The sequence below is a fragment of the Marmota monax genome, unplaced genomic scaffold (assembly GCF_021218885.2).
Source record: "Marmota monax isolate L192 unplaced genomic scaffold, Marmota_monax_Labrador192_F-V1.1 WCK01_AAM20220418_F8-fsc00057, whole genome shotgun sequence".
Classification (NCBI taxonomy): Eukaryota; Metazoa; Chordata; class Mammalia; order Rodentia; family Sciuridae; genus Marmota; species Marmota monax.
In genome coordinates, this window is record NW_026693933.1 from 9,435,961 (window position 1) to 9,580,139 (window position 144,179).

The 144,179-nt window shown below is 35.6% G+C and overlaps 2 protein-coding genes and 1 pseudogene across 2 annotated transcripts; 1 reads left to right on the forward strand and 2 right to left on the reverse strand.

The window, feature by feature from the left end:
- The first annotated feature begins 16,443 nt into the window (after positions 1–16,443).
- Positions 16,444–91,849, forward strand: Stk31 (serine/threonine kinase 31). Its single transcript, XM_046463567.1, has 24 exons — positions 16,444–16,493; positions 19,079–19,125; positions 19,216–19,268; positions 21,740–21,838; positions 25,743–25,817; positions 27,356–27,514; positions 36,636–36,994; positions 38,192–38,366; positions 40,300–40,415; positions 43,028–43,187; positions 48,236–48,358; positions 56,265–56,444; positions 56,968–57,084; positions 58,592–58,711; positions 60,081–60,212; positions 62,770–62,871; positions 64,233–64,313; positions 66,180–66,305; positions 66,905–67,030; positions 67,212–67,298; positions 68,478–68,627; positions 71,458–71,580; positions 87,192–87,260; positions 91,619–91,849. The coding sequence occupies exons 1-24, from the start codon at positions 16,444–16,446 to the stop codon at positions 91,847–91,849; spliced, it is 3,060 nt and encodes a 1,019-aa protein (XP_046319523.1).
- LOC124106064 (mitochondrial import inner membrane translocase subunit Tim9-like) lies at positions 52,040–52,341 on the reverse strand. Its single transcript, XM_046463619.2, has 2 exons — positions 52,238–52,341; positions 52,040–52,155 (listed from the first exon to the last, which is right to left on the reverse strand). Exons 1-2 carry the CDS (start codon positions 52,339–52,341, stop codon positions 52,110–52,112), a joined length of 150 nt encoding a protein of 49 aa, XP_046319575.1. The 3' UTR covers positions 52,040–52,109.
- Positions 77,184–77,674, reverse strand: LOC124106062 (translationally-controlled tumor protein-like; annotated as a pseudogene).
- Positions 91,850–144,179: the final 52,330 nt, after the last annotated feature.

Genomic DNA, 144,179 nt, shown 5'->3' on the forward strand with positions numbered 1-144,179 from the left:
TAAAGATATTCTGTCCATCTACAACTTTAAAAAAAAAAAAGAAATGAAAAGAAAAAGAACCTCAGAACTGACAAGCAGCAGGCTGATATCAATCATGGGAATGAAAAATCACTCTTCCTCAGCTAGTTTCCAGATCTAAGGTGGTTCAAGTCAAAAGCACAGAATGGAAGGGAGGGGCCCCTGATCCTTCCTCACAGGGGGAGTCTTTACTATCCCTTAATGGTAACTACAGAGCGAATAAAGAGGAATGCTCAGAATTTCTAACCAAGATACAGGATCTGCACTGAAATGGATTCCAAAGGACACAAATCACCATTGTGGCCCATTGATTAAAGTTAGAGTCTTTGTTTTTCCCTTTTTGAAAGTTGGCATCTCTCTATGTTGCCCAGGCTGGACTTGAACTCCTGGGCTCTAGTGATCCTCCAGCTCAGCCTCCCCTGGAGCTGTCACTACAGGCACCACCATCATGCACAGCTTAGAGAAAGGTTTTATGAAAACCGCGTGATAAATGGAGACCTGGCCAAAGTCTATCTCGCAGGGGGTAAAGTGGGTCTGGTCTCACTCTTTATTTCTACAGTCACTGCTTCATCTCCTTGCACTCCTTGGACTGAGACATCTGAAAAACCATGAATCCAAAATATATTTTTCCTACTCTAAGTTGTTCTTGTCTGACTTTTTGGTCCCATGGCAAAAAGCTGACTAACACTCATGGTGAGGATGGATGTTATCAATGGAAAATGCATTTTTGAGAAACACTAAGACCAATGCTCCATTATAATCAGAAAATATGATCATGTTAATGGAATATGAACATGAATGACTCCAGTAAAACCAATCTCACCGACAATTGATGCATTTCCCCTGCAGAGATAACCAGGCATAACTGATGGAAAGCCATCAGTGCCACCTCAGCTTTGAGGGCACTCAGATGCATCATTGGTGGATGCACAAATTGGCGGAAGCTGGCCTTGACATTATGCCTGCTTTGTTTTTGTAACTGAGGTGAAATTCACATAACATAAAATTAACCATTTCAAACAATTGAAACATTTCAGTGACATTTGGTGCACCCATGTTATTGTAATCTTTACCTCTATCTAATTCCACAGCATTTCATCATGCTAAAAGGAAACCCCGTCCGTTGAGCAGTCATTCCCTATTACTCTCTCCCCAGCCCCAGGCAACTGGGAATTTACCTTCGGTCTTTATAGATCTACCTAGTCTGAACATTTTCCTATAAGTGGATCATGTGATCTTTTCAGTAGATCCTGTGATCTTTCAAGTCTAGATTCTTTTGCTTACCATATCATTTTCTGGGCTCCTCCATATTGTAATATGTACTTGTTCTTTTTTTTTTTATAGCTGAATACTATTTTACTGTGTGAACCTGCTTTTTTTTTGGAGGGGGGGTATCCAGTATAGAAGTGAGGGGCACTTGGCCACTGAGCCACATCCCAGCCATATTTTTTGTTTTATTTAGAGATAGGGTCTCACTGAGTTGCTTAGCACTTTGCTGTTGCTGTGGCTGGCTTTGAACTTGCAATCCCCCTGCCTCAGACTCTTGAGTCGTGTACCATCACCCCTGGCTTGCACCTGTTTTTTGATCCACTGATTTCTCTTCCAGACATTTATTCCAAGAAAATGATCATGTATTTCTGTATAGAATAGCTATTCGTATTTTTCTGAGATTTGTAGATGGCCACAAGATGAGACTGGAAAAAGTTACAATTCTTATATGTGATGTGGTACTATGAAGGTGTCACCAGTTATGTCACAGGGGATTATTTTGTAGTAGAAAATCAGTAGATCACAAGTTGAAAACTCTTTAAAAAAAGATTATACATTTTTGAGTTCTATATAATTCCATTTTCACTTATTCTTTTTTCCTTTTTAAAAAATTTGTTCTTTTTAATTATACATGACAGTAGAGTGTATTTTGACATGTTTTTACAAAGATGGAGTACATCTTATTCTAATTAGGATCCAGTCTTGTATTTCTACATGATGTGTAGATTCACTATGGTGCATTTATATATGTACATAGGAAAATTCTGCCAGATTCATTCCACTGTCTCTCCTATTCCTATTCCTCTCCCTTCCCTTCATTCCCCTTCATCTAATCTATGGAATTTCTATCCCCTCTCTTATTGAGGGATAGCTTCCTCATATCAGAGAAAACATTTGACCTTTGTTTTTTTTTGGGGGGGGATTGATTTATTTTGCTTAGCATATAGTCTCCAGATCTACCTTTTAGCAGCAAATGTCGTAAAGTCATTCTTTTTTTTTTTTAATGGCTGAGTAGTATTCTGTTGACTCTTTCCATTATATTCTGTTGACTCTTTCCATAACACACATTAGAGTGTGTGTTACTTAGGGAGCATCTATTGCCACAGTGTACCACATACTTTTCTGAATATAAGTGACTAGACCAGACAAAAATTACTGACTCCAGGTAGCTTGCTATCCTCTGGTGTGTTTCAGTTTAGTGGGGGACAATAACCAGGGTTGGATTTTTCTGAGCCCTCTGCTAACATTGTGTTTTTCAGGATGTGCTTTAAATTGCTGATGGCCTTTGTTTTTTAAGCCCTGTGGTCCCCCTGGCCCTAAGTCAGATCAACCTCTCTCCCCAAATGGGCACTGTGAGCATCCAATGGTGCAGAGGGGAAATGAGGCTCAGGGAGATGAGGATGTTCAAAGTCCCAGCATGGGTGAAGCTGAGAGTGGGTCCAGGTGCACCATCTTGTCCACAAATCTAGGCTGCCTTCCCCTTGACCTTGTGAGAATCCCTGTCTGCCCCATGCACCTGACAGGGAGGCCCAAGAAAGTAGTGGCCAACACATCTCCCCCTCCCACCACCTCTGCCTCCTCACAGCTCCTGAGTCATGTATAAAACATTCCCTGAAACCACTTATTCCTCATGCATTTTCCATGAGGCTGGATCCATGTTTAAACATACAAACATAAAAATATCAAGAATCACTTTTTTTTAAAGGCCATGTTTTATATAATACTAGGAGACCCATTTCTATGTGTGGCCTTCTCCAGAGCCTGCCTCCCAAGGTCATTTGTCCCTTCTGTCCCTCTCCCCTCCTCTGCTACTGGCTCCTCAGTCAACATTGTCCCTACCCCTTCCTCAGCTTCTGCCCATTGCCAAGTTTATTTCCATCTTCCTTTTCTTTCTCCTTTCTTTCTGAATGTGTTTTCCTTTACCCATTGACCTTGCTCTCAAAGTTCCTCTCTGTCTGGGTTTCTACCTTTACTTTTCTGGTTCTTCCTGACTGTGTTTCTCTCTTTCTCTCTCTCTGACTCTTTCTGTTTCTTGCTCTGAGTGAATGTCCCCACTTGGTCTCTGTCAGGGTTTCTCTTGCTACTTCCTGGTGACCCAAAGACTTGAAAGTAATAGATATGACAGCAACACCAAGGATTGGTGACAGTGAGGGGGTAACCCTAGACACTGTTGGCGGGCGTGTTAATTGGGGCAACCATTCTGAAGACCATTTATCAGTTCCTGCTAAAGCTGAATGGTAATTTGCCCTATGACCAGATATTCTATCCCTTGGTATCTTTTGAGGAACAATGAGGGTGAATAACTCCTGAAAAGTAGGGAAAGGAATGTTCATGCCAGCTTGATTCATAAGAGCCAGGAAAACAGTCCCTAGGGCCATCATAGGAGAGTATAATTGAATTCTAGTCTATTTATACATTGGATACTGCACAGTAATAAGAATAATGAGCTACAACTATACACAAAGATGTAGCTAAAACTCCAAAACTTAATATTTGGAAAAAATTGAATATATACTGCATGATTCTGTTGACATAAATTACAAGGGTACACCAATGGTACAGAATAGAAGACAGAGAGACAAACCCACATAAATACTGTTATGTCAATCTAGACAAAGGCATCAAAAACATTCATCGGAGAAAAGATAGCCTATTCCATAAGTGGTGCTGGGAAAACTGGAAATCCACGTGTAACAAAATGAAGTTAAACCCCTATCTCTCACTCTGCATGAAACTCAAAATGGATCAAAGATTTAGATACTAGGACAGAGACCCTGTGCCTAATATAAGAAAAAGTAGGCCCAAATCTTCACCATGTCGCCCTAGGACCTGACTTATTTAACCAGACTCCTAAAGCACAAAAAGCAAAATCAAGAACCAATAAATGGGATGGATTCAAACTAAAAAGTTTCTTCTCAGCAAAGGAAACAATCAGTAATGTGAAGAGAGAGCCTATAGAATGGGAGAAAATCTTTACCACATGCACCTCAGGTAGAGCAATAATCTCCAGGACATATAAAGAACTCAAAAAACTTAACACCAAAAAAAAAAAAAACAAAAAAAAAAAAACAAAAAAAACCCCAAAAAACCAAATAACCCAATGGCTAAGGAACTGAACAGACACTTTACAGAAGAAGAAATACAATCAATCAACAAATGTATGAACAAATGTTTAACCACTCTAGTAATTAGAGAAACGCAAATAAAAACTAAAATTTCATCTCACTCCAGTCAGAATGGCAATTATCAAGAATATAAGCAACAATAAATGTTGGTGAGGATGTGGCAAAAAATGTATACCCATACATTGGGACTGCAAATTGATGGAACCATTATGGAAAGTGGTATGGAGATTCCTCACAACATTTGAAATGGAACAACTTGGAATTTACCCAGCTATCCCACTCCTAGGTTTATACCTAAAGGACTTAAAATCAGCATACTACAGTAATGCAGCCACATCGCTATTTATAGCAGCTCAACTCACAATAGCCAACCTAGGGAACTAACCTAGGTGACCTTCAACCGATGAATGGATAAAGAAAATGTGATCTATATACACAATGGAATATTACTCAGCATTAAAAGAGAACCAAATTATGGTATTTGCTGGTAAATGGATGATGCTGGAGAATATCATGTTAAGTGGGAAAAGCTAATCCCCCCTAAACCAAAGGCTAAATGTTTTCTCTGATATGAGGATGCTAATTCAAACTAAGGTAGAGGGAGCTAGGGAAGAATAAAGATACTTTGGATTAGATAGAGGGGAGTAAAGGGAGAGGGAGAGGTATGGGATTAGGAAGGACAGTAGAATGAATCGAAAATTATTACCCCATATGCATACATGATTGTAGACCGTTGTGATTCTATATCATGTACAAGAATGAGAAGTTATATTACATTTATGTATGATGAGTCAGAGTGCATTCTACTGTCATGTATAACTAATTAGAACAAATTAAAAAAGAAACAAAAAATTGTTTAAGGGTAAGCAAAATTCTTTCATGGTGCAGGAAGGCAGAAGGTGGCTGTCTTTGGGGAGGGTTTTGCATTGGCTTGGTGGGGAGGAACCAGAGTTCCTTCTCAGATGGTAAAATTCTCTCTTTTGATTCAGGTAGAGTACGAACAGAGGTGAAATAGCCAACATGCTGCACCCTGAAACCACATTGATGTATTTTATTTTATGGGAGTTAGAGCTCAACAAGAAAATATAAAGAAAACCAGGTGAGGTGATGCACACCTGTAATCCCAGTAGCTTGGATGTCTGAGGCAGGAGGATCTCTAGTTAGAGGACAGCCTCAGCAACTTAGCAAGGTCCTAAGCAACTTATTTAGACCCTGTCTGTAAATAAAAAATGAAAAGGGCTGGGGATGTGGCTCAGTGGTAAAGTGCCCAATATAAGAAAAAAAGAATAAAAATATAAAGAAAAAAATTGTAATACATGGTATTGCTCATAAGTTATTGGTATTAGCTGTAGTACCACAATTGGCAAATGATTCAGACCCACAAGTTCAGGTGTGTTTCTGACCCTTTGGTCATGACAGAGCTGGGCATCTGTGTCCCTCAAGCCTAAAGGACCACCTTCCTACTGACCCTAATGGGACCCCACAAACATCATGGTCACCTGGAGAATCTACCACTCAGGGTCTTTGGACGGAGTGTCTGCCGGCCCCTGCTGCCGTCCGGCTGCCCTATGCTAGGTGCTCTGAGGCTTGGCTGTTTTGTCTCTGCTCCTCCCTGACTCTTGTGACTAGGGCTTAACACAACATGGCTGTGATCAGCCAGCAGTTCACCAAGGGGACAAAACCGGAATCCAAGTGAACAGCAAGAGGGTGGCCCAGCAGGAATCCTCAGGGAACCATTCCACCCACAGAGCCAGCCCTCAGAACACTGTCCTACCAATGAAGGACCACAGGAGAGGGCAGGAGAGGGACCACAACTCCAGCCTGGGGATACTGTAAAGGATTTTATTGATGTTTTTCTTCTTTATCTGCATTCTCCCAGGAGGGGAGGAAACACAGAGGCCAATTTTCCAGTTTCAACAGCATAGAACCCTTGAAGGCAAACAAAAACTCTACTTACATTTATTGATGGGGAGGAACTGGGATTTGGAGGACTCCAGCACTATTAGTTAAATAATAGTGCTTAAAAATTCATTGAATTTGGCCATTCCCCCATAAGTAATTTGGAATTTTCCTGTTGAGTATACTCTTTTCCTTTGTCTATGAATATTAATGCTCCTCTCAGAGAGATCTACTTGAAAAAAAAAGGGATACATTAAATATCTACAGATTTTTCTAATTCCTCTTTGGTGACGTGCTGTCATTATATCAAATTACTGAGATGGGCTCTGCTCTCTCTCTCACTACCTCTCTCTTTATTTTGGGGTGAAAATTATGGGATATAAAGTATATATAAATGGAGCAAAGGAGAAAAAAACTGTTGAGAGCCACAGCCCAAGGGGCCCCAGCAAATTTCCAGCTGCCAGCAAACTTCCAGCTGCCAGCTGATGATTGGCTCACAGCGGCCCCAGCAACTTCTAGCTGCCAACTGATTGGCTCCTCTGCGGTGATGCTCACTGGGCTGTTTCCCTGCCCTTTCAGACCACGGAGCTGCTCATTGGGGGACTCTTTTGGCTCCGCCCACGCGACCCAGCCAATAGGCCTCAAGAGTAGGAGGAGTGGGGGAGGTTGAGAGGCTTGTGGGAAGCCGGTGGTGGCAGTTGGGCTCTGAAGGTTTTCCTGAGGAGCTGTTTTATTTGGGGTGTGTGGTTCTAAAAATAAAGTTCGTTTCTTTTGACAAGTGGGTCCTGAATTGTGCCCAGCCAGACTGCAGCAAAAAACTGTAAAGGAAGAATAGAGGAAGAGGAGGTGTTAGGTATTCTGCTGGTATAGTAGCCAGTTAATTAATCAGCAGTGGTGAGGAAAACATTGCAGAAGGGATGAGATTGCCCTTCATGTTGCTGGGGCTGGCACTGGACAAATGCTATGGAATGTGAACACGCGGTTAGGCATGCAGAACAGGATTATGGGAATATCTTCCCATCTTTGTGTTTCTCGTGGAAGGATGAAAAATGTCATGCTGTTGTTTGGCTGAACTGAGGGGGCAGGGTCAGGGAGATTAGTGGAGCATGCACAGTCTGTCAAGGCAATTTTTTTCATTTATTTATTTATTTTTGCATTACAATTCTTAATACACCATTATACCATAATTTATCATATCTCTGATTATATATAAGGTATGTTGACACCAAATTCACATATTCATACATGTATAATGATGAGGGTCTCCTTTCACCATCTATGCTATTCCCCTTCTCCCTCCCTTTCCCTCCCACCCCTATTCCCTATCTAGAGGTAATCTTCCTCCCTTGCTCTCCCTCCCAATCCCATTTTGAGTCACACCCCCCCCCCCATCAGAGAAGACATTCAGCATTTGTTTTTTTGGGATTGGCTAACTTCACTTAGCATAATCTGCTCTAATGCCATCCATTTCCCTGCAAATGCCATGATCTTATTCTTTTTTATTGCCCAGTAATATTCCATTGTGTATAAATGACACGTTTTTTTAATCCATTCATCCACTGAAGGATATCTAGGTTGGCTCCACAGTTTAGCTATTGTGAATTGTGCTGCTATAAACATTGATGTGGCTGTGTCCCTGTAATAAGCTGTTTTTAGGTCCTTTGGATATAGTCCTAGAAGAGGAATGGCTGGGTCAAATGGTGGTTCCATTCCCAGTTTTCCAAGGAATCTCCATACTGCTTTCCAAATTGGCTGCACCAATTTGCAGTCCCACCAGCAGTGTATGAGTGTACCTTTTTCTACCGCATCCTCACCAGCACTTGTTGTTGTTTGTCTTCATAATGGCTGCCACTCTTATTGGAGTGAGGTGGTATCTTAGAGTAGTTTTAATTTGCATTTCTCTGATTGCTAGAGATGATGAGCATTTTTTTCGTATGTTTGTTGATTGTTTATATATCCTCTTCTGAGAAGTGTCTGTTCAGGTCCTTGGCCCATTTGTTGATTGGGTTATTTGGTTTTTTTTGTTGTTGTTGTTTAACTTTTTGAGTTCTTTGTATATCCTAGAGATTAGAGCTCTATCTGATGTGTGAGGGGTAAAAATTTGTTCCCAGGATGTAGGCTCCCTATTCACCTCACATACTATTTCTTTTGCTGAGAAAAAACTTTTTAGTTTGAATCCATCCCATTTGTTGATTCTTGGTTTTAATTCTTGTGCTATAGGCGTCTTATTAAGGAAGTTGGAGCCTGGGCCCCACATGATGGAAATTAGGGCCTACTTTTTCTTCTATTAGATGCAGAGTCTCTGGTTTAATCCCTAGATCCTTGATCCATTTTGAGTTAACTTTTATGCATGGTGAGAGATAGGGGTTTAATTTCATTTTGTTGCATATGGATTTCCAGTTCTCCCAGCACCATTTGTTGAAGATGCTATCCTTTCTCCAGTGCACGATTTTGGCACCTTTGTCTAATATAAGGTAGTTGTAATTTTGTGGGTTAGTCTCTGTGTCCTCTATTCTGTACCATTGGTCTTATAGCCTGTTTTGGTGCCAGTACCATGCTGTTTTTGTTACTATTGCTCTGTAGTATAGTTTAAGGTCTGGTATAGCGATACCACCTGTTTCATTCTCCCTGCTTAGAATTGCTTTAGCTATTCTGGGTCTCTTATTTTTCCAGATGAATTTCATGACTGCTTTTTCTATTTCTATGAGGAATGTCGAGGCAAGGTTTTAACTCTTTGAGGACACCTTTGCCTACCCTCCCTCCCCCAGCTCCAGCTTCTCCTTCTCCCAGCCCAGGAGCACATCTGTAGGGAACTCTGGCTGCAAATAGCAAGCATGAAGGGGCTGATTGATAGTGACATGCAGGATGTGTGCATATGTGTGTGGTGCATGTGCGTGTGCATGCTCCTATGTGTGTGTGTTGGTGCCTATGTATGATTGGAAGGGTGACATTGTGATAGTAGGAGCAAATGTGACTCCATTTTGTTTTATGACTTCATCCTGTAAAACAACCATGCCAAGTAGAAGAGTCATAACTGGGGCAAAATGTTCTTTTCCTTTTGCTATAGAAACCTTTAAGAACACGGAACTACCTAAAGGGGCATTGTTTCTGTAACTAGGGTAACGGGGCTCTGTTTCTGTAACTGGGGTGACTGGGCTAACTGTGATTGGTTAGGCTTCCCTCCGCTTGACTGCACTGTCCCGCTTCTGTAACCTGGCTTGCTTGCATTGGCTAGACCCTCTGAACATCCCTTTTGTGGTTTTCAGGCTTATAAGAAGTGCCCTTGTAATTGTTTGGGGCTGATCAGGGGAACAGCTTTATGTTCTGGTCAGCTGCCACAGGTGTGTTTCAATAAAGGCTTGATTCGATTATACGTGAGTGGTCTGGAAGTCAGTTTATGAAACCCTGGGACAAAGCTTTAACTATAACAACATATTTCCTCTCCCTCAAAAGCATTTTTTGTTCACTCTGGAAATGGGTGTTTCTGACCCCATCTCCCCCTGTCCCAGCACATTCCTTTGAAAATGAACAGTGTCTTGAATTCTGAGATGGCTGCAAAGCAGACAGTGTTGGAAAGGAGGCTTTGGGGTTGACACTGGGGCTTCCTCTGCATGGCCTTTAGTTTGCAGAGCCCACCCAGCAGGGTGGACCAACTGGAGAGGAAATATGCATCCCCTGGAGCCATCTGAATTCCAGTGCAACTGCAGAAGTGACCATCCCCGGGGCTGAAGCAGGAGGAAGAGCCTCCAGCTGGTATTCAGTGCTCACTCCAAAGCAATGACTTGCCAACTTCATCAGCAAAACCTTGTCTTAATTCCTGTAACTTCCCATGGCATTTACCATCTTTAAACACTGGCAAATCCCTGGTCCTGAGGAAGGATCCATTCATTCATTGGGAAAATGAAGAGTGATTGTCCCTACCTGTCCTGGGAATGGGCTCTGAGGGGTCTGTGTGGCAGATGAGGATGCTGAGGGTGGAGAGGGAAGGACTCAGTCTAGGCTAGAAAGTACACACAGGAGGATCTCAAGCCATGTCTCCAGGATTCACTCCAAGGCTCACGGTTCTTTGTCCTGAGATAGATGGCATGGATGCCCTGCAGTGCTCTACCACCTTCTCCAGGCCCAGCCTGTGACTATTCGCTCATCATGTGAGCCTAGTGGAAGCCTAGTGGGACTGGAATCCAAGTCCATGAATCAGCAGCATCTCCCACCTGAGAGCTTCTGTAAGTTGCTCAGCCCAATGCCTGGCCCAGGAAAGGCATTGAGGATACCAACTTCTCTCCAGAGACTGGGTGAGAAGGGCAGGCATACAGAAAGTGGAAGTGCACTTGTTAAATAGTTTTCTTTTTTTTTAATGCCAGATTATTGCAGAGTTAGTAGATTAAAACAATACACACTGATTGTTTCAGGTTCCTTAAGTCAGAAGGGTGAAGGATATTCCTGGTTTTCAGGGCTGTGTTTACTGCTGAAAGCTCTGGTGTTGTTGGCAGAATTCAGCTGTCTATGGTGGAAAGACTGAGGCCCTGATGTTGGCAGGAGATCTGGACATGAGGGCATGGACATCTCAGGGGGTTATTAACCTGCCCACCAGTGTCCACACCAGCCTGGTATCTGGTATTCCAAGCTTTTCTATCCAGAAGGACCTGTATAAGAGGTAATGATCTGTTTGTCACCAGAGGGATTCAACCAGCATGCCACCAATTCTTGGGCAAGGATTCCTGTTCAGGTTGAAGGCTGTACTAAATTGCCCAATATTCCTCTCTCCCAAGGTAAGAGAGTAAAGAAAACAGAGAAGGCAGAACTCTGCCATGCACTCACTGTCATTGTGTGCCAGGCCTGCAAAGAGTCTGCCGATGAGTTAACAGATCATAGCATCTTTCAGGCCACCTGAGCATCCCTGTTTTACAGAGGACAAAACCAAGGGCTGGCAGGAGGAGGGGTTTACGTAAGACCACCAAAGAAGTACCGGCTGAGTGAGATTTGAAATCTGTCCTACTCTTCTCTGCTTCAAAGGGCAAGATGCCTCAGCCTTTCACCCATGGGTCCATAAGGCAAGAAGCATGGCCCAACTCTCCCCAAGCTGACTGCTAGCAGTGGCCAGGAGGGTAGGTCATAAGGCCAAGGCCATTGGCCAACTCTCTGAGGGCTCCTTCCTCTGTGCCAAAATATCCAAGGCAAGTCTCAGTAGCTCCTGGGTATCTAGAAAAATGGCACAAAACAATCCCAGGCTGATCTTTATAGGGGAAGCCACAGTGGTCCCCAAGTGTAATGAGTGCCAAAGTTGGCCTCCAGTCAACTGCAGTGCCAGGCCTTAGAGTGTGTGAGAGGAGGTGCTGATGACATGTGCAGAACTTTCCAGACTGAGATTTTGTTCCTGTCATGGCACTGTTCCCTTTCATCCTCACAGTCACCATGTGGCTTTCAGTCCTTGGCTGTTGGAGAAATCTCAGGGCTGGGAGGTTATATTGCTGTTAGGCACAGTTTTCCTGAATGTGTTTGGTTTGATTGTTGTTGTTGTTGTTATTATTATTATTTTTGGTACCAGGGATGCTCAACCACTGAGGCACATCCCAGCCCTTTTATTTTTTATTTTGAGACAGGATCTCATTAAGTTGGTTAGGGCTTCAGTAAGTGGCTAGGGCTGGCCTTAAACTTGCAATACTCTTTTCTCATACACACTCACATACACCCATACACATGCACACAAGCACACACGCACACACACATATGTATGCATATGCTTACATACTAAAACACTCACATAAACTCACACACACATACTCTCCTGTGCACACACTCACATGCACACACACCCTTATATACATACACTCACACACATACATACACAACAACACTCACTTGCACACTCACACTAACACACATTCACATGCTCACTCACACCAACACACATACGTGCACCCACCCACAGGCACAAACATGCACTCACACACAGTCACACACATGCATATACACACATATCCTTATATACATACACTCATACATGCTCACACACATATACAACACTCACACTCATATACTTGCACTCAACACTCACATACTCATACACTTACACCCTCACACTTGCACATACTCACAGGCACTAACATGCATGCACACATACACACACTCACACACTTAAGGTGCTCACACATATGCCCCACCCACATAAATATGTACCCCACAAATATGTATGATTATTATATGTTAATCAAAAAGAAAAAAATCTAGGGCTCAGGATTGATAGAGCTAAGTGGTAGAGCACTTGCCTAGCATGTGGAAGCCCCGGGTTTGATCTCCAGCACTGGAAAGAAAGAAAGCAAGGAAGGGAGGGAAGAAGAAAGAGAGTTGTAGAAATATATAATATATACTAAGTATATACAATTGGGATAGATATACAGAAGTTTGAAGCTAATAGAATCCTTGGGCCTATCGGAGTAGGTTCAGTCAAAGAGGTGGTTGCTGAGAGAGAGTGAGGATCCATGTGCTTATTAGGGGTCAGAGCAGAGTACACAAGCAAAATTTAGGGAATTTCAATGGTGCTGACAATTGACATTAGATCACAGAAGAGGGAAAGATGGGATATCCCTACCCCGAGTTTGTGCAAATATATTGTATACCTGCTTGCTTGGGCAGGGTACCCACAGCCTGTTTGTGGGAATATTGAGGCACCAGGAAAATAAGAAGTTAAAAACGTTTTAATACAGACACAAAGCTCACTATCAAGCTCACTCAATGATAAATAAGTTGATTAGCCTTATATCATTAAATAAATTGAATTGGTAGTTAATATTTCCACAAAGAAAAGTCTAGGCCCAGGTAGCTGTACTGTACATTTTATCAAATATTTAAAAAAACAAATGATATCAGTTCTATACAAACTTTTCTGAAAAATTTAAGTTGGGAGTTCTTTACATCTTATACTGTAATTGGTATTATTCTTATAACCAATGATATTACAAAGAAAAGAAAATTTCAGTTTAATACCTTTCTTGATCATCTATGCAAAAATTCTGAATTATTTTATCAGATCTAATACAAGCATATATAAAAAGGATAATACATCATGATCACATTGGTTTTATCCTCAGAATGCAAGGTTGGTTTAACATTTGAAAATGACTCTGTAATTTTCCATATTAACTAAAAAAGAACTACAAAATTATCTCGATGGATATAAAAGATATATTTGAAAGATTCAATGCATACCCATGATAAAAACTCTCAGCAAACTAAGAATAGAGGGTAAGTTTTTTAATATGCTAAAGGATATCTACTAAAATCCCATAGCTCACATCATATTTGATGGTGAAAGGAAACATAGCAAGAATGTCTATTCTCAGCACTTCTATTTAACATCATAATAGAGGTTCTAGCTGTTGTATTAAGGCAAGATAAAAAGACATAAAAGACATTCAAATTGGGAAGAATAAAATAAAACAGTCATTATATGCATTCAATATGAGCATTTATGTAGATAATTATGTTAAATATACAAAAACTATCACTAGAAATAAGTGAGTTTGTAAGGATGCAAATATGATCATTGTACAAAATTATATTTCTACATACTAGCAACAAAAATTCAGAAATTGAAATGAAGTAGAAAAATACCATTTCTAGTAGCATGAAAAAATAAAAATCCTTAGGGAGAAACCAGATAAAATTTGTATAATATTTTTATATTGAAAAGTACAAAATAATGCTCAAAAAAATAAAATAATAACTAAATGGAGATATTACAATTGTGTTCATGGATTAGAAGACTTAATATAGTTAAGGTGTAAATTCTCAAATTAGTGTATAAATTCAGTGTAATCCCAATCAAAATCTCAGCAAGATTTGTATATGTGGATATGTCTGTGTGTATGTGTGTACACACTGACAAGTCAACTATAATTTGCATGAAACTACAAAGCTAAAACACTTTTGAAAAAGAATAATGTTGGAATGTGGCTTACAGTCTAAAGAAGGCAAAGAGACGAATGTGAAAAAATAGAATCCAGAAATAGACTTTCATGCATATGTTCAAATGACCTTTGATAATGGTGCAAAGACAATGTAGTAGAGAAATAAGAATGGCTTTAATAAAATGGTGCTGGGAAAACTGTATATTCATATGCAAAAAAGAACTTTAATTCATTTCACATCTTATATAAAATGCCTAAAAGAGTATCCAGATCTAAAAGTAAAGCTTAAACATAGAAATCTGAAGAAAGTAGTGGTTAGCCAGAGGCTTCTTGGACACAACACAAAAGTATGATCTTTAAGACAAACCTGATAAATTGGAGTTTATCAAAATTAACAATCTTTGCTCCTGTTTTTTTGGGTGCTGGGAATTGAACCTAGGGCATGACTTAATGCTGAGCTACCCCTCCAGTCCCTGAACCTTTAAAAATACTCTTGTTAGAGAATGAAAAGACAGCTGTATTTGCAAATCTGAAGTTGTATTCATAATACATAAGGAATTATTAAAAGTAATAAAACAACTCTATTAAAAATGAAAAGAAACCATTTGAACAGATACTTTATCAAAGAAGATATATGGATGGAAAAAATACAAAAAATAGCTCATCATTTTTAGTTAATAGACAAATAAAAAAAATAAACACAAGGAGATCCCACTCTAAATATTTAAGCTTAAAAACATCAATTATCCTCGTCAAGGCAGGATAGGCCTATAATCCCAGCTACTAGGAACAAAGAGGCAGGAGGATTGAAAGTTCAAGGCTTGTTTGGGCCACTTAGAAAGACCCTGTCTAAAAATAAAAAAAGGTTTGCCAGTGCAGTTCAGAAGTAGGGTGCAAGGCCCTTGACTTGATCCTCAGTACCACAAAAGCAACATCAACAACAAAATTCACTGGTCATATCAAGTGATGATGAGGATATGGAGCAACCAGAACTCTTTTTCTTTCTTTCTTTTTCTTTTTGATATTGAGGGTTGAATCTGGGGGCTCTTAACCTCTGAGCCACATCTTCAGCCCAAACCAGAACTCTTAACCCTGTTGGTGGTAATATAAATCAATACCACTACTTTGTAAAACAGACTGGCAGTTTCTTAACATAACTAACCATATGTCCACACGAAGACTTGCACAATATCAGCTTTATTTGAAACAATCCTAAAGTGGAAACAATCCAAAAGTCTATCACAATGTAAACAAATTGGGTTTGTATTCATATTCAATGAACTAATACTCACCAATAAAAAACAAAACAAAACAAAAAGTATTGCTATATAGGACAAAATATGATGCTTGAAAGAAACCATATAAAATGAACATGCTGTATGATTCTATTAATATTAATTCTAGAAATGCAAACTAACGAATGGAGAGAGAAAGCCGAAAGGTAAATGAGGGGAGCCAGGCGTTGTAAATGGGCGAGAGGAACTTTTGGGGGTGATGGAACTGTTCATCTTGATTTGTGGGGGTGATTTCAACAGTGTATGTAATTGTTCAGTTAACATAGAGTGTACTTAATACAGTTTTGTTCATAAACTATATCTCAATCAAGCTGTAAAAATTAATTGGTGATCATTTTAAATTGTGCAAGATTTACCACAATGTATAGTAATTACAATTGAAGTACATTTTTTTTCCTCTTTAACTTTGTGGTAAAAAAACCGGCCTTGCTAGAGAAAATGAATGCTAAAGCTGGCTTGAGAAATGTATGTAAATCTATTGATCTGTAAAACACATTTTTCAATTATTAAGGTAATTTTCTCATTTACGTCTTGTACATATGTTAGAAATCTTCCAGTTTGGGAGTTTTGAGATTTAAACCCGTGTCAACAAACTAGGAAGGTCCACACAATCTCATGCATCACGTTGCATCATGGTTCAACGCCTCAAGAAACGAACCCGCCATTGGCCCACAGGTGTGATACAGGACTATAAATGGCCAGCACGCAGCCTCAGTACTACTTTAGGCGTGCACGTGCCTGCCTCGCAGCAGCCTCCGGGGTCTTATGAAGTGGCTGCGGCTCCCGCCAAACCCAGCTGATGGCTCAGCACCGTGTGCGCAAGCGCAGCATGGGTTCTGAGTCGCGGAAGCACGCGCGGTAAGCGTCTGCACGTGCGCGACGGCGGACGAGGGCTTTCTGCTGTGGCGGGCGGCGGGCTGAGGGTCCAACATGTGGGGCCAGGGGCCCTTTTCTAGAGCGTCTGTGACTGAAAGTGTGAGGTCAGTAGTAATCCTTGTGGCAGGTGCGTTGGTGGCCACTTCTGGGACCTTAGTTGTGGGGCTGGTTGCATTTTAGGGCTCAAGTTCGACACGAGGCCTGCTTTCTGGCCTTCCGCGCCCTGGGGCCGCCTGGTGCCGCGAAGGGGCGACGGGCGCCCAAGTTTCTGAATTTGGTGCCAGGGAGCGAACCCGGTTTGCAGATGACAATGTTGGTAAAGCCTGGGGTGGAATTATTTGCTCCCTTTCCCGCAAATCTGCGCCACTTAAATTTTCAAAGTCCTTTCTACAACAAGAGTGAAGCCACCTGTGCCTGCCTTACAAATTCTCATTTTGAAGTGGAGGTTTGGTAATCCATTTAAGCAGAAAGTGGGGACTGTAGCAGTGCTGCATGAACGTGCGGGACAATCATTTTAAAATAAAATTTAAAACTGGTAGAAAATAGGTTTTTCGGGCAAGTGGTAAGTTTTACAAAGTAAACTTTTTTTTTTTTTTTTTTTTAAACTAAATCTCAGACATAATGTCCTCAAAGGAAACGTAATCCCTCTAAACAGATTCCAATTTTGTTTTACAAGTTTTCGGTCAATTTAATTTAAAAATTACTTTTGACCAGTATTGAAGAGCCCTTGGTTTGAAGATGTTTGAAAGGCATTTAGTGTATTTGAAGGAAAAAAAAATTAAAGTTGTAACAAAAATCATAAGAATGAAGTTTTTATAAGGCTTTTTTTCTTCTGTATGAAGAGTTAATAACCTTTTTTTCTTTGTTTAGAGCATTTGAAACTTTGGTATAGTGGTGTTCTTAGATAACTCTTTAAAAAAGTATTTTTTAAAAACATGACAGACTGTAGGATATCTGCTCTTTTCTTTTTTTGGGTGTGGGGGTGTATGGGTATTTAACTTAGGGGGGCATTCTACCACTGAACCACATTCCCAGCCTTGGGATGTCTGCCTTTTTAAGGCAGTTCTGTGAAGAGAACTACTCCCATCCTTTTCAACATATAGCTGCATAGAATATTTGTCTTAAAACTCAAGACCATAAAAATAGTGGTGGTGGTAAGGGGGTGCAGAGAGTGGTGTGAGTCATGCCAGCTAATCATATCAAATTCACCATCAGATTGTTGATATGTACCTTCTGTAAATTACTTTTTTTCTGAGAAGGAAGCAAAATCAGCTTGGACTGAGCAATTAAAACATTTTATTTTTCTTCAGTATCTATGAATGGACAGTGCAGTATTCTAGTGTGTTGAGAATAAAATTATAAAGTAGAAGACATTTCTTTTGAAATACTTTTCAGTTGGGAAAGTATAATATTATGTAATGAAAATGGTTTTTTTGAGTAATGGGCAAAACTTGATTTATTTTACCATCTTTAGTCCCAGGGTATCTTCAAAAACAATAGCCTCTGTGTCTTTAAAAGAAAATTGATTACCAGTATGAAGCATTTGTAGTGTTTCTTTCTTCTTATAGAAGCCTTCTTTTTGTTTGACAAGTCATTAATTTATTATAAAAATAGGCACATTGTTCCAAAGTTTTGATTTATGTAAGTGATCAAAATGCATGACTTATCTTTAGTGTAATTTTTTCCTGTTTTTATTTTTTCCCCTTTTATTTACTGGTGCATTATAGTTGTACATAATGATAGGATCTGTTGTTACATATTCGTAGGTGCACACAATATAGCAACATAATTTGGACAATATCAGTCCTCAGCACTTCCCCTCTCCTTCTGCACCTTCCACCCCTTGGTCCTTTTCCTTTGTTGATCTTTCTTTGATTTTTATGAGACCTCTTGCCCCCATCTTTCTTTTCCTTTTTGCCTCTTTAGCTTCCACATATGAGAGAAAACATATGACCCTTGATCTTCTGAGTTTGGCTTATTTTGCTTAATAATCTTTAGTTCCATCCCTTTTCCTGTAAGTAAACAATTTCATTTTTTTTTCTGTAAGGATGAATAAAACTCCGTTGTGTATGTATAGAACATTTTGTTTATCCATTCATCCATTGATCACCATTTAGGCTGGTTCTGTGGTTTGGCTTATGAACTGGGCAGCTCTAAACATGGGAAAGCATGTAGCACTATAGTATAATGACTTTAATTCTTTTTTAAAAATAATTTATTTTTTAGTTATAGGAGGACACACATCTCCATTTTATTTTTATGTAGTGCTGAGGATCAAACCCAGTGCCTCATCTGTGCTAGGCGAGCACTCTACCTTTGAGCCACAATCCCAGCCCCTGACTTAAATTCTTTAGGGTAAATACTGAGGAGTGCTGGGTCATATGGTGGTTCCATGATTAGTCTTTTGAGGAACCTCCATATCTTTTTCAGTGTAAATTTGTAAAAGTCTTGTTAATGATAATTTTAAGGACAGAGACTATAAATGATGAAATTGTAAACTACAATATTCTCACAAGAATAGAACTATTGAAGAAAATGTGTTTTAGCTCATTTTTAATATGGAGTTTGAATTTTGACAGAATTCATTAGTGCAGAACACACTTGAGAAAGTTTGAGCTTCATGTAGTTTAGTCTTTATTGTTAATGAGTGGATTATTATAACCTAATTCAAAGTATTGAATTGTTTTAGTTTTTCAGGAATTGTCCAAATGGATGAAGATATACATTACAATAAAGGTACTGATGCTAAAAATTATTTTTTTGGGTGTAAGAGCTGGATTATGATGATTAATTTCTAATTTTCTTTACATTGTGATTTGGTTTTAGTTGAAGATGTGGTTGGAAGTCATGTCGAAGATGCAGTAACATTTTGGGCCCAGGTAAATAGCAGTCAGGTTGTTTTCTTCTCTTCCCCTCCCTCCCTCCCTAACCTGTCTTCCCCAACGACAACAAAAAACCTAGGAGTAAGTATGTTTATCATTATCACTGCCTAATTTTTGTTAAATTGTTTAGCCCTAAGCATTATTAAAATGTAACTGGTTATAACCGTAACTATAGTTGAAATATGAGTAGTATATTCATAGTAATGAATAAAAATGTTAAAATCAGCAAGATTGTGACTTCATAATTACAGTGAATGTAATTAATACCAACATCCTAGGCTGCATAAATTTAAGAGGCTAGAGGGTGCTGTATAATTGGGTGAAGTTATAGCTCCATCTAGTGGTCATTTTAAAGATTGTTTCTTGAAAGATAAAAATTTTAAGTGTCATCTTTTAATTAATCAAACAAATTTCATTTATTTAGCTTTCTGACTCTGCTTGTACCTTCAACATGTTAACAATGATTTTATGCTCCTTTATAAGGAAAGAATGCTTGATCCTATCATGGACATATTTAGGACACACAGAACCACCATATAGGCTCAGCTGATGTTTTTCATTTATACAATCACAGAATTTTAAGTATCACAGAACAAACCCTTCAAAATCTGTCTGGGCACACACGACATGAAGACATTTAATGCTTTCTCAACCTTCTTGTTATAAAGGAAAACAATTCTGTTACTAGGGATTTGGGACAGCCTAGTTTAGTTAGAAGCTGTATTGTAGGAAAGCCTGTGGTGGTATGTCAAACATTGGAACATTCTGAATGCTCTTAGGCCAGCCCAAAGAACTTTCATGAAGGCTCCTTTATCTTCAGATGGTGGCTGATTGTAAAGGGAATAAAACCAGTGAGAAGAAAAAGCTACCATATCTCTCAAGACCTTCTCTAGAAGAGAAAGAAAACTAATTTTTTTCTGATTGTTTAAGTTTGAATTTAAGATATGCTAATTTTTCTCATCATAAAATTTGAAGCATTTATGAAACATTTCCAGTTTTCTCTTGGTAGGCTACAAGTCAGATAGTGTATTCAGTTTTGAAAATAAAAAATTAAGGGGCTGGGGTGGTGGCTCAGTGGTAGAGTACTCAACTAGCATGCATGAGGCACTGGGTTCGATCCTTGGCACCATATAAAAACAAACTATTGTATCCAACTAAAACTAAAGATACATACATAAATAAATATTTAAAAAATTAAGCACCAAAGTGCATGTGTTGCAGAATTTAAGAATGTGAAATTCCTCTAATAAACACAATTATCCACTAATGTTTTTTTTTTTGTTGTTGTTGTTGTTTTTTGTTTTTTTGTACCAGAGATTGAACCCAGGGTGCTAACCATTGGGTCACATCCCTAGCTTTTTGTTATGTTTTATTGTGAGACAGGGTCTGGCTAAGTTTGCTGAGGTTGGCTTTCAACTTTCAATCCTCTTACCTCAGCCTCCTGGGTTGCTGGGGTTTACATGCAATGACACTGTGCCCGGCTTACATACTAGTTTTTGATTTTGTGAACTGTATGTACATGGTGTCAGAGGGAAGGGAATTAAATTTCTTTATATTTCCTATAGCATGGGAACTTTTTCATCCACCAATTTTTTTTTTTTTTTTTTTTTTTGCAGGTGGGGATACTAGGGATTGAACTCGGGGCCACTTGACCACTGAACCACATCCCTGGCCCTATTTTGTATTTTGTTTAGAGCCAGTGTCTCACTGAGTTACTTAGCTCTTCCTTTTTGCTGAGGCTGGCTTTGAATTCGTGATCCTCTTGCCTCAGCCTCCCAAGCTTCTGGGATTACAGGCTAACCCACAAATTTTATAATTTTTTACTCTAGTATTTGGCTAATGCTGATTTCTAATCTCCTCATTCCCGGTGCATTTATGAATTGTTCCTCTATAAAGAAGAGCTGTTTTTCTCTATCATTTTTAATTTTTTAAATAATTTATTTAGATTAATATAGATGTATGTATTTATTCCACTATTTATAACTCAATGCTGTCATTATTTATTTTGTTGTTCAGATAATTCTGTTCTGGCCATTAGGACAAGGACAAATGTTGGCCAGAGAACACAGATTGGTTACTTGGCCCTTAAAAATGTCCCATTCTTTTTTTTAGCACTTCTCTCTCTCTCTCTCTCTTTTTGTGGACACCATCAGACACTCTAGGAATATCTTTTATTTCCTAGCTCTGGAATCAACCAGTCTCCAGGGAACCCTCTTTATGTATAACTTAATAACCTTTTATATTTTGTTTGAATTTCAAGTGATTTAAGCCAATTGGAAAGTAAACATTTTTTATAGACTAGTCTTATTTCTTATAATAACTGATTTTGGTTTTGAAAAAATACTGATGTAAGAATACAATCTGATATCTAAGTTTCAAAACCTTTTAAATATGTTTAATAGAATTCTCAGTTTTATAACAGTTAAGTAATATTTTACTGAGTGTCAGACTCTATTCATTCTTCCTAGAATATCAATAGGAATAAAGATATTATGAAGATTGGTTCTTCGCTGTGTGAAGTTTGTCCCCATGCCAATTCAGTTTTTGGAAATCTTGATCCAAAGAAGGTGAGCCATATTCTTGGGTATAGTTATTTCATCCCTCTTGTTAACTTTCTTACATCTTAGATTTTTTATAGTTTTTGGAACTGGAAGTCTATTTGAAAGGATTTTAGAATGTGTAAACAATACTCATAGTAAATATATTCATTCAAAAAATGCTTATGCACTGAATATTATTTGGCCTTAAAATGGAAAGAAATCCTGACATAGCTGCAATATGGATATGTCTTGAGAAGCTTTTACCTTTTTTAAAGGCTACAATTATTTCCAGTAAATTTGTGATTGTGATATAAGGGAGAGGTTGAATTTTTTTCCAAAATGGATATAACAACTTTAACAGCATGATTAATAAAAAAGCCATTGTTTATTTACTGAATTGTATTGGCATCTTTATTTTATATAAGTGACTATAGGGTATTAATCATTTTTTTCGAAATAATAGATGCCCTTGGGTGCATCAATTTCTTTGCCAAGAATTTACCCTTTGAACACTTTTATAAGTGCACCCATATGTTTATACAAAGGTATTTATTTCAGCATTATTTGTAATGAGAAAAACTGAGGGTCAACTAAATATCCTTCAGTATTTTACAATAGCAGTAGTAATAATAATAGTTAACATTTACTTCCTTTTTGGGCAATATTCTAAGCACTTTTTGCTAACTCATTTAATCCTCATAGTGCCCATATAAGGCAGGTGTTGTTATTATTTTTTATTTTTTCCTGAAATTCCTGAAAAAAGCCAGGATAACTTTTTATGAAAGTCACTAGCTAGGTAAGGGCGGATCTACCCATCTCTTTGACTGTTAACTCTATATTGGAAAATTTAATGGACTTTTTGAATACTGTCTGACCATCTTTGGGGGGCTGGTACTAGAATGAGGCAATTATAAAATTTTAAGAGGCACTCATCTTTATATTTTAAGTGCAGAGTTGGCACCTAAGAGTGAGTATCTCCGTAAATTTTGTTGGGTGGGTGCCTAGCTTTAGTTAACTTCCTCGATTTAATTGGTTATTTAAATGAGGGAGATAGCTGTAGTCTAAATGTTTTTTTTTTCCCCCTTGGAATTTATGTGTTGAAGTTCTAACTCCTAAGGTTAAGTACTGAGAGTTGGGATCTTTGAGTGGTGATAATATCATGAATTAGTGCCCTTACAAGAGAAGTTCCAAATAAAAGAGGTATCAGGGTGCTACCATGTGAAGATACATGAAAGTACCAAGAAGGTGTCTTCTCTGAGGAATAGAAACATATTAGGCATTGAGTCTGCTGGCTGTTTGATCTGGGATTTCCCAGCCTCCAGAACTGTGAGAAATTAATGTATTATTTATGAGATACTCAATCTAAGGTATTTTGCTATGGTAGCCCAAAAAGCTTAAGACAGGGTTATATCTCTGTTTTCTAATAAGGAATAAGATATAGAATGGAGTACATAACATAAGCACATATATATAAATAAAATCCAGATGGTAGCACAAATATCCTAGTATATATGTGAAATTAGTGTAAGTGTAAAATTATTTTCTGGAGACACGAGTTGGAGAATGTCTTAGTCTTTTGGTAGTCACTTGTTTGTGTGCTGTGGATTGAACTCAGGGCCTTGCACGTGCTAAGCATACATTCTCCATTCTACCACTGAACTAACTCAGCCCTTTTATGTGCTTTTCTTTTCTTTTTTAATAATACACCTCTTTTAGTTTTGTTTTAAAACAATTAAAATCCCAATAGCATATGTAAAAATATAAAAGAAATTAAGAAGGAAGGAACATAGTTTGAAACTAAGCATTAGATGGATAAGGTAATGCAGTTTGTGAAGTTTCTTTTTAGTGTTCCTGAAGTCTATGACTATATTTAATAGTTTAAATATTGATAGCACCTTTTTATCTGTTGAATACAAAATAAGTCATTTGCATCACCAGAAATTCAAATTAGCTTCAATAATAGGAATCTAATTATAAGTTATTCCTCGCTCATCTCTGATTACACTTTGTAAAATTTTCTTGGTGATCCTAATGGTTTTCTCCTCACCGTGTAGAGAAGGTCAGTTGCTATGGCTAGTTGGGGTTGTGGGAGAAGATTGGGCCCAGGCATAATTGGAATGAATATATAGTTCTGACTGTTTTCTCAATACAAGACTATTTGGGATAGATTTATATGTTATGGTGCCTCTGATTATTTACACTTATAGAGCCAAGAACTTCGGATTCCTCAGCTTGGTTGGATCCCAGTTCTATTCCTGGATATAAGTATCCTCATTCATACATCAACTGCATTGTAATCATATACCATGTCTGTCATGTGCCTTTTACCAAGTGTTAATCATATTGGTATATTGTTTCAAAGCCTAATTAAAGATAATTTGATCTTTTATAGAGTTTGAAATTAGAATAAAACTGTTGATTGTCATCTATTTTTGCTACTAAACTTATTTGCTTACTAAAAATGAAATAAAGTTATCGGGAGAGGGTTCCATGCTATTGGTGCTCTTTCTTGACCTCTAGTTGTTCAGTGTTAGCTGAGGGAACCAGAGTTTGTTACTAATTGAATACATCTATCATTTGTAGCCTTTGATTTGCTAGATGCACGTTTGTGGCTCTGCATAGGTTTGCCCTTTGTCATTTTAGGGAATTGAGGGGTTTTACTATGTATTACTTTTGTTTTAAAATAAATATGTGAATTTGTCCCAGTTCAGTAATGTTTTAACTTAATTTTATACTCTGTCATTGAAAGCCATGGTCTTTAACCTTTTGTTCATGATTCCCTCCTAAGGAGCATTTTAGACTTGTTTTTTCCTGATGGCCTTTCCCCCTAAACATATTTTAATATCACAAATATATTGTATATCTCTGTTGTCATATAGGGATACAAACCATTGTAATAGCTAAGATCCCTTTCCCCCTGTCCACTAAGAGCCACTTTTCATTCCCTTGGGGACAATATTGCTTCAATGTGGTTATCAACCTGAAGTGAATTTTTATCCCCAAACTGCTACTCCCAGGAGACATTTGAAAATGTTTGGAGACTGTTTTTGGTTGTCACAGCTGAAAGTGGTTCTCTGACATCTAGTGGATGAAGGTCAGGGGAAATGCTGGTAAAGATCCTAAAATGCATAGGATAGAGGACAGTCTTCTTCTCACTTTTAAAGAATTATCAGTTCTCAAATGCTAAGGCTGAGCAAATGACTGAAAGTATGCAAATTTTTTTTGTTATGCTCTTTTATTAAACTCAAACACAAATTTATTAAATAAATGAAAATTCATTGTTCAGATTATTGTCCAGTTATCCACTTGATATCACTGATGTCTTATATATAAAATAAAAAGTATAAAAATATTTTTCTTGGTTGATAGGAAATAATGGATCCCACCATGGTTGAGAATTAGACTTATGTAGAGTATTCAGCATATTTAGGACTAAGAATAATTATACCTGTTTATGTCTTCAGACATTAAAATAGTTTTATTTTAAGTCTTTGATACTTGTGCCTTCTTTTTTTTTTTTTTTTTTTTTTTTTGCAGTACTGGGGATTGAACCCAGGGCCTCATGCATGCTAGGCTAGCACTCTACATCCTCAGCTTTCTTTTTATTTTGAGACAGGGTCTCAGTAAGTTGCTCAGCTGGTTTTAAACTTGTGATTGATCTCCCTGCCTCAGCCTCCTGAAACTTTTCTTGTTTGTTTCTTTTGAGGTGCAGAATAGCATAATGGACTTGGAGGGGTTCTGCTCAATACTAACTTATGACATTGGGTACATAGTGGTGAAAACAAAGGATCTGCCTTATGGCGTTCTGGGCATTTAATAAGTTATTGTATGTAAAACGCTATTGACACATAGTAAGCACTTAATAAATGCTAATCTACTTAGTGTGCTTTTCTTCATTAAGATACCAAATAATTTTGCTTTCTGTTTTTAGATTTATGGTGGATTATTTTCCGAAGATAAGTGTTGGTACAGATGCAAAGTACTGAAAATCATCAGTGATGAAAAGGCAAGAAATATGTATTTGATTTTTTGCCCTAAGGAATTCTTAATGTGCTTCCAAAATTTGATGCTTATTTAGCCCATCATTGCATATTCTTGGTAGTAATAAGGTCTGGTTTAGTGAATTTATAAATTGATTAAAACACGTTTTTCTTTTCTAGTGAACACAAGAAGAAATTAGTTACTTGAAAACAGATAAGATTCAGGAATGTTCTTCTGAATTTAAGTTTCTTTTTTATAATTTAGACTGTCAAAGAATAGTTGATACAGCTTGTGGATTATTTTTGGTGACTGGTTGGTCCTTTGCACCTCAGTTTTTAATAATTATGTTTGTTCCTTGTTAATGAATAACATTAAAAGTTCATTTTATTAAGATTGATGAATAGGAAAAGAACATTTGATCCTGAAGTTAGGTGTGTTTTTTACTTAGTTGTGAATATCTTTAATAATGAAGGTTGGTTTGCCATATTCTTATTCCTAGGTTTAATGTGATTAATTTTCTCTCTCTAACCTTGAAAGCTTGTGGAAGATTTTCTTAAAATTTTTTTTGTAGTTGTAGATGGACAGAATGCCTTTATTTACTTTATTTATTTATTTTTTATGTGGTACTGAGGATTAAACCCAGTGCCTCACATGTGCTAGGCAAGTGCTCTGCCAGTGAGCCCCAGCCCCAGCCAGTTGTGGGAATATTTTTAGGAGGGTTTGGGGAGAGGAGATTCTGAATAGTTGTTTAGTGGCAATTGCACATTGTAGGCAGTATAAAAACATTTCACAGGTCTTCCCTTAGTGTTTCTTCCATATTTGCTTTCTGGACTTAAAATATGTTTTATAATATATGTGTTTTATAAATAGTTTTCTTGGTGTAATAAAGTGTTAAGATTAAACAACTTTAAAACTCTGATTATCTTGTTTTTTTTAAAAAACTCATTGTTTATTATTGTCATAGGTAATGGTTTATCTTAGTGAAACTGTCCTTTCTAATAGATATTTTCCGTATCATTTAACACTTGGAATTATATTTTGCTTTTATTTTTGGATTGGCTGCTCTAACTTTTTGAATCAAGGGGCAAGGTGACATTTGACTTTTTTAGATACGGAAGTAAGGGTGAGTTTGATCTGTTTCATGGTCTAGTTGGAGTGAGTATAACTTTATCAAAGGAAGTTTGATAACTTTTTAGATTTGTTTCTAACTTAAGATTGATTGATTGTTGATTGATTTTAACATTAATAAAGAAAATAAGAGAGGGCCATAAGCTTAATAGATTCATGTTTGTGTGACATACCAGTTGTTAATAAAAAAAAGATAAAATGAAAAATGGGACTGTTGGAACTTAACTAGTACCAAATATAGAAACACTTGTGATTTCATTTGATTATATTACTAGAGTTCTGATCCTGAATGCATTTGTTAGGTTGAGGTAAAATTCCATCCTAATATACAGGTAATCAACAGAAAACAGCAAATTATGGTTTCTCTGGAGATATTTATAATTTAGATTGAGTGTTGATATTTGTCCCCCCTCCTTTTTTTTTTTTTTTTTTTAGTGTCTGGTGAGGTATGTTGACTATGGAAACACTGAAATTCTAAACCGATCTGACATAGTAGAAATTCCTTTGGAACTGCAATTTTCCAGTGTTGCCAAAAAGTATAGACTTTGGGGACTACAGATTCCTTCTGGCCAAGAAGTTACCCAGTTTGATCAGGCAAGTTACAGATTTTGAACATTTTTTGTTAGTAAAAACAAAACTGTGTGCTTGAAAAAGATGTTAGTGTAGTTAAGTCTCATTAACTTTGTTCAATATTACAAATCCATATAAATTAGTAGAAAATATGAATTATTAAAACAATTCAGGGTTGGGGATATAGCTTAGTGATAGAGTATTGTCATGCATAGCCATAAAGCTCTGGGTGTTATCACCAGTACTGTATGTGCAAGTGTGTGCTCACTGCATGCACACACACGGGCACATATACACACGAGGCATAAAATAATTCCAAAGCAATTATATAATCATGCTTATGTTTGCTAGGTAGACATTCTTGATGAATAGATAAGTGATGTGTGTGTGTGTGTGTGTATACACACACACATATATAAATAAAACAAATGTGAATAGTTGTCTATGATGTAAAAGTTTAAAAGGATTGTTTTTTTTAACATGCTGAAGAAAATAATGAATGCAATTACTTGATTATCATTTTTGTGAATATATTAAGTAAAAGTGGTCTTTAACCTAGCCTTGACCATAAATATCACAAATTGAAATTAGTGGGTTATACTTAATCAGATTTTATCATTTTGGTAGAGGTTTATACTATGATATAGTCATTGACAGTGATGTTTTTGCTAATCTGGATTCTAGTTTGTATTTCCATCAAGTTGTGGGTTTTGCTAATCTGGATTCTAGTTTGTATTTATTTCCATTGGGTTGTGGGTAAGTTAACTAATTGTGGAAGACATTTGATAATTTCAGGGATAGACTTATAGGAATACCTCCTTTTAAGTCTACTATACAATAATGATTTGTTCTTTTTGTGAGTGGTAGTGCTGGTGAGGGATATTACATTTCAAAGTAATAGGTTTGTAATAGTTTTGTTTAGCATCTCAAGTGGCTTATATGAAAAATGATTTAATCCGCATTATATGGAACAGTACTTACAACTTAGAAACCTTGTATTTGCATCTTTTTCTGTGTTTTGGTAATCTTGCCGGTGTGTTGAATGTTAAATTTGCTGCACTGTGGTTACATATGAGAAACATTTCTGTGTATACAGCTCAGACTTACATAAAATGTAGATATTATTAAATTATACCTCGTATTTTGGGTTTAAAATCTAATTTTTAATTAATTTTTTCTATAATAATAGCTTTGACCAAAGTAAAGGTTTGTTTTGAATTTCCCACATGCCTAGAACCCTATAATATTAAGTCACAGACTTAAAATTGATCTACTGTTATCATATTTCCCAAATAAGGAAATCATGGTCTAGAACAACTTAATAACTTATTCAAAATCATAAAGCTACTTAGTGCAGAGCCATGGTGGCTAGAATTCATCCAAATCCATTGCTATTTTCATGGTAAGATGATACACAGATGTATGTTGATTGAAACAAACAGGAATCAAGAAAGAAAAGGCTTTTTTGGTTTTGTTCTCTTTGTGGTCTGGGACCCAGGATCTTTTGTAGTTTAGGCACTTGCTCAATCACTGAATACACCTCAAGGGCTAGAAGGCATTTTTTAAAAGTTTGGAACTGAAGGAATAAACTTCAGTTGAGACTGTTCTGTATGCTCCATAGATTCTTTTTAGGCAGCTATGTATAAACATTTGTATTTGGATGTTTAGTTCAGTATTAAAAATATTGATTAGAGATAAGCTAATTAGCAGACTGGTATCTGGAAAAAAATAGTTATTCTTGAATGTCTTTGCATAAGAAGTCCACAGTTAGTCGTTAATTCCCAGATCAGGAGTCACATATGTAGATTTTGCTAATGCATACATTTGTTCCCCTACAGCTGTTTTAGTTGTGCAATATGAAAGGCATGTAAAAATGTAATTTTTCTCTCCCACAGGATAGTGAGTTTGGTAGAGATAAGACTGTCTTGGTAGAGACAAATATTATATTTGTCTCTATATTTGACAAATATTTTTTATGCCTAATCTCCCTGCATGTTAGGTGTTAGGCAAGTATTTATTTTATCTAGAATTTAAATAAATGGGTGAATGTAGGGATTCTATAAAAACAAAAACAAGTAAATACTCCCCACACTTGCAGAAAGTATTCCGGGAACTGAAATGCCTTGAGCACAGTTTTAAATCAGCACATTCACATAATGCTATATAGCATGGTTGAAATTGATACTCCGAACAATGCTTACAAATTGCTGAAGATCAACCCAAGACTGAATTTTTTATATATGCCTTGCATACTTTAAAAAGCATATATAGAATCAGAATGAGAGCTAAAGATTGGAAATTGGATTTTAACAGTGTAAAGATTTTAGCCAATTTCTAGTATACATATTCAAGATTAGGTAGAATAAAGTATAAAGCATATGAGCTATCTTGTTTCTGAATAAAACTTACCATTTTGGAAAATGAAATGAAATAATTAAAAAATGACATTAGATATTAATTTTTTTTAGTATTGGGGATTGAACCCAGGCGTGCTTAACAACCAAGCCACATCCCCACCCCTTTTAAAATTTTTTTATAATGAAGGATTTATTCACATTTAGAAACCACACCTTGAAAGATAAATTCAGTAAAGTTATTAGCTCAAGCAATCCTTTTTTTCCCCCTTTGGCTAATTTCTGTGGCAATCAGTATGACTTGATAAATTTTTTTCTTTAATTATTTATTTTAATTAGGTAGGTATGTATAATAGCAGAATGCATTTTGATTCATTGTACTCAATGGCAGCACAATTTCTATGGTTGTACACAATGTAGCATCACACCATATGTGCAGTCATACATGTACCTAGGGTAATTATGTCCATCTCATTCCACCATCTTTCCTGTCCCCATGCACCCTCCCTCCCCTCCCTCCCCTTTGCCCAATCATAGTTCCTCCATTTTCCCCATACTTCCCCCCTCCCCGTTATGGATCACCATGCACTTATCAGAGAGCATTTGGCCTTTGTTTTGGGGGATTGGCTTATCTCGCTTATCATGATATTCTCCAATTCTATCCATTTACTGGCAAGTGCCATAATTTTATTCTCTTTAATGCTGTGTAATATTCCATTGTGTACATATACCAATAACCCTTTTTATTTTTTAATTTTTTTTAGTTGTAGATGGACACAATACATTTATTTTATTTACTTATTTTTATGTGGTGCTGAGGATTGAACCCAGTGCCTCACACATTCTAGGCAAGTGCTCTACCTCTGAGCCACAACCCCAACCCCCTGTTTCATTTTGAGATGGGAGCTTACTAAGTTTCTTAGGGTCTCGCTAACTTGCTGAGGCTGGCTTTGAATTTGGACCTACCTGCCATAGTTTCTCAAGCCATTAGGATTATAGGCATGTACCACTGCACCCAGCACATTAATCCTTTTTTAAATTATTGAAAGTTCTGTGTTCTGAACCAGTAACCAGATTTATTTAAAAGGTAACTTATCTCTTAAATATGTTTTAAAAGTACTTGTGTATATCTCTCTCACAGATTTAATGGAAAATATAATACATTTGTAATGATAAAAATTAAATGTTTTAACATTTACAAAAGAATATTTGGCATATATATTTATGGCAAAGTATGGTAAAAAACACTCATGTTATCATCTACCTTGTCATTCTCATTGCTAGTTAGAACTGATAATTCAATTTTAGGGTTCTTTCTTTGTGGATATAACTATTCAGGGAGAATCTGGTTGAAAACTTGGTACTAATTGTGATGGGTGACCATAACAAAAAAGAATTTGACTTCAGAGAGAAGTCTAAAAATCAGATTTATACATAAAAAGTTCTAAAGGAGTTGTGTACCTTTACAGCATTCAGCTTTAGGTAATTCAAGTTTTTGTAGAAAGTAGATTGTGGGAGACCAACCTTACACGTGACTGGGTCACATTCCCTGGCTGGGTGCTGAGGCGCTCAGTCACAGAAATGTGGCAGAGCTTTCCCCACCCTTCTTGGGTTCGAGGGTCCGTGTCTTGTGCATGGGTGTGTCTTGCTACAGTCCCATGGGTGAAGCTATGCTCACCTGTTCCTTTGTAATATAATTCCTTGTCCTGTTTAGGATAGAGTCTTCCATGGAAGTGCCTTGTGTGTGTCCCCTTATTGTCCCCTTGGGTGTGGCCTATCCAGGTGTCAGTCAACCTGCTGACAGTGGACATCATGAAGATAGACTCATCCCCCTGAAACCTGACCCCTTGCCTCATTTGAATAGCTTCTTCTCAATAAAAGGGGTCAGCGAGTGCTCTCGCTCTCTCTCTCTTCCTGCGGACCCTTAAGGTCAGAGGAGCCATCACAGCGACCCCAAAGAAAAAGGTATTGTGTCTCTTGTGTGGTTATTTCATGCAGCCCAGTTTATCCCAGTTTAACTGGAGTGACCCCTAAGCCTTTTAGTCATGAGAACAGAAACTCGGCAGTAGATTATTTCCATTTGAATTTATATGATGTCCAAAGACAAAGATTCTTTTTTCCCTGTTTTCTCAGATTTTTTAATTGGTGTATTATAATTGTATACAATAGTAGGATTTGTTAAGTATTTAGTCAGTTTTTTCCCCCAGTAACACCCTTTTCCTTTGCCTCCTACCTCTCTTTACTCCCCTTCTTCTATTCTAATGGTCTCCTGTTTTCAAGATTCTCCACACCTTTTTTGTTTTTTTTTTCCTTTTTTCTCTGTAGCTTACACATATAAGAGAAAATATACATTTAACATAAAGCTCTCAAGTTCCATCCATTTTCATGCAAATGTTATAATCTTAATTCTTTTCTATAGCTGAATAAAACTTTTTTGTATATACCAGTTTTCTTTATCCATTCATCCATTGGCAGACACCTAGGTCAGTTCCATGATTTGGCTACTGTGAATTGTGCTGCTATAAACATGGGTATTGCTATAATGTACTCACTTTAATTTGTGTGTATGTGGGTGTGTGTGTGATACTAGGAATTGAACCTAGGGGAGTTCTACCACTGAGCTGCATTTCTGACCCTTTTTATTTTTTTATTTTGAGACAGGGTCTTACTAAGTTGCTGAGGCTGACCTCGAACCCGTGGTCCTCCTGCCTCAACCTCCAGAATAGCTGGAAATACAGGTTTTACCACTATGTCTTGCTGAGTTTAATTCTTCAGGATACATACTAAGGAGTGGTATAGCTGGGTCATATGATGGTTCTATTTCTAGTCTTTTGAGGAACCTCCAAACTGATTTCCTTAGTGGTTGTACTAATTTGCAATCCATCAACAGTGTAACAGTTGTCCTTTTCCCTCAATATCCTCTGCAGCATTTATTATTGTTTGTATTCTTAATGGCTGCAATTCTAACTGGAATGAGATAAGATCTCAGTGTGATTTTTTAAAATATTTTTTTTAGTTGTTGATAGACCTTTATTTTATTTATTTATATATGGTGCTGAGAATTGAACCCAGTGCCTCACATATGTCAGGCAAGTGTACTACTGCTGAGCCATATCTCCAGCCCTCAGTGTAGTTTTGATTTGTATTTCTCTAATTGCTAAAGTTGTTGAACATATTATTTTTGTTTATTTGTTAGCTATATGTATTTCTTCTTTTGAGAAGTATCTGTTTAGTTCATTTGCATATTTATTGATAGGGTTATTGATTTTTGGTGGTTGGTTTTTTGAGTTCTTTATATTCTCTGGATAATTTCTGTCAGCAGAGTAACAAGTGAAGATTTTCTCCCATTCTGTAGGTTATCTCTTCACACTCTTGTTTCCTTTGTTGTGTAGAAACTTTTCAGTTTGATACCATCCTGTTTATGAATTCGTGGTAGTATTTCTTGAGCTGTAGGAGGTCCTGTTGAAGAAGTGGTTGCTTATAACTATATGGTAAACTGCTGCCCTATATTTTCTCTAGCAGTTGGAAAATTTCTAATCTAATTCTTATATCTTTGATCAATTTTGAATAACTTTTATGTAGGGTGAGAGATTGGGATCTAGTTTCATTCATCCACATAGGGATGGATATCAGTTTTCCTAGCATCAGTTTGCAGAGTTGCTGGGGTTACAGTCATTAGTCATATTGCCCCACTCCACTTTATATTCTTGAATGTGTGCTGAAATGGATTCAGAAGTCTCAGTTTATATATGGCCAATTCTGCTGCTCTGGATCTGAAGAGAGGAAGAATATCATAGTGGAAGAGTGTGGTATACAGGAAGCATCTCAGAACATGGAACCAGGAAGCAGAGAACCCCCCAAATTCTTGATAGATTAGGAATTCTATGTATTCTAGCCATAATTTTCAAACACTTCCTAGGGGTAGAAATTTTATTTGAATATTATTTTGTTACTGGGAATTGAACTTAGGGGCACTTTCCACTGAGTTATATCCCTAACCCTTTTTATTTATATATGGTGAGACAGGTTCTTCTTGCTAAGTTGCTTAGGGCCTTGCTAAATTCTGAGATTGGTCTCATACTTGGAATCCTCCTGCCTCAGCCTTCTGAGTTGCTAGGATTATAGGCATGCCCCACCCTGACTGGCATATACTTGAATTTTAGATAAGCTTTTGGCAATAATGGTTGGAAAACAAAGGTTTTTGTAGGTAAGATGTTAATACAAAACTATCCAATTGATCAAAATCTTAAGATGATGTATTTTAGTGAATTACATTTTGAGTTGTCTTTGCTTGCTTCATCTCATTTGATTGGCAATGCTTTCTGAACCATATTTGCTATTTACAGTGGTATTCTTGGTGAATTCAGGCCTCTTGATATAATTTGTATATTTCTAAGTTTCATGCTTTGAGACATTTATAACCATGATTTTGTTAACCTAAATACTTTTTCATTTTGGCTTGTGGGCTAAAACTTTTTTTTATAATGATGGTTGGTGATCCTTAAATACAAAAACAGTTTGAATATCCTCTCTTCCCTCATAGAAATTCTTCTAGGCCCAGGGTTTTTTTTTTTTTTTTTAACATGGTGTTAAATTGTATCTCAGTGAAATATTTTTATTTGTGTTGCTACATATTTCATGCATTTACAAACATTATTCTGATAAAGGAGTCCAAAAGATTTTAGTAGACTGATAAAAGAGCCCATGGCACAAGAAGTTGGTCTCACTTTTATAGGTCTCACTTTCTACCCTCTATATTGCTGTTTAGTTAAAATAAGTAGAAAATATTTAATCCTTACCAGTGTTACTAAGTTTTTTGGATTTTGAAGTTTTTCTTTTTAAAATCTGGCTAGTTTAGTTTCAGTTTTTTAGTTTGATCTCTGCATTCTTATTTTTCTGAGTATTATTGATATGATTTCTTATTTAGTTCTATTTCCATAAATTATATTGTTTTTGATATTTATCTAGTGGGAATATAGCTAAAAATAAAGCTCTTTCTTGTAAGATATGGACCATCAGTTTTAATTATATCCCTAAGGAACCAGTAACCTTACGCAGTACCCACTAATTCTGTTGGTTGTTAAATTTGTTTTACAGATTCTGAAAAAAATTGTTCATTGAATTTATAGTGTAGGGTAAAAATTAGGAAAGGAGCTTAGAGAAATTTTAGAAATTAAAAGTAATTAGATCATATCAAAGTAATTTTTTAAAAAATTACAATTTTCTTGAAGAGTAGGAAAATTCTTATTTAGGTTGTTTCCATCTTTCATTCTCAAATATGTTTTAGATATATTTGTAGTGGAGTAATAGTTAATAATTAAGAGTTAGCAAGTACCTCACTTTTTTTTAAAACAATTTTTTATTATAGTTGTAGGTGGACACCTTTATTTTTTTTGTGGTGCTGAGGTTGGAACTCATTGCCTCATATATGCTACACAAGTGTTCTCCCACCAAACCACAACCCCAGCCCCAGCACCTCACTTTTCATGTAGCTTCTTGTACTGCTGTGGCCTCCTTAAAATTTTTTTTAAGAAAGTATGAGTATAGAAATTTCTAGCATTGCATATTCCATAATTTTACTTTGTAGATTTTTAAAAGAATTTGCTGATATTTTTGTGCTTTGAGTTTCTGGTTTTTTAACTCCTGTTACTTTAAAACCACAGTACCTGACTCTGCCTTTAAAACTGTTTTGTTGAAATACCTGACTCCTCCTTTAAAACTGTTAAGTTTTGTTGAAATTGAATATCTTTTTTAAATACCAGAAATTCATTTTAGGACACCATTATTATTTATTTATTAGAGCTTTATAGTTATACATAGTAGTTGGGTTCATCCTGACAAACTCATACATGTATGGAATTTGATTGTAATTTATGCTCCTTCCCTTTCCTTCTCTTTTGTCCTTCCTGTCTTCCCTCCCTTTGCCCATTCTCCATTCTCTATGCTACTAGATTTCCTTTTGTTAATTTATATTTAATTGGTTCTTTCTACCTATGCATAAAGGTGAAGTTCCCTGTTGTATAGTTATATGTGCACATAATTTGATTTTTAAAGAATTCATTTTACATTGTCTTCCCTTACCCATTCTTCCACTCTGCCTTTTGAGCTCCTTCTTTTACATTACTTATCTTCCCTTTATCATTATGTTATCCTATCCTTTTCTCCTCTTTTATTTTACTCTAGCTTCTGCCTATGAGAGAAAGCACTCATTTAGTTTCTGAGTTTGACTTATTTCACTTAGTGTGATGTTCTCCATTTCCATACATTTGCCATAATTTCATTAATTTTTGTGGCTGAGTAGAACTCCATTAATGTGTGTGTGTCACCATTTCTTAATTCATCTGTTGACAGGTATTTGGGTTGATTCCATAATTTAGCTCTTGTAAATCATGCTGCTGTAAACATCAACGTGGTTGTATCACTGTAGTATGCAGATTTTAGATCTTCTGGGAAGATATAAGGATACCATTATATTTATATGGGGCCAGAGTTGTTAATACATTCTGTTGGGTTCAAAAATTATTCTACATATTTAATTAGTATACATTTCAAAATTTATAAACATGGCTACTTATACAGGTATTAGCTTTATTTATGGGTTTTTAGCAACTATGTTACTGGAATACATTCATACACATGCGGAAATATATTTGCATGTAGCCAACAACAAGATAAGATACTTTACATAGAGATTCTAGAATGAAGAAACATACCTAAAAAAAATGGGTAGAAAGAAAAGTGAAGAGAAATGTGATATAGCTGGTTTATGTCTTCTTTCTTGTCTTTCTTAGGGCAGAACCTTTTTGGGGAGCTTGATTTTTGAAAAGGAAATAAAAATGAGAATTAAAGCAACCTATCAAGATGGAACAGTTATTGCTCAGGCTGAGTATGGCAGTGTTGATATAGGGGAAGAGGTGGCTAAGAAAGGATTTGCAGAAAAATGCAAACTCTCTTCCAGCCCTAATGCCTGTGAGGAAAATAAATCGGATCCTAGTCAACTTGCTCTGAGGAATCTCAAGAACCCCATTCCCTTGTGGGGGCACAGATCAAACCAGTCAACCTTCAGTAGGCCAAAGGGACGTTTAAATGGAAGGCTGACTCTTGATCTGAAGAATGAAAATGATTCGGGAAATCCTGTGACATTTCCAAAGTAAGAGTGTGGTGGGGTTTTTAGTTTTAACTAAGTTTAAATTTATGGTAGTGGCCCTTGTAGAAGTTAATGCTCATGCTTTTGGAATCCTTCACTATGTCAGTGATTTTTGAGGAGCAGTTTTGGTAATTTATATTTTTCTCAAAAAGCTGCTCTCTTCTTTAACAGAATGTTTCCATTCAGAGGGATTTGAAAGAAAAATAATTCCTGGATTTTTGAAAATTCACATACCAACTTTCATGCCAACTCTTTTGAATGCTTTTATCAAAAATAAAAATCTACCCCTAAGTGGGAATTATTGATGCAAAGCCAAGTTTCAAATAATATTTGAAGTTGTGTCTAGGGGTATAGCTCTACTGTAGTAGAGCCTGAACTAGGACTGCACGAGGCCCTGGGCTCATTCTCCAGTGTGTATGTTGTGGGAGAAGAGTGGGGCTGGGATGGTGGGTGGTGGGGGAAGAAAGAAGAGAAAGAAAAGATTTGGTGTTTTTTCCTATAGCTATAATAATATTTGAATGAGTTTCTTTGTTCTTTCTATGAAAACTTATTATGATGGAATTTGATTATTCCAAAAGGAATTCAATTTTTAAAAAGTATTTAAAATTAACACAGTAATTGTACATATTTATGGGGTTCATTGTGATATTTCATTATATCACAATGCACAATATTAATAAGGAGATCAGGGGAATTGGCATATATCTGCCAACTTAAACATATATTTAAGATTTCCTTTTTCAGGTAATTTTGAATCATCAACTTGAAGCAAAAAACTAAGATTTGATATTTATGTATAGCAAATATCTGCATTGTGAGCCAAACCTTAATGGCAGGTTTTGGGTGACATAGCTATTTGATGGGATCTTACAAGTGTTTTAGGAACTGAATTATCAAATAGGGCGGGGACACAATTGTGAGAAAGATTTGTGAGAAATGCCATTTACTTTGTTTTTTTCAGTTGATTATACTAATAAGGAATCTGGAATATAGGATAGTTGGAGGTACTGTTTTTGAATCATGACTCAGTTGTAAAATCTAATTTGCATTAAATTAAAAATTTTAAATGTTGAATGAGATAAAGATTTTAGTTTCCAAAGCTAACTCTACAATTATAAAAATCCAAGGTAATTTTGATTTGTGAACATTGTCAGCCTTATACGGTATATCTTTAAAAATGAGTGTATTTGTTTTTAATAGGGAAAGTTTGGCTGTTGGTGACTTTAATTTAGGGTCTAATGTCAGCCTGGCAAAAATTAAGCAGGACCAAAAACTGATTGAAGAGAATGAAAAACTAAAGACAGAGAAGGAGGCTCTTGTGGAAAGTTATAAGGCATTAGAATTGAAAGTAGAACAGATTTCCCAGGAGCTGCAGGTATGTTTAATAGCTTAAGTTGTAAAGAATGTTCAACCAAGAAATGTGTACATTGATTTGCTCTTACAGAAGGGGAACTCTTCTTTCCACTCCCCAATTTATTTTCTCCTTTCCTTATATCTGTTTATAGATGAAAAATTTTTCTTACATTTTAAATTAATAATGTGTGGGTTTCATTGGATGTTTGAAATTGAATTTCTCATTTATATTTTATGTTATTTTTTTGGGGGGGTACCAGGGATTGATCTCAGGGGCACTTAACTGTTGAGCTGCATCCCCAGACCTTTTTATTTTTATTTTTTAAAACATTTTCAGTTGTACGTGGACACAATACACTTATAAATTTTTTTATGTGGTACTGAGGATTGAACCCAGTGCCTCACACGTGGTAGGCAAGTGCTTTACCATTGTGCTACAATTTCAGCCCCCTAGCCCTTTTTTTAAAAAAAAAAATTATTTTGAGATGAAATCTCACTCATTTTTCTAGGGTCTAGCTAAGTTGTTGAGGCTGCATTTGAGCTTGCAATCCTCCTGCTTCAGCCTCCTCAGTTGTTGGAATTATAGGTGTGTGCCACCACACCCAGTTCCTTTTATGTTCTTTAAAGAACTTTTAGCTAGCTGGGAGCATACCTGTAATCCCAGCGTCTCAGGAGGCTGTGGCAGGAGGATCACCAGTTGAAAGCCAGCCTCAGCAAAAGCAAGGTGCTAAGGAACTCAGTGAGAGTCCTTAAATAAAATGCAAAATAGGGCTTGGGATGTGGCTCAGTGGGTGAGTGTCCCCGAGTTCAATTCGGGGTAACCCCCCTAAAACAAAAAAACATTTAGCTATGGAAAATTTAAACATTCCAGAAGGAGAAAGATTAAATAATTAATCCTCATGTACTCAATATCAGTTTTTATGATCATGGGTAGTCTAGTCTTAGTTAAATCTGTCCTTTGTGTATTATTTTAAAACAAATCTCATTTGTAGAATTTCATATTGTTTAGTATGCATACAGTGCTAATAGGAAAGGACTTCAAAAGGAATGGGTGGGGCAGGGCTTGTGGCTTAGCAGTAGAGTGCCTTCCTAGCCTGTGTGGGGCGCTGGGTTCCATACTCAGCATCACATAAAAATAAATTAAGATAAAGGTCCATCAACATCTAGTGTCCAACTACAACTAAAAATAATAATAATAATAAGAAAAGGACTTGGTGCTGGTGTAGCTCATTGAGTGCATGCTTAGAAGTGCAAAGCTCTGGGTTTAACTTCCAGACCCAAACAAAACCCCCCAAACAAAAAACAACCAGATCATATCATAATACTATTCATACTGAAACTAAGTAGTACTTGCTTAATATAATTTAAAATTTAGACAATGTTCTGATTTTTTTATCTTGCTCCATGAAAGTCCTTTTACAGATTGATTTCTTCCAGTCTGAATTCCCTCTAGTTAGGCCTATATATTGCATTTTGGTTGGTGTATCTCTTGAATTACTTAATCTGCACTTCTGATTTCTTTATATATTTCCTTTTTATGGTAGTTAGGCTTCAAGTTAGGCTCAGTTTCAGGTTCATTCTCCCTCGCAATCTCCCAAGAATAGCTGTGTGAGACTGGGATTGTGGCTCAGTAGCAGAGCGCTTGCCTCACAGTATGAGGCACTGGGTTCAATCCTGAGCACCACATAAAAATAAATAAAATAAAGGTATTGTGTCCCTCTATACTAAAAAAGAAATATTAAAAAAAAGAGTAACTGTGGTTTTCAAATGTTAAAGTGTTGTTCCAGGATCAATGGTCCAATTCTCTGACACCAGCTGGGTGCTCAACAATTCAACTCATTTTGACACAAACATTATTTAACTTTAAATTACACCTGAAAAAAATCATTTAAATAATGGCAGAAATACAGTTTCCTATTTGAGTTTCACTAGCATGTGTGTGTTCTTTGTTTCAGCAAGAGAAAGCAGCTACCCTGGATTTGACTAAACATTTAGAAAGTACTCTAAAGACTCGTGTAGGTACCAGAATGAAAAATCTGGCGGCTAAGGTGGAAAAATTGAAAGAAATTAGGTATGTAAAAGCATATTTTTGAGAAGGAAGGATAATTTAAAATAATTACCAATTAATTTTGAGTGCTATTTAAAATGGGATTTTAAGAATGCCTACTATTTTGGTTTGAAATTTAATGTTTGTATTTTTATGACTTTAAAGAGAAACTAAAAATAGTTATTCCTGAGAGTAATTTTTATAGTCTTTGTTCTTAGTTTTCTATTGTCACTACTTGAAACTTTAGTGTCCTAAGGCCATCTCTTAGAGTCAAATTAAAAAAACAAAAGACAGGTGTCACAAACCTATAATCCCAGTAGTTTGGGAGGCTGAGGCAGGAGAATTGTAAATTCAAAGCCAGCCTTAGCAAGACCCTGTCTCAAAAAGTAAGAAAAAAGGGCTGGGGATGTGGCTCAGTCGTTAAGCACCCTTGGTTCAATTCCCAGCATTAAAAAGAAGACAAAAAACCAACCAACCCAGCAAAACCTCCAAACACAACTTCTAAGAGGTAGTTTGATGGAAAACGACCATGTCATTGTTTTGCTTGGGGTTATTATTTTTTTTTTGGGGAATACTGAAACTAGAGGCTTCAGGAATCTAAATTACTTCACTGTGCTCTGTATAAATAAAAAATATATTATTTACAAAGTGATCTTCATAGAGTTGGAAGAAATGAGTTCACAAATCTTATGTTGAGTTTATTCAGTATTTCTTAAAAGTCTGCATTAAAATTATGTAGGTTTTTGGCACTGCTTCATGATGCCAGCAATTGGCGGCATCCTAGAGTGTCTCCTTTAGATTTCTTTTTATGTTCCAGGTATAGTTTTTATGGTTTGTTAAACCCCATTGCCTCCTTTCTGCCACAAAAGCAGTGTTTTAATAGTTTTTTTGGTTCATTTGATTCGTGGCTTTTTTTCCTTAAGTAGAAACAAGTTGTTATTTTTTAATTAGTATTCTGGGAGGAAATAAAATGTATAAGCTTAATAAAAATAGATTTATGGAGGCTTACTTAGCATATTCAAGGCCCTGGGTTCCATCTTTAATACCACATAAAAATAAATAAAACAAAGTTACTGTGTCTAACTACAACTAAAAAGTAAATATTAAAAAAAAAATAGAATTACGTGTTTTAGTCAGCTTTTTTTGCTGATGTGACAAAAAGCCCTGACAAAAACAGTTTTAGAGAAGGAAAAGTTTATTTGGGGCTCATGAATTCAGAGGTCTCAGTTCACAGATGGCTTTGTTCCCCTTGTCCTGAGGTTAGGCAGAAGTTCATGGTGGAAAAGTGAGGTGGAGGAAAGCAACTGGGAGCATGGTACCAGGAAGCAGAGAGAGCAAGCTCCACTCTCCAATGATGAAATCTGTACCCCCAAAGACACCCCTGACTCCATGACCCATCTCCTCTAGCCACACCCTACTTGCCTGTAATTATCATCCAGTTAATCCCTATTATGGGGGATTAATACACTCATTAGGTTAAGTGAAAGTTCATTTCACTCTAAACTTTCATGCATTGTCTCACACATGAGCTTTTGGGGGACTCCCTCATGGCTAAACCATAACAGGTATTTTATCTTAACAGAGGGTTGCATTATTGTTCGTTAAGGTTGTTAAATTGTCAGTTTGAATAAAATAGTTCTTGACACAGTCTCTTTTCATCCTGTACACTGTACTTAAAACCAGTAATTCACTTTCTCCTGCACTTTGATACCCTGAGACGTTTCCCTGAATAAATATTTTGTTAGTTTTCTCCCCCTCAATGGAATTTTTTTTTTCAGTATAAATCTATCAGTTGGCATGTGGTGTGTCTTTTAAAAGTTTGAGCAACTTGGTCCCTTTAGAGCCTAATGAACTTTTGATACACTACCAAAAAACCAAGTGGCCATTCTGACAAAGCTTAAGACAAGATTTTGGGCCAAAATGACAATATGCTTTAATCTATGTTTGAGGGAACAATGTCCTATTAGAATGGTGGCAGTCTGCTTGGAAGCTGGGGGGAAAAAAGTGAATGGATCTTGTTAGTTTTTCTAATTAGCCTGCCTCTCTTTTCTTTTTTTGGAGATTTTTTTTTTGAGGTTGTATTTTTTAACTCTTCAAATGCTAGTCTGTTTGTTAGGTTACCAGGACTATCCTAGTTTTGCTAAACAAGATTGGCTGTGTCTAAAATTTTCAGAGAAGTTCTTACAAATGTGATTATAGATCAGAAATTCAAAGTTCATTTGACATTTGTGAATACACCACCAGTGAAACTTCACATCATGTACAGCCACACGAATGGATCCTAACTAGAATCAGTTATACTCTGTGTATGTGTAATATATCAAAATACCTTCTACTGTCATGTATATCTAAAAATAACAAATAAAAAAATTTTAAAAAAGACATTTGATATTGTTTAAATCTTCAGATGTTTGAAGGTATCTTTTTATATCATGTTTTTAAAAAATTTATTTTCCCCCAATTTTAAAAATTAAGTTTTTATTAAAGTTATATGTGATTTTATATAATGTTTTAAAATGTATCTCTTCATAGCCAGTAATGGTAATAGTAATTTTTAGACCAGTAATATGTAAGTTTTTCTTATGCTAACTTTCTGACTTCTTGATCTTATTTTTTTTGCTGTTTTAAAAAAATAGGCGTGTCAACATCAGTGTTCGTTTTGGAAATGACCTTTCAGATGCTATACAAGTGTTGGATGAAGGGTGCATTACTACTCTAGCCTCTTTGAATGAATTGGAGAAAATTTGGGCAGAATACAGTCTGGCTCAGGAGAAGATCCAAAGTTGTTATAATGTGGTGGGTTGAGAATTTTTCTCTTTTATATTTTTTAATCAGTTGAACATGAAGGCATACTATCTTTTGAGAAAGCAGAGATGGACTGTGGCTATTACAATGATATTTGCATAAACTAAATGCTTTATTCACATTTTAAATACATACTTTATTTGTATAATCAAATGGTTAATGTGAAAATGCTACAAAAGTATTGCTTTATAAGAAAGATAATTGGTTATTGTAGATAAATGGTTAACAGAACCTTTTCCCTTTCGCATGATCTTTCATTAACTCTTCTCTGTTCTCTTGGAAATCTGATAAAATAGTTCACCTGTATTACTGGACAAAATTATCTATAGTAACTGTAAGTCCTGATTGTATCTGGACTAGGAACGATTATCAACTACAAATTCTTTTTGTTTTTTATCCTTTGATACTGGAGATTGGACTCAGGAATGCTTTACTACTGAGCTACATCGCCAGTCCTTAAATTTTTATTTTGAGAAACAGTCTTGCTAAATTGTTTTCTTCTTATTACATATATACAGCACAGTTTTTCATATCTCTGGTTGTATATAAAGTATGTTGACACCAATTCGTGTCTTCATACATGTACTTTGGGTGGTGATATCCATCACATTCCACCATCCTTGCTAACCCCCTGCCCCCTCCCTTTCCCTCCTACCCTTCCGCCCTATCTAGAGTTGGTCTATACTTCCCATGCTCCCCCTCCCTACCCCACTGTGAGTCAGCCTCCTAATATCAGAGAAAACATTTGGCATTTGTTTTTTTGGGATTGGCTAACTTCACTTAGCATTATCTTCTTCAATGCCATAGTTTCCTTAAATTGTTTAGGATTTCACTAAGTTGCTGAGTTTGGCCTTGAACTTGTGATCCTCCTGCCTCAGCTTCCTCTGAGGCTGGGATTATAGGAGTATGCCAGCAGCCAGCCTCAACTACAGATTCTTGATGGGGATTATTGCATTTGGGTATGTCTTTCAAGGGACTCTGGGAAGCTCAACTTGTGGAGTTATTATAATAATTATGAACTTTTGAGGGATTCATAGGAGCCTTGTGAACTATGATAACTTTCATACATGCTCATGTGGATCTTGTCTTCTAGTATAAGTAGTGTTTTAGATTCTTCCATGTTATTAAATACTATCTAAGCCATCTAGTGTTGAGAGGTAGTTTGTGAGTGGGGAAGGTATGAAGAAATACTTCATGTAAATTAAATTTTTTTTTTGTAGTTGTAGATGGGCAGAATGCCTTTGTTTATTTTTATGTGGTGCTGAGGATTTAACTCACTGCCTCACACATGCTAGGCAAACACTCCACCACTGAGCTACAGCCCCAGCCCTCATGTGCATTTTTTTATTAGCTTAAGTACAAGTCTGTTTATTTCCTATTTCAGTTTTCTTTAGTTTATTGTATTGAATGAAAATGAACACCTTTTTTTCTTGTAAAGATATTTCCCACAACCATTAAAGCTGTCTGTAACACCTATGAGCTTTTTATTGTCATTGGACTTGTTCCATCTTAAGTATTGGTTGTTTCTGCCTCTGGTTATACTCTGAACATCTTACTCATTATTTATACCTAGGTTGACCAATTGGCAACCCAGTTGGCTCTAAATAAAAAGTGTGAACAGGATAACTAGGCCTTTGGAAATGCCAGGAATGTTTAGTTTGGAGAAAGGATTGGATTTGGGTAATGGGTCATTTATTACTATGGAAATAAAAATATCAAAATCAGTAATTTTTGAATCTCTATAAAATATAGGCAATGTTGTAGGTATTTTATAAACCTCCATACCTTAATTTTTAAATATATTGTATTCATGCATCATAAATTATATATAATGATGGGATTTGTTGTTACATATTTGTACATGCATACAATACAACAATATAATTTGGCCAGCATTATTCCCCAGTATTTTCCCTTTCACACTAATTTTTCTTTTTTTAAATATTTATTTTTTAGTTGTAGGTGGCCACAATATCTTTATTTTATTTTTATGTGGTGCTGAGGATTGAACCGTGCCTCACGCATGCTAGATGAGCACCTCATATTGATTTTTAAAATGGTCATTTTTGTTACTATTACATAAATGAGGAAACAGTTTCACCAGAGTTAAGGAAATTGGTCAAGATTGTGTAGTTCTAAATGTTGATATGGAATTTTGAACCCAGGCTTGTGTGACTGAAAAGTTATTCTCTTTCCATTTAAACCACAAGGTCAGTTTTTAAATACATCTTTTTTTTTTCCCCAGGTTCTCTGGCACAGATTCTTTTCTTTTTTTAATTTTTTATTGTTGGTTGTTCAAAACATTACATAGTTCTTGATATATCATATTTCACACTTTGATTCAAGTGGGTTATGAGCTCCCATTTTTACCCCATATACAGATTGCAGAATCACATCAGTTACACATCCATTGATTTACATATTGCCATACTAGTGTCTGTTGTGTTCTGCTGCCTTTCCTATCCTCTACTATCCCCCCTCCCCTCCCCTCCCCTCCCCTCTTCTCTCTCTGCCCCCTCTACTGACATTCATTTGTCCCCCTTGTATTATTTTTCCCTTTCCCCTCACTTCCTCTTGTATGTACTTTTGTATAACTCTGAGGGTCTCCTTCTATTTCCATGCAATTTCCCTTCTCTCTCCCTTTCCCTCCCACCTCTCATCCCTGTTTAATGTTAATCTTCTTCTCATGCTCTTCGACCCTACTCTGTTCTTAGTTACTCTCCTTATATCAAAGAAGACATTTGGCATTTGTTTTTTAGGGATTGGCTAGCTTCACTTAGCATAATCTGCTCTAGCGCCATCCATTTCCCTGCAAATTCCATGATTTTGTCATTTTTTAGTGCTGCATAATACTCCATGGTGCATAAATGCCACATTTTTTTTAATCCATTCATCTATTGAAGAGAATCTGGGTTGGTTCCATAGTCTAGCTATTGTGAATTGTGCTGCTATGAACATCGATGTGGCAGTATCCCTGTAGTACGCTCTTTTAAGGTCTCAGGGAATAGTCCGAGAAGGGCAATAGCTGGGTCAAATGGTGGTTCCATTCCCAGCTTTCCAAGAAATCTCCATAGTGCTTTCCAAATTGGCCGCACCAATTTGCAGTCCCACCAGCAATGTACAAGAGTACCCTTTTCCCCACATCCTCGCCAGCACTTGTTGTTTGACTTCAGAATGGCTGCTAATCTTACTGGAGTGAGATGGTATCTTAGGGTGGTTTTGATTTGCATTTCTCTGACTGCTAGAGATGGTGAGCATTTTTTCATGTACTTGTTGATTGATTGTATTTCCTCCTCTGAGAAGTGTCTGTTCAGGTCCTTGGCCCATTTGTTGATTGGGTTATTTGTTATCTTATTGTCTAATATTTTGAGTTCTTTGTATACTCTGGATATTAGGGCTCTATCTGAAATGTAAGGAGTAAAAATTTGTTCCCATGATGTAGGCTCCTTATTTACCTCTCTTATTGTTTCTCTTGCTGAGAAAAAACTTTTCAGTTTAAGTAAGTCCCATTTGTTGATTCTAGTTATTAACTCTTGTGCTATGGGTGTCCTATTGAGGAATTTGGAGCCCGACCCCACAGTATGTAGATCGTAGCCAACTTTTTCTTCTATCAGATGGCGTGTCTCTGATTTGATATCAAGCTCCTTGATCCATTTTGAATTAACTTTTGTGCATGGCGAGAGAAAGGGATTCAGTTTCATTTTGTTGCATATGGATTTCCAGTTTTCCCAGCACCATTTAAATACATCTTAATGAATTTCATATAGTAAGATGAAAAAGACCTGCTTTTATGGTCTTATTTTGTTTTTGTGGTTTGGGCATGGGAAAATAATTCAGGACAGAGAGGAAAGAAGATTAATTTGACTTTCAGACATAATGTTCTAGTAGTGCAAATGTGACTTTTTTTTAAAGCAATTAATTATTCCTACTACTCTTGATGTTTCAGGACTTAAGGTTCATTTTGTAAACTGAAGAGTAGATTACTGAATAAATATGTAATAAAAATTGCACTCAAAGTTAACCGTCTTGTATTTAATTTGGTCTTAGAACTGTTACTTTTATTTATGTATGTACTGCCTAATTCCTTGTTTGCTAATTTATTTTTTGATGAAGTTTTACTTGAAGTTGTTTTCTTTTTGTTTATAGTATAAAATAGTCTGAGCTTATGTAAGAAAAAATATTCAGAAATTCAAGCATTTAAGTATATGTTCCAGATATGATTATAGATAATGGCTATATATAGCCATTATCTGTAATTTGGAGATATATATATATATATATATATATATATACACACACACACACACACACATATACATATATATATGTATATATATATATATGTATGTATATTTATATTTAGGACATAATTTTTCTCTTTCTTTTTTGGTATTAGATGGATGTACTAATAGTTTCAATATAAAATGGTAAGTACTACAGTAGAGATAATGCATAGGGTTCTTGGTTATCTTTTTTAAATTTTTTTTTAGTTGTAGTTGGACACAATGCCTTTATTTTTATTTGTTTTTATTTTTATGTGGTGCTGAGGATCTCGAACCCAGAGTCTCACACTTGCTAGGTGAGCGCTCTACTGCTGAGCCACAACCTCAGGCCCCTCTTGGTTATCTTTTACATACATAATTTACAAAGGACCTCTTGGGCAAATTGGAGGCTTTGTTCCAGTGAAGTTTAACTAAATCTTGAAAGATGAGTAGATGAAAGAATTGAGGATGGGATGGGAGTAAAAGAAAGGTAGTGTGTAATTAATAGGAATTTGTATAATTTTATTAACAACTTTCATTGCAGACATAATAAAAAATAAAGATTCTCAGGGCAAGATTGTTGAATTTAAATGTTTTTATTAAGGGAAGAGATGTTCTTTGTCTCTTTGGTGATAAGGAGAAAAGTATTTGTCTTAAATGCTACTATGCTTGGTGAAAGTAATGTTAAATTTTAGAAATCACTTTTTTTTTTCATGTAGGTAAATGCGTGAAAAACACCCGATATATTAATGGTGGTTTTTCTTTTCCTTCCTCCAGAATGAAGGGAATGTTTTGATTGCCAAAAGAAATGAAGTACAACAGAAGCTATATATGGCAGTAGAAGTTTTTATTCTGGAAGTGGATGAATTACCGCTTAATAAACGCTTAAAAACATTGAAGGTTGGAATTAAAAATATATTAAATATATATTAAATTATAAATTTACTCAGTGAGAGAGGTGAAATTAGTATTTACCTTGAGATTTTAGAAAGTACTGACAGCTGCACAGCTTTTTTTTTTTTTTTTTGCTGAATTCCAGTTTAAGTCGTTGTGTGTACACCCCACACCCTCCTCCTGCCTCCCGGTACTAGGGACTGAACCCAGGCCTGCTTACAGCTGATGAGACGGCCCTTACAGGAATGAAAAATGCCAACAGAATGAAAATATTGTTGCTAGGATGTGCTTGATGATTGCCATTCTAACTGTGGTGAGATGAAATCTCAGCACAGTTTTGATTTGCATTTCCTTAATTAAAAAAAAAGTTTTTTTAGTTGTTGAGGACCTTAATTTTTATTTATTTAAAATAAAAATCCAACCCAGTGCCTCACACATGCTAGGCAAGTCTTCTACCACTGAGCCATAACCTCAGCCCTGCATTTCCTTGATTGCTAAAGATGTTGAACGTTTTTTTCTTATATTTTGAGCATTTGTATTTTTCCAGGGAAGTGTCTGTTTAGTTCATTTGCCAACTTATTGATTGGGTGGTTATTTTTATTTTTTTGGTGTTCAGTTTTTTGAGTTCTTTGTATATAATCCCCTGTTAAAGAGTAACTGGCAAAGATTTTCTCCCATTCTCTAGGCTCTATACTTTGCTTCCTTTGATGTGCGGAAACAATTCAATTTGATGCCATCCCATTTATTTATTCTTGGTACTATTTCCTGAGTTTTGAGGAAGTCATTGCCTATATGTTGGTGTGGTGACCCTGTATTTTCTTCTGGTAGTTGCAAGGTTTCTGTTGTAATTTCTTAGATTTTGATCCACTTTTGAGTTTACTTTTATGCAGGGTGAGAGAGAAGAATCCAGTTTCATTCTTCTGTATGTAGAGCTGGGGATGTGGCTCAGTGGTAGAGTGCTTGCATATAGCATGTTTAAGATTCTGAATTTAATCCCTAGTTTTGCCAACAAAACAAAGCAGAAAACACACATCATTCTTCTATATATGGATATCTAGTTTTCCCAGCACTGTTTGTTACAAAGTTTACATTTCCTCTATCATGTTTTTGGCATCTTTGTCAAAAATCAGATGACTATATTTGTATGGCTTTGTCTCTGTCATCTATTCACTGGTCTTGGTATGTGTTCTTATGCCAATATCAACCTATTTATTTTTTTATCATAGCTCTGTAATATATATAATTTGAAGTTGCAATGCCTCCAGCATTGTTCTTTTTGCTCAGATTTCTTTTGACTATTCTGGGTCTTTTATTTTTCCTTATGAATTTTAGATCTTTTTTTTTCTCCTAGTTTACCATAAAAGAATGTCATTGGTATTTTGATGGAGATTGCACTGAACCTGTAGATTGCTTTTGGTAATATGGCCATATTAATGATATTAATTCTGTCCATTCACTAACATGGAAGGTCTTTCCATGCTCTAGTGTCTTCTATTTCTTTTTCAGTGTTCTGTAATGTTCATTGTAGAGGTCTTCACCTCTTTGGATAGATTTATTCTTAAATATTTTATTTTTTAAGGTAATCATGAATGAAATTATTCTCATGTTTTTTTAGGGGATTTGTTATTGGTGTATGGAAAAGCCATTGATTTTTGTATGTTGATCTTCTATTCCTGCTACTTTGCTGAATTTATATCAGCTCAAAAAGTCTTCTAGTGGAGTTTTTTTTTTAAATTTAAATATAAAATCATCATCTGTTAACAGCCATACATTGACTCCTTCCTTCCCTTTTTGTATCTTATTCTCCTGTGTAATTGCTGTGGCTAAAATTTCAAGTACTATATTGAATGGAAGTGATGAGTGTGGACATTTTTGTCTGGTTTCTATTTTAGAGTAAATGCTTTCAATTTTTCCCCATTCAATATGATGGTGGCTTTCGTTTTGTCATATATAACCTGTATGATGTTGAGGTAAATTCCTTATGTCCCTAGTTTCTCTAGTAGTTTTAACATGAATGGACACTTTTGCTTTCTAGTGGTTCAATGTATGCAATTTTTTTCATGTAAAAATTACTTAAAAGTAACCTTTAGGGTATGTGTATATGATGTATATGAAACACAAATGAATTTGGTGTTTTGACTTGGAAAACACATCCCTAAGATAACTCATTATGTATTTGGAGATAGTTTAAAACCTGAAACACTTAAAGAATTTTGGAGAAGAGATGCTTAACCTGAATTAAAAGACTTTTTGCCTGCCTTGTCTCTTTATTTACCTACGTCACCAGAATATTCTTTAAACTTTGGTTCATTTTGCTAAGAAATAGTTTGTTTATATTTTTCAAGTACTTAAGAAACACATTTCTATAATGAAAGTTAGTCAAAAAAATTAAAGTTCATGATTTCTAACTTCCAGTGCATTTATTAATCCTTTTGTCGCATAAAATACATGGTTGGTTTTTCATAATTGTTCCTTATGAGTTAAAAAAGTATATTCTAGGTTTTCTTGGGGTGCAGTTCTAGATATACACAGTCATTTATCACTTAATAAAGGGGATACATTCTCAGAAATGCATTGTTAGGCAGTTCCATTGTTGTGCAAACATCACAGAGTATACTTACATAAACCTGGTAATATAGCCTATTAATGAATACCTGTAAGTGGTACCTATAAGTGGTAGAGCTTATTTCTTTTAGGCTACAAATAAGTACATTTTTTCTGTACTGAATACTGTAGGTGTTTGTAATGCAGTGCTAAGTATTTGTGAGTGTGAACATTGAAAAAGTATAGGAAAAATATGGTATAAAAGATTAAAACGGTGCACCTTTATAAGGCATTTACCATGGGCTTGCAGGATTGTAAGTTGCCCTGGTGAGTTGCTAAGTGAGTGGTGAGTGAGTGTGAAGCCTTGGGACATTATTTTACATTACTGTAGACTTTATGAACACTATGCTTAGGTGACACTAATAAAAATAATTTTTAGTTTAATAATAAATTAACCTTAGTTTACTTTATTTTTCAACTGTTGGACTCATGTAGTAATAGTTTAAAATACAAATACATTGTACAGCTGTAAAAAATATTTTTCTCTGTACCCTCAATCTATAAACTTTTTCTGTTATTCAAATTTTTATTTATTTTTACTTTTTAAACTTTCTTTTCTTTTTTTGTTAAAAACAGACACAAACATAGTAGCTTAGGCCTTTGCGGGGGCTTAATAATCAATATTTCTGTCTTCTGCCTCCACATGTTGTCTTACTGGAATGTCTTTCAGACACTCAGAACTGTCATTTCCTATGATGATAATGCTTTCTTCTGGAGTACCTCCTGAAGGTACCTTCCTGAGACTATTTAAGAGTTAATTTTTTTTAGTGATATTTTCATTTTTTTCACTTTTAGAATAAAAATTTTTCTATCATACATGTGATTGCACACATATTTTGCTTTAAAATTAATAGTCACAATGGAAGAAACAGTGGTTTATTTTTCTAATCAAGTGTGACCAAGCTGCAGAATCTTAAGGCCTCAACAAATGTATCTTAGTATTTTCTCTGAACAATAAGATCTTTTATTTTAATTATTCTTGGTGAACAGTGATGTTGTTTCTTCATTGGTTTCCACTGCCAAAGAGTCATGACGGGTGGTTTAACAGGGGATTCTGTCATATAAATCCTCATTTCCAGTGCAACAGCTGTTGGCAATCTTTCATTGAAAGTCCATCCATCAGGATTTCTCTCTATCGTGGTTGACCAAGGAGTCAAGCTTTGGCTGCCAGGGCTTCATTCTGCTGAATATGATATTCTTGAAATCTCATGAATATTCTTTGTGTCATTTTTAAATATTTCTGTAAGCAGTGTTCTGAACAGGTGATCTCTTCAGGTTTTACTTGTTGTAAAGTCTTTTACACAGTCCAGAAAGCAGGTTTCTGTAAGTTTATTGTATGTTCCGAGGAATTCCCTAAACTGTTTTATCTGATCAGATTCTGGCATTTGTGCAGCCGTATTCTCTTGGTATGTTTATTAATCACCAGTCAGGTCAGGAGTGCTTCAGTCGAAGATGAGTCCCTTGAATTTTATCCAATATCTTAATCTTGTAGGGAGATGTGCTGCCTTTAAAATAAAAATCAAGAGTTAACTTTTTTTTTTAATAAGTAGAAGTAGTATACTCTTAAAATAACAAAAAAGTTTCCTTAGACTATTAAATACATTAACTAGTAACGATCTTTCATTATAATTTTCAAATATGTAATATATATAATTTTTATGTGTTATATACTTTTATACAACTGTCAGTGCAGTAGGTTTATTTACACCAGTATCACCACTAACATGTCAGTAATGCATCATGATAACTATGTTATCACTAGGTGATATAAATTTTTCAGTTCAATTGCGGTCATATAGAACCACTGTTGTATATGTGATTTTACTGACTGAAATGTTAAAAAATGCATAACTGTATATCATCTTAAGCTTTAATCCTTATCCTTACTTACTTTTTGGTATGTATGTATTTTGAACACCTGAAGGAACTAGAGGGATACACACACACGCACAAACACACTGGACATTAATATATTCACAATTATATTTTAAACTTTTCTTTTTAACCACTATGTAATCTTATTTTTTCACTTATCACATTTTGGTATAAAATCTTGTTTCTTTTTAAAATTACCATCCCACTTTCATTTTTGGTTAATAATTACTTTATATATTTTTTCTTTTTTCTTTGTATCCTGTTTTTGAACTACCTCTTAACTAATGCACTCATGATCAATTCTTAAAAGACTTCAACTTAGAAATTTATCTTTTGATTGGTAACTTAGTTGACTTACATATCTAATTACTGTTTGTTTAGAACTTATTTCCATGATCTTATTTTTGTATCTTTATTATGATTTCTTTTTTCCTTTTTGTCTCACTTCTATCCCTAATACTTAAGATCTCCCCTGTCTTTGGTGTCCCCCTTTCTGTCTCATTCCCTAAAGCAACCAGCAAAACAACCAATATTGTTGATCAGGATTATAGTCACAAGTTATGAATACTGTGTTTGATAGTTCAATCAAATAAAATTTGGAGTTACTTTCTCATTATTTCTTAGGTGTTATTTGGTGTCTTTGGACTTTTTCAAGATATTAGGATATTTTCCTTGTGCTTTCAGAGACATTTTTGTGTAGTTGACTTTATGAGGCATTAAATATTTAAAGATATCATGTTTCTGTCTCTCATATAAATTATTTAACTGGCTATAAAATTATTAGATCCAAAGGCCATTTTTCTCTATGGAACGTTGATAATGATAATCTATTGTTATCTGAGTTTTGTAATTTATCAGTTCTTTGACTTTTTGTCACTCTGAAAGCTTTAAAATTTTCTCTTGACTGTTACTAAATTACACTATAACATGTTTAAGTTTTGATATAATTCAGGTCAGTTCAGTTTTGAATTCTTATCTTTCTTTAATTCTAGGAAATCTTTGATATATATTTAAGAAAGTGCTGCAGCTGCTACCCCACCTCATGAATTTTTCTTTCATTCCAGATCTTCTGTTACATGGATATTTAAACTTTTATCCTCTGCATATTATAACTGTTAATGCAGTTTTTTCTTTTTATCCCTTTTAGGGGCTTTTTGGAGGTATCCTTGATTTAACCATCTGTCTCACCAGTAGGTTCTCTAACTGTATGTCTTCTGTCATTTTTCTAGTCCATTGTGTTTTTTAAATTGGTTCCATTCATACCCATTATCTTTAGTTGGTTATTATTTAAAGTACCAGGTTGTATTTCCAATACTCTTTCTTTTGTTATTTGTTATGCTTATTTTGAGTTCTTATTATCTGGGAATCTGTTACTGATTTTGCTTCTTTTATAAGGTAGCTTATTTTGTTATACTTCTCTCCAAGAACTTGTGTATTTCACACATTTCATCTTCCCTTTTACCTGTCTTTAAGATTCCATATTTCCTTGGGACTAGAACTGCCTTAGCTCTGTATGTTGTGTAGGTATGGGATAACATGGTAGAGAGGCAGAGTAAGAGTGACATCCTATACTATAATTTTTAAAGATTTCTGATGCCTTCAGGGAATAGAATGGGGTTGTTTTTTGTGGTGTAGAACTTCTGGTGTTGCAGTTAGGGTGTAGCTATTGCCTATCTGCTTCTCTTCTAGATGGTCTTAATCAGCATTCCTCCCAGTTCCCTTTTTTTTTTTTTTTCAATTCATTTAATTTTATTTTTTTCTTTTTTAATTGCTTTTATTTTTTAAATACATGACAGTGGAATGCATCACAATTCTTATTATACATATGAAAAATTGTGTTCTATATCTCTCCCAGTTCCTTTACCTCAACCTCTGTTGGGGGCTACCACTTGGACATAAATGCTCCCATGTATTTAGGAGAAATGGGAAGGAAAGAGAATGTTCAGGGGCTGGCCAACCTTGCTCTCCTGGTTATCAGTTTTTGCCTCATCTGTGACCTTATGTGGTATAACCCCATTGCCTCTTGCTGGTGCTGCTGTTTTCCTGCCCAAGGAAAGAGAGAGAGAGTAGGTTACATGAAGGAAGTTCTGTTTTCCCACAAGTTATTTTTTGCTGTGGTATATAGATCTTCTTACACTTGCAAGAACTATTCATTTAGTGGTAAGCACCATCCATTGTCTTTTGAGGATTTCTCAAAGAGTTTTGTGATAAGTGTTTTTTTTTTGGAAACTATTAAGCTTTTCTCTTGTCTCTGTACCATTTCTAGGGTTTGATTCCTTGAGAGAGTCAGCAGATTGTGTTGGGTACCTACCTTGTCTCTTCCATTCTTTATTTTTTTCTTTACTTTTTATTTGTTTTTATTGGTACATTTTAATTATAAATAATTGATTCATTATGTCATATTTGTACATGCACATGACATAATTTGATAAATCACATCTCCCAGCATCTTACCTTTCCTTCCCCTTCCCTTTCTCCTTCCCTCATCTGCTTGCTCTGTCTCCCTCCTATTATTATTTTAATTAGTGCATTATAAATATATATGTATGTAAGTGGTATCACTGGGGTATGTTCATATGTGTACATAGCATAATTTAGTGGATTTTGTTTCCCATTACTTCCCTAGGCCTTCCTGTCCTTATTCCCTCTTGATCCTCTTCTCGTTTGTTTCTTTTCTATTTTGGTGAAATACCTTTTTTAAAAAATTTTTCCCCCCCAGTCTTTTAAAAATGCTTTCAAGTACATATATATGCTTAATGTTTTTACTTAATTGGAATTATTTGTATATTTCGGTGAATAATATATTTTTGTCCAGCAATATACTGGGAACACCATGTCAGGACAAACATTTGATACTCTTAAAAAGTCAGGAAATAGAGGCCAATTTCTAATTTGTTAAAAACCTAAGAATATCCACTTGAATCAAATGTATGAAATATGATATGTCAAGAGCTTTGTAATGTTTTGAACAACCAATAATAAAAAAAAACCTAAGAATATAAAACTTGCTGTTTGAATGAATTGACTTAATATAACTTTTACTTCAATGGTCCAAAAATCACCTTTTAGATAGTTCTGTGTTTTCATCTGATAAGTCTTAAGTTTTATTTATAAACTTCTTAAGAATGGGGATTCAAATACTGTTTTTTAATCTCCTATGTTCAATACAGTGCTTGAATCCTAACTTGAAGTTAATAAGTTTTAATATATTTTTTTCTGGTTCTTGGGATTAAACTCAGGGATGCTTTACCATTGAGCTAAGTTTCTGGGCCTGTACATATATATTTTTTTGAGACAAGGTCTTGCTAAGTTACTGAGGCTGGCCTTGAACTTGTGATCCTGCTGTCCCCACCTCCTGAGTCAATAGAATTACAGGTGTGCACTTCTATGCCTGAAAATAATCTTTAATAAACAGAAATATTTCTTTTTGTAGGATTTATCAACCTCTTTAGAAGCAGTGTATGGACAGGCCAAAGAAGGAACAAATTCTGAAGAAATACTTAAAAAATTTTATGAGTGGAAGTGTGATAAAAGACAGGAATTCACCAATGTGAGGAGTGAAACTGAGGCTTCTCTGCAACATCTTGTAGCATGGTTCCAGAGCACTCTAAAGGTAAAGAAAACTCTTATTCAGTGCCATTTGTGGCATAAAATGGGGGGGGGGACTCCATATACATTAATCATATCCTTTGTTTAAAAGCTAACATTGTCTACTCATCCCTGTCAGGTTTAAATTTGCTACCTGAGGATCAAGGTTCTTTATCAGCTTTTAGTCAGACTGCTCCTTTCATTATTGTCAAAACAAAACAAAACAAAACAAAAAAAAAAACACCCAACAACAACAAAAACAAAAAACAACAAACATCATTTAGGTTTTGCTTTTGCCCTTACTTTTCCTCTGCATTGTCCTCTCACCTTTCTTAAACACTAATTTTCTTTAGGTATGCTACATGCATGTAACTTGTCTTTTCTGGTACATGTGTTTTATGAGGGTAAGTCTTTTCTTTTTTCCTCTGTAATCTTATTTCCCCTGTATCACTCAGGGCATTCCTAATGCTTTTTTTCAGGTATAAAGGTAAAATGAATCCTAACTGAATTAATTGAGTTTATTTATTTTTTATTTTTTTGCAAATGAGGTTTTTGATCTGTCTTTGGAAGAATCACTGATTTCTGAAGACACACTTGGTAATATTGACGAAATCCTAGAGAAGACTGAGTCATGTGTCTGTAAAGAGCTGGAAATATCTCTGATTGTGAGTAATGATATTCTTTATTATTGCTTTCTTTGAAGCAGTGTTTTCTTTTGTTAGAAAGTATTAACTATTAATTACTTTTTTTTTACTTTTTAAAATTATTTTTAATTACTTTTTTTTAAAGAGAGAGGAGAGAGAGAGAGAGAGAGAGAGAGAGAGAGAGAGAGAGAGAGAATTTTTAATATTTATTTTTTAGTTTTTGGCGGACGCAACATCTTTGTTTGTATGTGGTGCTGAAGATCGAACCCGGGCCGCATGCATGCCAGGCGAGCACGCTACCACTTGAGCCACATCCCCAGCCCAGAAAGTATTAACTATTAAGATGGTTTCTTTTGCTAACTAGGAAGTATTAAGACTGATCTGATCTTTCCTCTTATAGTCCTGTTTGAAAGAGTAACACTTGAAGTTGTAATCTGTATATAGTGCAAAATCTTATTCTTCTGTAGGGTGGTATTTTCACTTTAATAGAACATTTCACACTTTAAAAGCTAATATTTAATTCAAGGAAATCTCTCTTCATCTGAGTGGATCAGCTTTCTATATCATTTGATTCTTGTGTTTATTGTATATAGTGACTTCAATTAAAAACAACTAAAAATTTGGGAGAGCTTTGGAAGTAGACACACAGGTTAATTAGTATTCCCTTTTTTATTGTGTATAATATGTATTCCTGTATCAAATTTTATTTATTTTTATATGATGCTGAGGATTGAACCCAGTGCCTCACACATGCTAGACAAGTGCTCTACCACTGAGCCACAACCACAATCCATGATATTTCCTTTTTTTAATCAAGAATTTTAGTAAATTACTAAAATAATTAATAATGAGAGTGACTTTTTTTCTCTTTTTCTTCGTTAGCTTGGCTGAGGGTTTATCAATTTTATTTGTTTTCAAGCAAACCATTTTGTTGATTTTTTAAAAAATTCTTTTTGTTTCAATTTCATTGATTTGGGTTCTGATTTCAATTATTTCCCATTTTCTACTGCTTTTGATATTGATTCCAGAAGAGTATTTTGTAATCTTAACATTTCTCATTAGGATGCTCATTAGTTGTTCAAGTTGCTTTCCAAAGTCTCAGTGATTATGCTTTTCATTTTACTTCTTTTCTTTTTTACTCTATGAACAACTGAATTTTCCTTTTGTTAAATAGGTTTGGTTGGTGTTGTCAGGTATGATATAAGTGGATGTTAATAGATGATTTCTACAATGAGTGTTGAAGTTTTTTATATTGTTTGTTTCTTTATTTAGCAGGTTAGTATTCCTGATTTTCTTTAGCATTTATTCCAGACAGCTTCGGGGATAATATATAGAGTAATAGGGGTAAAATTTTCCATTAAATGTCTTTAATATCAAGGTTCTATCTAGAAAAAAATTGTTCTTGAGAAGTCATTTGAAATAAATATAGTAATTTAAAGGTGTAATTTTGAACTTTATTTATTATTATTGAAGATTTTAACTATTTTTGGCTATTCTCATGTATGATTCCACATGTGATTTTATTTAGGAGCAAGGTGATGCAGACAAGGAGATCATTTTAAACACTTACAGTCAAGTACTACAGAAAATCCGTTCAGAGGAAAGGCTCATTGCCACAGTACAATCCAAGTACAGGAACAGTGCTGAGGTTGGATTTTGTTTTGTCTTAATGTTCTTCCAAATTGATGCTTTGGATTTTTTTTTAACATTTAAATTTTTCTCTAGTAGTTTAATTCTCATTGGGTCAGTAAATTATTATTGCTGGGAAAACTATAGCTGTAGTTATAAGGTATATAATTGAATTCACTATAAAGTGGGAATGATGATTTTTATTGATATAAATATATGCATATGTATGGATTTATGCACATACATATGTATGTGTGTATTTTTTTAATAGCTGGGGATTGATCCCAAGGCTGCTGTACCACTGAGCTACATCTGTAGCCCTTTTTATTTTTATTTTGATATGTTCTTACTAAGTTTCCCAGGCTGGCCTCAAATTTGCTATCCTCCTGCCTAAGACTCTCAAGTAGCTGAGATTGCAGGTGTGTGCCTCTGTGTCTGACTAAATACATTTTTTATTAAGTCTAATATCTTTGATTTTCTTATGTATTTGAAAACATAATTGTTATTCTTTTGTCCTTTGAGAAAGATTCATATTATTTCCTTTTTGAATGGAGAGAAAATATATACAGAATGCTTATTATAATGTTTCAGTAGTATATTATGAGCATTTTCCCATATGATTAATGATTCTTTTGTGCTGTCATTTTGAGTAAATAAATCATCATTCCTATATAGAAGTATAATGTTATCTAACCTTTCATCATATATGTTGGACATTAAGGTAACTTTTTCTCCTGCCTTAAAAAAACACAAAAAACAAAACAACACACTTTTTTTTTGTTTGTTTGTTTTTTGTTTTGGTATCAGGGATTGAATCCACGGATTCTTAAGCACTGAGCCACATCCTCTGCCCTTTTCATTTTTTTATTTTGAGATAGGGTCTCACTAAGTTGCTTAAGTTGCAGAGACTGACTTTGAACTTGCAGTCCTCCTGGAACTCAACCTCCTGAGCCACTGGGATTACAGGTGTGCACTATCATGCCTGGCCCATAATTTTTATAATCTCTCAGATTCCTAAAATTTTAATTCCCACATTATCATGAATGAAAATTATTAAAACTTGGTACATATAGTCAAACCATTTTGGGAAAGATTATTTCAATTTACATCCTCACTAGATATTCCAGTTTGCATCCATATTAACAATGTATGTCTTATTGTATGTCTTAGTTGAAGTATTGACTTTGTTACTTTTAGTGCTGAAACTGAGATTTCTTGAAGTGTGGATAATTAGGAAATTGGTAGAATTGTCTTGTTGAAAATTATAGAATTTTCAGAGTATTTCAGTTGTAGTCAGATCTTGGAGAAATAATAAATGGTCAGTAAGTAACTGTTCAGTTAATATTACTGTCTGTTGTATTTGAAAATATGGTAATTCTTTCTCTTAGTTTAAAAAACAGATTATTGAATGTTTAAATAAGAGCCCCAGTGTGGATCACTTGCTGTCCATTAAGAAGACACTGAAAGGCTTAAAAGCTCGACTAAGATGGAAGTTGGTTGAAAAGAATAATTTGGAAGAAGTAAGGAAAAACAGTTGCTTCTAACTGAACTCTGTACCTCATTTTACTAGAGCTTTATTCATAAAAGTTGTATATAAATATACTTTTTAAAATAAGAGAGCTATTACATTTATGTTTTGTTTTATATACTTTAGCTTTTTTTCTGAGTGTATAAATATTTGAGACTATATTAACAGTGTAAACATTCTCCCATTTAAGTAAATTTTTTATATTCTTTTTTTTTTTTTTTTGCCATGCTGGGGATTGAATTCCAGCATGTTGGACAAGTGCTCTATCACTCAACCATATCACATTTCTACCTCTTAAATGTTCTTTAAAAACATTTTACATGGCTTCCTTGGTGTTCAGTAACATGAACATTTTGGAGTAATTTTTAAGACTTTTTTGCTTTGAACTGTTAAGACTGTCTGTTGTAGTATAAAATCTACTTCATACAGGTGATAAATAGGGTACTTCCCCAAAGGTATATTTTTTAGATCATGGTATCTTTTGTTTACTCTTTTTTTTTAAATGACTGGACATAATACTTAATACTTCTTTCTTTTTCTTTGCTTTCTTTCTTTTTTGCTCCTGGGTATTGAACCCAGGGGTGCTTTTACCACTGGGCTACATCACCAGACCCACCCCCATGCTTTCCCCCCTTTTTAAAAAAAATTTAAAAAATTTTATTCTTATTTGTTATATATGACAGCAGAATGCATTATAATTCATATTACACATATAGAGCACAATTTTTCATATCTCCATCCCCAGCCCTTTCAAATTATTTCTTTTGAGACAGAGTCATATAATATTTCTTGCAAGTATTTTAAGTTGTTTTCATATGAAAACAGATGGAGGGATTAGGGTATTCAATCTCAACTAACCTCTTTAGGCTTGAAACATTGTGAGTAAACTGGCAATTCTCTGTATTCTCTTGAGGATTTAATATTTTTACAGAAGGAATCTATTATGAATTAATCAAACTTGATTATCTCTCTTCATCTTCTGAACACTTAGTTGGTAGTGGAGTGGTAATTATTCTAGAACTAATTTCATAGTTTAAGAGTTTTCCAGCTTTATCCTATTCTGGACTGTGGGGAAGGTAGGCCTTTTCAGTCTAATTTTTCAATATTTGGAGAAAAATATATAATTTTTAAAGCATATATATCTTTTTAAACAATATTTTTTAGTTGTAGATGGACACACTTGTAGGGCATGGCTGCCTGCTTCCTGGTCTTGAGGCCACACATGCGCCTGGGACGGCTCCTGGCGATTAGCCAGGAGACGGTGGTGGGCGGTGACGGAGGAGGTGGACCACCTCCAGGATAGGTCCAGGACTCTTCCACCCTCTGGACAGCTCTTGCCTTCCCTTACAGACTATGGGATGGGTGTACATGTGAACTTACTCCACTCCTCTGACCTTTATTCTGATTGGCTCCTGTGCAGTATATAAGCTGTGTGTACTTCCTTATTAAATGAGATCCTGCTTTGACTATTCTCCCTGGCACGTTTGATTGTCCTCCCAGGAGGGAGGGCTGGGTGCTGGGGTGTGGGCCGCCAGTAGACCTTTACCTTTCTTGTCTTGTCTTGGTCAGGGCATGCTTTTCCCGCTGGTCGGGGGCTAAAAACCCTGACACACACTACCTTTATTTATTTGTTTTATTCATTCATTTATTTATTTTTATGTGGTGCTGGGATTGAATCCAGTGCCTCATGCATGTTAGACAAGCGCTCTAATATTGAGCCACAACTCCAGCCCAAAGCATATATATCTTTTAAAAAATATTTATTTATTTATGTATCTTTTAGTTTTGGGTGGATACATTAGGTTGTTTTTATGTGGTGTCCAGAATCGAACCCAGTGCCTCATGCATGCTAGGCGAGCACTCTACCATTGAGCCACCACCCCAGTCCTAAAAGCATATATATCTTTTAAGTTGGCTTTTTAATTAAAACTTCATTAGGGTCTTACAGAGTGTTTGTGAGTTCTGAATAATTTTTCCTGTAGTAGATTATTAACACATTGACTATTGTTTTTTACAGTTTGGTATGTTGTATTTTTAACCAAGTCTTATGTAAAAAACAATTCCAGGTAATTCAATTTTGATTGCTGTTTGAACACGTTTACTTTATGACTGCAGTTTGTCATCTTTTTTAAAAAAAATTTTTTTTAATTGTTGATGGACCTTTGTTTTATTATTTATTTATATGCAGTCCTTAGAATTGAACCCAGTGCCTCACACATGCTAGGCAAGTGCTCTGCCACTGAGCCACAATCTCAGCCCCAGTCATCTTGATCTTTGAGAAAATCTACAGCAAATTAAAAGACCAAAATAACTCTGTAATTGATTTTTATCTTTATTGTTTATAGTTTCTTCCTGTAGGTTTTGGAAAAAAATCAGTGTTAGAATAAACTGAACTAAGTTTACTTTAACAAGTATTATGATGGTAGGTACTGAAGGATGCATAGATATCACACAGAATGATTTACATAGAAGTTGAACTAATTTTATGGGAAGACTTGATTTTAGTCTGCTTAAATCATTGTAAAACCATTTTTTCTTTCTGATTAAAGTCTGATGACCATGATGGATCTGAGATTGAAAAAATAAAACAAGAAATTACTCAGTTGCGCAACGGTGTCTTTCAGGAAATTTATCATGAAAGGGAGGAATATGTAAGTCTTTGATTCTTTGAAATTTTAAATCAGATTTTGCTCTATAAATTGAATTAAAATACTCATTCTATAAAATGGACTGTAATCACAAGGCCAGAGGTATTATCTTGGCATAAAAATGTTTATATGAATTTAGAAATTTATTTCTTTTTTTCTTTTGACAGTGCTGTGAATGAAACCCAGGGCCTCACACATTCTGGCAAGCTCTTTATCACTGGGTTATACCCCCAGTGAAATTAATTTATGAAAGAATAATTCATGACCATACCAATGTGGAAATTATAAAAAAGGAAAAGACATTACTTATAACTTTCTCACCTAGTGGTAGCTTAGTTAGTAGTCACAATTAACTTTTGACTTCCTTTTACCCTTTTTTTTCCTGTTTGTTTTCAGAATTGAGATTACAGTACACACACACACACACAAACAAAGGCATCTTTTTTTGTTTAACATAAAGCATAAGAATTTCTTCAAATAAACCTATATGAACATCACTTTAGCATAATGTTTCAATGTAAACATTAATGGAACAACATTCTTTATTTTTGGTGAATGTAACATGGAACTACCTGTTTTTTTGAGAAAGTTGTATCTTAAGTCATTCATTCTACCCCTAATTACTGTTACCTTAGAAGAATTCATCAGTGTCTTTTCTCTTTAAAAAGGAAAAAATATTGTACTTTATGTCTGAGGCGTATTATAGAGAAGAAGTCAATTTACAGTGCTATGAAAATAAAAGTACTATAAAATAATAGACATTTTAAGTGTCATGCTTTAATTACCAAACTCATCTGACTATATGTAACACCTTATGAATCTTTTGATAAAATTTATAAAAGTTTAGAAGTTTTTCTTAAGCATGTGACATGATTTTCCTTTTGTAAGGATCTTTAGTTTTCACATTTGCTTCAGAGTGAGTGATGCAGAGCTATGTACTTATTTTTTGTCTCAGGCTTTTATAATTTTTTTCCTTCTAAATGAGACATGCATTATTTTAAAATGCTACCATGTTCTTAATATTTTAGGAAATAATGACAGTTTATTATTCAAGTTGATATAGTATTATACATTTTCATTTTAGTTTGGAAGTGAGTATGAACTTTGACCTTAGGCTTATATATGTATACAAGGCATAAAATTGATAATTAAGTTTTTCTTCTATTTGTAAGGTGGTAATTTTGATTCAAGGTATCACTTGGTTTTTGCTTGGTATTTCTGAAAAATAGAAATCAAAATTAGGATCATATATCTTATTAGATATGTAAAAAGACTGATGCTGACATACTGTATTATCCTGAAAAGGAACACATAACAATGAAATATGTATTGATCTACAATAAAAAATTACATTTTTAACTTAGGAGAAGCTGAATAGCTTGGCACAGAAATGGTTCCCTGAGCTGCCTCTGCTTTATCCTGAAATAGGATTACTTAAATACATGGTAAGCTTTGTTTCCCCTGAGAATTGCTACTCTGCAGAGAGTGTAGAAAAGTGATAATGTTCAGACTGTATTTCAGTGTTAAATTTATAATATCTTTTCTATAAAAATAAATGTTTCTGATGAACATTTTAAAATATTATTAGCACCTTTTCTCAAGACTGTCTTAAAAGTAGTTGCACAGTGCAGATCTGAATTTTTATGTTCATTTACATATTTTTCTCTATTTTCTCTTCATTCTCATTCAGAAGATGGTATGGCACTTGTTTGTGTTTTTTTTTTTAAATGATAAAACAAAATTTTAACTGCAGTTTTGAGAGTTATATAAAAACAGGATACTGTTAGTCATGAGTAATTTAAACCTAATGTGATTTTCAAGTTAGAGCAGGTTGGGGGAAAAAATTGAGAGAAGAAGGTTAAGGTAGAGTTGTTGAGGTGGGTTTTGTTTTCTAGGCAGGTCAATTCAAAGTCTGGGAGATTAACATTAGACCTGGACAGTATGGAGCAGGATTGGTAAATTCTGGCTCTCAGGGCAGAATCTGTTCTCTCTTTGTGTTTTATTGTCTGTTAGGGATGAGGAACTAGATGAGGTATAGTTGTTAGTTGGTATTTAGTGGTTCTAGGACCCCCCCACCCCATCCTAAATCCAAGATGTTCAAATTCCTTACATAAAATGTTTTAGTATTTGCATGTAACCTACATGTATCCTCCAGTATACTTTAAATCATCATAGATTACTTATGATACTTAGTACAGTGTAAATGCTGTGTATTGTTTAGGGAATAATGACAAAAAAGTCTGTGCATGTTCAGTACACACACTTTAAAAAACATTTTCAAGTCACAGTTGACTGCACAGATTTGGAATACATAGATATGGAGGGCCAACTGTATTTATTCTTTATGATTGTCATTTAATTCCATAATAAACTTAAATATAGTATTGAAAGGGATGTTTGTATAAACACATGAGTTTACTCTCATATAAGATCAAAATTTCTTAAACAATTAATATAAAGTCTTTACAGACTAGACATGAAAATGATGAGTTTTACCTGCAGTTATGCAACTCTAGAGTGTCTCATGTTGTGTAGGTGTTTATGTATGCCATGAAATGAAAATTCATTTCTAAAAATATGTTAATCTTCTTTATTGTAGAAGATTATAAAAGGTTTTAATCATGGTTTATGGCAGGCTTTAATGATTTTAAGATGATTAACTGGGAAGTATTCTCTGGACTCCTTTGTAGGTTGATTATATGTATTGTGGATTACTTAAATATACTAATGTCACTTAACTAGGAAATACTCCTCTGACCCTTTTTACTAAAACTACAAAGCAATAAAGTGATTTATAATATTAACTGTCAGATTTTGGTGTGAAAATTTATTCTTTTAAAAAGTTGCAGAAATATCTTGTGGAATTAAAACATTTGAAACCTAGTTTCACTTTTGAGGACTTCAAACAGAGGCAGAGGTGTTAGAATTATTTGATGGTAGTTACAATTTTCAGATTTCTCATTCCTATTCTACAACTACTTTGTCATTATTTTAGTATTTTGCAGAAAACCATGAGGTTTTTCAAGTAAACATTAAGTTTTCTTGGCAGCCTATCTGGTTAATCCCAGTCATCTGTAGTATCTGTTCTAGAACTGTAACAGTGATTATTATATGATGATTACACTGTGGGTATGAGTTCAAGTCAGAAACCAGAAAAAATACAAAAAATTTTCAACATTTTTGTTTTATTGGTTTTTCTAGTAGGGTTGATGATGTTCATTCCATTTAACAGCATGTAGCTAACTATGTTGATGATTTAAAAGTGCTAGACATGGTTAAATTCTACAACTGTAATAAAAACTTGTGCGTAGAACTCTGGTGGTCTTCTTACTATGAGCTTGGAACGAGATATTCTTGATGCTGAGCCCATGAAGGAACTTAGCAGCAAGCGTCCTTTGGTGTGCTGTGAAGTTAATGGGCAGACAATTCTTTTAAAGGTAATTGCTTAAGTTCTGATTTGGGGAGTTTTATAAGTTGGGAAGTAGTGATGTTACTTTTCAGGAAAGAAAAAACTCACTTTTTATTTTATAAAGGATGTAAGTTGACTGGCGTGATGATGATTCTTTTATTTTGGTTGCCAGAATTAATTTTGACTCTTAAATTTCCTTCAATTTTGTAAGTAGTATCGGTCTTTAGTGGGATTCACTGCTTTTTTTTTTTTTTTTGGTGAAGTTATTACAATCTGTCCAATAGCCTTTTAAGATTCTGCTTTATTTTTAGATTTCCTTTCAAAATCTCTGCTATGTTGCCAACACAAGCTCCTACTTCTTAATTTCTTTTGTGATTGATTTGTGACACTATTAAGTTAGCCTTAGTTGCTACACATAATAGAATGTGCATAGTAAGCTACAGGTAGAATTATTTTTTCTTTTCATAATTATAGCATTCAAAGCAGAAAAAATACTTACAAAATTAGAATAGAAAATAATAAAATGTAATCTTATTTACTTAAAATTATTATGTTTAAGGGGAGTGATCTGTAATTAGAGTGGGATTTTAAATGTTGGTATTACCAGTGTCTCTGTCTTGATACAAGGGCTATTCTGTGGATGTTGACACAGAAGCCATGGTGATTCAGAGGGCAGCTACCTATCACAGAGCTTGGAGAGAAGTTAAAGAAGATTCCGGGTTACTGCCATTGATATTCCTGTTTTTGTGTAAGGTAAAGTTCTTATGCTTATCTCTTATAGACTTAATATTTATATTAAGTTTTGGTTTCCATGTTTTAGAGCAGTAATTCATTCCTTCTAACATAAGCTAAAGTTATCTTATAGAATCAGTGTGTAATAAAAATATGTTGAACAATATTTAACTGGAGTCACCTTCTCTGTTTTGTTTCTTAGTCTGATCCTATGGCTTATCTGATGGTCCCATACTATCCTAGGGCAAACCTGAGTGCTATTCAAGCTAGTATGCCTTTAACTTCAGAAGTAAGTCAAAACAATTTCCATGGATATATTAATGAGAAAATAACACCTAATATTTAATATCTAATATTTATTTAGGTCATCCTACATGTGATACCATGTAAAATTTTGACTTGTGTTATTTAATTGTCTCATCCACTCTGTGATGTGACATAATTCTATTATACAAATGAGAAAAGTGAGTCTTTGACTTGCACAGTGTCCCTCAGGCAGAGATACAGTTGGGACTTGAAATATATGCGTTCTTGGTTATTAATCCCAAACTTATAAATTGTTAAGCTATGTTATATGTGAATTGCCTAGTATAGAATTTAGTATTATAAGCACTTAAGTGTCAGCTTTAATTTTTATCATTGTAAATTTATAATTTGGACTACCCAGAACATTATTTTCAGTCTCTTCTAGTTGTTTTATGTGGTTGTCATTGTCATCTAAGTTTTCTTAGACACTGCAGAATGTGTATATATTTGTATACTTTTGCAGTCATACACAGTCACCAAATATACAAGTTACATAATCAGGGCTTTATCTGGCCTTTAATTCTTTATTTATGATTTATTCTCTTTATTGCCTTTTTGAAAATTGGTGCATTATAATTACATGCAGTAGTAGGATTTGTTGTTACCTATTCATATGTGCATGCAATAGAACAATATGTTTTGGTCAGTATCATTCTCCATTCCCTTCCCTTCCCCTTCTCTCATCTCTCCTACCTACCCCTGCTCCACCACTTCTACTCTACTAATCTCCCTTGTGTTTTCATGAGATCTCTCTACCTTTTTTCCACTTCTTCTCTCTAGCTTTAATATATAAGAGAAAATATATGGCCCCTGACTTTCTGACTTTATTTTGCTAAATACTGCTCTGAAGTTCCATCCATTTTCCACAGATGATATAACTTCATTCTTCTTGTTGACTGAATAAAACTTTATTGTGTATATATACCACATTTTCTTAATTTGTTCATCCATTGACGGACATCTAGGATGATTCCATAATTTGGTTATTGTGAGTTGTGATACTGTAAACATGGGTATTCATGTTTCACTATAGTGTTATGCTGTATTCTTACTAAAGGTTTATTTGGAGGAAATTTTACTCATTCTGAAACAGTCTCTTAACAGGGAAAAGATTCACGTGTTAAAATGATTTGCCTATTTTCTAACCTCTTGTTACCTATAGGAAGCTTTAAAGGTCATGAAAGGTGTTGCCCAGGGCCTGCACACATTGCACAAGGCTGACATAATTCATGGATCACTTCATCAGAACAACGTATTTGCTTTAAATCGTGAACAAGGAATTGTTGGAGATTTTGACTTCACTAAATCTGTGGTAAAATATCAGTTTTACAAATAAGTTCTAGACTTTTATTTAATATTACTAGGCAGTAAGTCAGCACTTACGCATGATATAGTAATTTATTGTAAGACCTGTGCTTTCAGTTAAGGTGTGTGATGTAGTATAAGCAATTACCTGTTGTCAATCAGGTGCTAGAACAAGAGTTTCCAAGTTTTTGCATTGTATATTTTTACCATAAATATTAGGAGCAACCTGAGATTACATTCAATAGTATTGACAACATTAACTATTTTACCATTATCTGGAAATATTCAACCACTAGGAAATGTACAAGAACCCCTCTTTGCTGGTGTCCCCTGTTCCCCATAAATTAAATATAAAAATACATACTTTTAAATTTTTGATTAATAATGTGCACTTTAGAAACCTGGGAACTTTGGACTTTCTTATTTAGTTTAAATTCTGACTCAACTACAATGGCTCTTAATTTGGAGGCTTATCATCTTAGTGTACACAGAGATAGCAAGAGATTGCAAGAGTTAGCAGAGTTAGCAAAGATCCAACAATTAAAAGCATATTGTGAAAAAAACTTCATAGAATTGGCAGTCTCAACATAGTCTTGAGGGAACAAGACTCTTTATCTAAATTGACAAATAAAAATCATTTATTGTGTACAGCATATGTTTTGATATGTGAAATGACTGAATCAGCAATTCCTATTTTAAATATACCAGCTTTATTGAGATATCATTCACCTGTTATAAAGTGTTCAAATTAGTAGTAGTTTCTAGTACATTCTAGAGTTGTGTATTGATCAACACTGTCTACTTCCAGAACAATTTGTATCACTCCCAAAAGGAAGTCCCATACTGATAAGCAGTCACTCTTCATTTCTTCCTCTATTCAGGCTTTTGAAAAAACTAATATGTCCTTTATCTCTGTGGTTTTCCTATTCTAGAGATCTGAATAAATGAAATCATAGAATATATAGTTGTTGTGATTGTCTTATATTACTGTATAGCAGTTTCAAGGTTCATCTGTGTTATAGAATACATCAGGATGGCATTTCTTTTTATGACCAAATATAATATTTCATTGTGTATATATATATCATATTTTGTTTATTCATAAATTGATATTTTAGTTTTCACTTGTTATTATGAATAATGTTGCTATGAACATTAATGTACATGTTTTTGTGTAGATACGTTATCATTTCTTTCAGTAGGAAAATTACTAGATCATATGGTAACTCTTTCACTATTTGAGGAATCAAACTGTTTTAAGAGTAACTATCATTTTACATCCTCAGAAGCAATGTATAAGGATTCTAGTTTCTCCATGTCCTTGCCAGCTTTTGTTATTATCTGATTAATTCCCTTTCACTACTATATTATAATGTCTTATACTTTGGTCATCTGCAAGTCATAGGGTAATGCCATCAGTGTATATATAGTCTCAGTGGCTTTCATATGGTACCTTAAAAAGATTAGAAAGTGAAAATCTAAAACTGTAATGAAACAGGATTTATATAGATTGATTTGGTAAAATATTTATTTTAGCATATTAATTTATCTGAAAATTGAGATGACATCCTGAGAAAAATGACTAAATGATGAGTTTTAAAAGGTTCTCAGCATTTTTTTTTTGTATCAGGGATGGAACCCAGGATGCTTAACCACTGAGCCTCTCCCTGGCCCTTTTTATTTTTCATTTTGACACAGGGCCTCACTAAGTTACTTATGGCCTGGCTAACTTGCTGAGGATAGCCTTGAAGTTGTGATCCTCCTGCCTCGGCCTCATGAGTTGCTGGGATTACAGACATGTGCCACTAAGGTTATCAACCTCTAGGGATCCTGCCCAGTTTGTCTTTTGAACATATCATTTATACAACTGTAGATATGACTACTCTTAAGAATTACTCTTCCTCTTTTTCCTTATTTGTTACCTGTTATTATTTCCCAAAACATTGTTTTACTAGTTAAAATTATTTAATCTGAAGTACTGATTAAACTCACCTTTTGCTATATTTTCATACTATATTTAGATTGAAGTATATTAACTAGTAAGAGCAATTTTAAAAGTAGTGTGTAGTTCAACATCTTTGATATCTGAGTTTTCACAGTGCATATAAACTACCTGGGAATATTGTTTAAGTGCACATTATTATTTGGCATTTGTGAGATGGAGATTCTTACATTTATAGTAAGTTCCCAGTTGATACCTTAGTTGCTGTTTTTTGGACCACATTTTGAGATGCAAGGATAAAGATAGTAGGTGGAGAAGATATAATTAATACTAAGTAATATGTGCTGGGCATTATGCTAATTACTTTTATGGTTATAATAACTGTAAGGTAGATACTATTTCTGTTTTATAACTTAATTAATTTTTGGCCCATAAAAGTTAAAGCCAAGGCTTCACTGCAAATGAGTGGAAGAGTAGGGATTATAACCCAGGTCTGACTGAATTTAAGAGTCATACTATTGCCATTGATTATCATTTGGTATGTTAGAAATGGTATATATAGAAAATAATTAATAAGAAATTTTCAGTTTTTATAAAGCTTAGAGTTTTCAGAATTAGAAAGTAACACTGATGCATTTCCTTGTGAAACTTACTAAAATAAATGATCTACTTTTGATCTATCCACGTCTATAACCTGAATGTAATCAAAGACTCACTGTTAATTTTATGAAACTAATTTTAAAAGCAATTTGTAATAGCAAAATTTAGATAATATATTTGAGAGCAAGAAAATGAAATATTTCAAATGAATTTTTATTAATCAGATGCCAAGTATTTTACACAAAACCTCATCAAATTTGTTGACCCTAAAATATTTAAAATACTGTTTTTGTAGAGTCAGCGAACCTCAGTGAACATGATGGTTGGTGGCTTGAGTTTGATATCACCTGAATTGAAAATGGGGAAACCTCCTTCTCCAAGTTCAGACTTATATGCTTATGGTTGCCTTTTATTGTGGGTATGTTATTTTTTTAAATAGATCAGTCATTTTTATATATATTTCCTTTTTAAAGTGACGATTATAGCAATTCTTCCTAACATATTGTTCTGGATAAAGAACAATGGTAGAATTTTAGTTTTTAGTTTTATCATAAACTGTTGATACACTTCCTATTACCTACTGTATACATTTTAAACCAACTATTTCTTATCCATGGTTTAACAATTATGAGGGATTAAATAGTAATAAGGGCGTTTCTTATAATCAGCATTGTACTGGAGGTTCTAGCCCAGCAATCAGCAAACATTTTCTGTAAAGGTCCAGCTTGTAAATGTTTTAGGCTTTGTGAACCATATGTTCGGTGTTGTAAGCACTGATTTTTTTTTTTTGAAGCACAAAAGCAGCCATACCCAGTATATAAACAAATGAGTGTGACTCTATTCCAAAAATTGTTTGTAGAAAATTGAAATTTGGATTTTTTGTAATTTAATTGTCATAAAATAGTGTTCCTTTGATGTTCTTTTAAATACTTAAATATGTGAGACCCATTCTTGGATTATAGGCTATACAAAAACAGGTAGTGAAATTGATAGGAGCTGAGGCCATAGTTTTCTGATCCCTGTTCTAGCAATACAATAAAGCAATAAAAAGAAGTAAAAGTTATACAGCTTGAAAATAAAGCTAACATTTGTAGATGACATTATTATGTGGAAAAATTTCAGGAATGTACATAAAAGCTTCTAGAACACCTGAGTTTAGCAAGGTAGCAGTTTTAATTTCAGTGTAGTTGGGTTTATATACACTAGCAGCAAATAATAGGAAGTTGAAATAAAAAATCAAGAAAAAAAATACAGAATTTTTGACAAAAGGTAGACAAGAACTGTACACTGAAAAACTGCAAAGTATTGCTGAAAAGATGTAGATAAATCAAAGAGATATGCTGTATACTCATGGAATGAAAGACAATATTGTATGCATGTCAGTTCTTCTGATATTGATCTATATAGATTTAATGTAATTTCATCAGAATGCTGGTTCTTTATTTTTGGAGGGAGAGGCAGAAGTTGACAGATTCATAATGTATACAAATGCAGACAATCTGGGATAACCAAAAGAATTTTGAAAAAGAACAAAATTGGAGAATTTATATTACCTAACTTCAAGACTTAGTAAAATTATAGTAAGATTAGTGTAATGTTGGTGTGAAATTGGATAGATATACAAGTGAATGGAAGGGTGAGTGAAAGGAATCTTCAGCAAAAGTGGTATTGGAATATATGCACAGAAGAAACTTTAATTCATTTCTTGCAACTTGTACAAATATAACTCCAAATGTATATTAGACCTAGAAGTAAAACCCAAATAACTACATATGCCTATAAAGTTTTTACTCAAACATATTATTATTGAAATATGGTTTGTAGTCCTGATCATTATGGTTTATTTTTGGATTTTAACTTGACTTGCTTTCTTTTTTGTTTGGCTTTTCCTTTAGTGTAGTTCCTCCTTTTGCTGATTTTCATTGTTATTTTTAATTTCCTCCTCATGGAGTATTTTGTGGAGGCTGTTCTGTAGTTTTCTCATAAATTCTTTGAACTTTTATTTATTATGGAAGATTTTTATTTCATCATCAAATCTGAAGCTTAATTTTGCTGGATATAAGATTCTTGGTTGGCATCCATTTTTTTTCAGAACTTGGTATATGTTGTTCAGGATCTTCTATCTTTGAGGGTCTGGGTTGAAAAATCTGATATCTGAATTGGTTTCCCCCACATGTAATCTGAAACTTTTCTCTTATGGCTTTTAGCATTCTCTCCTTATTCTGTATGCTAGTCATTTACATTATAATGTGCCTCGGGGTGGATCTTTTGTAATTTTGTACATTTGGTGTCCTGTAAGCCTCTTGTATTTGATTTTCCAATTTATTATTCATGTTTGGAAAGTTTTCCAATGTTATTTCATTGAAGAGATTGTGCATTTTTTTGGTTTGTATCCCTGTGCCTTTCTCTATCCCGATAATTCTTAGATTTGGTCTTCTCATGTTATCCCATAATTCTTGAATGTTCTGTTCATGGTTTCTTACTATCTTCACTGTGTGGTCAACTTTATTTTCAAGATTGTATATTTTGTCTTCATTGTCTGAGGTTCTGTCTTCCAAGTGATCTAATCTGTTGGTGATGCTTTCTATTGAATTTTTAAATTGGTTTATTGTTTCCTTCATTTAAAGGATTTTTTTTTCCAGAATCTGTCTCCTTATGTAAGTAATCTTTTGCTGCCTGTATTTGCTCTTTTATCTCTTTGTTGGTGTGATCAGTTGTTACTTGTATTTGTTCTCTTATATCATTGTTTGCTTTGTAGGTTATTTTAATTATGTACATTCTGAACTCCTTTTCTGACATTTCATCTGTGCTGTCAGTGGATTCTATTATTGTAGCATCTTGGTTTGTATGGGGCACTTTCTTCCCTTGTTTTTTCATACTGTTCATGTGCTTTCCTCTCTAGCAGTGCAGATTTGAGGTATTACAATTTTTACACTGTAATCTTGTAGTATCCCTGTGGATTACTAATACCTCACCTTTAAGGGGGAGACCAATATTTATAGCACCCGATGCAAATAATGTGCAGCCTTAAACCATATAGCTCCTATTTAGACAGTTACAGCTTTGTCATAGTAAAAAGAAATGATGTGTTTGATTAATATCTACAATATATATAGTAGGTTTTCATAAGGGTCTACAGTTTCTAATGATGGACAAAGAGAGAGCCCGAGGGGTGAGTGTAGGATGTGGGGTTTATGAGGTAGGAGGTGAGAATATAGAGATATTAGATCACAGGAAGAGTGAAAGAGGGATCAAGAGAAGTAGGCTACCGGGTATACCTCTGGTATAACCAAGCCCACAAGGACCTTGGTGATAGTCTTCCAGGTCCTGGCTGTTGTCTCTAGATGGAAGTGGGCATATTCCTAGTTGGTGGCAGTGGCAGCGTCAAACCTGTAGGTACCTTGATGTTAAGACTTCCAGGTCCTAGTCGGTGTCCTAAGATGGAGGCTTCCCCAACTAAAGATGGTGGTGATGACAGTGGAGGTAACCCAAGATGGTGGTGGAGGTGTCTCAAGATGGAGGTGATTGTTTTCAGAGGGCTGAGAGGGCAGACTGTGTGGTGACATTGAGCAGCCTGTTCAGAGATGCAGTGCTGTGGCAGGCTGCTGCTTCCAGGCACTGCCAGTTGTTCCCAAGGTGGAGGCTAACACATTGTGGGGAGGGTCTCTGGAGGTGGCTCTGGTGCCCCAAGATGGAAGCAGGCTGGGAGAGCCACGCATTTGTAGATGGGGACTACAGCATGGTCTTTCTCCTCCTCTACATGTGTGTGGTCACTCTACTTTTTTTTTTTTTTTTTCTATTAGGTGCAGGGTCTCTGTTCTAATGCCTAAGTCTTTGATCCACTTTGAGTTGATTTTTGTGCAGGGTGAGAGAGAGAGGTTTAATTTCATTTTGTTAAATATGGATTTCCAGTTTTCCCAGCAGCATTTGTTGAATTAGGCTGTCTTTTCTCCATTGTATGTTTTGGCACCTTTGTGTAGTATGAGATAACTGTATTTATGTGGGTTTGTCTCTGTGTTTTATATTTTGTACCATTAGTCTACATTTCTGTTTTGGTGCTAATATCATGCCATTTTTGATGATATTGCTCTATAGTTTAAGGTCCGGTATTGTGATATTTCCTGTTTTAGTCTTCTTGCTAAGGATTACTTTGGCTATTCTGGGTCTCTTTTATTTTTTCCAAATGAATTTCATGATTGCTTTTTCTACTTCTGTAAAGAATATCATTGAGATTTTAATAGAGATTGCATTAAATCTGTATAATAGTTTTGGTAGTATGGCTATTTTGACAATATTAATTCTGCCTATCCAAGAGCATGGGAGATCTTTTCATCTTCTGGCACATCTCCCTAAAATTCTAACTACTTGGGAGACTGAAGCAGGAGGATTGCATGTTTGAGGCCAGGGTGGGCAACTTAGTGAGACACTGTCTCAAAAATAAAAAGGGATAGAGATACAGCTCATTGGTACAGTGCTCCTGTGTTCAATCCCTAGTATTGGACCCCACCCCCACAATTAAAAAAAAAGGCAAAGGCAGCTCTCCCTCAAAGAAAGGGTATAATGACAGAAAGGCAACTTTTGCTGGACAAGATGATGAAATGCACCTTTTACAGAATAGTTTTATGCATTAGGTGGCTTTAGTCAGAGGTATCATCTAAGGTAAAGCTAGTGGGATACTAATATATTGTTTAGCTGCATAACCTCCAAGATTAGTGATTTTTAGAATCAACTAAAAACAGGTGGAGCTCAGGGGTTTATTTATGTTTTACCATGGTTATACTACCTCTAGAGTATAAGTTTCTTCAGGGCAGCTTGTCTGTCTTGTTGGCTACTATATCCTCAATATCTCAAGCACAATAGGCATCTAATTAGTAGTTGTATTAATGTATGCCTTGATGATATAAGAATGAATGTTAAAATTTTAGTCATAATTAAATTCATATCCATTTCTTATTTCTCTCCCTATTGTACAGTTTATTCTTTGGAACCCTACTTCAAGATTTTCTTGTTATTCCAATTCCTAATACATTGCTCCTGTAGCTAGGATTTCCAGTATCTGTGACCATTGGTTATGCTGAGACTCTTCTGTTTACCCTTTTCCATGCAATTGTGTGTGTTCCTCCTTACTTGGGGAGCCAGGGTTGCAATTGCTGTTATACTCTTACTCTCTTTGTGTTGCCAGCCCAGGTATCTGTGTCTACAGGATTCTTCTTTTTCCTTTGCTGATCTCTAGTGCTCTCTCCGAGTTGCTCACTCTGAAATGATGCTATTCATTTGTTGTTTTTCTTCTTTCTGGAGGGGGTAAGTGCTGGTTACTTCTATTTGGCCATCTTGTGTAGACTTCTCTTTGTTGACCCTGGGTGAATGTCCTTGCCTCCTGAGCCTCAGTTCCCCTGGGTGTAGGATGGATAACATGAATCCCTAAACTTGTGCCCACTTTAAAAAGGCAGCTCTGAGGCAGTACTTGGGTCCTTCTGTGACCTGAATACAGGGGAAAACATGCTTGATTTCATTTTATGTTTTTGAAATTAATGTTCACATGATATATATCACTGTCTTTTTACTCTAAAGGTGTCTATGTTGTTGAATTAAAAGTTAATTCTTGTATCATGTTTTTAATTTACTAATCTCTGTCTTTTAATTGGGGCACCTAGATCATTATATTTAAGGTGATTATTGATAAGTTAGGGCTAAGTCCACTATTTTATTATTGGTGTTGCTTGTTTCCTCTGTTTCTTACTCATTTCTTTTTTTCTTGCCTTTGTGTGAGTAACTTGGAAACTTTTAAAGTCTACCTTGATATCTTTATAGATTTTGTTAGTTTAAAAGCACTTAATGTGTAGACAACCTACATGACATTTTTTTTTCTTAAAAACATGGTCTCTACTCCAGATAAATCATAGTCAAAATAAATGACAGACTCAAGATGCCATCAGTCCCATTTGTATTAAGATCTGTTGTGTGGATGACAAATAGTAAGCACTTATGACATTGATAAACTGAAAGTAATTGCCAAATTTGCTAACAGTTTTTCATTTCTAAGCCATTCTTAAAGAAAATCATATGGGGCCACTCATTATAGTCCAGCAGAGTAGCCAGGCCACCCAGATTACTATTTTCATCATTAAAGAACTGGTAGTTTTTGAAATTAACAAAGATGTGCCCCTATTATGAAAGGATTTTACTCCTTCTGGCCTATATTATTCAAGTTTGCCTTTGGTCAGTTTCATGTAATCTTTAATATACTTCTTGTAGTTTCTTTTGAAGCTGGTTCCTGCAAGTGATGGTTCATGACAGTATCAACACCAGTGATTACCGTGCTTTTGGTGCCTTTATCCTTGGGGTCTTCAGTGGAGGCATTTCCACCAGTGAGCAAGTCATCAATGTTAACTCCCTATGATACTGATCATCTTCCATTCTACCTTCAAAAACCAGCCTGTCAATGATCTATGGAACCTGTAAATGTAGGAGAAGATCTCACTGTAGCTGATGAAGTTCTGGTAGATAATCATGATAGTAGTTTCAGGAAGACAGTGGGTGATTGTAGCTTAGTAGGAGCCTGGAGATCAGAATGAACTTAGTTCAGCCAGAGTGGTGTTCATTGGGGTTTGGGGAGCAGATGGAAAAGTTGATGGTGTGTTTGAGTGTATTGCCTCCTTGATTTTCTTAATGATTGGTCTGGGTATTACAAAACACATGTGTGGCTTATCACATATAGTAGTATCACCATTTTATCACTTTGAATCATGTATAGAAACCTTATATCCATTTAGGTTCTGTTATCCTCCCCACTTTAAAGGATCATTGTCTTGAGTATCAGATGGTATTATAATTTTTAGAAAAGTCATGATGAGAAGGATAAGCTTTTGGTATTTAATCATATTTATGTTCTTTCTTCCTTTTCAATGTCTCAGGACTTCTGTTTTTTTTTTTTTTTTTTTTTTTTTTTTTTAGAAAATCATTTTCTTTTTGTTTGAAATACTTCCTTTAGCCATTTTTTGAGATTATGTTATCCTGTAACAAATTCTTTTGATTTTCCCTCATCTTGATTTCACCTTAATTTCTGATAGATAGTTTTGCTGAATATAGAATTTTTGGTTAAAAATTTTTTCTCCCTCTTTATTAGTTAAAAAATATACTACTTCCCTCTTTTATAGTGTATAACTTTTACATAGTCGTCTCTATTGGTCTCTTCTGAAGTTCATTGATTCTATCTTCTCTCATCTCTTTTCTGTTCATCCTGTTTAGCCCATCCAATTTTAAAATTCATTCAGCAAAATAGCAGGATACAAAATCGACATCCATAAATCAAAGGCATTTCTGTATAATCAATGACAAATTCTCTAAAAGGGAAATGAGGAAAACTACTCCATTTACAATAGCCTCAACAAAACAAAACAAAACAACAACAACAAAAACCCACTTGGGAATCAGCCTAACAAAAGAGGCCAAAGACCTCTACAATGAAAACTACAGAATGCTAAAGACAGAAATTAAAGAAAACCTTAGAAGATGGAAAGATCTTCCTTGTTCTTGGATAGGCAGAATTAATATTGTCAAAATGACCATACAGCCAAAAACACTACACAGATTTAATGCAATTCCAATCAAAATCCCAATGACATTCCTCATAGAAATAGAAAAAGTAGTCATGAAATTTATCTGGAAAAATAAGAGACTCAGAATAGCTAAAGCAATCCTTAGCAAGAAGACTAAGCAGGTGGCATCACTATACCAGACCTTAAAGTGTACTACAGAGCTCAAAAAATAGCTAATAGCAAAAATAGCATGGTATTGGCACCAAAATAGACTTGTTGACCAATGCTACAGAATAGAGGACACAGAGACAAACCCACACAATACAGTTACCTCATATTAGACAAAGGTGCCAAAAATGCACATTGGAGAAAAGATATCCTCTTCAACAAATGGTGCTGCAAAAACTGGAAATCCATATGCAACAAAATGAAATAAAGCCCCTTTCTATCACCATGCATAAAACTTAACTCAAAGTGGATCAAGGATCTCTGAATTAAACCAGAGACCCTGCACCTAATAAAAGAAAAAAGTACGCCCAAATCTCATGTCAAATTAGGCCCCAACTTCCTTGATAAGACTCCTGTAACACAAGAATTAATATAAAAAAATCAACAAATGTATAGATTCAAACTAAAAAGCTTCTTCTCAGCAAAAGAAACAATTGGGTGAATAGAGCACCTATATTTTGGGAACAAATTTTTGCCACATGCATGTCAGAGCATTAATCTCTAGGATATATAAAGAACTCAAAAAATCTTAACACCAAAAAAACAATGCAATCAATAAATGGCCCAAGGGACTGAACAGACACTTTTCAGAAGATGATATACAACCAATCAGCAAATATATGAAAAAATGTTCAACATCTCTAGCAATTAGAGAAATGCAAATCAAAACTATTCTAAGATTTCAACTCACTCCAGTTAGAATGGCAGCTGTTAAGAATACAAACAAGGGTTGGGGTTGTGGCTCAGTGGTAGAGCACTCACCTAGCACATGTGAGGCCCTGGGTTCGATCCTCAGCACCACATAAAAATAAAGATATTGTGTACAACTAAAAAATAAACATTTTTTAAAAAGAATACAAACAACAAAATGAAATAAAGCCCCTTTCTATCACCATGTGATAGAAATGAGAGATGTGGGGATAAGGGCACACTCTCAAATTGCTGGTGGATTTGCAAATTAGTACAGCCAATATGGAAAGCAGTATGGAGATTCCTTGGAAAACTTGGAATGGAACCACCATTTGACGCAGCTATTCCGCCCCTTGGTTTATACCTGAAGGACTTAAAAAAACAGCATACTATAGGGACACAGCCACATGAATGTTTATAGCAGCACAATTCATAATAGCTAAATTGTGGAACCAACCTAGATGCCCTCCAGTAGATGAATGGATAAAGAAATGGTGGTATATATACACAATGGAATATTACTCAGCATTAAAAGAGAATAAAATCATGGCATTTTCAGGTAAATGGTTGGAATTGGATAATATCATGCTAAGTGAAGTTAGCCAATCCCCCAAATCCAAATGCTGAATGTTTTCTCTGATTTAAGGATGCTGATTAATAATATGGTTAGGGGTCATGGGAGGAATAGATGAACTCTAGATAGGGCAAAGGGGAAAAGGGGAGAGAGGAGGAGGGAGGGGGCATGGGGGTAGAAAAGATGATGGTGGAATGAGATGGACATCATTACCCTAATTACATGTATGAAGACACAAATGGTGTGACTCTACTTTGTTTATAACCAGAGATATGAAAAATTATGCTCTATATATGTAATATGAATTGTAATGCATTCTGCTGTCATATATAACAAAAAGAAAAAAAGAACGTGTTTAAGAAGAATTGAGCTTGTATCTGCTGCCATTTCCTTGTTCTTCTGACTTTTATTCTATCCAAGCCACTGTCCTGTTGGATGGTGGTGCCAAGTGTAGGAAAGGTCCCCACTTTACTTCACATGTAGTCATTCCTGGACACACCCTCATTGACACACCCAGAAGCCTCTTAATCTTTGACATCTCTTAATCCAATCAAGTTGGCATTCAAATTAACTATTACACCCTGCTCTCTGTGGGGTGGATAGAGACTACTTCCTGAGCCAGTCACTAGTTATGATGGTATTCTTCTACTTGTGAGGGTTAGGGTGCACTTATTAGACCAGCAGCTTGTGTGATTTCCCCTTGTTTATGACCTTGGCCTTTCTGTTGCATCCCTCATTGTTTCTTTTAGGCTCACCTATCTGTTGGTGGCATTCCTATTAAATTCAGGAAAGGACCTCATTTGGCCTGATTTCTGTTGCTAGCTTAGGGATTGGGAAATGTCAAGCCTTGGTTACTTCCTGTTTTGGTTAGGGGCACAGAAGACTCCCAGGCACTATCTTGTTCCTCAAATCCTATAGTTTCTTTCTCTCTCTATTGAATAGCGTAGCAATGTAAACTCTTTTTTTTTTTTTTTTTAATTTTTATGTGGTGCTAAGGATTGAACCCAGTGCCTCACATGTGCTAGACAAGTGCTCTGCCACTGAGCTAAAGCACCAGCCCCCCTGTAGTCTCTTACAGCTTAATTTCCTCTTTTTATCCTTCAGAATTTTACCTTGGTTATATATATATATATATATTTTTAATGAATTCTAATTTGTTATACATGACAGCAGAGAATGCATTTCAGTTCATAGTACACAATGGAATACAGTTTTTCATTTCTATGGTTGTACACAAAGTAGAGTCACACCATTCATGCATGTGGTAAAGATTTTTCTCACCTTTGTTGAGTATGAAATAACTGTATTTGTTTGGGTTTCCTTGCTGTGTCCTCCATTCTGTACCATTGGTCTACAAGTCTGTTTTGGTGCCAATACCATGCTGTTTTTGTTATTAGTGCTCTGTAATATAATTTAAGGTCTGGTATAGTGATACCTGCTTCACTGTTCTTGCTAAGGATTGCTTTAGCTATTCTGGGTCTCTTATTTTTCCAGATGAATTTCATAATTGCTTTTTATAGTTCTTTAAAGAATATCATTGGTATTTTAATAGGAATTGCATTAAATCTATATAGTATTTTTTGTAGCATGGCCATTTTGACAATGTTAATTCTGCCTATCCAAGAACAAGGGAGATCTTTCCATCTTCTAAGGTCTTCTTTAATTTCTTTCTTTACTGTTCTGTAGTTTCATCATAGAGGTTTGTCACCTCTTTCATTGATTCCCAAGGTTTTATTTTTTATTTTATTTTTATTTTTTATTTTTGCAAATGGGGTAGTTTTCCTAGTTTCTCTTTCAGAGGATTGTTACTTATATACAGAAATGCATTTGATTTATGGGTATTGATTTTATATCCTGCTACTTTGCTGAATTCATTTATTAGTTCTAGAAGTCTTCTGGTGGAATTTTTCGGATCCTCTAAGTATAGAATCATGTTGTTGGCAAATAGTGATAGTTTGAATTATTCTTTTCCTGTCCATATCCTTTTAATATCTTTCGTCTGTCTCATTGCTCTGGCTAGAATTTCAAGAACTATGTTAAATAGAAGTGGTGAAAGAGGGCAACCCTGTCTTGTTCCAGTTTTTAGAGGGAATGCTTTTAATTTTATTCCATTTAGAATAATGTTGGTCTGGGGCTTAGCATAGATAGCTTTTACAATATTGAGATATATTCTTGTTATCCCTAGTTTTTCTAGTGTTTTGAATATGAAGGGGTGCTATATTTGTCAAATGCTTTTTCTGCATTTATTGATTTGTAAGCCTACTGTTTATATTGTAGATAATAAGTGAACTTAACATTTCTGATTTTTGATTTTCATGTTGAACCAATCTTGCATCCCTGTGATGAACCCCACTTGATCGTGGTGCCCTATCTTTTTGATATGTTCTTGTATTTGATTTGCCAGAATTTTGTTGAGAATTTGTACATCTATGTTCATTAGAGATATTGGTCTGAAGTTTTCTTTCTTTGATGTGTCTTTGCCTGGTTTTGGAATCATGGTGATATTGGACTCATAGAATGAGTTTGGAAGTGTTTCCTCTTTTTCTGTTTCATGGAATAATTTAAGGAGTATTGGTATTCTTTGAAGGTCTTGTAGAACTCAGCTTGGAATCTGTCTGGTCCTGGGCTTTTCTTTGTTAGTAGGCTTATGATGGCTTCTTCTGTTTCATTGCTTGAACTTGGTCTGTTTAACTTGTGTATATCATCCTGATCCGGTTTGGGTAAATCATATGACTCTAGAAATTTGTCAGTGTCTTTCATATTTTCTATTTTATTGGAGAACAAATTGTTATGATATTTCATTTTTCATCATAGATTTTAGTAATTTGAGTTTTCTCTCTCCTTCTCTTCATTAGCATGGCTAAGGGGTTATCAGTTTTATTTATTTTTTTCAAAAACCCAACTTTTTGTTTTTGTGAATTTGTTCACTTGTTTCTTTTATTTCAATTTCATTGACTTCAGCTCTGATTTTTTTTTGGGGGGGTACCAGGGATTGAATTCAGGCAGTCAACCATCGAATGACATCCCAGCACTATTTTGTATCTTATTTAGAAATAGGTCTCGCTGAGTTGCTCAGCACCTCACTTTTTGTCTCATTGCTCTGGCTAGAGTTTGAACTCGCGATCCTCCTATCTCAGCTTCCTGAGCCACTGTTTGATTTTAATTATTTTCTGTCTTCTACTACTTTTGATGTTGATTTGTTCTTTTTATAGGGACTTTTTTTCCTGAGTTTTTACCCTCTAGTTTATAGTGTCCCTGTAGGGTTCAATACCTCTCCTTTCAGGGACTGAGATCAATATTATCTGATCCCAATACAAACAATATACAGCCTTAAATCAAATATCTTCTATTAAGACGTTTACAGTTTTGTCACAATATACAGAAATGGTGAGTTCACTTATTATCTACAATATAAACAGAGGTTTACAAAAGGGTCTACAGTTTCTGATGTTGTACAAAGAGAACCGGGGGTGGGGTATAGGATCAGATGTTAAGGAAGAGTGAAAGAAGAATTGAAAGAAGTTGGCTAGTCACAGGAGAAAAGAGAGAAAGTGATTTTGGGGAGACAAGTAAGTGGGAAGATAATAGAGTAAAAAACAAACGGAAAAATTAAAAGTGTAAAAATAGGCGATAAAAGAATATACAACACAACTGTAATATATTATTCAGACATCCCAGTCCTCAGTAGCCTAATCCATGAAAAGTATTTGGTTTCAGAAATGTTGGGGATGTTAGGGCAGGAAGAGAGAGAAAAGAAAAGAAAAAAAAAAATCTCGAAGTAAAATTAAAGACTGTTTCTGTTGGAGTCCAGTATCTTTCCTGCTTCCCTTCTCATCTAATAGGTGGGTTGTCTAATGTTTGCTGGTATCTCCACCCTCAGGATGGTGAAGGTTATTAGGGTGGGAGGATTGGTTTTGCGAACAGAACTGCTGAATGTGGGGTATAGCACTTGCTTTCTCTGCTGGGAGACTGCACCCCAAGATCTCCTTTGGGGCTTGCTCATGTGATGAGGGCACCTGGTCTCTTCTCCTTTTATCGCCTGTAGACCTCACAGTTCTTAGTCTCTACTTTAGCCTCTAAACTGTACCTCACTCACCCCCTCCCTTTCTACTTCCCAACTAGGAGCTTCTCTCTCCAGAGGTCTTGTGGGCTGCACTCTGAGGCCTGAGCATCTGTCCCAAAAAGCTGTTTTGTTTCGGGCAGGTCAGGATCAGTCTTTGCCAGCTATGGACTGGCCACTTAGCTGCAAGCACTGTGCTGGGTTAGTAACTGTGGGGGAGAGGGGGGAGTCTGGAGGCTATGGGTACCTTGATATTGCTTCTAGGCCTCAGCTGGAGTTCCAAGCTAGGAGTTGTTCCAACTAAAAATGGCATTGGTGGTATCAAGGATAACCAAAGTTGGCTACAAAGGTGTCTCAGGATAGAGGTTGCTGCTTTCAGAGATGGGGTTTCAGGTTGGACTGGGCAGCATGTTCAGAGATGTAGCTTTGTGGAGTGCAGTGTTGTGGCTGGTGGCTGTCTCCAGACCCTGTTCAGTGTCCCCAGATGCAGGTGACTATGGCAGTGGTTGCAGTGTCCCAAGATGGAGGCAACCAGGGGAGCCCCACGCTAGTAGATGAGGGTCCACATGGGAGCGGTGGCTGGGGTTCCTGAGTGTACCCTGAGGCCAAGAGACCTGTGTGGGAGTCCTCTAATAACTGTTGAGGGTTCTCTAATAACTTTCAGAGAAACAGTATTCCCACTGCTTGAATTCTAGGTCACAGGGTGACAGGGAATGCAGCCTCCCTCTAGCCCGCCATCTTGGATCCACTTGTCTCCTTTGGTTATATTTTATGTTATTTCTAGGTTTATAATAATTATAATGGGAGGAACTACTTGGACTTGCATTTAAATGAACTATAAAAAGTAAAATAATTTATGATTCAAAAAAATCCATATGCAACAAAATGAAATTAAACCCCTATCTTTCACCATGCACAAAACTTAACTCAAAATGGATCAAGGACCTAGGAATTAAACCAGACACTCTAATAGAAGAAAAAGTAGGCCCCAACTTCCTTAATGAGACTCCTATAGCGCAAGAATTAAAAACAGGAATCAGTAAATGGGATGGAATCAAACTACAAAGTTTTTTCTCAGCAAAAGAAACACTCTGTGAGGTGAACAGAGAGTCCGCATCCTGGGACCAAATCTTTACCCCTCACACATCAAATAGAGCACTAATCTCTAGGGTATATAAAGAACACAAAAAGGTAAGCACCAAAAAAAAAAGAAATAACCCAATCAACAAATGGGCCAAGGACCTGAATAGATACTTCTCAGAAGAGGATATACAATCAATCAACAAATATATGAAAAAATGCTCATCATCTCTAGCAATCAGAGAATTGCAAATCAAAACTACTCTCAGATATCATCTTACTCCAGTTAGAATGGCAGCTATTATGAAGACAAACAACAATAAGTGTTGGAGAGGATGTGGGGAAAAAGGTACACTCATACATTGCTGGTGGGACTGCAAATTGGTGCAACCAATATGGAAAGCAGTATGGAGATTCCTTGGAAATCTGGGAATGGAATCACCATTTGACCCAGCTATCCCTCTCCTCAGTCTATACCCAGAGGACTTAAAAACAGCATACTATAGGGATACAGCCACATTAATGTTTATAGCAGCACAATTCACAATAGCTAAAACTGTGGAGCCAACCTAGATGGCCTTCATTGGATGAATGGATAAAAAAATGTGGCATACATACACAATGGAATTTTACTCAGCAATAAAAGAGCATAGAATCATGGCATTTGCAGGTAAATGGATGGCGTTGAAGAAGATAATGCTAAGTGAAGTTAGCCAATCCCCAAAAAACAAATGCCAGATGTTTTCTTTGATATAAGGAGGCTGACTCAAAGTGGGTTGGGGAGGAGCAATGTAGGAGGAATAGATGAATTCTAGATAGGGAAGAGGGGAGGGAGGGAAAGGGAAGAGGCAGGGGAATTAGTAAGGATGGTGGAATGTGATGGACATCATTATCCAAAGTACATGTATGAAGACACGAATTGGGTGTCAACCTACTTTATATACAAACAGAAATATGAAAAATTGTGCTCTATATGTGTAATAAGAATTGTAATGTAAAAAAAAAAAACAAGTACATATATAAAGACATGAATTGGTGTGAACATACTTTATAAAAAGATATGAAAAATTGTGCTCTATATGTGTAATAAGAATTGTAATACATTCCACTGTCATGTATTTAAAAAATAAAATCAATAAAAAAGAAAAAAATTTAAATAACAATAGAAATAAAGTATGTACACCATAAAAAAAAGAATTGAAAACTGGGTATTTGATATCAAAGTTATTTTTATTGTGATAATATCAAAATAAATAAAAAGATAAGATATATACCTTATCTTTTGGAGATAATGTACAATAGTATTTTTATATGAAATTATAGGATGCATAGGATTTTCCTTATAAGTATTACATTTGGTTTTGTGCATAGGATAAGAGTAGTCACTGATAGATGGTTGTTAGCGTTGGGTGATGTAAAAATATGGGACTCAGCATACCTTTGTGCATGTAAGAAATCTCTATATTTAATAGTTTCTTAGTTTAGCTTATAGTTTTTGAATACAAGTTAAGTATTAGAGGGAAGGAAACTTGCCTGGTTTATTTTCTTTGTACCTAATTTTTAAATATTGTTGAAGCCAAAATAATATAGACTATTAAGTTTTAACACATTTTCTTATAAGATGAGGAAGTATTAGCATTTATAGTGTATTCATAAACTTTTGAATAGTCCTTCAGGAGCCTCAGGAATCATTGTGAGGAAGTAGTTATTAAAGTTTTTGTATCCTGCAAGAGTAATGTGTTTTTGTAAATTAAGTTTTCTCTGTTCACATGGATCTAAGGAATTTTATATTTGATTCTCTTGTAGAATTACTGTTTTGATAAATTCGGAATCTGTTCATAACTTATTTTCTTTTACAGCTTTCTGTTCAAAATCAGGAATTTGAGACAAATGAAGACGGAATCCCCAAAGTGGATCAGTTTCATTTGGTATGTGACCTTTTTTGTCATTTACTGTTTTGAAATGTATAACAATGTAAACTTAAGTATTTTACTGAAAATGTCCTATAATCTTTGTAAGAGCATTCATAGTAGAGAGTACTGAGAAAACTTAAATGCCTTACTTATCATTTAAACCTCTGTCAAATAGTTAGTTAATATTGCTAGGGTTTATTGTGTCACACATATTATATACATATATATCTGTATTTAATAAGAAAAAGTATTGCTTACAGTATTTCAAGATTATATTGAAATTAATGTTTTAGCTTTTTTAATGAGTACCTAAATATATTTTTCTTTTAAATTCTCACTTATCATTGAAATTGCTTTTCATCCCTATGTTTTTAGCCAACAAATTTCGAGTACTTCTTGTGTGCCAGTAATTGAACTAGGAGTTGGGGTTACAAGGATTGCAGCATTGAAAATGAAATAACAATTTAGGAATGTGAACAAGTAAACAGCCAAGATCTAAAAATAAAATATGAAGTAATTTAGGGGAAGCTAATTTTTATTTATGAAGGGGAAGGAGGAAATATAGTGTGATTATATATTAAAAGGTTAAAAGATGGCATAAATATCTGATTCTAAAAGTTTTTATGCCATTTTGATGGTTTGGATATGTGTCAGTGAAGAAATACATATAACTTTATTTAAGACAATAAACTTATTTGACCACAGATATATATTTTGTTATGGTACTAATATTCATGAATTAAAAAAAACTTAGAAATAATGTTTAGGAAGTTTGCCACACTTCTTGGGCAGTAGTAAAAAGTATTTGAGACAACTTTTGGGAAATTATGAAACTGTGTTAGGCACTCTGGCTGCCTGTATAGAATGAGATAACAAAGAAGATAATGGTTTACACTTTGAAAAGCCTATTATTATTGATATTATTTGCTGTTAGATAGCATTCTATCAGAGATTATGCTTCAGCCACAGTGAACATCTGGAACCCTTGTTATTTAAAGTTTAGTAGAAAAGTTATTTTCTACCATTGTATTTGTCTGTTGATGGACATTTGGGTTCTTTCTGTCTTTTGAATAATGCTTCTATAAACATTTGTGTACAGATTTTTTAGTGGACATGTTTTCATTTCACTTCGATAAATACCTTGGATTAGAATTACTGGGTCACGTCACAACTCTGTTTAGTTTGAGGAACTGCAAAAACAGTGCACTATTTTACGTTATTACCAGCATGTGTTGGAGTTTTATTTTTTACTTATCCTTGACAACACTTATTGTAAGACTTTGTGATTTCTAGTGATCCTGGTGGGTGTGAAATATTATTTCATCATTGTTTTGATTTCTATTTTCTTAGTAACTAATGATGTTGACCATCTTCCCCTGTGTTTGTTACTCATATGTCTTTCTTGAAGAAATGCCTATGCAGATTCTTTTCCTATTTTTAAGTTGGGTTGTCTTTTTATTATTGAGTCATAAAGTTGCTTATATTTTATGGATGTAAGTTCCTTATTGGATGTATGGTTTGCAAATATTTTCTCCTATTCTGTGAGTGGTATTTTTATTTTCTTAATGGTATATTTTGAAGCATAAATGATTTAAATTTTTATGAAATCTAATTTTTTTCCTTTGTTGATTCTGCTTTAGTTTCCTGAGTCCTTTACTAAATCTAAAAAGTCACAAATATTTATCTCTATATTTTTAAAGTTTTATACTTTCAGGTCTTAGTATTTAAATTTCTGATCTATTTCAGCTTAAATTTTATAAAGTTTGCAAGTAAGGTTCTAGCTTTATTCTGTTGTATGTGACTATCCAGTTGTCATAGCATTATGTGTTGAAAAGATTGTTCTTTCTCCATTGAATTGTCTTGGCATCCTTATCAAAATTGGTTGACCATAGATGTATGGCTTTATTTGTAGACTTAATTCTATTCCATCAATCTATAGATGCTTCTCAACTTATGTGTTTATATCCTGATAAACCAGTCATACATTGAAAATATTGTGAGTTGAGAATGCACCTAAATTTAACATCATAATTAACAACAGTGTGTACTATAGAATATTGCTTCCTTACTCTGGTGATCACATGGCTGACTGGGAGCTGCAACTCAGAGCAGCTGTGTAGCATCATGAGAAAGTATTGTACTGTGTATTGCTGCCTGGGGGAAAGATCAAAATTAAGATTTTGACGTATGATATTCTACTGAATATGCATTGTTTTCATAGCATTGCAAAGTAGAAAAAAATTATAAGTTAAACTATCACAAGACAAGGACCAATTGCATACATAAGTCTGTTCTTTTGTCAGTATCATATTGTCTTGCTTACTGTTGCTGGATAGTTATTAAAATTGGATAATTTGAGTCCTTCTACTTCTCCTTTCTCAGGATTGTCTGTCTATTCTAGATCCCTTGTAGTTTCATCTGAATTTCAGAGTTAGCTTGTCAATTTCCGCAAAGAAGTCAGTAAAGATTCTGATAAGTTGTCAATATGTAGATCAGTTTGGGGAATATTGCCACTTTATCAATGTTAAGTCTTCTGATCCATGAACATGGGATGTTTTCCCACTTATTTACATGTTTATTTTTCTTCAGCAATATTTTGTACTTTTCAGAGGGTTTTCTACTTCTTATGTTAAATTTATTCCTAAGTATTTGTTCTAGTAGTTTTTAGTGGATTTCTTAGTGATCTATATCTATATAAATCTCCTAATGCCATTGCAAATACAGATAGTATTTTTACTTCTTTTTATTCAAGATGCCTTGGTTTTCTTGTACACATAACTACAGCCTCTCCTTTACAATGTTGAACATAAGTGGTGAGAGAAGACATCCTTGTCTATCTTACCTAGAGCTATTAAAACTAGTTACAAAGAACGCACAGTTGCAAGATATAAGATTAGTTACAGAAATTGATTGTATTTTTGTAAACTTGCAATGAACACCCAAAACTGAAATTAAGAAAACAGCTATATATTATGTTAAATTGAAATAAGCCAAACCCAGAAGGTCAAGGATTATATATTTTCTCTCATATTTGGAAGCTAGAGAGGAAGAAGGAAAAGAAAGATGGGAAGAGGATCTCATCAAAATCAAAGGGAGATCAGTGGAATGGAGGAGAGGGATTAGGGGGAGTGAGTGGGAAGGGACATGGGAATTACTGGAGAACAATATTATCCAAATTATATTGTTATATTGTTTGCATGTACAAATATGTAAATAAGAGATATCACCATCATGAACAACTATAATGCACCAATAAATAAAAAGAAAACATAGTCTTTAAGACATTGGAAAAATACATTGGGTAAATCCTTCCTCATTACTAATTTTTTAAAATAATCAGAGTTTTGTGGCTATTCCTGCTTATTCTTGTAAAATACCTTTAGGATTAACTGCTCTAATTTAGAAGAAAAAAAACTGATGGTATTTTTGTTGGGAGTTAGGTAAACTTTGTAAATTAACATGTAAATTGACATATTTATTATGAGTCTTTTTTTTGGTCTAAGAACATAAGATTTTAATTTGTTCCAGATCTACTTTTGTGGTTTTAAAGAGGATGTGTTATTTTTCTCATTTAGATTTTCTAGTTTTTCAGTTAAGTTTATACCTAGTGAAGATAGTTTCTTTAAATTTGATTAAAAATATTTTTTGTATAGTGCTTTTTGGAAAATGGTATTCATTCATTTATAAAATATTTACTGAATGTCTGCTATATTCAAAACATTGCTCATTGTTGAGGATGAATTAATAAACTGAAATGTCTGCCCTTAGGAACCTTGGAGTCTAGTAAGTACATTAGTAGTAAATAGTGTGATATGTGCTGTGATTGGAGGGGCAAATATAAGACAAACTGAGATGGCTTGGGAGGTGGAAATTATTCAGCAGCAACATCCTAGATTTGTTTACTTGTGATAAAACAGAGAGTGATTTGAAATAGTGGTGCATGATAAAGTCTGGCTTCTGTAATGATGATAATAATGGTAGTGGTGATAAAAGGGTTCCTAGAGGTGATCATTTCAAAACTGGAACCAAAATCAGTTGACTAGATGGAGTTAACCTTCCAAGCAGAGGGGTTTAGTTGAAATTTTCAGAATGTGAAACTCTGATCAGTGCCCTATAAAGGACAGAATGGAGAAAATTATAAAGTGTCCTTTGCTGAAATTTCACTTTTTTTGAGAGATTTCAGCTGTGATTCTTTTTCCTTTTTCCATTTCCCCCTAAGAATTCAATTCTGTTATTTTATCCATTTACATTAAAAAGTAGTTGAAATTGGTAGGAATCTTTAAATAGGAAAATTTGACTTTAGCTTGTATCAGTGACAAACAGGATTGTCCTTTTGTTCATTTATTTTGATTTTGATTTTTTTTTCTTTGCAGGATGATAATGTCAAATCCCTCCTCTGTAGCTTGATATATTTTAGAAGTTCAATGACTGCTGAGCAAGTTTTGAATGCTGAATGTTTCTTGCTACCAAAGGGGAAATCAATTCCAAACCCAGAAAAAGAGATTGAATATACTCAATACAAAAAGGACGACGAATTAAAGATGGAGAACTTGGATAAATATGAAGAAAAGACAAGAAATGGTGAAGCCAGCATTGATTTATAAATTAATATTCTATTAATGTTGCAGATCTTCCTTTTAAAAACTTTGTTTAGTTTGGTTAATAGACAAAAGATCTGGAAATGTTCTGGAACTAGTTGGATTTCATCTTTGGTATTCAGGTTGTGAAAAATAAAACATGTTTGCATATGTCTAAAAGCTGTTTGTGTGCTTTGAAATTTTGCTTAACTTGGGGTTATCAAGGAAGAATTTTCTGTCTGTAATTATTGGAATTGCGTTAGACTGTGATACTTGTACTAGGAGATGCTATTAGACAGCAAGATTCCTATTCTATGTAGATTTTCAGTATGTTGGCTGGTTGATGGTGAAGACTGATATTTATTCAACAGATGATAGTTGGTATGTACTTTGTATCCAGTTCTGGAAACATAAAGGTAAATTAAAACATAATCCTTGCTCTTATGAAGCCCACAGTTTATTGAGATTCAGATATATAAACAAATCTTCATAATATAATATGGAATATCCTGTGATAGCCCTGGACATTATGGGATTATCCAGGAGTAGTACTCATCCTGCAGAGGAGTAGTGTTAGGGAAAACATTCTAGAGGAGGTGATACCATGATTTTATTTATTGCTTTAAAATTCTTTTAAAATTTATTTTTAACTATTAAAAACAAAAATTGTGAATATTAATGGAATACCATGTAATGTTTCCATACATGTGTACATATACATGTTTACATTTAAACTTATAGAAGTTTAAATCAAGTTAAACATAATCATCTTCACATTTACATTTCTTTATGATTGAAAACTTTTAAAATTATTTCTTTAGCCTTTTGATATGTACAGTACATTATTATTATCTGAGTTGGCCTTCTGTGAAGTAGCATATCAGAACTTCTTAGTCCTAACTGTAACTTAGTGCTCATGTATGAACCTTTCTTCAGCCCTCCCCACCTTTCCATATTCTCCTTGGCGTTCTACTCTCTGCATTTCTATAAGATCAGCTTTTTTCAATTACATGTATGAGTAAGATCTTTTTAAAAAATATTTTTAGTCTTTTTAAAAAATATTTTTAGTTGTAAATGGACGTATATTTATTTATATGTGGTGCTAAGATTGAACGCAGTGCCTCATAAGTACTAGGCAAGCACCATGCCACTGTGCTACAACCCTAGCCCACTACTTTTGTGCCTGACTTATTTCACTGAACACAGAGACCTCCGTTTCCATCCATATGGCCATAAATGACAGGATTTAATTTTTAATAGTTAAATAGTATTCTGTTGTGTATGTGCCACATTTTCTATTTATGTTGTTTTCACTTGGCTTTTGTGAAAAGTGTTGCTGGTAACATGGGAGTGTAGATGACTCTCTGATATATTGATTTAGTTTTCTTTGGCTGTATACCCAGGAATAGATTGCTGGATCATATGATAGTTTTATTTTAATTTTTTTGAGGAATCTCCATCCTATTTTTCATAATGGCTCTACTATTTTATATTATCACCAGTAGTGTACAAGAGTTCCCCTTTCTCTACATCCTTGCCAAGTACTTGTTATCTTGAGTCTTTTCAATAATAGCCATTTTTACTAGGGTGAGGTGATAACCTCATTTGTGGTTTTGATTTGTATTCCCCTGATGATAGTGATGTTGAGCATTTTTGTATACCTGTTGGCTATTTGTATGTCTTCTTTTGAAAAATGTCTATATAGAGCTATTGCCCATTTTAGAAATCAGGTTATTTAATTAATTTTTTTTTTTTTTTTTTTTTTTTTTTTTTTTTTTTTTTTTTTGCTGTTAAGGGTTTAGAGTTTCTTTAAGTATTCTGGATATCAGCCCCCTTTCAGATGTGTAGTTTGCAAATATTTTCCCCCATTCTATAGACTGTCTCTTTGTTTGCTGTGTAGAAGCTTTTTAGTTTGATGTAATTCCATTTCTCGATTTTTGCTTTTGTTTCCTGTGCTTTTGGGGTCTTGTCCAAAAGGTTCTTGCCCATTTCATTATCCTGAAGCATTTTGCTTGTGCTTTCTTTTAGTAGTTTCATAGTTTCAATCTTACATTTAAGCCTAATATAATTTGACTTTTTTCAATTTGAATGCCCTTTATTTTTCCCTCTTGCCTGATTCCTATGGCTAGGTCTTCCAGCACTGTGTTGAAGAAATATGGTGCAAGTAGCATTCTTGTCTTGTTCTAGATCTTAGAAAGCTTTCAGCTTTCCTCCATTTAGTGTAATGCTAGCTGTTGGCTTATTATAGATGTCCTTTATTGTGTTGAGATATGTTCTATGTGTAATTTGATGGGATGTTGAATTTTATCAAATATCTTTGCTGCATCTGTTGAGTTAATTATATGGTTTTTGTCCTTTATTTTGTTTATGTGATGTATCATGTTTATTGATTTGCATATATTGAACCACTTTGCATCCTTAGAATGAATGCCTTTGATCAGGGTGAATGATCCCTTTAATATGCTTTTGGATGTGTCTTTTAATATTTTGTTGAGGATTTTTATGTCTATTTTCATTGAGGCTATTGGCCTGTAGTTTTCTTTTTTTTTTTTTTTTTTTGTTCTTATCTGGTTTTAATATCAGGGTGATGCTGGCTTTGTAGTATATGTTTGGAAGAATTCCTTTATCTTATATATTTTTTAGAATACATAAGAATTGGTATTATTTCCTCTTTAAATATTTGGTAGAATTTAGCCATTGGTCCTAAGCTTTCTTTGATTGGAGGCTTTTTATTTACTAATTCAGTCTTATTACTTGTTTTTCTGTTCTCGTCACGTTTTCTGTTTCATCATGGTTCAGTCTTGGTAGTAGCATATGTGTCCAGGAATTTGTCTCTTCTGGGTTATCAGATTTTCAGCATACAGTCCATAATAATGTCTAATGCTCTTTTATGTATCTGTGATGTCGGTTGTAATATCTGTCTCACTTTCATTTTGTTTTTGGTACTGGGGATTGAATCCAGAGGCATTTTAACCACTGAGCCACATCCTCAGGCCATTTTATTTTTTATTTTGAGTCAGGGTCTCCGTAATTTGCCTAGGGCCTTGCTAATTTGATGAGACTAGCCTTGAATTTGTGATCTTCCTGCCTCAGTCTTCTGAGTTGCTGGGATTACAGGTGTGCACCACCACACTTGGTTTAGTGTCTCCTTTTTTTTTTTTTTATCATGGTTTTATTTCTTTGAATCTTTTCTCTCTTTTTCTTAGTATAGCTAATGATTTGTCTTATTATATAACCTTTTTGAAGAAAAGGCTTTTTGTTTTGTTGAATTTTTGTGATATTTTAGTCTCCATTTTATTTATTTCTGCTCTGATCTTTATTCATTCTTTCCCTCTAATTTTGGGTTTAGTTTTTTTTTTTATTTGTAGTTCATTGAGATACAGTGATAGATTGTTTATCTGAGATCTTTCTTTTGATGTGGGTATTGATTGCTGTAAACTTTCCTTTTAGTATTACTTTTGCTGTATCTCATAGATTTTGGTAAGTTGTGTCTTCATTTTCATTGTTTTCAAGAAATTTTAAAATTTTCTTCTTGTATCTTCCTCAATCCATTGGGTTTTCAAAAAAATTTCATGTATTTATATAGTGTCCAGAATTTTTCTTGTAATTGCTTTCTAGTTTTATTTAATTGTGGTTAGAAAAGGGATTTAAATTTTAAAAAAATTGTTGTGACTTGTTTTTGAGGCCTTTCATTTCCTGGGGAATGTTGCATATGCTAATGAGAAAAATGTATATTCTTTAGATATCTATTAAGTTCATTTGGCCTGGGATGCATTATAACTCTGCTGTTTCTTTGTGATTTTCTTTCTTGATGATCTATTCATTGTTGAATCTGGGTTAAGTTTCCCAACTATTATTGTATTGAAATCATTCTCTTCATTTAAAACTATTAATGTTTGCTTTATACATTTGGGCATTGCTGTATTGGGTGCCTATGCAATCAGAATTGTTTTTCCTCTTGTTTAATTGATCCCTTTATCATTATTTGACCTTACTTTTTCTTTTTATTGCATTTGTCTATTTTATCTAATGTAAGTATAGCTACTCCTACTTTCTTTTTACCCCATTTACATGGAATATCTTATTCCATTATTTCACTTTTTTATCTATGTGTGGTCTTAGAGGTTAAGGGAATTTCTCGTAAGCAACATATAGTTGGGTATTTTTTTTAACCATTCAGTCATTCTGTCTTTTAATTGGAGAATTTAATCAATTTATATTCAATGTAATTATTGGTAGATATAATCTTACTAGCCATTATGTAATTTTTTTCTAGTTATAGTTTTCCTTTTTTCTATTTTCTGTCTTTGTGGTAAAATGATTTACTGTAGTACATTTTAATCCTTGTTTATTATTTTTGGTTTCTCTAACAAAAACATTTTAATTATAATAAGCTATTTGAAATGATAGCAACTTAATAGATCATAAGAATAAGAACAGAAACAAATTTTACAAGAGAAAATATATTAATAAGAAAACTATTTTACTGCATTCCTCCCAACATTTTGAATTTTGAATATTCCATTTTACTTCTTTCTATATTGCCTATCTCCTAATATATTAATGTACTTATTATTATCTTTAAGTGTTTTGTTTTTTAGTTTTCATGCTAAAACAATGAATGGTTTATGTACTATGCTTACAATATTAGAACATTTTGAAAACTTACCAGTGAGTTTTATACTTTCTAAGGTTTTCTTCTTACTCATTAATGTTTTTCTTTGTTTGAAGAACTTGCTTTAGTGTTTGTTGTAAAACATGTCTGATATAGAAATATTTTCTCAGCTTTTGTTTGTCTGAGAATATCTTTATCTTCATTTCAGTTCTAAAGGATAGCTTTGCTGAGTACAGTATATTTTGTTTGACAGTTTTTTTTTTTTCCTTCAATACCATGAAGACCTCCCGCCACTCTGTCTTGGCCTATAAGGTTTCTGCTGAGAAGTCTGCTGTCATGCAGATTGGGACTGCTGTCATGCAGATTGGGACATCTGTATGTTTTATTCATTTCTTTTCTCTTTCAGCCTTAAGAGTCTTTGTTTATCTTTTACCTTTGGGAGCTTGATTAGATCTTGGGATAGTCTTTAACCTTCTAGTACCTGGATATTTGTATCCTTTTCTAGGTTTGGAAAGTTTTATGTTATTTTTTTGAATAAGCTTTCTATCTCTTTGGCATTTTCAAGTCCTTCTTGAACCCAAACAACCTGAACATTTGCTCTATTAATGTCCCAAAGTTCCTTTAAGTTTTCTTTATTCCTTGTCATTCTTTATTCTCCTCCAACTGCGTATTTTACAGCCTGTCTTAGAGCTTACTTCTTTCTTCTGTTTACTCTATCCTGCTATTGTTACCTTTCATTGTGTTTTTAATTGCACAGAGTATATTTTCATCTCAAGAATTTGTTTGACTTTTTAATTGCCTCCATCTCCTTGTTAAGTTTCTTTTACAGGGTATTGAAACATTTCTGTTTTCTTCAAGCTCATTGAATTTCCTTAAAACAGATGTTTTAAATTTTCTGCCTGAGAGTTTTCCTGTATGGATTACTATCTGGTAGTTTCTGGCACTGTTTTATTTTATTTCATTTTATTTTTTGAGAAAAAGGAAAAAGGTTTTTATTGCTTTGCTAGTAAAGGAGAAACACAGGGCACCTTTAATTCTGTCCATCAGCAGGAACAGGTATTTTCTTTTCTTTTTTTTCTTTTTGGCAGGGCTGGGGATTAAACCCAGGGCCTTATGCCTGGGAGATAAACACTCTACCAACTGAGCTATATCCCCAGCCCAACAAGGGGCTTTAGAAGAGGTAATTTAAAAGTTATATTCCATGTGTAGTTCTCCTTTAGAGTTGTAATTCACTTGTTAATTTGGGAGATAGTAGTTTCTGAGATCTTCTGGTACCATCCCCAAAGTCTGGATTACTACATTCCAGTTGTGGATACTACTCAAGGACACATAATTCTGCATAAAATGGGGAAGAAATGTAATCTTGTTTCCCCTGAGATTAGGGAGGGGAAGAGATTAAGGAGGAGCAGGGAGAGAGGAAGAGAAAGAAACCATGTCCATTTTAAAAATTAAAGTTGCAGTGGCAGAGCAGCAAGGGATGTATTCAAAGCACAAAGTAGACAATTGTTACATTTCCCCACTGTTAGTTTCTAAATTCCATCTATAGAAAAATGGGCAACAACATCTCCAAGCTGCTTGCTGCTGAAAGAGGGCAAAGTTGGGGGAAGTAATCCAAAGTCCTGTTTTCTTTCAGGTGGGGCATGGACAGTTAAGGATATTCAGCATCAGAGCAGTTCAGGGGTCCACAGTGGCAGATGACAGGTGACTGGACAGCATATGTAGAGTAGGGATCATGCTAAGACAACAATAAACAAGACAGCAAAGCAATACTTGTTTTGTAAATAGCACAAAAGCAATTAGTATTTCAGCCAGTCTCTGAAAACCATGGAGACAGTAACTCATATCAGTGAAAATCAGATCGAGTTCATCAATGTAGGAGGTTAAGAAGATTTGTAGGTCTATGAGATCTGGCTCAAATTAGGACAAACTTGCAACTCTAAAGTCCGTTGTGATCATTATTATTAGTCACTCCCACACAAGAACCCTTCCTTTATAGCTTCCAGCTCTATTTAATTTTGGTAGGGCTGACACAAGGGTACATCTTAAGTTACATTTAAAAAACTATTATTTTTTTCTTTTAAATGTTCGTATAGGACTGTGCTTAGGCTACACTCTCCTGCCAGGTGTTTAAGATCAAGTTGGTTAAAACTGATCTTGTTTCTATCTACTCTTTTTTTGGGCAGTGCTGGGGATTGAATCCAGGGCCTTGTGCATGCGAGGGTTCCTTTCTACTCTTAAGAGTCATCTGAAATTCCTCAGAGATCACTGTTGGGGAGATGTGTGAAGCCTCTTGACTCCTTAAGCTTTCTTCTGCCAGTGTTGCTATCTGCCAGAATGGGTCAGTTTTGTTGACCATACGTGGCTTCTCTTGGAAGCATCAGGGACATTTCCCTCTCCAGTGACCCTCTTCTTTGCAGGGTCCACTCCCTGATGACTCAGATCAGATGACTCACCAAAGAGGGGTCCTGTTGTTCTCTGGGGCTGACCTTAGAGGGCAAGGGCCAAAATGTTGGCTGATTTTTCCTTTGGCACTGTATTTCAAGTATTAGATGATATCATAGTTTCCTGAAAGCTCTTGATGCTTGTTGGCATGTGATGTCAAGTGGGCATTGAAGCAATTTTTCAGCTTTCCTAATTTAACAGAAATTCTAAGTAGGCTTATTATTTTTGCTGAGCCTGTTGTTGCCTCAACTATTTTAGCATTGGCTAAAACCCAGGTCCGGATTTGCTGGGAGTCTGCTGTTGGTGTGTTGTTACTATTTCAGCAGTAGAGGACAATACAAACCCAGGTTTGTCCCAAACACACTGTTGTGTGTTCTTAGAAAGAACTAATAGAGTACCTAGAAAGAGTAGTTTGTTCCCACAGACCTCTTCCTAGGGCCAAGGTAGGTCAAATGCTTTGTCTACAGTTCCCAGCCTGTGTTCAGGCACTGTGTAAGTATGCCTGGCTCTGGGCATAGTTACCCTCTGTGGACCAGCCCCAGGCTTCTCTGTCACACCTGTGATTACCAGTGCTGCCAACTTCTGTCACACCTAAGCCCACAGTCGATCAACGCCAGCATAATACTGGGATAGAACCAAGGCCTATTGCAGTGGGCTCATGACCCATGACTGCTGTACTCAGCAAAAGATGAAGATAGTTACAGAAGAAGTCTGATAGACTGCAGTTGTGTGTCTTCTTATACATGGGGCTATTCTAAAAGTTCTTTGCACAAGCAGGTCTGGGGATGGGAATCTTTAGGATGTGACAGTGTTAGATTTCATCAGCTCAGCAATAATTTCTAGGGCAAAGTTTTGTGCTTACTATTATGACCTACTCCCAGTGAATAGTCTTTAACTATTCTTTGTTGCCTGAGGTTGGGGTAGTGTTGGTGATGACAGTCCCTTGGCTACTTAGAGTGATGATAGGCTGGATTGCATCTGAACTTGGAGACACAAGTCTCCAAGTTCAGGATTTGCATAGTCTAGGGTACAATGAGGCCCACTTGTAGCTGGCGGTAGGTAATGCAGACTGAAACATGATTCTTTTCCACTGGGACACAGGTCTTTGCGTGATGCTAGGCCAGTTCTAGAACCCCATGCGTGACCACTGGCTTGGTGATAGCTGTGCTGCTCTCACCAAGATTGGGAAATGCATGGTAGAGACAATCTCTTTACCACCAAAGCTGATACTAGTCTGAATGTGAGTCTTAATAGCTGTAGGGACCTGCAGAGTCTCAGGAGGGAAAGTATATCTTGGGCTAACTCCAATACTGGAAATAATGCAGGGCAAATCTTGAGTCTGTCCCACTGGTGCATAGGTATCCATCTAATGCTGAGGTTGATCTAGGGGCTCCCATCTGTGAGCTCTGGCCTGCTATAGGGCTTTCAGTTTTATTGGTTGCTTGATCTTACTGTGGTAGGTCTGCCCCTGGGCTCCAAGAAAAAGCCCTGTGCTGATTTTCATGCCCTACTCTCCAATGGGTGGAGTCTTGTTTCTTGTAATGCTGCCCAGGGTTTGGAAGAGGCATGGAGGGAGCATTCAGCTGGTTGGTCTAAAAGTTGCAGCAGCTTAGTCTATGGGTGTTAGCCTGATGGTATAGGGGTTGTAGGGCTTTTCCCAGCACTTAGTTTTACCATAGCAGGCCAGGGTACTGGGCTTCAGATTTAATTCTTTCTCCCTCCCCCAAGGGAGAAGAATTTCTCTATGCTGGGCTGCTTTGAGTTGGGTAGGTGTAAGGGATGACTTAGGCAACTCTTTCCTTCCTGCCTTCTTCATTTTGTTTTTTAATTTTGTTATAATTTTGTTACAGTAAAAGCAGGCACTGTGATCTCTCAACCTTATTTCCTAAGCTCTTGTGAGGGTAATTTATTATTAGTTATTCAATTTGATGTGTCTGTGAGGGAGAGGATCATTGGAAGATCTTACTGGGTTGCCATCTTACTCTACCTCTCCCTTAATAAATCTTTTTCTTTTTTTTTTAATGGACTTTGGGCTGGTCTAGCTAATTAGGCCTTGTTACTCACATTGAAATTGTATGCAATTTTATTTCTTTTCTTTTTTTTTGTGGTGCTGGGTATCAAACCCAGGGCCTTGCACATGCTAGGAATTCTGCTGAATTTCACCCCCAGCCTCTTAATTAAATCTTAAAAGATGAGTAGTAAAAGTGAAGAGAGGAGCAAGAGTATTATAATTTGCTAGTAGAAAAAGCTGAAGGGAGAAACAGTTTGTTGGGGTTAGTAGTTTAAATTGTAGAGCAGGATAGATTAGGACTTTGTATGAAAATAAAATGCTTATAACTGATTTTTTTTTTTTTGGAGGAAATAGGGATTCATTTAAGAATTAGGCAGCTTTAGCTGTTGCTGCTTCTTTTTTAAAAAATATTTTTTCAGTTGTCATTGGATCTTTATTTATATGTGGTGCTGAGAATCACACCCTGTGCCTCTCATATGCTGGGCAAGCGCTCTACCATTGAGCCACGACCTCAGCCCAGCTTTAGCTTCTTCATAGTTGATTTTCTACTTATCATCAGGATAGGAGGTAGGGAGACTAGTAAGAAGGTAATTATAATAAAGGAAATGAGAGGTAATGGTTTGCAAGATCTAGGGAAGTAGGTATAGAGATGAAATATATATGGAGTAAATTTATGAAATAACTAGGAAAAATTATTGCACATGGTGATTGAAGTATATGTAGACTAAAGTAGCATGAAAGTTTCCAGTTGGCTATTCAATATCCAATCTTCCTTAGGAATAGACTCTCAGTAATTGACTTGGGATGCAGTATACTTAAAAAGACGACACTTACCACTGTCTCTATTATTCAAGGTAGTTTAGGTTATTGCAAATGAGGCTCCTTAAAAGAAGCTGATGTAGGTAGGAGACGTACCCTTTTGCCTTTACCCCTTTCCTACTGCCCAAAAGTTAATGTGATGGCTAGAAATTGAGCAGTCCTCTTGGATCATGAGGTGACCTTGAGGATGTGAGCCATGAGCTAGCATAATGGAGAATGAGTTAGAAGAAACTGATGTTCCTTACCATTTTGGAACCTCTGTACTATCCTTAAGATTTCATGTTATTTGAGAGAATGAATCTCTACATTGAGGTATGGTTCCTTTATCAGCAGCCTCAGCATCACTTGGAAGCTTGTTAGAAATGAAAATTCTTGGCTCTACTTCTTCCCTACCAAATCAGAAACTCTGGGGGAATAGAGTCTTAACAATTTCTTTTAACAAACCCTTTAAGTCATTATAGTGAGCACTAAAGGGAATCACTAAAGGGAAGTATGTGAGGAAGGTTGATTAATGGGTTTTAAGTTATACTTAGTAGGAGAAAGAAATTCTGGTGTTCAATTTTTTATAGTTAATGCACTGTTTTTTAAGCTATAAGAAAGGATTTTGAGTGTTTTTATCAAAATTATAAATGGGGAGATAGGTTAGCCCTTATTTGAATATTACACATTGTATACATTTGTCAAAACATAATAAGGTATACCATAAGCATGTACAGTTTTTATGTATCAGTTAATTAACAAGGGAACCACTGCCACATTTTCAAGCCATTGCTGCATTTTGACTTCTCTATTTTACATTAGAACTCAATTTTAGTTGATTCAGTATTAAAAGCTCAGAAGATAAATTTAAAGCAAATTTGGATTAAAGGGAGCAAGGATAGACCACCTCATTTACACTACTTAAAATAAAGAATTAGACCAGTATTTCCTAAGGGTATTCTACTGAACAAAAGTGAATTCCATGATTAGCTTTTTGTGAAATAGTGATAAATTGAAGTTTGATTGTACATATTCAATATTAAAGTTTTTTACAAGTTCTATAGGAGGGTAACTCAATTTAGTTTTCTTTAGCCCAAACAATGATATCCATTTTTCTCCATCATAATACCTCTTATCTCTTGTGAAACCAGTATGAAGATCATATTTTATGGTCTCATATTTTGTGATCATGTCATCTACTCAGATGAATTTTTAAATTTTCATGTTTTAAAATGGCAAATATTAATATGTAGTGAGAATCAACAAATTCCAAGTATATGTCTGTTCAGTCACATAAGTGTCTCTTGAATGTTTCTTGTTGCAGAGGCAAACTGTGCTTTGTAGGCAGTCTGTAAATAATGCAGCATGTAATATACTATAATAAGAGCACTAAAAAAGAAGGTAGGAGAGGAATGCTGAGATTGAAGAATAGACATTTGATTCGTTTTGAAGGAGCATGGTAGAATTCTTCTTGTTGGAACAGTAAAAAGTGCATTGCAGGTCAAAGAAATTAGGAAAGTTCAAATGTGGATTTAGGAAATGCCAAGAAATTAGCTGTATTACAGAACATTTATAAGGGAGTTGAGAAATAACTTTTTTTTTAAGAGAGAGTGAATTTTTTAATATTTATTTTTTAGTTTTCAGTGGACACAACATGTTTATTTTTATGTGGTGCTGAGGATTGAACCCAGCGCCCCGCGCATGCCAGGCGAGCGTGTTACCACTTGAGCTACATCCCCACCCCGAGAAATAACTTTTAAAAAGTATTTTGGGACAGATAATAGAGAATATTGAGCTGCTTTGCAAGAGGTGAGATCCTCTTATAAACTTAGGAGCAGCTAAATAAGATAGTCCTGTTTTAGTATAGAATAATTAACTAGAGAGAGAATGATTTAGGCATGAAAAGATTGGAGGTAAGGAAAAATTTAAGAATAGTACATTTTAACTAAAGTAATGCATGAAATGTTGTTTTAGGTCAGGGTTTTGAAAAGGGAGAGAACCAAAAATATAACCATCTCTGAGGAAATTTATGGGAAACCTCTGGCCCATTTCATAGTATTAATGCTAAGTCATTCAGCATGTATTTTAATTTTAACATTTGTTAGATTTCTTCTAAGCATCTGTCTTTTAACTCAGAAAATGGTGTATTTTAATATGCCCTAGTTATCAGGATAATCATATTATGCGTAGAAATAGTTTTGGAAGGCAGAATAAGGTCCTCTGAAAATGTATCCCTCCATAAAAGCAACAAGAATAGTGACAAAAATGGTCAAAATCAACTTTTTCATACTTCTAGAAATAACCAGTTGCTTACGACAACCTAAAGAACATTTATTCAAGAAAAAATGGTTGGGTCTTGGCAAAAACAGCAAACTTTGTAATGTTTTAATAGACCTATTTCCATTCCCTTGACCACAGCTCTGCAGAAGTCTCATAAATTAGCCGCCTCAAAGTCGTGTTATCAATTAAAATGAGTGGGCTTAACATCATTGGAGGTGGCAGAATGTTTGGAGCTTCTCAAAAGCCTCTTTGCTATAGAATTGTCACTGTTTGACCGGTCTTTCATCACCCTGGAAAAGCCCCATTCTCAGGACTTGTCTTTAAAAGTTATCTGATTTGAAACTCAGAAAAGTCCTTTTCCCATGGCATTTGTTTAAAAAGCATCACAGCAGTTTAATATAGTAGCTGCTGAGGCAGTCATATTAGGTGGAAAAAGCAATTTGATAGGAAAATCTAGAGAATGAGATATTTCTAGGGTGTCTTGAAACACACTGAAAAATTCTTTAGTATCTAGAAGATTGTGTGCATATTGAGCTGTGCACATGTCTAAGAAACCCCTGAGAAGGCCCTAATCTTTCATATGTGGCTGATCTTGAAATTCTAAAAACCAGAATTTGAAAGCAAAGGCAGAGTTATAAACTGCCAGAATGTTTAAGGTGTGCCTCAATGGATACATGTAACCTTTCAGCAAAGTTTGGAATCTTACTGGTTCGAGGCATTTAAGGAAATGAATGTTGAATTGCTAGGTGACCATTAAGCTAAGTGGCCCATGAGAAAGAATATAGCCCTTACAGTATTAATCTAGGAAAAGTTACTCAGCAACATATTAGCATCATTAACAGAAACAAGAACAACCACAAATCCCAAGTTGAGGCAGAGATTAGATCTGATTTCCAAAGTTGACACATTATATTGTTTAAAATTTCCAGTTTTGAAAAAAAAATTAGATAATATACTAAGAAACAGGAAAGTATGGTCCATATGCAGGAAAAACAAAACAGTTAATAAAATATATCCCTGAGGTAAGCTAGATATTGGACTTAGTAGCACAAAAGCTGTATCAAATGTGTATAAAGAACTCAAAGAAATCATATTTAAGAAGTTAAAAGCATGAGAACAATCTCTTACCAGGTGGAGAATGTCAACTATGAGATAGGTATTATAAGAAAGAACCATCTGAGCACAGTGGCATATGCCTTTAATCCCAGTGACTCAGGAGGCTGAGAAGGATTGCAAATTTAAGACCAGCCTCAGCAACTTAGGGTCTTGCTAAGTGCCTCACTATCTCAAAATTAAAAAAAAAAAAAATCATAATTTTAAAAAGGATTGGGGATGTAGTTCAGTGGGAAACTGCCCCCTGGTTTCAATCCCCAGTCCAAAAAGAAAAAGGAAAGAACCAAATAGAAACTAGGAAGCCAAAAATAAGTTACTGAAATGAAAAATTCATTGTAGTGGCTTAACATATTTTAGTAATCATAAAGCTGAGTCAGTTGGGGGATTGTCTAGTTTGAGGAGTAGGAACAAAATTAAGAAAACAGGACAGGGCTGAGGATGTGGCTCAAGCGGTAACGTGCTTTCCTGGCTTGCGCAGGGCGCTGTGTTCAATCCTCAGCACCACGTAAAAATAAAAAATAAAGATGTTGTGTCCATCGAAAAACTAAAAAATAAATATTAAAAAAATTCTCTCTCTAAAAAAAAAGAAAAAGAAAAAACAGAACAGAAGAGGCTTATGGGATACCATCAAGCATTTCAACACCATGGAAAGAATTTCAGAAAGGAAGAGAGAAAGGAACAGAAAGGAAATTTGAATAAATTTAGCTTCCTTTGCTTAGCATGATATTCTCCAGCTCCATTCATTTACCAGCAAATGCTATAATTTCATTCTTCTTTAAAGCCGAGTAATAGTACATTATGTATAAATATGTGTGTGTATATATATTTATACACACACATATACATACATATATACACATATGTGTATATATATATAACATTTTTTAAACCATTCATTTGTTGAAGGGCAGCTAGATTGGTTTCGTGGTTTAGCTATTGTGATGAGCTGCTATAAACATTGATGTGGCTGTGTCAGTGTAGTATGCTGATTTTAAGTCCTTTGGGTATAAACCGAGGAGTTAGGATAGCTGGGTCAAATGGTGGTTCTGAGGAATCTCCATACCCTTTCGATAATAGTTGCACCAATTTGCATTCCCACCAGCAATGTATAAATGTACCTTTCCCCCACATCCTTGCCAACATTTGAAGGGAGGGGAGGGGGTATGGGGATAGAAAGGATAGTAGAATGAAACAGACATTATAACCCTATGTACATAGATAACTATACATCTGTGTGATTCTACATCATGTACAACAAGAAGAATGAGAAATTATACTCCATTATATATGATATATCAAAGTGCATTCTACTGTCATGTACAACTAATTAAAACAAAAAATCTTAAAAAGGGAAAAATGATATTTCATGTAATAAGTGATAACCAAAAGAAAGCACAGGTGGTCCTACTTAGGCAAAGTAATCTTTTAAGTAAAAACCTGCCACAAGAGACAGTTTGTGATGAAGGGCAAATCCATCAATTATAAATACTTGATGCACCTAATATCAAAGCATTTAAATATATAAAGCAAATATTTAAAAATCTGCAGGGAGAAATAGCCAACAATTTAATGATAATAGGGATCCCTATTTCAATACTCCACCTTCAATAATTGATAGAACATTCAGATAAAATCATTAAGGAAATTGCAGACAGTAATGCTATAAAGCAAATGGATTTAACAGACAAATAGAGAATGTTCCATCCATCAGAAACAGCATACACATTCTTTTTAGAGCACATGGAATGTTTTTCAGGACAGATCATATGTGGATTCACAAAACAAATATTAAATCTAATAAGATTGAAATTTATCAAGAATCTTTTATGGCCACAATGGTATGAAATTAGAAATCAAAACATTAGGAAAGTTGAAAACTTCACAAATATATGGGTATTAAACAACACACTCTTGAACAACCTGTGGATCAAAGAAGAAAACAAAAGGAAAATAACTTGAGACAAAATGGAAACATATTAAAACTTATAAGATAAAAGCAATTCTAAGAGATATTTATAAAATATACATATATATTAAGAAAAAGAGAAAGATGTCAAATAAGCTACCTAATTTTATACCTGAAGGAATTGGAAAAAGAACAAAGACCAAGATCAGCAGAAGGAAAGAAAGAATAAAGGTCCAGACAAAAATAAATAGAGTCTAGGAGAAAAAATACAAAAGATTAATGAAACAGTTTTTTTCTTTTTGAAAGATAAGATTGACAAACCTTTAAGTTTGACTAAGTAAAAAAACTAATTCATGAGAGAGGCAATGTTACAACCAATACCACAGAAATACAAAGAAGAGACTACTATGAACAATTATACACCAATAAATTAGATAGCCTACAATAAATGGACAAATTAATAGAAATATACAACTCCACCAGGACTGAATCATTAAGAAACAAAATCTGGACAGATAAAAGATAGGTAGATACAAGAAGTGGTAATTAAAAAAAAATCAACAAAGAAACTAATAAATTTAATGAAGTTGCAGGGTACAAAATCAACATAAAAATTAATATTTTTCATACACTATATAGAGTGAACTGTCTGAAAAAAGAAATGAAAATAATCATAATATTTGGGAATAAATACAAGCAAGGAAGTGAAAGATGTGTACACTGAAACTATACAACATGGGTGAAAGAAATTGCAACAACAAAATCGAATGGGAAAATATCCTGTGTTTATGGATTGGAAGAATTAACATTGTTAAAATATTTCCCAAAGCAACCTATAGATTCATTGTAATCCCTATTGAAATTTCAATGTCATTATTCACAGACATAGAAAACAAAATTCATATGGAAACACAAAAGACCCCAAATAGCCAAAGCAACCTTGAGTAAAAAGAACAAAGCTGGAGTTGTAATACCTGATTTTAAGACATAGTATAGAGCCTAGTAATGAAAACAGCATGGTACTGACATAAAAACAGATACACAGATCAAGAGAAAAAATAGAGATGACAGAAATAAACTCATACATAAAGCAAACGGATCCTCTACAAAAGTGCCAGAAATATACATTAAAGAAACAGTATTCTCTTTAATAGTGCTAGGAAAATTGGTTATTGATTAAATTTATTAGTTCTAAGAGTATTTTTTGGTGAAATCTTAAAAAAGTTTTCTATGTATAAGATCTTGTCATTTGCAAACAGAGACAATTTTACTTCTTTCTTTTCAATTAGGATGTCTTTTATTTCATCTTCTTGCCTAATTGCTCTGGCTACAACTTCCAGTACTCTGTCCAATACAAGTGGCAAGAGTGGGTGTCTTTACCATGTTCTTGTCTTAAAAGTAACTTCCTTCAACTTTTCACCATCAAATGTGATGTTACCTATGGGACTGTCTTAGATGGCCTTAATTATGTTAAGGTTTTTCCCTCCTATACCTAATTTGTTGGATATTTTTCTCATGAAAGGATGTCTAATATTGTCAAGTGCTTTCTCCTGTGTCCACTGAGATCACCTAGTTTTTGTACTTCATTCTGTTAATGTAGTGTATCATACTTATTGATCTCCATATGTTGAATCATGCTTGTATCCCAGAATAAATTCAGTTTGATCACAGTACATGATATGCAGAAGATTGACACTTGATCCTGATATCTCTCCCTGTACAAAATAAACTCAAAATGGATCAAACACCTAAATGTAATATTTGAAACTATGAAACTACTAGAAGAAGATATACAGAAAACATTGAGACATTGGTATAGACAAGTTTTGGATATGACCTCCAAACATAGGGAAAACAAAAATTACAAATGAGATTGCATCAAACCAAAAAGCTTCTGCACATCTAAGGAAATAGTGAAGAGACAACCTACAGAGGTGGAGAAAATATTTGCCAACAATTTATCTGACAAAGTATTAATATCCAAAGTATGTAAGAATTCAAAAACTTGACAACAGAAAACCAAAGAATCTAATTTTAAAAAGGGCATATGATCTGAACAGACACACCTCAGAAGTAGTTCAGTGGCTAACAAATACATGAAAAAATTCTTAACATTATTAGCCATTGGGGAATGCACATCAAAACTACTGTGACCTCAGTGTAGACCTCTTGCCTATCATGCACGAAGTCCTGGATTTGATCGTTAGTAGCACAAACAAATTCTTCAATGAGATATCTTCTCAAACAAAACAAACCCCAAAACAAAAAAATCACAAATAAATGCTGGCAAGGATGTAGATAAAAAAGAACTCTCATACCCTCTTGTTGGGAATGTAAATTAACACAGCCATTATGAACAATATAGAGGTTTCCCAGAAGACTACACATAGATCTGCCATATGATCCACTCAGTTCTGAGTATATACTCAAAGGAAATGGAATCAGCATACCCGCAGGTCTATTTTTATTGTTTAATTGTGACACAGTTCAGAATAGGTAAGATATGGAATCAACCTATGTGCCCATCAGCACATGAATGGGTAGAGAAAATGTGGCTTATATATACAGTGGAATACTATTTGGCCATAAAGAATAATGAAATTCTGTCATTTACATCAGAATGGATGGAACTAGAGAAAATTATGTTACATGAAATAAGCCAGAAAGATAAGTTCTGCATGTTCTCTTTCACATATGGAAGCTAAAAAATACCTGAATGTAGAATGGTGATTATGAGAGGTTGGGAAGTGTTGAAGGGAGGGTGGATGTAGGGAGACTGTATTTGATTAGTGCATGCTATTCATGTATGTTCAAATATTACATTGAACCCTATTAATATATGTAATTCATACATGTTACTAAAAATAAAATATTTTTATAAAGAAAACATGGAATTTGAGTTTGGAACACCAGCTGGAGAATAGAAGCATTATCAAGGAGAAGTATTGGAAATCTGCAGGGACACTATCAGCCAATAGGGTAAAAACTGTAATGCCTTGGATCCGCAGTTCTAAAAGGGCAGACACACGAACAACATGAAAAAACAAGGAAAGAAAGTGCCCCCAACAAACCAAGATATTACATTATTAGAATCCATGACCACACAACAGAAGAAATGACAAAGAAGGAGTTCAGGATGTACATAATTAAAATGTTCTATGAATTAAAGGATGATATAAGACAGCAAATACAGCAAAACATCATCTCCATAAAGAGCTACATAAGCAAATACAAGAAGCAAAAGATTACTTCAATAGGGAGATAGAGGTTCTAAAAAAATAAACCAAACAGATATCCTTGAAATTAAAAAAAAAACAATAAAGTGAACTAAAAGCTCAATAGAAAGCATCACCAACAGATTAGATCACTTGGAAGACAGGACCTCAGATAATGAAGACAAAATATGTAATCTTAAAAAGAATGTTGACCACACAGTGAAAATGGTAAGAAACCATGAGCAGAACATTCAAGAAATATGGGATAACATAAAAAGACCAAATTTAAGAATTATTGGGATAGAGGAAGACATAGAGTTCTAAACAAAAGGAAAGAATAATCTATTCAATGAAGTAATATCAGAAAATTTTTCCAAACATGAAGAATGAAGTGGAAAATTAAATATAAGAGGCTTACAGGATGACAAATGGACAGAATCAAAACAGACCCACACCAAGGCCCATTATAATGAAAATGCCTAGCAAACAGAATAAGGAGAGATTTTTAAAAGCCACAAGAGAAAGGAATCAGATTACATATATGGGGAAACCAATTAGGCTATCTGCAGATTTTTCAACCCAGACCCTGAAAGCTAGAAGATCCTGGAACAACATATACCAAGCTCTGAAAGACAATGGATGCCAACCAAGAATCTTATATCCAGCAAAATTAAGCTTTAGATTTGATGACAAAATAAAAACCTTCTATGATAAAAAAAGCTAAAAGAATTTACAACTAAAAAGAAAGCCTGCACTACAGAACGTCCTTGGTAAAATATTCCACGAGGAGGAAATGAAAAACAACAATTAAAATCAGCAAAGGGAGGTATCACACTAAAGGAAATACTAATCAAAGGAGAAACCAAGTCAAATTGAAAACCAAAAATAAACAAAAATGACCAGGAATACAAATCATGTCTTAATAATAACCCTGAATGTTAATGGCCTAAACTTACCAATCAAAAGACATAATCTGGCAAATTGGATTTTAAAAAAAGACCTAACCCCTGCTGCCTTCAAGAGACTCATCTCATAGGAAAAGACATCCACAGACTGAAGGTGAAAGGTTGGGAAAACACATACCACTTCCATGGACTGTGGAAACAAGCAGGGGTTTTCATCCTCATATCAAATAAAGTAGACTTCAAGCCAAAGTTAATCAAAAGGAATAAAGAAGGACATTTATATGGCTTCAGGGAACCATACATCAACAAGACATTAACAATTATAAATATATATGCCCCAAACAATGGAGCATCCACATTCATCAAACAAACTCTAATCAAGTTTAAGAGTCAAATAGACCATAACACAATAATTCTAGGTAACTTTAACACATCTCTTTCACCACTGGATAGATCTTTCAAACAAAAGCTGAACAAAGAAACTATAGAACTCAATAATATAATCAAAAACTTAGACTTAACAGACATATATAGAATATTTCATTCATCAATGAGTGAATACACTTTCTTCTCAGCAGCACATGGATATTTCTCTAAAATAGAATGTAAATTATGCCACAAAGCAACTCTTAGCAAATACAAAAAAGTAGAGCTACTACCCTGCATTCTCTCAGATCATAATGGGATGAAATTAGAAATCAATTATAAAATTAAAAATGGAAGTTACTCCAACACCTGGAGACTAAATAACATGCTACTGAATGAACAATGAATTGCAAAAGACATCAGAGAGGAGATTGAAAAATTTCTAGAGGTAAATGAGATTCTGGCAAATTCGATTCTGGCAAATTGAATACAAAAACATATCAAAAAGATAGTGAACCACGACCAAGTGGGATTCATCCCAGGGATACAACATATTTAAATCTCTGAGACACTGTGAAGGCAGGAATCTCCATACTGCTGTAGCAAGACACACCCATGCATGAGACACTGACCGAACCCAAGAAGGATGGGGAAAGCTCTGCCACATTTCTGTGACTGAGCGCCTCAGCACCCAGCCTGGGGAGTGTGACTCAGTCAAGTGCAAGGTTGGTCTCCCACAGGCAAGGATGTGGGGAGAAAGGCACACTCATATATTGCAAATTGGTGCATCCAACATGGAAAGCAGTATGGAGATTCCTTGGAAAACTTGGAATGAAACCATCATTTGACCCAGCTATCCCATGCCTCAGTTTATAACCAAAGAACTTAAAAAAACAGTATACTACAGGGACACAGCCACATCAATGTTTATAGCAGCACAATTCATTACAGCTAAATTGTGGAACCAAACTAGATGCCCTCCAGTAGATGAATGGATAAAGAAATGGTGATATATATATACATACACACACACGCATATACATACATACATACATACATACATACATACACACACACACAATGGAATGTTACTCAGCATTAAAAGAGAATAAAAGCATGGCATTTGCAGGTAAATGAATGCAGTTGGAGAATATCATGCTAAGTGAAGTATATCAATCCCAAAAGACAAAATGCCAAATGTTTTCTCTGATATGAGGATGCTGATCCATAATGGGGATGGGGGGCATGGGAGAATTGGAGTAACTTTAGATAGGGCAAAGGAGAGGGAAGGAAGGGGGCAGGGAGTTGGAAAGACAGAGAATAAGAATAGACATCATTATCCCAAGTACATGTATACCAGAGATATGAAAAATTGTGCTCTGTGTACTATGAATTTAAATGCATTCTGATATCATATATAACAAATTAGAAGAAATAATTTCAAAAAAGAAAACATGAAATGTTATATTAGTAAAGTTTTGAGTGACTCATGATTTTTAGATAACTTTGTTGCTCCTTTATGACCTGATTATCTATCAAAAATATAGTTTCCAAAGGAAAAAAATACAGTTTTCTAGTGTTTATACCCAGTGATTCTGCCTCCTATATCAGAAATATGATGTGGAAATCTATATTTATATAAAGTACCTTTAAGTATAGTTCATGTAGTTAATTTGGGGGATTACATTAAGAAGTAATGCTCTGAAAGCATGTATTTTGGGTTTTACCAGTCACACTTCTGTTTAGTTCTGTCTTATGGTAGTGGACAGTTTGCTCTCACATTGTATGTGCAGACATTAAAACAAAATTTAAAATATTTGTCATGTTTGTGGAAAGTTAGTGTATTTCTTAGCTTGGAATATATTGAAGAGACCATGGTTATCACCAACAAATTAAAACATACAAAAATTAACATATTGAAAAATAATTTAAGGATGAGAGCTGACCAGAGAATATAGCATGAGTTTAGGAGACAAAGGGTTAATAAGTTAAAGCATATAAAGTAAGAAATTGACAAATTTATAAAAATTAAGATTCTAGTAGGTATAGGTTTAAATTTTTATTTTTTTTAAAATTCAAAGAAGACAAATTAATCCTTGGATAGTATTTTATGCTTAGTAAAGCAGCAAAATTATAAGTATCTAGTTACATAATATTGGTTACATTGATACAGATTGTCATTTGTGAGAGCAATCTGGCAGTGGTAGAAGGTAGCTTGGTCATATGTCTTATGAGCCACAAAAATGGCTCACTCTTTTGATCCCAATGATATCAGGCTTAAAAATTTGTCTTAGAAACAGTTTAACAGAAACAAATTTATACATATATTTGTCCAAATGGAAACTGAAGAATGTGAACAAATGAATTGTTTCATGAAATCTTTCATTAAAAAATTTTGTTTTTCATTAAAAGCTTTAGTTTACTCAGCTACTAAGTAATAATGTACTGTTATTTTGGGAGATTTTTGATTAACAGGGATACATTTTAACTTATGGGGTTTGGAAGAGTTTCTTGTAAATTTGTGTATGGCCACCAGGTGTAGCTCTGGATCCATAGCATCCTGCAGTGGGCAGATGAAGGGAGGGTTTTTGTAAAGGTGATTTCTAAACAATAAAATCAGACTTATTTGGGTGAGGGGGACTACAATAAATTTTTCTTTCATTAAGATTTAAAGTTATTAAATTATTCTTGACACAGAATCTAAAACTGCTTCCTTGAAGGATTTCAAAGACTCAATTTATATATTGGCTATATAATTTCTTTATTGTTAAAAAAAATAAGTCTTTGCCATATTATCTTTTAACTGGAACATAATTTTCTTACTCCATGGCTTCCAGGAGAAATATGTCAGTTTCTTTCAAATTTGAATAATTTGAAATATGAGTAATAATTTAATAAATAATTTAATAAATATGAGTTCCGTAGCAAATATGTTTATGTTAATCACTCTTTGAAATGATTTTAGGGGGACTCACTTAGTTGTGAACAAGTTGACTCTTGGTACAATGAAAACTGATTACAACTATAACTTTTCTTTAGTGTGATTAGCTTTTTTTTTTTTTTTGGTGTGTGTGTGTGTGTATGGTTGGGTTTTAATTAGCTTTTTTGTTGCTGTGACCAAAATACCCAACAAGAACAACTTGGAGGAGGAAAAGCTTCTCTGGGGCTAACAGTTTCAGAGGTCTCAGTTCATAGATGGTTGAGTCCATTGCTCTGCCCAAGGTGAGGTCGTCCATCATGGGGGAAGGGCCCAGTGGAGGAAAGCTGCTAAGTGCAGGGCAGCAAAGAAGCAGAAATCTCTAGTGTAGATAGGATGAGGTCTTCCAAGGCCACAAATTTATTACAGATTTTCTGACTCAAAATGAAAAGACTACTGAAGTTCTACAAATCTTAATTTATAAATAAGTAAATACCAGCCTCCATAACTTACTAAAGCAGAAAGCCTTCCAGAGTCCATTCTTGTTCTTATTTTGAGAGTGGAAAAGGTCCTGGAGGCCCCCAAAGTGAGATGACCACTGGGAGTTATGCCCAGGTGTGACTGAGTCATTTCTTGCTCTGACCTTATAAAGAGTCATTATGGGGGGAATTTCAAAGAGCAGGTATATAAGAGAGTGGCTGCAGCTTGGTTTTTGTCCTTAAGAACAGGAAGGTGACCTCTTGGATTCCCATATAGCACATTTAGTGGTGGTTGGTGGCTGGTGGTTGTTGTCTTTGGATATTGGTTTTCTGATTTTTTTTTTGCTTTATATATCTATATCTATATCTATCTATATCTATATCTATCTATATCTATATCTATCTATATATATAAAATTTAGCTAGCATCCTAAGATGGTGTTCCATGTTAGGATAAGCAGTGAGAGTAATCAGAGTAGTATAGAGCTCCAGGGGCTGGGCTCCTATGAGCCCAACATCATGGACCATTGTGAAGTTGTGCAGGCCATTGAGGAAGGGGACTTCGCCAAGGTGAAGCTTATGCACCATCTTGTCATGGGGAAAGAGGTTGTGGTGAAGGTCATGGCAAAAACAGCCTGGAACCTCCCCTTCCTATCTGAACCTGATCTGATGGTGGGCTTGGACTACCCAGAAAGGATCTAGCTCTTCCCAGTCATTGAGACCATCAAATATGTCTACATTACCATGGAACATACAGGTGGGGGACATCTCTGGAGCCTCATCTCAGAACCTGGTGGCATGCTGGAGGAGGAGGCATGGAGGAGGAATTTTTTTCTCTAGATGTGAAAGACAGACTGTTCAGGAAGATCATGAGTGCCCTGCAGTACTGTCACGAGAAGGGTATCTTGCACCTGGACCTCAAACCAGAGAACGTTGTGCTGGATGCCAGTGGCAAGGTGAAACTCATTGACTTTGGACAGAGCACCAGATTCACAGCTGGGCAGAAGCTGAACAGGTTCTGGGGTACTCTCCTATACTTTTGACTCTGAAGTCGTTGGGCAGGAGGAATGCGAGGGCCCCTAGGCCAACATCTGGAGCCTGGGCGTCCTTCTCTATTTCATGCTGACAGGGAGTGCCCATTTATGGCCAACACTGCTCCGGAGGTGAGGAAACTGATCATGGAGGGAACATGTTATATTCCCCTGCATGTTTCTGAGGGAGATCAGAGGGAGCTCAGAGTCTCATCTGTGAGATCCTGACAGTGGACCCCACGCAGAGGCCCACCCTAGAGCAGATAATGGGGTACCCATGGCTGAGCCAGGGCAAAGAATCCTCACCCAATCCTTCTGATCAGGCACTCCTTAACCTCCCAGGTCCCGCCATTATAACAACTATATTTATAACAACTATATTCGACATGGGCTACAGCCCCTATAATACTTGGGTGACCCTGTCAAATAAGAAATATGATGATGCCAGGGCTACATACCTCTATGAGGGTGAGGAGGAGGATCAGCACCTGCCTTCATCAGCTCTGCTGTGTACCCTGCTTTGGTCGGTTAGCAGTGAAGAACAGAGTGGCTCCAGTGGAAATGCTGAGCCTAGACTGACAGAACCAAGGGACAGCCAGCAGACCCTGAAGAGTGCCCACTGGCTCAGGCTTCTCTGCACAAATTCCAGGCAGGAACCTCTGGATCCACCAGGGGTCTCCTCTGCCCCCACCTGCAAAGACACATCATAGAGACTTCCCCCTGGGATGCTTCCCCCTGTCCTCTTTATCCTTTCTCCCATGCTTTGGGAGAAATGTATTCTTAATTTCTTTTCTTCACAGATTGTATAATAAAATTGATGTTCAAAGATTTATAAAAAAAAATACTTTTTTTTTTTTTAAAATAAGAGGGAGGCCTCAGGGCAAAGGCTGGAGTCCAGCAGCTATCCTCTCCAGGGCCTGGACCACTGTGCCTTCCACTCCTGCTCAGTGTAGACACTCGCTCTTCTTGAGCCAGGGTAGATGTGGACCCACTTGCCTTGAGCCAATGTAGATGGAGACTTGCTCCCATTGACCTACTGTAGCTGGAGATCTCCCCTTGAGCTAGTGTAGACTTGACTCACTTTGAGGTGGTTGCTTTGGTCAGAAGGAATCCTTTTCCTGGTCTTCAGGTCAAAGAACTAGCTCAAAGTGAATCATGTCTACACTGGCTGCTGGAGAAGACACCTCTGGTGAGGCATGGGAGACTCCATTGTCTCTGCATCTCATTATATGAAAAATCTTTAAGGTCTGAGATTGTAGCTATCACAGGCTTTCAGTAATATTTTTTGAATAAATAAATGGAAAGCATGATTTGAAACTTCTCCTGAAGCCTATCTTGTTAACGGTTGGTAAATCTTAGGATTGTGCTTGTTGAATTCTTTATTTTCTTTTTAATTATTATAGGATCAATTTAAAATAAATGAAATAGTTCTAAAATAACTTTGAGAAGATTTTTTTCTCTATATGTGAAAAGAATATAGCTATTTTAAAAGGAAAATAGAACTTAAGTATATTGAAATCTGTTTTAACCCAAAATACTTTGTCTTTTTTTTTTTTCCTTAAAGAGAAAGTTTCTATGTTAGGATGTTATGACCTATGAATTTCTTTCTACTTACCAGAAAATAAAATCATGGCAAAACTCTGGCAGTAAATTAAACTGTCAATTGGAATAACCATGAGGAAGGATTTTCCAATTTAAAAATTATTTTTAGATGACAAAATGTTCAATGAGTTGTATATAAGAATAGTATTTTCATAAAATGAAACTATTCAGAATGAAAAGTCTTGGGAGAATATTAATGTAAGTTAAGGAAGTGTCTTACAGAATTTTAGTGTCATGCTTTTAAATACCTGATAGCATAGTGGAAAAAATCATCAAAGTAGAAGTCAACAATAAGTATTAGAACCACTGTTTTTAAAAGGACTCCTATTTTAAAGAAAGGGAAAATTCCAGAGAAATAAGATCACAAAATTACTTAGCTCAAGAATTAAAATTCTTCATGTGTTTTTATCATTGTATTGTGCTTTTACATATAACATTTCAAAAGACACTTCTTGACAAGAACCATTTTATCTAGCATGAAGGGCTGTGACTCTGAAAGTCTTGTCTGTCCTTTATTTCCTTCAAATTAAGTAATGTCTATATTCATATCTGCCTAGGGTACCTTCTCCCTTCTGCCTTCTCTTCTCCCTTTTCCCTGTTTGCTCTTCTCTGCCCACCCCCTTTGCCACTACTAGTTAGTTTAGAGAAAGGTAGATATTACTGAAGTAATTAAATCGCTAGTTATTAACAGATATTCTGGGAACATAAAATATTTCTTTAAAAATTCATACTAAAATATATACTCTTAATTATCATGTTTTCCTGACTATCCCCGAATAATATGTAGATTAATGTTTTGACATCTATTTGCTTTTCCTTGAATGTCATGATTCATTTTTATCTGATATCAGCTTCATTTATGGCAATCAAATGATAACTGCGAATTACCATTGCTTTAACAAACGGCATATGATTACTGTAGATTATTTTACTTGCCTGAGTCATGATATGCATCATCTTGTGCAATTCATGTTCACAAAATTTTATTTCCACTATATCCTTTTCAACCCCCACATAAGCATCAGTTATAACAGATAAATATGTGATGACACTTTGTTTCAGTAGAATTATCTAAGTAATTTCTTGTGAGCTGATGTAAAAATTGTCAGAAGCTCTTTTTCTTTAAAGCAAATGACAATTTTTATTTCCCTCTAAATAATCACCTTTCCCCCTGTTTCATAATGTATTTCAAGCCATGCTGAGAGATTATTATAAAATAGATTACTAAGTGTTTTAGTCAGCTTTTGCATTGCTGTGACCAAAACACTGAACAAGAACAACTTAGGGAAAGTTTATTTGGATCTCAGGCTTTCAGAGGTCTCAGTTCATAGATGGCCAATTCTGTTGTTCTGAGCCCAAGGTGAGGGTGAAGAGTGTGGCAGAAGGAAGCAGCTCAGCTCATGGAAGTCAGGAAACAGGAGGTGGGGTGGAGGGAGGAGTGGCTACAGGGAAGATGAACTCTTCCAGAATATGCTCCCAGTGACCCACCTCCTCCAGCCATGTTCCATTTGCCCACGTTTACCACCCAGTTAGTCCATTCAAACTAGGATGGACTGATTAGGTTACAACTCTCACAATCTATTTTAATTTTTAATATTCCTGCATTAATGTAGGAGCTTTTGGGAACACCTCATATCCCAACTTGTTGTTATGACAACAAGTAATGAGCTCGACAAAAATAATTTTTTTTTTTTTTTTTTTTTTTTTTTTTTTTTTTTTTTAGAGAGTGAGAGAGATAGAGGTAGAGAGAGAGAGAATTTTTTTTTTTAATATTTATTTTTTTTTTAGTATTTGGCGGACACAACATCTTTGTTTGTATGTGGTGCTGAGGATCGAACCCGGGCCGCACGCATGCCAGGCGAGCGCGCTACCGCTTGAGCCACATCCCAGCCCCAAATAATTTCTTTTAATTATTTTCAAGGTTGGAAGGGATGTGGTTTGTTACAGGACTGAAAAAACACATTCAGAGTGAAAATTCAAATCTGAGCAGCCATAGGTGACTTTAACATAATTAAGAAAACCCTTAGACACTGATACAGTAGTTTTTAAAATTTCACTTTGGGGTCTGGGGATATAGCTCAGTGAAATGGTGCTTGCCTACCATGGGTGAGGACCTGGGTGAGGATTTCTTTGGTTTGATCCCTAGCTCCACAAAACAAAACAAACCAGCTCTTTGGCTGTCTATTGCTTTCTTAATTTTTTTAAATTGAGACATCATATTTTCATGCCTTTGTTTGTTATGTTATGGTAATCTGATACATGTATGGCATTCATGAATTAGAGTAATAGATATTTCCATCTCTTCAAACATCATTTATATATTTTGGGAACTCAATGATCTTTTAGTCATGTTGTAATATATTATAGATTGTTTTAGCCAACAGTTATGCTACTGTGCTATAGAAAAACCAGAAATAATTCTTCATGTGTTTTTCTGCTCCATATTGAATTTCTTTCTAGCCTCTCAACCCTTTTCTCTTTCTAGTCTCTAGTGACACTATTCTGTTCTGTTCTTCTATGAGATCAACTTTTGATTTTCCATAAATGAGTGAGAACATGGTATTTGTCTATGTCTGGCTGATTTCATTTAATATAATGACCTACAGTTTTATCTATGTTGTTGGAAATGACAGAATTACCTTCTTTTCTATAACGGAATAATATCCCATTGTGTATACATACCACATTTTCTTTACCTGTTCATCTTTTTTTGGACATCTAGGTTGATTCCATATTTTAGTTATTGGGAAGAATGCTGCAATAAACATGGGAGTGCAGGTATCTTTTAGGCATAACGATTTTATCTCTTTGGATGTATATTCAGTAGTGGAGTTGCTGGATCATATGGTAGTTACATTTTTAGTTTTAGTTTTTTTTTTAAGAAGTCTCCATTTTTTTTAACATAATGGTTATACTAATTTACTTTCCCAAAAGCAATGTTTAAGAGTTCCCCTTTCTCTGCATCCTCACTGCATTTTTTTTTTTTTTTTTTGTCTGTTTGATGATAGCCATTCTGACTGGAGTAAGTTGACGTCTCATTGTGGTTTTGATTTGCATTTCCCTGGTGATTAGTGAGACTGAGCATTTTTGTGTATTTGTTGCCATTTATATTTCTTCTTTTCATATCCTTAGCCTTTGTGTATGTGTGTGTGTGTGTGTGTGTAGCTTTTTGAGTTCCCTGTATACTTTGGATATTAAATCCCTTTTGGGATGCAAATACCTGCAAATATTTTCTTCTATTCATAGGTTGTCTCTTAATTCTATTTGTCATTTCCATTGCTGTGCAGAAAGTTCTTAGTTTGATATAATCCCATCTGTCTACTTTTACTTTTGTTGCCTGTGCCTTTGGGGTCTTACGTAAAAAAATCATGGCCTACACCAATGTCTTGATGTGTCCCCCCCCCCCCCCGCTTTTTTAATAGTAATTTTATAGTTCAGGTTTTACATTAGATTTTTTATCCCAGTTGAGTTGATTTTTGTGTACAGTGAGAGGGGTCTAGTTTCTTCTGCATCTGTATAGCTAACTTTGCCAGCACCACTTATTGAAGACTTTTTTCTCCACATGTTCTTAGTGCACTTGTCAAAAATCAGTTGGCTGTATGAATATGGATTAATTTCTGTGCTCTCTATACTGTTATATTGTTTTCTGTATCTATTTTATGCCAGTACACTGTTGTTTTGTTTACCATAGCTTTGTGAAACATTTTGAAATCATTCTCCATCTTTGTATTTTTTACTCAAGACTGCTTTGGCTATTCTGAGTCTTTTGAATTTCTGTATGAGTTTCAGGATTTTTTTTTTTTTCTGTGAGTAGAGTCATTGGTATTTTGATGGGAATTTCATTGATTCTATATATATCACTTTGGGTAGTATGGTCCTTTTAATAATATAAATTCTTTTGATTCATGAACATGGAATTTTTTTTTCATTTTTGGGTCCTCTATAATTTCTTTCATCAGTCTTTTATAATTTTTATTGAAAAGATATTTCATTTTCTTGGTTAAATTTATTTCTAAATATTTTATTTTTTGTAGCTATTGTGAATGGTATTGCCTTCTTGATTTCTTTTTCAGCAAGTTCATTATTGGTATATAAATATGCCACTTTTTTAATGTTTTGTATCCTACGGCTTTACTAAATTTGTTTATCAGTTCTAACAGGTTTTTGATGGAATTCTTAGGTTTCTCTGTGTGTAAATTCATGTCATCTACAAACATGGATAATTTAACTTCTTTCTTTATAACTTGGATGCTCTTTGTTTCTATCTCTTGCCTGACTGCTCTTCTAGTGACTTGTGGTACTATATTAAATAAATTGGTGAAAGAGGACATCCTTGTCTTGTTCCTGATTTTAGAGGAAATTATATAAGCTTTTCCATGTTCCAGTAAGATCCTGGGTGTGGGTTTTTATTAACCTTCAGTATGTTGAGATATGTTCATCTGTATCTAATTTGTTGAGAAATTTCTATTATGAATGGTTATTGAACATATGGTGGATCTGCAATGGGTCCCATGGAATGATTATGGGTGTCACTGGGCTTATAGCACAGGTAACCAGTTTCCTGAAGCTGTGGGACCCAGATGGTACCTTCTTCAGTCCCAAGGGACAAGCACAAATAGGATCAAAGCTTTTGGCACTGACAATTGTGGTCCCAAGTCCATGGGCTGTGAAGAAGATCTTCCCCAGGCTTCTGAGGGCATGTATAGGTCACATTTGAGTTTGTGCTGGTGTCCATGTTCCTGGAGGTGAAGGACATGGAGACCTTTTCTAGGTCTTGTAGGTTGAGCATGAGTGGTGCTGGGTCTTGTGGCTTTGTTATTTGTGGTCCTGGAGCTGCAGAATGTGGATAGGATAGGGCACACTGGTGGGTCAGGGATTGTGGTATTGTTAGCCACATTCCTAGAGTTGTGGGACAAAGTTGAGACCTTTCCCGGTTTACAGTGGATAGACATGGATAAAGCTGGGACTTGGCACCAGTAGCTACAGTACTGAAGGTACTTGGTTCTTAGTTCCCTAGGTGAGCACAGGTGGTGCTGGGGACTGGAGGTGGAATGTGGTGGGACCTTTCTCAACTCCTAATTGGCAGGCACAGATGAAGCTGGAACTTTGTACCAGTAACAAAGTCCCAAGCTGTGGCCAGGGGAGGAGTCCTTCCATAGTTTCAGCAAGCATGGGTGGGACTGAGCTGTAGCTATGGTAGCTGCTGGTCCTGAAGCTACAGGATGCTAAGGGGGCTGTCTTCCCCCAAGTTAGGCACTCACTGGCCCAAGGCTTCTGGCAGCTTCAGGGTGCAAGCTGCCATCCCCTAATACAAGATGGCGTCTAGAAGTGGAAGTTGTTGCAGTTTATATTCTGGGGATTGGGAGAGGCCCAATGTAAATTCTTTCTCTGGAGCAGAGCAGTTAGTCTTAGACCAGCCATCTCCCAGACTGTATTTAAATTATGTAAGGACCATGGAATTATCCTCAGTTAGGATTGCTGGTCACCACTATGATAGGGGATGGATTCTGGTTTACCTTTTCCTGGTACTGTGGAGGGGGTCATCCCACCCTGTGCCAGGCAACTAGGGTTGAAGTTGTAATTTGCTTTGTTCTTTTCTTTAGGTCACCTTTCCAACTATACACTTCCTTGTTGATTTAGAGTTCTCCCTCAGTGTCCTTGAAATAGTTTTTCCATTGTTGCCCTGGTTCTTTGGGGGCAGAGTTATACACGGAGCACCTCTATTTGGCTCACTTGGCAAAACCTTTGTTGCTTTCAAGTCTCACCTCCTTTTGTGTTAAAACTTTATGAAGTTTGTAAGTGTTTTTGTTTCATGATTAAAAGCTATATAGAATGCATTACCACAGTTCCTGAGGTGGGATGGATGTCAGTCATTTAACCTACATTATCTCATTTAATCTTCACAATAACCCTGTGAAGTGTAACTGTTATTCATCTTTTACACAGGAGGAAGGAAAGTGAGGAATGAGAGATGGGGTTCTTGGCAAGGATCACATTTAACATAATTGAAATTATGGGTGGGACACTGGGATAGAAACTGAAGAGAGTAAGAGGCATGAGTCTTTGTCCTTGAAAGTCTTCCACGGTTGTTGAGGCAAAGCAGGCCTGTAAAAAGAGACAGGATTACAAGAATTGCTTTCTAAGTGCTATTAACCCTCAAGTAGTATCTCCCAGAAAAAGTGAATCGATTTTGGAGTTTCAAACCTCCCTAAGGCTCTTGATCTTAGGAGTCCAAAAAGAAAGCTCCACTTTTAAAAAATTTTGGTACTGAGGGTTGAACCCAGGGGCACTCTACTGGGATGAATAGCATCGCCTGTTCTTTTTATTTTTTATTTTGAGACAGGGTCTCACTAAATTGCTAAGGCTGGCCTCAAACTTGCATTTCTCCTGCATCAGTCTTTTAAGTCACTGGGATTACTGGCATGTAACACCACACCTAGCATTCACTATTTTTCTATGAATATGTATGCCTTATGTATGCCTTACATTTTTGTGAGGATTGAAATGTAGATTATTTCCTTGAAGTGAGATGGAAGGATAGTTTCTGTAAAGGTAAAAAAAAATTCTTATCTTAGATATCAAGCATATGTTATTTGACTACTTTGGTAAATTAAAATCTTGTTGTTGCCAAGCATACAAGTTATTTATTTATTTATTATAATTTATCATATATGACAGCAGAATGCATTACAATTCATATTACACATATAAAGCACATTTTTCATATCTCTGGTTGTATACAAAGCATATCACACACACAGGGCTGGGATGTGTCTCAGTAGCTGAGTGTTTTTTGTGCATGAGTTTTGTGCATGGCGAGAGATAGGGGATTAATTTCATTTTGTTGCATATGGATTTCCAGTTTTCCCAGCACCAATTGTTGAAGAGGCTATCTTTTCTCCAATGTATGTTTTTGGTGCCTTTGTCTAATAAAAGATAACTATAATTATGTGGGTTAGTCTCTGTGTCCTCTATTCTGTACCATTGGTCAACAAGTCTCTTTTGGTGCCAATGCCATGCTATTTTTGTTACTATTGCTCTCTAGTATAGTTTAAGGTCTGGTATAGTGATGTCACCTGCTTTAATCTTCTTGCTAAGGATTGCTTTAGGTATTCTGGGTCTCTTATTTTTCCAGATGAATTTCATGATTGCTTTTTCTATTTCTATGAAGAATGTCATTGGGATTTTAATTGGAATTACATTAAATCTGTATAGTGTTTTTGGTAGTATGGCCATTTTGACAATATTAATTTTGCCTATCTGAGAACAAGGGAGATCTTTCTATCTTCTAGGGGCTTCTTTAATTTCTTTCTTTAGCATTCTGTAATTTTCATTGTAGAGGTCTTTCACCTCTTTTGTTAAGTTGGTTCCTAAGTATTTTATTTTATTTTGAGGCAATTGTAAATGGAGTAGTTTTCCTAGTTTCTCTTTCAGAAGATTTGTCACTTATATACAAAAATGCCTTTGATTTATGGGTGTTGATTTTATATCCTGCTACTTTACTGAATTCATTTACTAGTTCTACAAGTTTTCTGGTGGAATTTTTTTGGTATTCAAGATATAGAATCATATCATTGGCAAATAGTGATAACTTGAGTTCTTCTTTTCCTATTTGTATCCATTTAATTTTTTTCATCTGTCTAATTGCTCTGGCTAAAGTTTCAAGAACTAAGTTAAATAAAAATGGTGAAAGAGGGCATCCCTGTCTTGTTTCAGTTTTTAGAGGAAATGCTTTTGATTTTTCTCCATTTAGAATGATGTTAGCCTGGAGATTAGCATAGATAGCTTTTGTGATGTTGAGATATTTTCCTGTTATCCCTAGTTTTCTAGTTTTTTTTTCTCCTGGTACTGGGAATTTAACTCAGAGACACTCAGCTACTAAGCCACATCCCAGTCCTATTTTGTATTTTATTTAGAGACAGGGTATCATTGAGTTGCTTAGCTCCTTGCTTTTGCTGAGTCTGGCTTTGAACTCTCTATCCTCCTGCCTCAGCCTCCAGGCTACTGGGATTACAGGCAGACATCACTGTCTGGAATTTTCTAGTGTTTTGAACATGAATAGGTGCTGTATTTTGTCGATTGCTTTTTCTGCATTTATTGAGATGATCATGAGATTCTTATCTTTAAGTCTATTGATGTGATGGATTACATTTATTGATTTCTGTATGTTGAAACAAACTTGCATCCCTGGGATTAATCAATTCCACTTGATCACAGTGCACTATCTTTTTGATATGTTTTTGTATTCAATTTGCAAGAATTTTATTGAGAGTTTTTGCATCTATGTTCATTAGAGATATTGGTCTGAAGTTTTCTTTCTTTGATGTGTCTTTGTCTGGTTTTGGAATCAGGGTGATATTGGCCTCATAGAAGGAGTTTAAAGTGTTCCCTCTTTTTGTATTTCATGGAATAATTTGAGGAGTATTGATATTAGTTCTTCTTTGAAGGTCTTGTAGAACTCAGCTGTGTATCTGTCTGGTCCTGGACTTTTCTTGGTTGGTATGTTTCTGATGGCATCTTCTATTTCATTGCTTGAAATTGATCTGTTTAAATTGTATATATTATCCTGATTCAGTTTAGGCAAATCATATGACTCTAGAAATTTGTCAGTGCCTTCAATATCTTCTATTTTATTGGAATACAAATTTTCAAAATAATTTCTAATTATTTTCTGTATTTCTGTAGGGTCTATTATGACAGTTCCTTTTTCACCACAGATGTTTGTAATTTGAGTTTTCTCTCTCCTTCTCTTCATTATCATGGCTAAGGGTTTGTCAGTTTTATTTATTTTTTTCAAAGAACCAACTTTTTGTTTTGTCAATTTTTTCAATTGTTTCTTTTGTTTCAATTTCATGATTTCAACTCTGATTTTGATTATTTCCTGTCTTCTACTGTTTTGGTGTTGATTTGTTCTTCTTTTTCTAGGGCTTTGAGATGTAATGTTAGGTCATTTATTTGTTCACTTTTTCTTCTTTTAAGGAGTGAACTTCATGCAATGAACTTTCCTCTTAGTACTGCCTTCTTAGTGTCCCAGAGATTTAAATATGTTGTATCAATGTTTTCATTTACCTCTAGGAATTTTTCAATCTCCTCTCTGATGTCTTTTGCAACCCTTTGTTCATTCAGTAGCAAATTATTTAGTCTCCAGGTGTTGGAGTAGCTTCTGTTTTTAATTTTATCATTGATTTCTAATTTCATTCCATTATGATCTGATAGAATAAAAGGTAGTAGCTCTACTTTTTTTGTTTTGCTAAGAGTTACTTTGTGGCATAATGTATGGTCTATTTTAGAGAAGGATCCATGTGTTACTGAGAAGAAAGTTTGTTTATTGAAGGATAAAATATTCTATATATGACAGTAAAGACTAAATTATTGATTGTATTATTGAGTTCTATAGTTTCTTTGTTCAGCTTTTGTTTGAAAGATCTATCCAGTGGTGAAAGAGGTGTGTTAAAGTCACCTAGAATTATTGTGTTGTGATCTATTTGACTCTTAAACTTAAAAGAGTTTGTTAGATGAATGTAGATGCTCCATTATTTGTGGCATATATAGTTATAATTGTTATGTCTTATTGATGAATGGTTCCCTTAAGCAGTATGAAATATCCTTCTTTATCCCCTTTGATTAACTTTGGCTTGAAATCTATTTTATTTGATAAGAGGATGGAAACCACTGCTTGTTTCTACAGTCCATGTGAGTAGTGTGTTTTTTCTCCAACCTTCCACCTGCAGTCTGTGGATGTCTTTGCCTATGAGATGAGTCTCTTGAAGGCAGCATATTGTTGAGTTTTTTGCTTAAAAACCTAATCTGCCAGTCTATGTCTTTTGATTGGTGAGTTTAAGCCATTAACATTCAGGGTAATTATTAAGACATCATTTGTATTCCTGGTCATATTTGTTTATTTTTGGCATTTAACTTGACTTGGTTTCTCCTTTGATTAGTATTTCCTTTAGTGTAATAACTCCCTTTGCTGATTTTCAATTTCCTCCTCATGTAATATTTTTGCCAAGGATGTTTTGTAGTGCAGGCTTCCTAGCTGTAAATTTTCTTAAATTTTGTTTATCATGGAAGGTTTTTATTTTGCCATCAAATCTAGAGCTTAATTTTGCTGGATATAAGATTTTTGGTTGGCATTCATTTTCTTTCAGAGCTTGGTATATGTTGTTCCAGGATCTTCTAGCTTTGTGGGTCTGGGTTGAGAAATTGATAGAAATTTTAATTGATTTCCCCCTATATGTAATCTAATTCCTTTCTCTTGTGGATTTTAAAATTCTCTCCTTATTCTGTATGCTAGGCACTTCATTATAAAGTGCCTTGATGTGGATCTGTTGTGATTCTGTACAGTTGGTGTCCTATAAGCCTCTTATATTTGATTTTCTACCTCATTCTTCATGTTTGGAAAATTTTCTGATATTATTTCATTGAATAGATTGTTCATTCCTTTGGCTTAGAACTCTATGCCTTCATCTGTGCCAATAACTCTTAAATTTGGTCTTTTTGTGCTATCCATAATTATTGAATGATCAGCTCATGGTTTCTTACCATTTTCACTGTGTGGTCAACATTCTTTTCAAGATTATATATTTTGTCTTCATTATCTGAGGTCCTGTCTTCCAAGTGGTCTAATCTGGTGGTGATATTTTCAACTGAACTCTTAATTTGGTTTATTTTTTGTTTAATTTCAAGGATTTCTGTTTTTTTTTTAACCTCTATCTCCCTACTGAAGTAATCTTTTTTTTCTTATGTTTGTTTATGTAGCTCTTTGTCAAAATGATCTTTTGCTGCCTGTATTTGCTGTCCTATATCATCCTTTAATTCACAGAATATTTTAATTATGTATGTCCTGAACTCCTTCTCTGTTATTTCTTTTGCTGTGCTGGCCATGGATTCTAATAATGTGATATGTTGATTTATTTGGGGCACCTCCTCCCTTGTCTTTTCATGTAGCATTTGTGTCTTCCCTTCTAGCACTGTGGATCCGAGGTGTTATGGTTTTTACCCTGTAGGCTTATAGTGCTCCTGTAGGGTTCTAATACCTCTCCTTTGAGGACAATGTTAACAGATCCTAATACAAACAATATAGAACCTAAAAATAAATAGTTGCTGTTAAGCTGTTTACAGTTTGGTCACAATGTACCAAAATGGTGAATTTAATTATTATCTACAATATAATCAGTAGATTTGTAAAAGGGTTTACAGTTTCTGATGGTGGACAAAGAACCAGGGGTGAGGTGTAGAATGTTATGGTGAGGAGGTTGGAGGTGAGGATATAGAGTTATTGTATCTTAGGAAGTGTGAAGGAGAGATCTAAGGAAGAAGGTTAGTAGCAGGAGAACAGAAAGTAATTTTGGGTAGACAAGTAAGTGGGAAGACTGTAGAGTACATAAAACAAACACATATATATTAAGAAAAAAGAATGTTAAAATAGTGAAAATTGGAGGGTAAAAAAAGAATATACAACACAACTGTAATATACTATTCAGGCATCCCAGTCCTCAAAATCCTAATTCATGCAAAGTACTTGGTTTCACATATGTTGGAGATGTGAGGGCAGTAGACTAGAGAAGGAGAAGAAAAAGAAAATCTCAAAGGAAGAAACAAGGATTGTTTTGGTTGGAGAACAGTATCTTTCCTGCTTCCCTTCTCATCCAGCAGGGAGGGTTGTCTGTTAACTGGTATCTCTGCCCTCAGGATGGTGAAAGTAACCAGAGTGTCACTGAGCCAGGTTAGTGGCTGCTGGGGTGACAGGGGAGTTAGAAATTGGGTACCTGGCCAGCCAGAGCTCCAAACTGGGAGTTGCCTTCACTAAAGATGGTGATGAAGGAGACCCAAGATGGAGGTGGCTGCTTTCAGTGATTGGGTGTCAGGGTTGGGGGAGCCAGGTGATGACATTGGATGTGGATGATGTGTTCAGAGAGCTGTATGGTGTGCTGTGTGTGGCTGTCCATTGTCTTCAGAGCCTGTGTGAAGTTCCCAGGTGCTCATAGGCTACCACACGTAGGGGACTATCTCTGTTGCTGCAGAGTCCAAAGATGGGGGCAACTGTGGGTGCCCCACATTAGAAGACTCCTCATCTGGGGGTTCACATGGGAGTGGCAGCCAGAATTCCTGTGGGTGGGTTCCTGCATGGGAGTGACGTCAGGGATTTCTGCTGGGTGGGTGGCTGAAGGTTCTGTGTGGGTGCTAATGCCGTTGGTCCCGCTTGGGTACCTGGTAGTCCTGTGTGGGAAACCTACTCTGATGCTGAGGCCTGGAACCCTGCACAGGCACGGTGGCTGTGATTCCTATATGGGAGCAAGTATATTGCTCACAGTGAAGCCGTATTCTTACTACTTGAGTCCCAGGTCACAAAGTGACACAGAGCCAATCGAGGTGGCGTATGCCTGTAATCCAAGTGGCTTGGGAGGCTGAGACAGGAGAATTGTGAGTTCAAAGCTAGCCTCAGCAACCGTGAGGCACTAAGCAACTCACTGAGACCCTGTCTCTAAATAACTACAAATAGGGCTGGGGATGTGGCTCAGTGGTCAAGTGCCCCTGAGTTCAATTCCTCCTACCAAAACAAAAACAAAACAAAGTGACCAGAATGCTGCCTCCCTCTTGCCCACCTCACAAGTCATTTTCTTGAATCACTGGCAGAGAGAATCATTGTGCATGCGAGGAAATAAATTTTAATTTCTATGCATCTTTAATTTTCTTAATTAAATTTCCTATTGTAGGAGATATGGTCTCTTTAATAGAAGAAGTTTGTAATTGAAGGTGATTTTTGAGACCAAAACCATTGCTAGGGAGCTAATAGAGCTAATATCTGTAGAGCTAATATCTTTAATATGGGATTACAGATTTCCCAGTTTTGGTCTGAGTAAGAGATCGAAGTGAACTAATTAACTCTGACACTGACTTGAGAGAAGTAGTAATTATGTTAGTTTTTTCTTTTACTCTTTATTATAAGAGTTGAGTGAAAGGAAGTTATTGCAATGGATGGAGACATTATTATATGTGGTGAGATTAAAATAAGCATTGTTGAACTCTGTGTTCCCAAACTTTTTGTGTTTGTTATATAATTTTGAAGAGTAGAATTTTTGGCAGTTCACTTGAAGGGTTTAGAAGATGGACATAATTTTTTTCTTAAAAATGTTTTAGAAAATAGAAAATACATACCGCAGTTATTGTGTTCTTCACTTTTACTGTTTGATACTTGACTGTTTTATCTACACTGTACATATTCATGTCTACCTACTCAAAGACATTCAGTTATGACATGTTTTAGAAAATCATAAACAGTTTTTGGTCACTGGATGCTTCATCTTGCCTCATATCTAATTTATAGCAAGTTGTTATCTTCTCTAAACTAATCTCTCATATAATCCATAAGTCCAATAGTATATATCATATACCCCTATATCCTTGTTATATATTGCAACAGTATATATCATATACCCCTATATTCTTGTTTGTAATAAAAATAAATTTTGTATGTGTGGTGGCTCACATATGAAGGGTTTGGCTCACATTAATGAGTTGTGGCCTATATTAAGAATCCAACACAGTAAGGATTGAAAAGGCCAACTCGTGCTAAGACAAAGAGATAACTAAACTCTAGTAATTAAGAAGCTGAGGCCTTTGAAGACCATGACAGCCTAAATAAAACTTTTGACAATGTTAGGATCCTGATTGAATTGACAAAGTAAAATTTGATTACTTATGTATTACTTTTTAAAAATGTATAAACGAGAGGTATTGAATTACACCTTGGACCTTTTTATTAGTTGCCTTTTAAAAATTTTTTTTTAGTTGTAGTTGGACACGATCCCTTTATTTTATTTATTTATTTATTTTATGAAATTAGAGGATGGAACCCAGCACCTCACACGTGCTAGGTGAGCGCTCTACTGATGAGCCACAACCCCAGTCCCCTATTAGTTTCTTTTTTAAAAATTTGTTTTAGTTGTAGATGGACACAATACCTTTATTTTATTTATTTATTTTTATGTGGTGCTGAGGATCAAACCCAGTGCCTTGCACATGTTAGGTGAGCATTCTACCACTGAGCCACAACCCCAGCCCCTCATTAGTTTATTTATTTATTTTTTAAATTTTTTTTAAGAGAGAGAGAGAGAGAGAGCGAGAATTTTTTAATATTTATTTTTTAGTTTTCGGCAGACACAACATCTTTGTATGTGGTGCTGAGGATTGAACCCAGGCTGCATGCATGCCAGGCAAGCGTGCTACCACTTGAGCCACCTCCCCAGCCCCCTTCATTAGTTTATTAATGTTATTTATTTTATATATGTTTTATTACAAAAGTATACATACATAGTGGAAAACCCTGGGGATAGAAGTAAGAGGAAATAATAATATGAGAAACTGATGTGACTCCATTTTAAAAAATAAATAAATAACAGCAGCTTCTACCTCAAGGCCTGTCCTAAGGAAGGGGGCATGACCCTTATCCTTGGAAAAACCCACAGAGCACTCCTAGGCACATAGCCACCCTGCTGAGTTGTTTGTGTGTAAATAACAGGAGAGGTCTGAGGCGCCAGGTGTCCCTGACTCAGTTAGGCTAGGTGAGGACCCATAGCAACCCCCTAGCAACCTCCAATCAGCAGGAGACAGGGAAAATACCTGGAATGCCAGATGACCCCCAAGTAGTTTATGGTGGTTAAAAACATGTTGGGAAACCATGTAGTTTAGCACGTACACCCCTCGTGGCTTAAACCAATCAGTTCAAACAAATCCCCTAATTATACTAACCAATCACCCCTACCCAACTTGTTCCTGCCATTGAATGTGCTAATCAATGTTAAGAGTTGTTGTTTGATTTTCCCGTGGTATGGAATGATTTGCTGTGTGATGTTGTGTCGCATAGAGTATCCCCCAAAAAACCTATAAAATCTCACTGAACAAAGAACCAGGATTCACTCCCTGGAACTGCTGCGTCGGGAACGGTTGTGAGTCCAGGCTCGAGCTTGCAATAAAGACTCTTGTGTGATTGCATCAGATTCGGCTCCTGGAGGTCTATTGGAGTCCCACGAATCTGGCATAACAAAAACAGCATTTCAATATCCTAAAAAAAAATCGTTTTTACATTGTAGCATTTCCCTTCCATTTTCCCCCATGTATAGCCTTTTAAAAAGTGTTATAAAATTGTACATAGAATTTTTCTGCTTAAAATTATGCTATAGCTATTTTTCATATTGTAATCAATTCTGCATAAACCTTTTAAAAATGGTGTTATAAGTATTCTTTTAAGTAAACATACCATAGGTCACTTAACATTATGAATTGTGTTTGTTTGATCACTGTGGAAGGTTGGATAAGTTAACAAAGTTAGTCAGGTGGACTGGATTTAGGAGCAGATGGAACAGAAGTATGAATTCCAAACTGCTAAGTTAATGATTAAAGTTCCCCAAGTTAACAGAATTTAGAAGCAACTTAAAGATCAAGGTCCGGGAAAAGATTAGCAAAAAGTATAATGCTACTTGCCTGGTTCCTGGCAGATGCTTAGTAGGTTATAGCATTCTTTCCCAGGAATTTCTAGGTGAAATAAAGATTCTGAAATTAGAAGGTGGGACAGCTAGATTTAATTGTTAAAAAGAGACAGAGATCTGGAACTCAGGAGCAGAGAGAGCCAGGAAGCATCCATAGTCAGAACATAGGAATCTGAACTGGGACAAAGATGATTTGCTCACTGACATTCTTGTACTTATTTGCTAAAGGTATTTTCTCTGAATTATGGTACCAAGAGGTAGGATAGAAGACGCAAGGATTGGTAGAAAAGAGACATGCAGGACAACACAAAGAATGGCCATGATTAAGAGTCCAGATTTAAAAGTCATTTTGACATCCCTTGATCACAAACAGCACTATTAAATCACTTATTTGACTTTTTCCACAGGTATACCAATGTAGTACTGTGTTCACAAAGCAGCATGCATCAAAAACAAAGAAAAAAATAACCCCTCCATCTTAGTAATAGTCAACATGCTCAGTTACCAACACAAAGGAGAGCTAAAAATCACCCTTTTAGATCATGTCCCTGTACTATTTATCTTACATGAATAAATATGCCTACCTGAGATGTGGCGAGTGTTTTTCTCTCTAATACAGCACTCTGCCCCCTCAGAGTGTGTACTTCCTTCTTTCAATAAGTACAATCTGTTCCTCAATTTGACTTGCCCTCAAATTCCTTTTTATGATGATGTCAAGAATCCTTAAGCCTGAGTTGAGGTCCACCTCTTTTTTGAGGGACCTCTTCAGGACCCTTGTCCCAGTGACAGTACAATACAAAATAGAAAATTAGATTATATTAGGGTGATGATTTTAATAGCATTTTTTCTTTTATCTAAGTTTCTAGATTTTCTATAATATGATTATATTTATTATAATTAAAATAATTTAAAAAGTATTATAGTAGGAAAGAGAAAAGATGGCAGATTAGGGGGAGTATGTACTTCCCAGCAATTCCTTAACTCCATATTTAAAAAGTGGGAAGTCTGCTCCTCAGCAAAGTGGATAACTAGGGGAACTCACTGAAATTCAGTACTGGATTGTAAAGGAAACCATAGAGACACAGAAAGTCAGGAACTTCAAACATAAAGAACTAATACGTTAAGTGAGATACCTTGGCCGGTGGTGGCAACAACTGAGGGGAAGGGAATATAGGAGAGAGAGGGGAAAAAAACTGGCCTTAGGGGAACCTGAGGAATAGAGAGGAAAGTTGATCTTAATGGGCCCAGAGTCAATGAGAGAAGTTGTTGAGTGTAAAATAACTAAACTCTCTGGCCCATTGGCAGATTATTTGGCAGGAACCAGGGTCACCCATGCAGGGCCCATTTATAAGTGCTGTTCTGCATGGCCAAGCAGAGGCAGAAGATTGGAAAATTGCCAGTCTTATCCACAGACACTTATTATGAACCCAGAATGTGCCTGGACCAGTGTGACTAAAATAGACACAAAGAGAATTGTGCATAAGGCATCCAGGCCCCAGATACCTAGGAAACAGAGCTATGTTGGTTACTGGCATCTCTAAGAGCTATTGATAAAATGTCAATTATGGCCACACAGGAGCATATTCACTTTAGGTCTGATACTGGGTAATTCACATCCTTAGTGGTGAATATGAAATCTGTGGAGGTGTAGATCCTGCACTCTAAAAGTGGTATTTATAGGAGGCACCTGAGACCCAGATATCCAGCAGAGATCAGCATATCCCCAGCAACAGTGTGTATATCAGATCTACTAATAGAGTTCCAAAGGTCTGCCAAGAATAAATCCCAACTAATTGATAGGTCTATTCAATGTAGAACTCTGCCCCACTCCCACTACAGGTATACACAATTTGTCAGCACTCCCAGTCTATCCAATCCTATACTGGGAGATGGGAAGCTGAGAGCTACTACAACCAATTTTGGCTCCTAGCCACAATGACTGGCATCTAGGTTAGGAACATAAAACATTAGACCTAACAACTCTTAGACCTTGACTCTTGACCCCAAAAATGAATACAAAGAGTGAAAATCCACCCTTGCCCATAGTTTTGACCATCTCATGGAAAAAAAGCCCTTTCTTTCTTTTTTTTAAAAATTTTTTTATTGTTGGTTGTTCAAAACATTACATAGTTCTTGATATATCATATTTCACACTTTGATTCAAGTGGGTTATGAACTCCCATTTTTACCCCGTATACAAATTGCAGAATCACATCAGTTACACATCCATTGATTTACATATTGCCATACTAGTGTCTATTGTATTCTGCTGCCTTTCCTATCCTCTACTATCCCCCCTCCCCTCCCCTGCCCTCCCCTCTTCTCTCTCTACCCCCTCTACTGTCATTCATTTCTCCTCCTTGTATTATTTTCCCCTTTCCCCTCACTTCCTCTTGTATGTAATTTTGTATAACCCTGAGGGTCTCCTTCCATTTCCATGCAATTTCCCTTCTCTCTCCCTTTCCCTCCCACCTCTCATCCCAGTTTAATGTTAATCTTCTTCTCCTGCTCTTCCACCCTACTCTGTTCTTAGTTACTCTCCTTATATCAAAGAAGACATTTGGCATTTGTTTTTTAGGGATTGGCTAGCTTCACTTGGCATAATCTGCTCTAATGCCATCCATTTACCTGTAAATTCTATGATTTTGTCATTTTTTAATGCAGAGTAATACTCCATTGTGTAAAAATGCCACATTTTTTTTATCCATTTGTCTATTGAAGGGCATCTAGGTTGGTTCCACAGTCTTGCTATTGTGAATTGTGCTGCTATGAACATCGATGTAGCAGTGTCCTTGTAGCATGCTCTTTTTAGGTCTTTAGGGAATAGACCGAGAAGGGGAATAGCTGGGTCAAATGGTGGCTCCATTCCCAGCTTTCCAAGAAATCTCCATACTGCTTTCCAAATTGGCTGCACCAATTTGCAGTCCCACCAGCAATGTACAAGTGTACCCTTTTCCCCACATCCTCGCCAGCACTTGTTGTTGTTTGACTTCAGAATGGCTGCCAATCTTACTGGAGTGAGATGGTATCTTAGGGTGGTTTTGATTTGCATTTCTCTGACTGCTAGAGATGGTGAGCATTTTTTCATGTACTTGTTGATTGATTGTATGTCCTCCTCTGAGAAGTGTCTGTTCAGGTCCTTGGCCCATTTGTTGATTGGGTTGTTTGTTATCTTATTGTCTAATTTTTTGAGTTCTTTTTATACTCTGGATATTAGGGCTCTATCTGAAGTGTGAGGAGTAAAGATTTGTTCCCAGGATGTAGGCTCCCTATTTACCTCTCTTATTGTTTCTTTTGCTGAGAAAAAACTTTTTAGTTTGAGTAAGTCCCATTTGTTGATTCTAGTTATTAACTTTTGTGCTATGGGTGTCCTATTGAGGAATTTGGAGCCCGACCCCACCATATGTAGATCGTAGCCAACTTTTTCTTCTATCAGATGGCGTGTCTCTGATTTGATATCAAGCTCCTTGATCCATTTTGAATTAACTTTGTGCATGGCGAGAGAAAGGGATTCAGTTTCATTTTGTTGCATATGGATTTCCAGTTTTCCCAGCACCATTTGTTGAAGATGCTATCCTTCCTCCATTGCATGCTTTTAGCCCCTTTATCAAATATAGTTGTTTGATAGTTGTAGTTTTGTGGATTGGATTCTGTGTCCTCTATTCTGTACCATTGGTCCACCTGCCTGTTTTGGTACCAATACCATGCTGTTTTTGTTACTATTGCTCTGTAGTATAGTTTGAAGTCTGGTATCGCTATACCGCCTGATTCACACTTCCTGCTTAGCATTGTTTTTGCTATTCTGGGTCTTTTATTTTTCCATATGAATTTCATGATTGCTTTCTCTATTTCTACAAGAAATGCCATTGGGATTTTGATTGGCATTGCATTAAACCTATAGAGAACTTTTGGTAATATCGCCATTTTGATGATGTTAGTTCTGCCTATCCATGAACAGGGTATATTTTTCCAACTTCTAAGATTTTCTTCTATTTCTCTCTTTAGGGTTCTGTAGTTTTTATTGTATAAGTCTTTCACCTCTTTTGTTAGGTTGATTTCCAAGTATTTTATTTTTTTTGAGGATATTGTGAATGGAGTGGTTGTCCTCATTTCCATTTCAGAGGATTTGTCGCTGATATACAGGAATGCCTTTGATTTATGCGTGTTGATTTTATATCCTGCCACTTTGCTGAATTCATTTATTAGCTCTAATAGTTTCTTTGTAGAGCCTTTTGGGTCTGCTAGGTATAGAATCATGTCATCTGCAAATAGTGATAATTTAAGTTCTTCTTTTCCTATTTTTGTGCCTTTAATTTCTTTCCTCTGTCTAATTGCTCTGGCCAGTGTTTCGAGAACTATGTTGAACAGAAGTGGTGAGAGAGGGCATCCCTGTCTTGTTCCAGATTTTAGAGGGAATGCCTTCAGTTTTTCTCCATTCAGAATGATGCTAGCCTGAGGCTTAGCATAGATTGCTTTTACAATATTGAGGAATGTTCCTGTTATCCCTAGTTTTCCTAGAGTTTTGAACATAAAGGGATGCTGTACTTTGTCAAATGCTTTTTCCGCATCTATCGAGATGATCATATGGTTCTTATTTTTAAGTCTATTGATGTGGTGAATAACATTTATTGATTTCCATATATTGAACCAGCCTTGCATCCCAGGGATGAATCCTACTCGATCATGGTGCACAATTTTTTTGATATGTTTTTGTATCCGATTCGCCAGAATTTGATTGAGGATTTTTGCATCTAGGTTCATTAGAGATATTGGTCTGTAGTTTTCTTTCTTTGAAGTGTCTTTGTCTGGTTTAGGTATCAGGGTGATGTTGGCCTCGTAGAATGAATTTGGAAGTTCTCCCTCTTTTTCTATTTCCCGAAGTAGCTTGAAAAGTATTGGTATTAGTTCCTCTTTAAAGGTTTTGTAAAACTCTGCTGTATACCCATCCGGTCCTGGGCTTTTCTTAGTTGGTAGTCTTTCGATGGTTTCTTCTATTTCCTCAATTGATATTGGTCTGTTTAGGTTGTCTATATCCTCCTGACTCAATCTGGGCAGATCATATGACTTAAGAATTTTATCTATGCCTTCACTATCTTCTAATTTATTGGAGTATAAGGATTCAAAATAGTTTTTGATTATCTTCTGTATTTCTGAAGTGTCTGTTGTGATATTGCCTTTTTCATCCCGTATGCTAGTAATTTGAGTTCTCTCTCTTCTTCTCTTCGCTAGCATGGCTAAGGGTCTGTCGATTTTGTTTATTTTTTCAAAGAACCAACTTTTAGTTTTGTCAATTTTTTCAATTGTTTCTTTTGTTTCGATTTCATTAATTTCAGCTCTGATTTTAATTATTTCTTGCCTTCTACTTCTTTTGCTGTTGTTTTGCTCTTCTTTTTCTAGGATTTTGAGATGAAGTATGAGATCATTTATTTGTTGGTTTTTTCTTTTTTTAAGGAATGAACTCCAAGCAATGAATTTTCCTCTTAGAACTGCTTTCAATGTGTCCCATAGATTCCGATATGTTGTGTCTGTGTTTTCATTTATCTCTAAGAATTTTTTAATTTCCTCCTTGACGTCTTCTATAACCCATTGATCATTCAGTAACCTATTGTTCATTCTCCAAGTGATGCATGATTTTTCTTTCCTTCTTTTATTGTTGATTTTCAGTTTCATTCCATTATGATCAGATAAGATGCATGGTATTATCTCTACTCCTTTATATTGTCTAAGAGTTGCCCTGTGACATAATATATGATCTATTTTTGAGAAGGATCCATGTGCTGCTGAGAAAAAAGTGTAACTGCTTGATGTTGGGTAGTATATTCTATATATGTCAATTAAGTCTAGGTTATTAATTGTGTTATTGAATTCTATAGTTTCCTTATTCAACTTTTGTTTGGAAGATCTGTCCAGTGGTGAGAGAGGTGTGTTGAAGTCTCCCATGATTATTGTATGGTGGTCTATTAGACTCTTGAACTTGAGAAGAGTTTGTTTGATGAACATAGCTGCACCATTGTTTGGGGCATATATATTTATGATTGTTATGTCTTGTTGGTGTATGGTTCCCTTGAGCAGTATGTAGTGTCCCTCTTTATCCCTTTTGGTTAACTTTGGCTTGAAATCTATTTTATTTGATATGAGTATGGACACTCCTGCTTGTTTCCGAGGTCCATATGAGTGATATGATTTTCCCCAACCTTTCATCTTCAGCCTATGTATGTCTTTTCCTATCAAATGCGTCTCCTGTAGGCAGCATATTGTTGGGTCTTGTTTTGTGATCTATTCTACTAGCCTGTGTCTCTTAATTGGTGAGTTTAAGCCATTAACATTTAGGGTTATTATTAGATATGGGTTGTTCTTCCAGCCATATTTGTTTATTTCTGTTACTAAACATGGTTTGTTTTCCTCTTTGATTATTTTTCCCCCCTTTAGTGTCCTACCTCCCACTGTTGGTTTTCATTGTTATTTTCCTTTTCCTCTTCCTGTAATGTTTTGCCGAGGATGTTTTGAAGAGATGGTTTTCTAGCTGCAAATTCTTTTAACTTTTGTTTAATCGTGGAAGGTTTTAATTTCATCTTCCATCCTGAAGCTTAATTTCGCTGGATACACAATTCTTGGTTGGAACCCATTTTCTTTCAGTGTTTGAAATATGTTATTCCAGGATCTTCTAGCTTTCAGAGTCTGTGTTGAAAGATCAGCTGTTATCCTGATTGGCTTACCCCTAAATGTAATCTGCTTCTTTTCTCTTGTAGCTTTTAAAATTCTCTCCTTATTCTGTATGTTGGGCATCTTCATTATAATGTGTCTAGGTGTGGATCTCTTATGATTTTGCACATTCGGCGTCCTGTAGGCTTCTAGGATTTGGGATTCTGTCTCATTCTACAAGTCTGGGAAGTTTTCTCGTATTATTTCATTGAATAGATTGCTCATTCCTTTGGTTTGAACCTCTATCCCTTCCTGTATCCCAATGACTCTTAAGTTTGGTCTCTTTATGTTATCCCATATTTCTTGGATGTTCTGCTCATGGTTTCTTAACAGTCTTGCTGAGCTGTCTATGTTATTTTCAAGTTGAAATACTTTGTCTTCATTGTCTGATGTTTTATCTTCTAAGTGTTCTACTCTGCTGGTAGTATTCTCAATTGAGTTTTTAAGTTGGTTTATTGCTTCCTGCATTTCTAGGATTTCTGTTTGTTTGTTTTTTATAACCTCTATCTCCCTGTATAGTTGATCTTTTGCTTCTTGGATTTGTTTATGTAATTCATTGTTGAAGTGATCTTTCATTGTCTGATTTTGCTGTCTGATGTCTTCCTTGAGACTCCAGATCATCTGAAGCATGTATATCCTGAATTCTTTATCTGACATTCCATCTGTTGCAGATATTACCTCTTCTAACGTTGAGTTGACCTGCATTGCTTGTGGTCCTTTGTTTCCTTGTCTCTTCCTACTGTTAGCGTTTCTTTCTGCTTGGTGAAACTGTTGTGCTATTGAATTTTCCCCCTATATATTTATATTGCTCTTGTATAGTTGCAAAATCTCCCTCGCAGGCGTGGGCAGCGGCTCTGCCCCTCCTCCAATTGGGGCAATGTGCCTACCACACCGGCAGGCCGCTGAGCCTGTTCTGCCGGTCGGTAGCAGGTCCGCCTACCTTGCAGGCGCGGGCGGCGGCTCTGCCCCTCTGCGGGCCGCTGGGCTTGTTCTGTCAGTGGTCGCAGTTCTGCCTACTTTGCAGGCCTGGGCAGTGGCACTGCCCCTCTGCAGGCCGCTGGGCCTGTTCTGCCGGTGGGTCGCAGGTCCGCCTACCTTGCACGTGTGGGGGGGGGTTGGCTCTACCCTTCCACACGCCGCTGGGCCTGTTCTGTCTGTCTGTTGCAGGTCTGGCCTGTTCTGTTGGTGGTCGCAGGTCCGCCTACCTTGCAGGTGCGGGGGGAGGGGGCGGCTCTGCCCCTCAGTAGGCCGTTGGGCCTGTTCTGCCGGGGGGTCGGAGGTCCGCCTACCTTGCAGGCGTGGTTAGCAGCTCTGCCCCTCCACGGGCCACTGGGCCTGTTCTGTAGGTGGTCACAGTTCCTCCTACCTTGCAGGCGCGGGGGGAGGGGGCGGCTCTGCCCCTCATCAGGCCGCTGGGCCTGTTCTGGCAGTGGGTCGCAGGTCCGCCTACCTTGCAAGTGCGGGGGGGGGGGCGGCTCTACCCTTCCGCAGGCCGCTGGGCCTGTTCTGTCTGTCAGTTGCAGGTCTGGCCTGTTCTATTGGCGGTCGCAGGTCCGCCTACCTTGCAAGTGCAGGGGGGGGGGGCGGCTCTACCCTTCCGCAGGCCGCTAGGCCTGTTCTGTCTGTCAGTTGCAGGTCTGGCCTGTTCTGTTGGCGGTCGCAGGTCCGCCTACCTTGCAGGCACGTGGGGCAGCTCTGCCCCTCTGCGGGATGCTGGGCCTGTACTGTTGGTGGTCACAGTTCCGCCTACCTTGCAGGCGCGGGGGGAGGGGGTGGCTTTGCCCCTCAGCAGGCCGCTGGGCCTGTTCTTCCGGTGGTCACAGTTCCGCCTACCTTGCAGGCGCTGGGGGAGGGGGTGGCTCTGCCCCTCAGCAGGCCGCTGCACCTGTTCTGCCGGTGGGTCGCAGGTCCGCCTACCTTGCAGGCATGGTTGGCAGCTCTGCCCCTCTGTGGGCCACTGGGCCTGTTCCGTCGGTGGTCACAGTTCCGCCTACCTTGCAGGCGCGGGGGGAGGGGGCGGCTCTCCCTTTATTTCTTATTAAGAATTTTTATTGTTTTTTTTCCATATTTCCATTTATTTTATTTCTTTACTCTTTTAAAAAATTTAATTTAAATTTTTAAAAAATTTCATTTATATATATATATATATAACTTTTACTTTCATTTTAATTATTTTCTTTTTCACCAATTTATTATTTAGCATTGGTTTGACTTAGGTGGAGTAAAATTATACATGGGTTTTTGTTGTTTTGATCTTACATTTGTTTGTTCGAACCTTAGTTTTTGTCCCTCTTACTGCTCCTTCTTCACCCTCTTCCCCCGCCAATACCCAAATTTTCCTGTTCCCTCTCCGTCTCTTGTTACTTTATTAATTTTAGTTGTTTGTACTCCTCCTTTTTAATACCACTGCTGCCTGTCATCTAGCTCCTGCCTCTCTTCTGTTCATCTTTTAAGTATTTCAAACTTTCTCTTCCCTTCCTATCCATTTTCTCTTCACTCCTTATAGAATCCTTATAGAATCATGTAGATTATGTAATTCCTACCCTATTCCTGTTGCTGTGATTATTAATACAGTGACTGATGTAGTACACACCTACCATTTAATGCCTGATCTAGTTCATGTTTTGTTGTTGTTGTTGGTAGTGGTAGTGCTGATGTTAAATGCTAACAACATTATTTCTATGGCAATTAATGTTATACATATCAAAGTAGATATTTATCTTAAGCACCTAATGTTAGATTAGTGTTATTCATGGCTCCCTTTTTCCTCTATGAGTGGCTGGAAAGTGATTGTAACCTTCAAATTCACAGAGTAGAGGTCCTGCTGCCAAGAAATATTCACAACTCAGCCAAGTAACAATGAATCTCAACCAACACAAGATCTAGTCCAACCTGAGCCATAACAATATTTCAATACAGAACAGAAGACAAAACCCCCAAACCAACAACTAGTTCCCAAATAAGAACAACCAGAGGGACCTCTCTTTATACATCAAAAACAGAGAAAGGTCCCAGAAAAAATAAAACTACAAACAAAAGGACATGCATATAAAGGAGGAAGGGGGAATCCATCTTAATTGACACATTATATAAAGACCTATGATAACAGAGGAAATAGGCAAATAAATCTCCATCAAAATTCACAATACCCCAATAAAAGATTCCACAGATACGGAAGTACTTTGGCATGCCAGAGAAAGACTATGAAAAGACTATGATTATTAAAATGTTCAGTGAACTACAAGAAAATTTAAGAAATGAACTAGGAGAGCAAATATAGTAGATGAAAGATCATTTCCATAAAGAAATAGAAATAATGTAAAGAAACCATCAGAACTCCTGGAAATGAATAATAAATTAAAAATTCGCTTGAAAGCATCAACAACAGATTAGATCACACAGAAAATAGAACCTCAGGCCTTGAAGATGGATCTTCAGGCTTTGAAGACAGAGTATATGAACTTGAATACTCAATATGCAATAAAGGGGAAAAATACCACCATCAGAATATATAAGAACTCTGGGGCAGCATCAAGAGAACATACTGAGTGTCATCAGTCTAGAAGAGAACATGAATATACAGGCTAAAAGCATTAAGAACATTTTCAATGAAATAGTAACAGAAAAATTTCCCTATATTAGAAATGAGGTAGACATCCACATACAGGAGGCATATAGGATAATAGACAAGATCAAAATAGAACCTCTCCAAGACACATCATAATAAAAATGCCTAACATAGAAAATAAGGAAGGAATATTAAAAGCTGCAAGAGAAAAATATCACATCACTTTTAGAGGCAAACCAATAAGTGACACCTGTCACTTGATTAATGGATTAAGAAAATATAGAATATATACACTACTCAGCCACAAAGAATCTTGAAATTATAGTACTTGTGGGTAAATGCTCTAATTTCTGCATATGAGAGAAAACAAACAACCCTTGATTTTCTGAGTCTGGCTTAGTTCACTTACCATGATGGAAAAAATTCAAAACTTTTAGAGAAAAGAAAGTAAATCATCTACACATTAACACAAATAAAATTGACTTCAGATGTCTAAACAGCAATCCTGTAGGAAAGGAGACAATGGAGTAATATTTTAACGTATTGAAATAAGAGAATTGGAACCTAGACTATTCTAAACTATTTTATGCAAATTATCACATATATATTAATATGTAATAAAAAATTTTCAAGCATACAAGGTATCAGAAGGTTTAACATGTAAAGTACCACAATGAAAACACTTTTAATGGAAGAAATCAAGGAGAGCAAAAGATCTTGCAGGACATGCCTCAAGAGAGATAAGTAAATTTACCTCGGTAAAGTTTGTTGTTGTAAAAATAAAAAAGAATAAGAAGGTATTATTAAAGGCAAGGAGGGACTCAGGGAGTAAAGGGGGAAGAAAATATAAAAACGGCCAAACATAGTAAATAAATGATGGGTGTGACTATGTTCTCAAGAAGACTTATTTAAAAAAATA

What these genes read in the sequence shown, in the direction of transcription:
- Stk31 (XM_046463567.1), top strand. Translation starts at nt 16,444, where the DNA reads ATGTGGGGCCAGGGGCCCTTTTCTAGAGCGTCTGTGACTGAAAGTGTG. An exon ending in GGTTCCAGAGCACTCTAAAG is followed by an intron (nt 56,445 to 56,967) that starts GTAAAGAAAACT and finishes TTTGCAAATGAG; the next exon opens with GTTTTTGATCTGTCTTTGGA. An exon ending in ATGGTTGCCTTTTATTGTGG is followed by an intron (nt 71,581 to 87,191) that starts GTATGTTATTTT and finishes TTTCTTTTACAG; the next exon opens with CTTTCTGTTCAAAATCAGGA.
- LOC124106064 (XM_046463619.2), bottom strand. Translation starts at nt 52,341, where the DNA reads ATGCCAGAATCTGATCAGATAAAACAGTTTAGGGAATTCCTCGGAACA. An exon ending in GTAAAAGACTTTACAACAAG is followed by an intron (nt 52,156 to 52,237) that starts TAAAACCTGAAG and finishes CATGAGATTTCA; the next exon opens with AGAATATCATATTCAGCAGA.